Source organism: Megalobrama amblycephala, linkage group LG6 (genome assembly GCF_018812025.1).
Source record: "Megalobrama amblycephala isolate DHTTF-2021 linkage group LG6, ASM1881202v1, whole genome shotgun sequence".
In the NCBI taxonomy this organism is placed as follows: Eukaryota; Metazoa; Chordata; class Actinopteri; order Cypriniformes; family Xenocyprididae; genus Megalobrama; species Megalobrama amblycephala.
Window position 1 is genome coordinate 28584918 of NC_063049.1, and position 102164 is coordinate 28687081.

The 102164-nt window shown below is 38.7% G+C and overlaps 1 protein-coding gene across 1 annotated transcript; it reads right to left on the reverse strand.

Moving 5' to 3' along the window:
- Positions 1-6433: 6433 nt before the first annotated feature.
- On the reverse strand, positions 6434-84637 carry pth2ra (parathyroid hormone 2 receptor a). Its single transcript, XM_048193698.1, has 13 exons — positions 84093-84637; positions 79209-79308; positions 77015-77125; positions 75264-75379; positions 75082-75179; positions 73819-74005; positions 44844-44997; positions 34118-34178; positions 26804-26870; positions 17179-17273; positions 15219-15357; positions 10785-10826; positions 6434-7373 (listed from the first exon to the last, which is right to left on the reverse strand). Exons 1-13 carry the CDS (start codon positions 84243-84245, stop codon positions 6984-6986), a joined length of 1713 nt encoding a protein of 570 aa, XP_048049655.1. The 5' UTR covers positions 84246-84637; the 3' UTR covers positions 6434-6983.
- Positions 84638-102164: the final 17527 nt, after the last annotated feature.

Consider the following 102164-nt stretch of genomic DNA (forward strand, 5'->3'; position numbering starts at 1 on the left):
TGATCGTAGCTCCATTGCCACAAATGGAGCTATGATCAACTTATGCTTACGATGCTTTTGGGAAACGCTGCCTTGGTCCGTGCAGTTGTCCAGGTTATGAGATAACAAAAAAACAAAAGTAGCCTACTTTGCTTCAATACTATAATATAAGGTCCAACTTTATCTACTATGTATTAACATTTAATCATTTAATGCACTTGTGTACATACATGTTTTTACATTGTACTTATATTATTATAATTACCTGTAATTACATATGTAATTCATTTCTGTAAATTACATCTATGATTACACTGGTGTCCCTTCCCTTGCCTCATCAACACAATAAGTACATTGTGTTTATTTTTTGATGTAAGTAGCCAACCTAGTAGTTAAAGACACCAGTAGCACTTTATTTTACAGTCCTGTTCCAAATCCCATACTGAATGCCACTAAAAATAGATATATGCGATTTGCTTGCCTTGCATTATGATCATTGTATATGTTCACTTAAGCAGCGTTAGCCATTATAGACATATCCAAATCAACTGAGTCATTAGGCATCGCAGGACCAATAATTTAAACTTGGCTTATTATAATTAGATTTCCTCAAATAAAAGTTAGTCTACATAAGTCAGCGCATTAAGGTATTGTTGTTCGTTACCACGGTTGCGTGTCCGGTTTGAACTTGCTTTGTGTATGAAAATTATCTGTACTATATTATTTAACTGTATTTACTTCGTTAGGATGTTGATATAGGCCTAGCAACTGTTCAAGTGTCAATTAAGTTTCATTCATAATGTTTCAAAAGGAGATCTCCTTTAATCCAATAAAAATTTGACCCTCATAACCGGTAGTAGCCTATAGAGGAGAGTGGGGTAAGATGAGCCAGTGGGTAAGTCGAACCACCCCCTGTACCTTGGCAACTGTACCGTTTTATTGTCATGTGACCATATATTTTAGAACCACTCGTCATTTCTGCCAGACTGTGAAAAGGAGAAGCACATGGGAGGAGCGGAAGTCACTTATTTACTTTAAAAACTGTTTTTGGCTTGTCAACAGATGTAATGGCTGTTTCATCAAAGCAAATTTGTCCAGGTCTAAAACTATTCATGATGCATATTGGTGATTTAGCAATGTATAAAACCATGCAAGTCATTTAGCTAAATATTATTCTGAATTGGTAAGCTAGCTAGCTTTTCCTAAAATGGCAGCTATGGGGCAAAGTGAGCCACATGCTGTGGGGTAAATTGAGCCAGCGTTTTAACGCTGGCACCATAAGGCAATGAATTTAGGTTAAAGGATTAGTTCACTTTTAAATACACTTTTCCTGATAAATTTACTCACTCCCATGTTATCCAAGATGTTCATGTCTTTCTTTCGTCAGTCGAAAAGAAATTAAGGTTTTTGATGAAAACATTCCAGGATTTTTCTCCATATAGTGCATTTCAATGGCTACCAACAGATTGAAGGTCCAAACTGCAGTTTCAGTGCAGCTTCAAGGGCTTTAAACGATACCAGATGAGTAATAAGGGTCTAATCTAGTGAAACGATCTGTCATTTTCGACAAAAATACAACCATTTATGCTTTATAAACAAAATATCGCCTTGAACGTACTTTCCGCTTCCGCATTCTTCATAACGCTTACGCTGTATGTCCTACGCCTTCCCTATTCTACTTACGGAACGAACGTGGCGCCAGTTTCGTTTTTTTCCATAAGTTGAACTAGATAAGACCCTTATTCCTCGTCTGGGATCGTTTAAAGCCCTTGAAGCTGCACTGAAACTGTAATTTTGACCTTTAACCTGTTGGTAGCCATTGAAATCCACTATAAGGAGAATAATCCTGGAATGTTTTCATCAAAAACCTTAATTTCTTTTCGACTGACGAAAGAAAGACATGAACAGCTTGGATGACATTGGGGTGAGTAAATTTATCAGGAAAATTGTATTTAAAAGTGGACTAATCCTTTAAATCTGAAGTATAAACTGCTGTAATTTCAATGTAATATTACACAACTGGTTTAGTTTATCTTTATATTCGAGTTTATTTGATAGGAAAAGTGTACAAGTACAACAAATCCTTCTCTGATACGAACCAGAGGATGTTTAATCATATATATCTTTCCACCTGTAGTCTCTAATGGCCTAACATGGTCGAAAAACTACCATGTCAAAAACCTTTTGACTAAAATGTTTAGTAGTTTCAGTGACATTTATTCATTCTTATTTAGTTTTTTTTAATTTTATTTTACTCAACAAACTCTGTTTTCTTTTCCTCCATGTCGTGTATTAAAATTGTCTAATGCACAGTTAGCACAGTGGACATCTCATTTACATATTCTGTAAACTACTTACTGAAATTACAAAGATCATCTGCTTCTTGTATTGAAAATTTGATGGCCACAACATATATTAAACTGAACCTGGTCAAATCTGAAATTCCAAATAGATTATTTGTCATCGACAACACAATGTGAAACATGAGGCTTTCAGTAAAGCATTGCATCAGTTGGTGATGCAATGTTTTTTTAATAAAACCGGTCAACTTATTGCAGAATGTTATTGAAAACAAAGTCATTTTCGTTCCTCCAGTTTATATCACAAGATTGGCTTCAAGGCATGAAGTATTTTGCTTAGCTTGACTTCATATATGTTGTTGTGAGCACACTCTAGCACACAATTGAGTAATATGATCCTGCTGTTATTGGCGGTGAGGATTCAGAAAGCATTCATCCCCACACTTATGCTAGCAGGTTAACACTGTGGGCAGGATTAAGTCCCTAGGGAATAGAAGAGACAAGTCTGATCGCTCAAAGTTAAACCCAGGAGAGCCAAACCTGACAAGCTGTCTCAAGCAGAGGTTTCTTGAAAACCTGAAGAAATTTCCTGAGAAATTCCTGATATGATGTTACTTCATGCAGTAAACACATTAGGCCCTGACTAACAATTCATTGGTTCTATCATTCCGATATTACATTTTTATTTGATTGCTTCAATGGGTTAGTTGACCCAAAAAAAAAAAAAATCTGTCATTAAGTACTCACCCTCATGTTGTTCCAAACCTGTAAGACCTTCATTCATCTTCGGAACACAAATTAAGATGTTTTTGATGAAATCCATGAGTTTTTTTTTTTTATCCCACATAGAAAGCAACGTAATTACCGTCATTCAAGGTGCAGAAATGTAGTAAAGACATCGTTAAAATAGTCAACGTGACTACAGTGGTTCAACCTTAAAGGTGCCCTAGAATCAGAATTTGAATTTTCCTCGGCATAGTTGAATAACAAGAGTTCAGTACATGGAAAAGACATACCCCATTGTTTCCTCCTTATGTAAATCTCATTTGTTTGAAAGACTTCCGGAAAACACTCGGATCTCAACATAACACCGACTGTTACGTAACAGTCGGGATCATTAATATGTATGACCCCAATATTTGCATAATGCCAGCCCATTCGACGCATTAGACAAGGAAAGGCAGTATTAACGGCTGGATCTGTGCACAGACAAGGTAAGCAAGCAAGAACAACAGCGAAAAATGGCAGATGGAGCAATAATAACTGACATGATCCATGATATCATGATATTTTTAGTGATATTTGTAAATTGTCTTTCTAAATGTTTCATTAGCATGTTGCTAATATACTGTTAAATGAGGTTAAAGTTACCATCATTTCTTACTGTATTCACGGAGACGAGAGTCGTTGCTATTTTCATTTTTAAACACTTGCAGTCTGTATAATGCATAAACACAACTTCATTCTTTATAAATCTCTCCAACAGTGTGTAATGTTAGCTTTAGCCACAGAGCATAGCCTCAAACTCACACAGAATCAAATGTAACCATCTAAATAAATACTTTACTCACATAATTCGAAGCATGCATACAGCATGCATGACGAACATCTTGTAAAGATCCATTTGAGGGTTATATTAGCTGTGTGAACTTTGTTTATGCGATGTATATATAGTCGAGAGCTCGTGGGGCAGAGAGAGCGCATCTCTTAAAGGGGCGGCGCGCTGAAAAAATCAGTGCATAGTTAATGATGCCCCAAAATAGGCAGCTAAAAAAATTAATAAAAAAAAATCTATGGGGTATTTTGAGCTGAAACTTCACAGACACATTCAGGGGACACCTAGGACTTATATTACATCTTGTAAAAAAACAATCTAGGGCACCTTTAATGTTATGAAGCGCAAAAACAAAACAAAAATAATGACCTTATTCAACTTTTTTTTTCTACCCTGTCATTCTCCTACACTGTTTACGTTGGTTTCCAGGTTCTACGTCAGAACGCTGGCTCATTATAGTCCAACCCTGTTCACGTGAGCAAGGGTAGAGAAGAAGTTGTTGAATAAAGTAATTATTTTTGTTTTGTTTTTGCGCACAAAAAGTATTCTCATCGCTTCATAACATTAAGGTTGAACCAGTGTAGTCACATTGACTATTTTAAAGATGTCTTTATTACTTTTCTGGACCTTAAATGATGGTAATTGCTTTGCTTTCCATAGGGGATAAAAAACCTCCTGGCATCAAATATCTTCATTTGTGTTCTGAAGATGAATGAAGGTCTTGCAGGTTTGGAATGAGTAATTAATGACAGAAATTTCATTTTTGGGTGAACTAACCCTTTAAGGTCATACTTATATTTAAATATATTTAACCCTTTAAGATCATGCCAATATTTAAAGTTAGCCATATGATTTCCCCCCCTTAAGTTTATGACATTTTTCCTTTAACTTATTCATTTGCAAGTCACTTTGGAAAAAAAAAAGAAAAAAAATTTTTTAAATGATTAAATGTAATGTTGAAATGCTTTTGTAGTATTTGAAACATCCCCACTGAATCTCATATTGAGAAATTCGTATCATTACTGCAGTTTTTCTGCAGTTATTTTTGTTATCAAATTGATTTGCATTTCCTCTACATATGCCAGGCAATTTGAGGATTAGGAGTGATTTGCAATGGGCCAGTGGGGTGCCTGTTATGGAGATAAACTAAAAGAAGCTTTTTACTGAAGAAAATATGAGTGATGCAAAAATGCCATGATGCTGTGAGCGATTGCTGAAGGGTTGCTTACATATTTTCTTTGCATTTTATAAATGGTTCCTAGGGCATACTTATATTCTGGTTCCTAAAAATGGCTTGGGTCCCTCTATCAATGTAAGTCTATGGGTTTTTGTTTGTAAATTGGAAGTCTGATCACACAGTCAACAAGCCTCAACAAGCAGGATTTGAGGTATCGCTAATGTCTGAAGCATGAATAGTGTGGAATTAAATGGCAAAATATATTTGGGGTTTCATGTTTACAAGTATGGACAATAACTAGATAAAATGTTTTTCAAGACAAAGCCTGGCAAAAAAAAAAAAAGAAAAAGTAGTTTCAAAATCTTTTCGAATTTTGGTTGCTATGGTGTTTGGTGTTTGTTTGGATCTTGCAAGGATGTTTTTGATCAAGAGTGTTTCTATTCAAATGCTAGGAGGTTTTATTGCATTGCTAGTTTCAGATAGATAATATGCTAGTTGTTATGTTTGTTAGTGATAGATAAACAACATAATGAAGTACCATCAATAAATAATTATCAGCTAGTCATGTTCCACATTGATACAAGCTGTAAATGTGTGCACTGATTATATTTTTGTCAACACATAAGGAGGAGATTAGCTGTTCATAGTTGAAAGTTGAATGATACAAGATACAAAAAAAGATTTCACATGTACATATGAAGAGTGATAATGATTTTAATCAGCGATGCTTCTGCATATTCCAGCTGACTGAGCTACGCATTCTAGCAGATGAATCAAATCCATAAATGTACCATATATTATTAAAACACCTGGGGACAAGCATATCAATTTCGCCAATGTGGGTGTCAGAACCCATTCATTGTACTTATGCAATCTGTTATGCAAAGTGTACACCATATCATTCTCTATATAATGATTTTACAAATAGATAGATAGATAGATAGATAGATAGATAGATAGATAGATAGATAGATAGATAGATAGATAGATAGATAGATAGATAGATAGATAGATAGATAGATAGATAGATAGATAGATAGATAGATAGATAGATGATTTTTCCAGAGTAGTTTGACAGGTCTTTCCCCAACCCTTCCTAATTCATGGCTTGGGACTCAAACACACTTGGGACTTGAACTTGAGACCTTGCCGTGAGGCTACAGTGCTGCAGATTCATTTAGGCTTTGATAGTGCTGCCATAGAAACTCATAATAACGTCACGTGTTGTCATCTCGTAATTACGGTAATTACCACATGACGTGAAGCAGCTAATGTCCAGCCTCATCTTAATTTAACAGCTGATTGGTCCATTGCTAGTCAAGCTTTTGATAAAGTGAAAGCAACTTTTCATAGAATTCAAGAACAAAACCAACACTGTCAGATTTTTATGCATTTGAAATCAATTTTATTAAATTATTAAAATGTATCCTCTGGAATGGAATATTACAGTAAGTGCAATGGAGACTTAAGTAAATGTATTATCCCCCCAACATATGATAGACCAATTATACAACCATTTCTCCAGAGCATTGCCTCCACAGTCTACACAAATCATGCTTTTGACTAAAAAAAAAAAAAAATCACTTGATGACATCATGGTTCTTTGCAAATGAAACTAGTATTAAAAAATAAATTGTTGGCATAGTAATAGAAAATAAAAAAAATCCAACATTCACATTGTCCATTTGGCAGTTTCAGAATTGCATGAAGCAACCAGAAATTTTACCCACCATCAGCATTTCCAGGGCCATGATGGGTGGAGGTGTCTTGTCATGATCATATCAATCTACCTGCATATGGCATTACGTCAAAAACAAAACTGTCACAGATTGAGCAGGAAGTGTCCATTGTAGAGGTGCTGTTGCCATCCACAGCGGTGTGCGCTGCAGGTGATGTACTGTCATTTTTGTTCTTTAACAAATGCCATGTTTGCTATTACACCCAATTAAGCTGACTATCGCCGCACCATTATCTACAGAGTTTCCTCGTCATCCTCCAGGCCACTGCTGGGCCTCGTGGGCAAGGATTCCTTCAGCAGGATGTCATCGACCTGCTTTGCACTGTCCTCCGGTTCCTCAGGTATAGATGGTGGTAAGCTGTCAGCATCCGAATTGAGCACATAGCCTGGCAAGGTGGCATGTGCACTGATAGTTGGCCCCCCGCTGCTGCGGTAGACTCGGCTGGAGAAGAGTGTGGTGGAACGGGTACCCGGACCTCCGGTAGCGAACTGGGATTGACTGCTGGTGCTATTGTTGAGGCCAGTTAACACAGAGCCATAGCGGTAGCTCCCGCACACCACCGGGCCCTTCCAGTCGAATGCTAGATTCCACCGTGTCCATGTCTTCTTGATCTCAGTCTGGACCTGAGGATCAGAGTTAGATGATAAGGAACAGTGGATGCTGAAATGCATGGTGACTTTACAAATCAAGGCCAAGAGTAATTAGTTACATACACCAAAAACAACAACAACCACAACATGAGGGGTTTGCAATACAGATGTTGTCTTATTTACAGCATGACAATGTGTAGATGCCATGCTGGACTACTGAGTCTTAAGAAGCAGTGACAGAAATGCATGTGTGGCTTTATTCCGTACTGTCGTCTCTGCCGGTTTCAAAACATGTTTCCATTATATTGTCATTTTCTCCTCGTCTGGCACCTTGCAACAAAACAACCTTGTTCCTGCAGCGACTTTAAGCTTGTTAACAACATCTGATGTTAATGTATTACTTGTCATGAGAAAGTCACAAAAACCACAGAAAGTAGTCGGACCGAATGGATTTCCATAAATACGATTTGAATAATAAAAAAATTATAAAATTGTTTTTATCTAAAAAAAACATTTCATGTGATTTTTGTTAATTCACACTTGCTACATCTGATCAGATTTCAAATTTCAAGTGTTCTGGCATGTGTGCAAAAAAGTACAATTGTCTACAATTTGCACAATAACTAAATGCACATGGCTTGTTGATCAAAACTGATGAGTTGATTCTTAGGGAAACTCTTTACAAACATTCTTCTAAACATTATTTCATTATGTGAGCCATCATATGCAAAATTATCCATTCAGTTATCAAAATCTTTCTGACATGCATGAATATTCCATAAATATCTGACATGGCAAATGGCCTGCCATTGTAATGAAATAGGAATCATATCCTCCTGGGACCCAGGGAGAGACTTTTGTCCTCTGTAGTGGACATTATATTTTAGTGATTTTCTCTGACATCATACATGTCACAGTTTTAAGTCCTGTAAAGAGAAAAAAAGGGGGCTTTCATGTGTCTTGCACTGAGGAGAGGCTTCCGTCGGGCCACTCTGCCATAAAGCCCCGACTGGTGGAGGGCTGCAGTGATGGTTGACTTTCCACAACTTTCTCCCATCTCTCGACTGCATCTCTGGAGCTCAGCCACAGTGATCTTTGGGTTCTTCTTTACCTCTCTCACCAAGGCTCTTCTCCCCTGATAGCTCAGTTTGGCCAGCTCTAGGAAGGGTTCTGGTTGTCCCAATTTTTTCTTCCATTTAAGGATTATGGAGGCCACTGTGCTCTTAGGAACCTTAAGTGCAGCAGAAATTTTTTTGTAACCTTGGCCAGATCTGTGACTTGCCACAATTCTGTCTCTGAGCTCTTCAGGCAGTTCCTTTGACCTCATGATTCTCATTTGCTCTGACATGCACTGTGAGCTGTAAGGTCTTATATAGACAGGTGTGTGGCTTTCCTAATCAAGTCCAATCAGTATAATCAAACACAGCTGGACTCAAATGAATGTGTAGAACCATCTCAAGGATGATCAGAAGAAATGGACAGCACCTGAGTTAAATATATGAGTGTCACAGCAAAGGGTGTGAATACTTAGGACCATGTGATATTTCAGTTTTTCTTTTTTTAATGAATCTGCAAAAATGTCAACAATTCTGTGTTTTTCTGTCCATATGGGGTGTTGTGTTTACATTAATGAGGAAAAAAAAATAACTTAAATGATTTTAGCAAATGGCTGCAATATAACAAAGAGTGAAAAATTGAAGGGGGTCTGAATACTTTCCGTACCCACTGTATTTGTGAATTGTCTTTCTAAATGTTTTGTTAGCATGTTGCTAATGTACTGTTAAATGTGGTTCAAGTTACCATTGTTTCTTACTGTATTCACGGAGACAAGAGAGCCGTCGCTATTTTCATTTTTAAACACTTGTCTGTATAATGCACAAACACAACAGAGCACTATCAAACTCATTCAGAATCAAATGTAAACATCCAAATAAATACTATACTCACATGATCCGACGCATGCATGCAGTATGCATGACGAACATCTTGTAAAGATCGAGAGCTCGACTATAATACAGTTTAGCACATTTTGAAAGGCAGGTTAAAAAGACTTGATGTTTGTTTTTGTTTTTTTATGACGACTTTGGTAATTATGCCCTTTGATGGTTATTGAACACAGTGAAATTTGTGCTTTAAGTTTGCGACAAGCACATAATGTTTTTTTGTTTTTTTCATTAGAGTAATAATAAAAAAGCTGTCCTACATTCATTAGTCTCACTGTGTTGTGCTTGGAAAACTGCCACCTCACCCAAAAAAAAAATAATTAAAAATTAATAAATGTATAGGCATTGGTATCAGTGAGTACCAGAAAAAAAAAAAAACGATACTCGTACTCGGTCCTTAAAAAATGGTATCGGTGCATCCCTAATTTGAATTATAGTTCAGTAAATTCCTCTTCCTGTCATTTCAGTGAGTGTGGCCAATTCATTTTAAATTCACACTCGGGAATTAAAAAGGAGATAATTCTTCAGTTTAATTTGCACCACCCTAATTCTGTCATTCAACAACAACTACAGCAAAACAGATTAAAGAACAACAGCTGACAGTTGGAATGGTGAACACTTGTTCCACCCACTACTTCTTCTGATTGGCCTGTTGTTTAAAACTAACATTTGTTGTGATAAAGCACTTAAGTATAACAGCAGTATGTTTAAATTAATAACAATATGTTACATTTTCATAGCACTCAAAGTACTTTAGTGGGTGGTGGGATCTCCATTAACACCACCAGTTTGTAGCATCTGCCTGGATGAAGTGATGGCAGCCGTATGCCAGAACACCCACCACACACTGGCCATTGGTGGAGAGGAGACCAGTGATGTAGCCAATCAGCTTAAAAGGCATGAGTAGGAGGCTATGATGGATAGGTGCCATGACGGATGGATGCCAAAGAGCAAATTTTTAGTCCTTTTGAGAAGCGCCCTGGGATTTCTGATGACCTCAGAGAGTCAGGACCAGTTTAAAATCTTATCCAAAACTCAGCCACTCTTCCGACAGCATCCTAATTTTCTTAAAGAGGTCAGTTTAACTTCAGTGGGAAACTGGCTTTCTAAACCCATGAGTGCTTCTACATCAGTGTTATTCCCCTATCATTTCCCACTATCAGTGACTCACCACAGAACCTGCCTTGCCAAAACACTTCAAGTGAACATTTGTGAGACACACTGCAATGAGTTGCAGGCACCCTGTGTATGACAGGGTTTCTGTAATGTGCACAAAATCACCAGCACAAATCAAGAAACTGATTCTTTAAATGTGTCACAGGGTAACAACTTTCAGTCTTGAAGTGTGCAATTGTCCTAAAAACAATGTTCGATGCTGCAAATAAATGAGACACTGAGGTGGCCAAATTGTCCATACATAATGAGAAAATAGTAGTGAATGCAATTGCACATTCTCTCTTTATTCCCTAAATTGTTGTGAAACAGCTTTGCTGATGCTCACCTCTCCATTACAGTAGCAGTAGATGATAGACACAAAGAAGCCCTAAAAAAAAAACAGAAATAGATGTTAGAAGGGCAACAGCAGGCTGTCTCAACACAGTGCAAAAAAAGTCACAAATTAATCTTAAAACTAAATATTTTTTGGAAGAAAATACACTTAATATTTCACTTTATAAAGTAACAGCACATTTCTCAAGCTGCATGATTTGAAATATAATTTATAATGCAGGAAGAGTTATGTGTCAAAGTTTAATGCTTAGGCTAAGCGTTTTTTTTTTCTTTTTCTTTTTCAGATCTCTATTCCTGTTCACACCAAGGACAAAAACTATGATGATAAACACATAGTTACAAAAATCATTCTAAATATAAAAGAATAGCAGAGTCCACACCAATGATAACGGCACAGAGGAACAATATAGTTGGAATCACTTTCAGAATGATTTTTTCCAGCTGATGAACGATAAAAACATCAACATCGACAGCCAATCAGAATCCACTCCACTTTAAAAACTCAAGCATTTAAAGTGGCAGACGACAACAGAGCGTCATCATTTGTTAGTGTGGACTCTATTATAGTCAGGGCCGCACATAGTGGTGCGTTCAAGTCATGTCGAAAAGATCGTATTTACGAGCTAAATGCACATGAACGCCACCACAATGTCATAAAATATGAGTGGGAAGTTCGGGATTTTCTATAAGCCCCGATCTGTACGAGTTGGGGGCATGTCAGTGAGAAACATGGTGGAATACCACAATATTAGTTATTTACCAGTGACATTTATCTGGCTTTTCTATTTACAACGAAGTAAGCTAATTGCCTGCACAAAATATGGTAGCATTATAATATGACAACATAATACGTAATGATAAAGTTTACAGTGACTTCATAAATTAGCACGACTTCCCACCTCATAAATACGAACTTCCCAAGAGGATTTGAACGCACCATAAGTGGTGCGCGGTAAAAAATAAACGAAAACAAGGAGGGAAGCGCATTTGTGTACCAACATTTTTGAGGACCCGTTCACAGGGACACGTTTACTTACTGGAGTAAGATTGTTCTCCATCTCTGGTAAGATAGCAGTCATGATGATAAGTGTGTTCTTTAATTATTAGGTGTGCAACGGATCGCAGTTAATCTGTGATCCGTACGGATAAGGTCCAACAGTTCGGCACAACACATGAGTCACGGATTAAAGGATTAGTCCACTTTTAAATACACTTTTCCTGATAAATTTACTCACCCCCATGTCATCCAAGATGTTCATGTCTTTCTTTTGTCAGTCGAAAAGAAATGAAGGTTTTTGAGGAAAACATTCCAGGATTTTTCTCCTTACTGTGGATTTCAATGGCTACCAACAGATTGAAGGTCAAAATGACAGTTTCAGTGCAGCTTCAAGGGCTTTAAACGATACCAGATGAGTAATAAGGGTCTTATCTAGCGAATCGATCGGTCATTTTCGAAAAAAAATACAACCGTTTATGCTTTATAAACAAAATATCGCCTTGAACGTACTTTCCGCTTCCGCATTCTTCATAACGCTTACGCTGAATGTTCTACGCCTTCCCTATTCTACTTACGGAATGAACGCGGCGCCAGTTTAGTTTTTTTCCGTAACTTGAATAGGGAAGGCGTAGGACATTCAGCGTGAGCGTTATGAAGAATGCTGGAATGTTTTCCTCAAAAACCTTCATTTCCTTTCAACTGACGAAAGAAAGACATGAACATCTTGGATGACATGGGGTTGAGTAAATTTATCAGGAAAAGTGTATTTAAAAGTGGACTAATCCTTTAGCTGCTAAATTTAACCATCATAGAGTGAAAGTTTATCATTTGGACGTGTTTTGTGTCACCAATTAACACATTCAAATGATTTTAAAAGCGTAAGAAGAGGCGAAAATTGGGACTCGCAAGCTGTTATCTGTGCGCACAGCCTCACACCCCTGAAACACGCACACGCAGAGAGAGAGACAGTCAGATAGCGTTCCAACACCGAATTAATTCCTCTTTCGCATTTACTTGCGCTTGAATGGACACATAGGCTACACACAAAATTATGTCAAAATACCTGTCTCTGCAAGTATTCTCTCGGTTATGTCATAAGTGAACAGTTGAGAAAGAAACCGGATGTGTGTCAGTTATTCGGTCTGTGCTCTCCTTTGTAAAGTGACAACAGCCTAATATTCTTGCTGTTGTCTGTGTCAATAATGTTAGTACAATAAAATTGTAAAAAATCCTTATCATCTACATGTTCGAGAGAAAAGAAGATAGTGAGGAGAGCAGTCAGGAGGAAAGTGTTGAAGACAGTTTTTAGGATAAGTGTGCCAGGTAAAGTGTGACAACATCTCCAGGTGCTCCCTTGAGAACCAGACCAAAAAATTATGTGCAACCAATGTTCCCTCTAAGCTGCGCGTGTGGGCAGCCGCGCACTTCTGAAGCCGCGGCCGCGCAGAAGAAATAATTGCCGCGCAGAGAACAGACATGAAAATGATTGTAGAAGTTTAAATGAGAAATAATTGCAGTGCTCTGGACAACCGCTATAGAGTTGTTGTCGCTATAGAGTTGGACCCGGTGAATGCGGTTTACAGGTTTTTTTATTTTTTTTTTTATTCAACAATTGCACAGTTTACATGAGTGTTCATCTCCTTTATAAAAATAACATATTGTGCAGTTTCCAACATTGCAAGTTTTTTAACATAAACAAAAAATAAAGAAAAGACATCATCATATTTTGCCAGGGGAAGTACAGACTTACAAAAATATATCAAATTGTTTACACACCTTCACAGTTTTTGTTGCCTTTTGATTAAGAGAATACTTAATCGTGTTGATATATTGCTTGACCTCAATGTTAAAAGCAATAAAAGATGTTTTGGAATGCGCAAACTTACATTTATGAATGTACAATTTTGCCAAGAGAATAATGAGATTAATAATGAAAGTTTCATTAGGCCTAGTCTTAGTTCTGTTGAGGTCATAAAGGCCAAAAAGAACATCCTTCCGAAACAACTTGAAATCTTTCTCAATTTTTTCTGCAATAAAATTACAAATGTCAGACCAGAAACTCTGGACAAAAGGGCAGTGCCAAAACAAGTGGGTAACTGTTTCAATACTCATAGAGCAGAAAGTGCACATTACATCAATGTCTTTTTTTATTTTTTTTACAATATGATCATTAGACGTAGGGCTGGGCGATATATCGCATGCGATTCTCACGCGCATTTCGTCAGTAAAGCCGGTTCCCTGATTACCGCTAAATCGCCATCACCTGCTTTCAAATGGAGCGCCATTTAACAGACAGAGCCGTAGTTCACTGATAAGCCACGCAAATATCGCGTTCATTATCGAAGGCGATTCATCTGCGATATGAACGTGATATTGCGGATATAATGGATTAGTAAGTTCTTCTTCACAACCACTATTTAAACACTGATGAAAACACATCTATAAAGATGTGTTTTCTTTCAAAAAGACTTACAAATTCATTTGTAAGTTTGGCAGCGATTCAGAGGTTAAGAAATAATGTTGCGCTGTCTCTGGAATATTTTTGAATTTGCACTGGGCCATGTTTATTTCTTGGTCACACACTGTTTTCAGTGATTTGGAATCATTATCTTACTGTAGGTATTTAATTAATTACAGTTGACACTGACCACCTGTTTAGTTTATATATTATATTGCAGTATAAAAACAAATTAAATGCTTTTGCATTTTTCCAGTTCTGTCGAAATTCAGTTCTGTAAAGGTGTGTGGCTGTTTCTGAAGATAGAGTAAGTGGACATGGAAATGATTTGTTCTTGATGTGAAGGACATGCATTGAGTCGTGTCATCCAGGTCCAGATAATAGACTCTTAACCTAACCAGCACCTGTCATTTAAGACAACCGAACATCTCAGACAAAATCAATGTGGTGTGTCATCAGATGTCAAGCCCATTTGGAGTGCTGTGAATTGGATTGACCTGTCAATTTATTTCTCTGTCTTACGCATTACTGAACGTTTTATCGCTTGCAGTTTGTGCAACAAGCATCTTCATGTAATTGAAATTCTCATCCAAATCCATGGGTCCTTGTTACTTTTTAATTATATTTAATAGTAAATTACTACCATGTGCATTTTGTACATTCTAGGTTAAATAGCTGAAAACATGACCATTAAATTCTTGAAAATGAAAATGAAAATGAAAATATTTCTTCCGCTATGATAGTTGTATATTTTCAAATCATTTTTAATGTTAAAAAAAAACTTTCATTGCCAGAGCAGTTTTAAAAAATTGCCTGTAATCAGCAGCTTCTTTTTCTTTTTCTTTTTTTGTGATTTTTTTTTTTTTGAATTTATGATTTTTTAATTATCAAAAGAAAAACATGCATCTTGACTTGCAGTGATCACTGATTACATTAGCTATTCATGCAATAAAAGCATAATTTCCAATTACCTGGAAAGAATTGAAGAACAGCTCAAAATACATCCGCACCTCCCAGCCCAGACCGTCGAAGGTGTGTGGCATTCCAACAAACACAATGTAGTGCACCCCAAACACAAACACCAACACAAGTGTGGATTTGGCAAGCTTCCTGAACAGAGAGAAATGAAAATGTTCTGTCAGTTAAAGGGACAGTTCATCCAAAAATTATGTTATCTAATCACCTTCATGTCACTCCAAACCTGTATGAATTTCTTTTCCCTGTGGCAAACAAAAACAGATATTAAGTTGCGATCACAGCGAAATTCACTGGGCAAAATGCTCTTATCTCAGTAGGGATCTCACTTTCACATGGGAAATGAGTCAAAAAATTCAGCATGCATTCCCAATGAATGTACTTGCAAGGTTTCGCAGAAGTTTCGCTAATGCGATCGCACCTTTGGGCAGAATGTTCAGGCTGCTATTTTCAATATTATATTTCCATATTCCATACTCCTCAAGACATAAAAGCATCATACATTTCCAAGTCTTCTGAAACTACATGGTAGATTTGTGTCAGGAACGGACTGATACTGATGAAGTCATTTGCTGAAAATCATCCAATGTAAAGTTATCATACAGCTTCAGATGACTAGGAATATAGGACAATGGACACAATGCTCTTTTTTTTTGTCATTTTTAGGAGATTGTTAGCATCTGTCCCTATTCAATCTCATGCGAAAAGAGTGAACATTCTGCCAGCATCTCCATTTGTGTTCCACAGAAGAAAGAAAGTAGATTTGGAATGACAAGAGGGTGTACCAGGGTGTAAAAATGATGACAAAGTTATAGGTTTTGGCTGAAATGTCCTGTTAAGCGCTATTAATGCAGTTTCCTGTAACTCTTTTGATCTCGGGGAGATATCTGTGACGCCAAGTACGGAATGTGAGGTAGTTGTGATATTATGAATTCAAAAAGTTTGTTTTTAATCCTTGTTTGATGAATGACACCCTACACACCTCCACATGGCTTTAATCAGAATAGAGATGTGCAACATCTTAATGGCTACACCTTGCCTGCCCTGTAAGACAGGTTAAGATGTCTTGCAAATTAGTCATGAAAAGAATCATGAAAAATAATTGGAAAAGAGCAATGCTAGAAGATCATGAGGCGTAAATCCTCTTTTAACTGAAGCCCGGCTAAGTTTGATCAACCAAAGTGTCAAACAATGTGACACGCGAGTGTACGAGGTCATTCGTATTACAGATTTATTTCTATTCAAATTATGACAAGGAATTAACCAGGGCTCTCTTTGGCTCAGCAAAACACACCGTTTGATAATGTGTTTGCAAACACGACTGTCTGTGTCTTCATGTCTGTCCTACCAGCTGTGCAAGTTGACACCTGGGGCTCTGCATAACACTAATTAGCAGGGAGGCAGCAATGATCGAATTGATTACTGTTATTAGCGGCACAAAATGACATCCATTGGCATTGTTTTGCTCCAAACTGGAATCTTTTAGGGAGCATCCAGAATAACATTTTGACATGCCAATGCCCATTTATCGGGTCTAAAAGCATTTTTTAAAAGCCAGATAAAAATGGAAGCCATTTCTTTCCGCATGTAATAAGATCAAATCTATAATAACCAGTGTTCTTAAAATGGGACACTGATTTCAGTACATGATGGAATGATAGAAACCATAATCCGAATCAAACCGCAGAATGAGTGGGCGTAGGAAGGGAAGCTTATTATCGCATCTCTTAGCCACAGGCAATTCTGCCTCCAAGCTGTCAGATGAAAGGTTTTGCCTAAATTACATAAGGAAATAAACAGTTGCTGTAGGGATAGCTTCCACTCTCAGCAATCTAATAGCAGAGACGATGCCACTGTAATGACACAGGACAATTTGGGCTGGTACAATGCTGAATTCACAATTTCGAGGCACTTGAATGCATAAAAGCATTGCCCAGTGGAAGTGGACACACAAACCTGTACTGTTTCCGAGTATCGTATCTGCCTGCATTGGTTTCACGGATCTTGGTTGCGAGCACCCGCACGATATTCACAAACAGGATGAAGTTCAGCTGAAAAAGAGAGTGCAGAGAGAATGAACTAAGTAAAGTTAGTAAAAGGTGACAGCTGATAAAATCCCTTCTCATGCAATTCATCCAATTTGTGTAGCTGAAAAACTGTAATAAGGACTGAGGACTATAAATATTTGATCCGTTATGGATAACTGGACAACAAAGCCTGTCGCAGGAGGTCACCAGATGACCGTGTGAGTGATTTGTATGGCTGGCTTTTCCCAAATGAGCTGAGATGTTATTTGAAAAATGCTAATTTCTGTCTACTTAATCACAATGAGTGGGACGTCTGTGCATGAGATTTTGAGCTCAGTCTGAAATCAATAAGACAAACAAAAATGCATTCTGGGAGTAGAAAATAAGCTTAAGGGTATAATTTAAGTTATGGTATTTGTAATTCAGCATTTCACACACAAAAAGGACTCCATTAGGCCTATAGATGCATTATTTTGTGTGTAAATTTATTCTAATATTACTTTCTTTCCTTTTTTTGTTTTGCATATGTACTTATAAGCTAAAAAAATGTTTTGGAAGCAAATAATGCTAGAGATTTCTAGGCTGAGCATGAATGATTAATGAAGAAACTTGAGTACATTGCTCTCCTAGAAGCATTGTTGGTCATGAACAACATGAATTATGATATAAAGTAGTGTGTTCATGATTAATGAACACTTAAATGCCTCCAAAAGGTTAAAGAGGGTAGATATAAAAAAGTGCAAAAGTACAAAATTAATTACAAAGTTTCAAAACAACATTTCAGTAACCACAAAAGTCAGACACTTTATTATAGATTTACATATCAGAATAAAACTTGCTAATGTTTTTTAAAAACCTGTAAGATAACTGATGTTCAGGTGCAGGGGTGGTAAAAGACAATTTCTGCAAGATAAAGCTGAGATTGTGCTCTGAATACTACCTATAAAAATTAAAACTGCATACACTCTTAAAAATAAAGGATCTTTATTGGCATCGATGGTTCCATGAAGAACCTTTTCATTCCCATTTCACAAAATGTTCTTTATAGTGGAAAAAGGTTCTTTAGATTTTTAAAATGATCTTTACTTGGTCTTACATCTTTTAAGAATGGCTCACTGTAAGGTTTTCTGGTAAAACAAAAATGGTTCTGGTTGTTACAGATCCCTTGTTCCCCTGGACTCCATTTCCCAGTATCCTCCTGTTTCCACACCTGCACTCACTTCCCTCGTCAGCTCCTCATCAGCACTCATCACCTGCACCTGGACTCTATTGTCAGCACTCCCCATATATTGCACTCACTCCCTCCACTCCTCGTCCGTTCTCTGTTTGTGTTAGTGTTTGTATGGTGTTCTCTGCCTTCGTTTATATTAAAGTATTGAATGTATTGTGGAAATCCGTATCTGCCTCATCTCTACACCAGCAAACGTAACAGAAGAACGGACCCAAAAACGACCGGATTTTCCACAGAAAAGGAAAATGGAGACTTTCACCGGCTCCCTGGATCCAGCTCCTCCAACGCCTCTCTCCCCGACAGCCAGCGATCGCCTTATCGGGCTCCTGCAGGTAGGTCGTTCGCTGGAGAGGTATGTGGAGGAGTTCGTAGAGCTCGGATGCTCAGTTGATCGACCTGTTTTTGGATGGACTGGATGAGAACACCATTCGCTTTATGGAACCTAATGATTATGTTTCCTTAACTGATGCTATAAATTTAGTTTTGTATTTAAATTGCTCCGAATTCTTAGTCCAAGAGGTTCAGAATGTTGGGTGTTCCTCTCGTCCAGTCCTTCCAAAAACACGGTCAGCCCGGCCAGTCTGCCAAGCTCCGTCTTCCTCCGCATACCCCTCCAGCAAACTCCCTGCCTGCCCCATGCTGGACCCACATTCCTCTACTGGGCCCAGTAAGCGGAGGAGGAGGAAGAAAGCGGCTCCAGTCTCTCCAGAGCCCGCTCCAGTGTCTCCAGAGCCCGCTCCAGTGTTTCCAGAGCCCGCTCCAGTGTTTCCAGAGCCCGCTCCAGTATCTCCAGAGCCCGCTCCAGTATCTCCAGAGCCCGCTCCAGTATCTCCAGAGCCCGCTCCAGTATCTCCAGAGCCCGCTCCAGTATCTCCAGAGCCCGCTCCAGTATCTCCAGAGCCCGCTCCAGTATCTCCAGAGCCCGCTCCAGTTTCTCCAGAGCCCGCTCCAGCCCTTTCCGAGCCTGCTGCTCCAACCCTGTGCAAACCACCAGATGATGCGGTCTGGTTAATCGACTTTTGGGCCGAGCCAAGTTCTCCAGTCTCCGCCGAGCCAAGTTCTCCAGTCTCCGCCGAGCCAAGTTCTCCAGTCTCCGCCGAGCCAAGTTCTCCAGTCTCCGCCGAGCCAAGTTCTCCAGTCTCCGCCGAGCCAAGTTCTCCAGTCTCCGCCAAGTCTGTTTCTCCAGTCTCCGCCGCCGAGCAAGCAGCGCCAGTCTCCGCCGCCGAGCCAGCATCTCCAGTCTCCGCCGCCGAGCCCTCAGCTCCAACCGCCGCCGAGCCCTCAGCTCCAGCCGCCGCCGAGCCAACCGCTCCTATGAACTGTGTTATTGAAATATCCAGCCCAAAGACTGTTTTCCCTCCCTGCCTCCCTCTCCCGCCTCCGCCCATGTGTCTCAACACTGCACCTCCACCTCAAGCCCCCTCGCCCAGATCTCCACCTCGGACCTCTGGGCGATTACCTTCACCCCGGCTCCAACCTCCCTCTGCTCCACCGTTACCCATCAGTCCACCAGCGTTACCAGTATCCATCCTGCCTCCACTCACACCTTGTGCACTCGTCAGCCTGCCCTTCCCTCTGGACTACACTCCTCCGTCTCCGCTCCGTCACTCCGTCCCTCAGTTTCAGTTGGCTTCCTCACTCCCCCCGGTGTTCTTTTTGTTGGCTGTCCTACTGCTTCCACTGCGGCCTTCTGGAGTCCCGGCTGCGCTTCGGTCGGCAGAGCCTTTGGTTCCGCCATCTCCCGCCGGTCCTTCTGCGCCGACTGGGCTTGACGGCGTGAGGACTTCAGCTCCTGACCCACCATGGCCGCCTTCGGCTCCTGACCCGCCATGGCGGCCCGCTGCACCTGACCCGCCATGTCTGCCCGCTGCACCTGACCCGCCATGTCTGCCTGCTGCATGTCTGCCCGCCGCACCTGACCCGCCATGGCTGCCCGCCGCACCTGACCCGCCATGGCTGCCCGCCGCACCTGACCCGCCATGGCCGCCCACGGCTCCTGACCCGCCATGGCCGCCCTCGGCTCCTGACCCGCCATGGTCGCCTTCGGCTCCTGACCCGCCATGGCTTTTGAGCCCGCCCTGGAGACCTCCACTCCAGTCTACTCATCCCCCTGCTCCGGTTTGAGGTCTCCAGGGCGCCCGCCCCCCTCCCGGTTGTTACATCTACGGCGCGAGGACGCGCCTACCGGGAGGGGGAGGTACTGTTACAGATCCCTTGTTCCCCTGGACTCCATTTCCCAGTATCCTCCTGTTTCCACACCTGCACTCACTTCCCTCGTCAGCTCCTCATCAGCACTCATCACCTGCACCTGGACTCTATTGTCAGCACTCCCCATATATTGCACTCACTCCCTCCACTCCTCGTCCGTTCTCTGTTTGTGTTAGTGTTTGTATGGTGTTCTCTGCCTTCGTTTATATTAAAGTATTGAATGTATTGTGGAAATCCGTATCTGCCTCATCTCTACACCAGCAAACGTAACACTGGTATGGAATCGCTGTGAAAACAACCTTTTGGAACCTTTATTTTAAAGAGTGCAGCAATGCCTGCGTACACATATTTCTATTCCTCAAAAGATCGAAGTGGACACTGACAGCATTGAAAATGACTGTTTGCAGAAATATCTCTTTGTGACGAAAAACACCACATTCTTCTTCACACAGGACATGCCACAGGAAAACTATGATGTTATTCCCAATCACGGCAATCACACATTTAAATGACCCCTTCTGCAGAATATTACCCCCATATCTACCATCTGTTCAGTGGGAGTACGGAAAAAAATGGAAATGTGCTTTAACAGTTTGCAACATATGAATCATCATTGGCTAGATTTTACTCTCATTATACATCTGACTTTCCTATTCATTCTTGCCCATCTATACACAATGGGATTGAATAATATTAAGAATTATATAGGACTGTGTGTGTTGAATATATATTATCTCAGTATTTTAGAACTGCATATCAGCAATGAGGAGAAAAAGAACAACTGCAAACTTGTTTCACTGTCTTTAGTTGTAGTCAAGTCGCCTTTATTTATATAGTGCTTTTTACAATACAGTGATAAGAGGAAAATTATGCAACAAAGTTTGTTTCGGCTGTATAGCAGCTCTAGAAGAAAACAGTGTCATTGTTCAGATTAAAGGGATAGTTCACCCAAAAATTAAAATTCTGTTATCATTTAATCCCCCTCAAGTTGTTCCAAACCTGTACAAATTTCTGTGTTCTGCTGTACACAAATAAAGATATATGGAAGAATGTTTGTAACCAAGCAGATCTCATTCCCCATTGACTACCATAGTAGGAAAAAACAATATCTGACATCTGTTTGGTTACAAACATTCTTCCAAATATCTTCCTTTGTGTACAGCAGAACAAAGAAATTTGTACAGGTTTGGAACAAATTGAGGGTCAGTAAATGATGACAGAATTTGTTAGTTATTTATTAATTTAGTTCATTAATCTATACAGAGAAAACAGTGATATCATTGTCCAGCTCAGTTCAGTTCTCATACAATAGTGTCAGTGCAGTCAAATCAACAATTTTGTTGAATAATAAGTATAGCTTACTAATAAGGAAGAAGGAAGGATTTCTATTTCCACTTGAAAGGGAGAGTAAATGCTAAAATTAAGTGTTATAATGTTTGTTTGTTTTTGCGCAAGATTAATGGTAAGGGAGATTTAGAAGTGATTAATGTTTTGTTAGGCTAATTTAGAAGAGTTTCTGTTAATGTGGGTTTTTGGAGAGTTACCATTATGGTGACAAGTAGCACACACGGCTTGGTTTGAGAGCAGGTAAATTACATGTTTTAAGTTGCTGTACTTATTTAGTAAGTCCTACACCATGCTACTGGTAACGTGTTAGCAAATTAGCAAGTTGGCATTTTCTGAATTTTCTTAGGGTTTACAGTGAAGCAAATAACTCATTTGATTTGCAAGAACTCAAAATAAAAAAGTTCATTAGCTAAATATTTTGAATAAATTGCTATCAAAATGTATGAGTTAGCTAACTCAAAACTTCAAGTTAGGAGCAATTAACACGAATGAGTACTACAAACTCAAAACTTGATAGTTCTGCTTACTTAAAATTGGGAACATCATAACTCAAAAAAATTAATGTAACTGATTACCGTATCAGGTTTACAGTGTGTCTCACATCTTACAACCATATAATTGTTAAAATATGCATCAAAATATCTCGGAAACAAAAAAGAATCATTCAAAACATCATTCAACACTTAATTTTTGAGTGCGTGTAAATGTGTGATCCTGAATGACACAGTGTGAAATATCATCATCTCACTATCTGAGTAGATCAGCACGTAATGGAGCTAAGGGAGAGTCACTGATTTTCAGTCTTTTTTCAGGGGCAAAATTCATCTAATTTAAATTTGGAATCATCTCTTTGAAAACACAACCATCAACTTGATTCGCCTTGTGTGTGAAACTTGTAAAGAGTCCAGCTGTGCTGCCTGGCACAAGTTATAAACAAGGCTGTGGAAAAAAGAAGTTGTGCTGAGGCAGCTTTATCATCTCCCTGGAATAATACATTTGCTTGATGTGCACAAAGAGATCAGCTGGATATAAACGATTGAATTTCTCACAAGTGTGGAGATTAATTACACCTTCAACTAATGCAAATGAGTCTATTTACATATGCACATATAGGATCCACACATAAACACATCCCTCAAATGTGTGATACTATGATGCCATGAAAATGCATGCATAATCCCCTACTGTATATAAAGGTGATGATACACGGGGCAACTCTTTGAGCAATGTTGCCAGGCAATGTCACTGAGCAATGATGCTTAGGCACTTTCCCATTGAGAATAGGCAACAAATTTCTATCTGGATACTTTAGATCAAAATTTGTTTCCCATTCTCAATGGGAAAGTGCCCAAGCATCATCGCTCAGCAACATTGCCTGGCAACATTGCTCAAAACGTTGCCCCGTGTATCCTCACCTTAATACATTAAAATAAAAGATCAATTTAATTAACTTAAATTGAATGTGTAAACAACATTTACAAATAATCAAAAGTTACAAATGAATCATATGAATATCAAACTTAAAAAAAAAAAAAAAAATCAACAAAGTCAACTTTAGACATACATCCACTTGAAATGAATAAAAACTGAAATTCATGTATGCAATTGCAGGTCTTTCGTGGGCCCTTTAAGGGTTATTGTGATTCAGTTTCAAATAATGTTTTTGCCAAAAACAACATCTACTCGATCCCAATGTTGTTACTGAAGATTTAATTTATTATATATTATCAATCCTTGAAGATGCTTTGATGAAAAATGAGCTGCTGAGCTGTAGAGATGACCTAAACGAGCTGAACTTCAAAAGTTTAGTGCCGTAAGATTCTTTTCAATTAGTACAATGAGGAATAAAACAAAATTGTCAGCTGCACATAATGTGTTCTATCCAGCAGCACCACAATTGCAATTACTGCAAGTAGTACTGTTTAATATTACAATGGCTATTTACAGTAAGTGTTACAAAAAATGGTAAATAGTGTTTTGCTCCAAGTAAAAAAAATATCATCTTATTTATACTAATTGACAGATTCTATTCATACAAAGTGTAAACAGAAGTGAGCTATTTGTACAAAAGGTAGCCTATACTACCGCTGGTAGTACGATGAGGTTGACTGTTGTAAACAAATGCTGCAGTGCCACCACAAAGTTATTGCTGGTGCCTGCCCGGCCATCCCTGTCAAAAGTCCTGGCTTCACCGTTTACCAGCATGCCTGAGAATAACAAATATTGTAACTTGGTATTAGTACAATCTAAGCCCTTCAGAATGTTTGTAACCAAAGAAAAAGATTCTTTGATAGTCCGGTCCTGTCGAGAGCCATCTGGAGTCAGAGCAGGTGTTACCTCTGCTCACAGACTGTCATGATGGCATCATCTAGGTGAGTGGATGTGGCCAAAACATTATTGAAGCCTGCAGGGACCTCAAGCTGAGTCAAAGGAAAGCACCCAGTACTGCCTGGTGATATGAAGGCTTTTTCTCCTTCATTGTAATTTAATTTTCTTTTCTTTTTTTGGCCTTTTGCTATTTTTACAGATGAAGAGATATGGGGAACAGGATTGGGAAATGTTTCAAGCTGGACGTAAAGGGATAGTTCACCCAAAAATGAAAATTCTGTCATTTACTCATCCTCATGTCGTTCCATACCTGTATGACTTTCTTGCTTCTGTGGAGCATAAAAGAAGATATCTGGCTGATAACCAAACAGTTTTGGCTATTGGCTTCCACTGTATGAACCAAAAAAAAAAAAAAAGACACATTTCTTAAAATATTTCTCAATACATTTTCTCAATATTTCCCTATTTTCTACAGAAGAAAGTAAGTCGGGAATTACAGGTTTGGAACGACATGAGGGTGTGTACATTTTCATTTTAGAGTGAGCTATCCCTTTAAAACTAACCGTGAGCTCATCCATTTTTATAGGGTTAGTTCACCCACAAATGTTGGTCTGTGACTTTAGAAGACTTGGAATATATTGCACAAGTCTATTTTTCATGCCTTGTTTTGCCATTTGTGGAGCTTAATCTATAACCATTCAATTTCATTGACATGACATGAATGACATGAAGGTGAGTAAATGATGAGAATATACATCTGTGGATGAAAAACCCCCTGGAAAGTTGTTAGAACCAGAGTATCATCGCATTTGGTTAGATGTTTTGACCTGTGTCACTTTGGCGAAAATGTAGAGTTCTTTCTCGTGACTCACTCCCCTGGCTGAGTCTATCCAAGCGCTTCAGTGAGATGCGTTAGCATCTGTGGATCCATTACTCTCACAGCTCTCCACTCGCTTCATGGCAGGGCACTCAGGAATACATCAGCAGTGACCCTCTCTGCCACCTGGATGGCAGTAGATTGTCCAGAGAGCAGCAAGCAACAGGCAATCAATGCCAGCTGTGAAGGCTTGGGCCTTATAGAAATGATGGTGTCATATGACCAATCATCAAACTCCTGGACCATGCAGGCTGGTGACAGACATATCTGTGCCAAAAAAAAGTGACTGAAAAAGGATAAATACTTTCCTTTTCATAGTTTACTAGAACTGGTTTTTAGAGTGGAAAGGGGGTGTTCAATTTCAATGGACTTGACTGAGAAGCAGCTGTCAAAATGCATTTATTATGTATTGAATTATGGTTGATGCATATACTGTATTGAATAACAAAATATATTGTATATAAAGTATATGCATTTACACTAGTTTGGTTGTTTTTTTAAGTTTTTGAAAGAAGCCTCTCATGCTTAACAAGTCTGCATTAAATTGATCAAAGTATTGTGAAATGTTATAGCAATTTATAATTACTTTTCTTTTTTAATATGTTTTGAAATGTAATTTATTGATGGCAAACCTTTCTGGAGCCAGTTTCATAATTAATGTGAAACTAATCAATAACTAATGCAGATACAATGCAGTAAAAAAATAAAAAAATAAATGTTTTAACCACTACTTTAACACTTAGCCACTTACATAATCAATAAGTAATAATGTGGTAATAATTAGTTCCATTTATACCTATTGTATACTCTAATGAGAGTTAGTTGATGTGTAGTTGCAAAGTTACTTATAGTCAGTAGAATATCAAAAAACAGCAAGGCAGTTATTAATGAGAAAAGGTCTAGAGTCTTGGTCTTGGTTGGTTAGCCACTTGGTTCCATAATAATTTTTTTTTTTTTTTTTTTTTTTTTTATAAATCTGACACATTCATTTTTAAGTGTGACTTTAAAGTGGTTAAATACTTTTTTGGGTCACTGCATATCACTTCATGGTATGTATGGCTGATATTAACGTGGCAGTTGACTGGTGGAGAAGTTAAACCAGCAGCTATAAACCATCATTTAAATTGAACCAAGCTAAATAAATCCCCAGTTTTTAAAATTAAACTCAAATTGTTTTTAAATGAGCAGAATGAACTAGAATGGAGAACTTAGGTTAAGGTGGGGACTCCCACCGAGACACTTCAGTCTCTCCGAGTGTGCCCATGTCTGAATCATGTTATTGTCTGCATCCAATAATTGGCAGAACTGGCAGAAACACACACGTACAATTTGTAATTATGGTAATGTTCTTGCCAGTTCTTCTGACATTTGCCTTCTTTGGCAAAGTTCTTTTCATCTCGCAGTGTTGAATAACAGACAAGAGAAAAGTTAAGCTAAAGTTAGACAATTTCTCCCTCCTCAGGGTAAATTGCCTCAGTCTTTGAACTGTTTCCCAGGCTGCTGCTTGGTTCTCACGCCGTGTTTATCAAGGACCTGACAGTTTTTCACGTCGCTTTTACTCACCCCAATGGCTGTCAGAATGGGGACCTGGTAGATCCATTTGATGTTTCCTGCACTCAGCTCCCAGCATCTGCACAGATAAAGACAGATCGAATGATAAATTAACTGGCACACATGGATTATGATGAGAGGCATAGAGCGAGACAGTGGGAGAGAAGCAGATTTCCAGTCCCAGAGGCAGTGCTAACACAGTAATGATATACTGTACTTCACAGTACATACTGTATAGATCAGAAGGACATAGTTTAGTCTCTCTAGCTCTCCTTGAAGTAACTGACCCCCTCCTTCACTTTGAGCAAACTCAGGCGCTTTATAAAACTCATTTCCATTTGTTTACCACCAATTTGTTACAGCATTCATAATCCAATTAGGAATGTTTACTATGATGTGCAGCTGAATGGATAATCTACCGTGCAGAGGATTTTGTCCATAAATAGGATATACTGTAAGTACTCAGAGGGATGCTGAATGCATGGCCAGTCTGGAGCAAAACTAAAGAGCCATAATGAACATTCGTTATTAATTACATTCATTACAATTTGAATTGATTTTTTATCATCTTCATTTAAATGACCTTTAGTGCCATAGACAATTACTAAATATGGGTACTGCAGGCAGAGTATCATGTGATAGTCCATTCTACTTTCATGTAAAAGAACAAAGAAAGGAGTGCTGTTGTTTCTTGTATGTGCAATCTGACAAGGACTCATTAAAATGTGACTGAGTCACTGCTTTTTATATGACAATAGTAAATGAAACACTTTGATGCAGAAAGACATCAACAGGGAACCATATTTGTGTACAAGGCACACAAATTAGCAATGCCACCCATAACCTACAATAACAAAATAATCATAATATTCTGGATAAACCTGGAAAACAACAGTGAAAAATAATTTGAAGATACTAATACAATATGCCATGAGAGGCCGTACAGTGATTTAAAATAAAAAATGTTTTTACACACACCATAAAAGCTGGATTAGAAACAACCAAATTTGGGTTGAAGATGTTTGCCCAATGTGCTGGGCAGTTTTATTTAACACAACTATTGTTTAAAAATTACTGTATGGTTGGCTTAAAATGAACCCACAATAGGTTGAAAATTAAAAATCAGACACAAAATTACCAGACTCAGCAATAAAAATCAAAAGGTGAACATTTTTAATAAGCAATTTAATACATCTTTATTGTTTAATTATTATTCATTAAACTTATGAATAAATGTGCATTTATTACACATAATGGACCCACTTTATATTAAGTGGCCTTAACTACTGTGTACTTACATTTAAATGAATAATTTGATACAATGCACTTATTGTGTACATACATGTTTTTACACTGTACTTATATTTTAAAAACACCTGCATGTAATTACATCTGAAATTAATTTCTGTAATTACATTTATAATTACACTGTTGACCCATCCCTTAACCCTTACCCCTACCCTTAAACCTACCCATACCACCAAAGCTTTCCCTAACCTTACCCGTATCCCACCTCAATAGCTGCATATGTGTTTTGCAATTCAATATGAACCCAATAAGTACATTATACTTGTTTTTTGATGTAAATACATAGTAGTTAAGGCCACTTAATATAAAGTGGGACCCACATATTATTACATATTAATGTTAATTTCCAATATATTTTGGGTTCATTTTAAGCAAGCAATACAGTAATTTTTAAACAATTGTTGAGTTAAAGGTGCCATCGAACGTTTTTTTACAAGATGTAATATAAGTCTAAGGTGTCCCCTGAATGTGTCTGTGAAGTTGCAGCTCAAAATACCCCATAGATTTTTTTTAATTATTTTTTTTTAACTGCCTATTTTGAGGCATAATTAGAAATGTGCCAATTCAGGCTGCGGCCCCTTTAATTGCTCGCGCTCTCCGCCCCCTCCCAAGCTCTCGACTCTATCATTGCATAAACAAAGTTCACACAGCTAATATAACCCTCAAAATGGATCTTTACAAAGTGTTCGTCATGCAGCATGCCTAATCGCGTAAGTATGGTATTTATTTGGATGTTTACATTTGATTCTGAATGAGTTGCTCCATGGCTAAAGCTAACATTACACACTGTTGGAGAGATTTATAAAGAATGAAGTTGTGTTTATGAATTATACAGACTGCAAGTGTTTAATAATGAAAATAACGACGGCTCTCTTGTCTCTGTGAAAACAGTATGAAACAATGGTAACTTTAACCACATTTAACAGTACATTAGCAACATGCTAATGAAACATTTAGAAAGACAATTTACAAATATCACTAAAAATATCATGTTATCATGGATCATGTCAGTTATTATCGCTCCATCTGCCATTTTTTCGCTGTTGTCCTTGCTTGTTTACCTAGTCTGTTGATTCAGCTGTGCACAGATCCAGACGTTAATACTGGCTGCCCTTGTGTAATGCCTTGCAGCTGGCATATGCAAATATTAGGGGCGTACATATTAATGAGCCCGACTGTTACATAACAGTCGGTGTTATGTTGAGATTCGCCTGTTCTTCAGAGGTCTTTTAAACAAATGAGATTTACATAAGAAGGAGGAAACAATGGAGTTTGAGACTCACTGTATGTCATTTCCATGTACTGAACACTTGTTATTCAACTATGCCGAGGTAAATTCAATTTTCAATTCGATGGCACCTTTAAATAAAACTACCCAGCAAACATTTGACCCAACTGCTGGGTTTGTCCATTTTCAACCCAACTTGGGTTGTTTTTTACCCAGCATTTTTTCGAGTGTAGGCACACTGCAAAACTTACTGATTTCACAAAATGGTAGCAAGAGGGGAAAAAACGATGTTCAGTAAATAAATGTGTTAATAATTATAATAATTCTTTCTGCAAAGTATTAGTTCATAACTGTTGCTGTTTACAGTTGCCAAGCAACAGAGCAACATGACACATTAATAGTGAATTCGATGCAGTCAAGCTATTTTAGTGGCTTCGAATGTGTCAGATTTCCGATTTGATACTAGGTCAAGGCAATATACACAGATGATCAAAATCATTATGGCCACCTGGCTAATATAATGTTGGTCCTCTGCATGCTGCCAAAACAGCTCCGAGCTGCTCTATACAAGACTCTATACCTCTGAAGGAATGCTGTGGTATCTTGCACCAAGACATTAGCAGCAGGTCCTTCAAGTCCTGTAGGTTGTGAGGTGGAACCACTGTGGATCGAACTTGTTGGTCCAGCACATCCCACAGATGCACAATTGGATTGAGATCTGGGGAACTTGTAGGCCAGGGCAACACCTTGAACTCTTCATCATGTTCCTCAAACCATTCCTGAACAATGTGTGCAGTGTGGCAGAGTGCATTATCCTGCGGAAGGAGGCCACTTCCACCAGGGAACGCCATTGTCATGGAGGGGAGTACCTGGTCTGCCACCTGTTTAAGTAAGTAGCACGTGTCAAATTTATGTCCACATTAATGGCCGTACCAAAGGTTCTCAGCAGAACATTTCCCAGAGCATCACACTCCATCTGCCAGCTGTTGTTGTCCCACAATGCATCCTGGTGCCATCACTTCCCCAGGTAAATTACGTACACATACACGGCCGTCCACGTAATGATACTCATCAGATCAGGCGAACTTCTTCCACTGCTCCAAGGTCCAGTTCCGACGCTGGTGTGCCCATTGTAGGCACTTGCAATGGTGAGGGCTCATCATAGGCACTCTGAGTGGTCTGATGCAGCACCATTTGCAGCAGAGTGTGACTATATACTGTAAAGTTAGCAAATACTGTTTAACACACTTGGCTTTTAAAAGATTAGTTCTGAATGAAAATTTTCTGATAATTTTCTCACGCCCATGTCATCCAAGATGTTCATGTCTTTCTTTTTTCAGTCAAAAAGAAATGAAGGTTTTTGAGGAAAACATTCCAGGAGTCTTCTCCAGATAGTGGACTTCACTGGGGTACAAAAGGTGGAAGGTCCAAAAAATTGCAGTTTCAGTGCAGCTTCAAAAGGCTCTACGCGATCCCAGACGAGGAATAAGGTTCGATTCGTAAAGCTCTGAAGCAGTGTTTTGAAATCGGCCATCGTGAGATATTGCTGAAAAGTCAAAAAGTATTCTCGTCGCTTTATAATATTAAGGTATATTTACTGAACTCACATGAACTGTTTTAAATATTTTTTTAGTACCTTTCTGGATCTTGAGAGAAGAAATGTCATTGCTATAGAGGCCTCACTGAGCCAACACAAATATCTCAATTTGTGTTCCGAAGATGAACAAAGTGTCTTACGGGTGTAGACTGACATGAGGGTGAGTAATAAATTTTAATTATTTTTATTTTTGGGTGAACTAACCCTTTAAGCCAAATGGCGATTTTGAAGTTGGAGAAGAAAATTAGTTTTTGCCCTACCGTACTTCCGCCTTTCAACGTAATGTGTGGCGCATCGCAGAGCAGTGCAAGAATGGCATCTACGCTAATATCTGTCTCTCTGCTTATCCTGAGGTTTTCCGGGTGCTGGATCCAGGCCGTATCCAGATCAGATGGAGAACCTGTGTCTGGACCTGACTACAACGTAGCCCAGGAGACAATGGGCCTACAGATCCAGTTCTGGCTGCATCTATAATTCAGATTTTTAATCCCCGTATCCGCTTACATATATTTATATATAATCTATTATTAATCTCTATAATAAAAATGTATAATTCAGATTTTGATCTCCATATCCATTTACATATATTATATATATCTTCCAAGGGGTTTTTTCCCTCCTAGGACTTTTTTCCCAGTGTTAGCACGCTGGGTTTTTCTCCTAGGGGGTTTTTCCACCCCTGGGAGTCAGCCGACATTGGCTTAATGTAGCACCATCTTGTATATGTTACATATTACCACGCTTGTTTGTACAGCTTATTTTTAACCACTTCCCTTTTTTCTGTGCTTCTAATATGTAAAGCTGCTTTGAAACAATTACCAATTGTAAAAGCGCTATATAAATAAATTTGACTTGACTTGACTTGCAAGACAAGCATTTGTGGTTAAAAAGTAGAGCTCTTTGAAACTGCACCGAAACTGCAATTTGGACCTTCCACCTGTTGTACCCCAGTAAAGTCCACTATATGGACAAGAATCCTGGAATGTTTTCCTTAATTTCTTTTCGACTGACATGAACATCTTGGATGACAGGGGTGAGGAAATTATCAGGAAATTTTCATTCAGAAGTGAACTAATTCTTTAAGCTTCCTCAAAAACTTTTAATTAATTTCTGAGAATCAGTTCTTACAAGCTGTGTCATTTCAAAAAAAGTTTAAATGAAAAATATGCATGTAAATAATTTATTCATTTGTTTTGTTTATAGAAATATTGTGTATTCATATAAATAATGAAAGGAATTTGTACTTTTTTTACTTCTTGCACTAAACAAGTTTAATAAACTTGGCAATGTTGCTGCTAGGTCAAAATTATGGCTCCTCTGACTATTGAAAAAAAAATAAATGCAGAACAAGTACATAAATATTGAGATGCATGTGGAATATCAAACACCCAGAGAAAATTCACATTTACTAATGTGGCAGCCAGTGTGTTATGATGCATTCAAGGTATACATTTTATCAGTATGTGTATTTCCTGATGACCTCAGCATTGTTAGCGCTACCAGTTACGCTACAGGAATGCAGATCAAGACAGCTTGAGGATACCTGTAATCTTCTTCACATTTGCTTTTCAGAGTGGAACATCTCACGGTCTTGCAGAAAGCCATTAACCCACCATTACTCAGAAATCATAAATGTCAGGATAATTTACAGAGCTCTGCAGTCTCACTTCATGCATGAGCATTTCGTTTGTATTTTACTCAAGTGGAATAAAAGATCAGTGAGACATGAGAGAAGCTATTTTTATCTTCAATAACAAGGAAGTTAATTAAAATGAAATTAAAAGTTGGAAAATTCTATGTCAGTCTCAAAAGCCATTCAGTCTATTAAAAAGCAATTATTATTTGTTTGTGTGTGTTTGACGCAATCTTGATGACCTGTACTTTAGATTAGATTACTGAAGAAAAAAAAAAATACTAGTAATTGTTCTTCAAACATTTGTTCATCTATAATGTTTTGTAAAATGCATGTGACAAAAAGAGACAGAATTCTGAATATTTTCATAGAGCAGAAGATTATTCAACAGTTAGTTCCGGTCTACTAATTAATTGGTCAAACTGTGTTCCATAGAAAAAAATTACTTTATTTGTACTCTGCCAATGAAAAAGTTCCAAAAGAAGGCAAGAAACACACTAACACACTTCTTACTCATTGGTGAGAGAAACCCTGCTCAGAGCAAATACTGCAGTGAGGAAAAACATCAATGCTTTGCTCCTTCAGAACTGAAAGTGCTAAACGAAAAAAAAAAAAAAAAAGAGTAAAAGAGTATCTTGTGAGTTAAGCACTTGCACAAATCATAAATTATTTTTCCCAAATGGTTTTTTAAGTGCATTTAAGGTCTTTGGTTTTCCACATTCTTGTCCTGTATGTGCCGCCCAAACAGTTAGGAACAGAACAGAGTGAAGCTTGTTACAAGTAAACTTCAGCTGCTCATGTCTAATGTTAATATCCTTCCAATAAAACTTATCAAGGGATTTATGATATTTCCTAATAACTGAAAAGATTAATTGATTTCTTATTACACCATATTACCCTATTAATAAAGATAAAGATACAATCTGTGATAAGCTAAACTAGGCCATCTTAACAACTCAAGTAAAAAAGAAACACTACAGCTAAAACAAAGCCTAATGTTTATAAAGAACATTCTCCCCAGAGAAGCAGCAAGTTGTTGCTTGAAGACATTTGCTTTTGTACCATCACTAACAGCCTGCAAGCTGCAAGAATACAAATTGTGCTCTCGAGGGGAGTGAGACAATGGCATTTAGCAAGTGTTTGAAAATAAAACAAGAAAAAGATTAGTCCTCAGGCATGCTCCTGCATCAATATGACACGAAAACACTACTTAATTTTGATGAATTGGTGATAAATAGCTTGAACATTGAAGTGGCTTTTTAACATAAGAACACAAGCATTTACAGTACAGATCCAAGACAAGTACTCACTGATTGAATCAGTTCACTAATTAGCAAATATGCCCTGAAAATAATAACCCTATACTGTATATATCAAAAGGCTAAAAAATGGAGATAGATAATAATTTTTTTTGCTCTATAGCCAAGATTTTATGTTTTTTACCCACAATATTTTTCATAAATAGTACCATTCAAAGTCCTTAGATTACATCTGCAATCATTTCTACAAAGATGAATATGACAAGAGGTCAAGTCTGTGAGGATGAACACATGAAATCACCTTGCATCTGCCAGTGTTGCCCTGACAACTGCCCATGCTGCAACAAAAAGAGCAGGAACACCTGAAATGAAACACAGGGGGGGAAAGTATTTCAATGAACTGCTAACAAACATTGTACTGTAAGTGAAAATAATGCTTAAAGTTAATGGTAAGTTAAGGTAATTTCAGAACTAACACTTTAATTACATTTCATCCCTTCATATTATGTGGACTATCCAAACAAGAATGCAACAGTATTTTGTTTTCCTACTTTAGTATGCATTGCAGTAAACCACAATATATGGCGTGAACAAAAGCTAACCTCGTGTGAATGGATGTTAAAACGTCTTAAGACATTTTATTGAGGCACTGAAGCATGACCCTGATTTAACGCCTTCCCAGGGTTCAAGAGCACCTGCGGAGACTTGCACTCATAGGTGGATATCCTGCAGAGTAATCTAGATGAAAAACGCTGCTTGTTTACTTATTGCCAATGGAGTGTTTTTCATTCTAAACACTGGACAGGAAGAACATCCGTTCTGTCTGGTATGTACAAAACTTGATTGAATATTTTGATTCTGACAAAATTGCTATTATTATTTTTTCACTTTGGATAGTTTGTTGCAATTCACAATCAGCCTTTGAAATTGAAAACTAAAAGCTAAGCTTTTTTTTTTTTGGATTCTGATCATGTAAACGTTTCCATATGCCCTTCATTGCACACCCAAGTAAACAAAATCAAGTTCAAGTCTTTGGTGACTACAGTCAGTAATAAATATACTCAACAAAAAAGAAACATTCTCCCACTTTCAACTGCTTTTTTTCCAGCAAATTTCTTATGTGTAAATACAGGTGTTGGACAATGAAACTGAAACACTGGCCAATATAGTGTTGGAGGTTTCACACCTATATAAGCACGGCCTGGTGGCCAATCTTCACTGATTTTACATTCCATCAGTAAGAGCAGAGTGTGAAGGTTGAATTAGCAGAGCAACAGCACAGCTGCACATAAGATTATAGATATAACATAATGAGAGACATATCAAAGGTGAAGAGAGGACAAATTGTTGGTGTGTGTTTCGTTGGTGCATCTGTGACCAGGTAAGCAAGAACTGTTCGTCAGGAGCTCCACAAAGTCAATATTCATGGCCAGGCTGCTTTGGGTCACAAATGTTGGTTTCATTGGTTCCAACAGTGCAAATCTTGGGCTGTGGACAATGTAAAACATGTATTGTTCTATGATAAGTCAACCTTCACTGTGTTTCCCACATCTGTGGGAGTTATGGTGTGGAGAAGCCCCAAAGAGGCTTAACACCCAACTGTGGCGTGCCCAAAGTAGAGGTCTGCACGAAATGGATTTATTAATCCCGCTCTTGCAAGATTCTGTACTGCTCCCACCAAATATGTTTGTTTTTTTTTCCTGCTCCTGCCCAAAACTTTAACATCTTGTCCTGCTCCCCCCCGCAAAAGCCCGTAGGAAGAGGTCTATGCACTTTTTTGTAGCACGGGGGTGGATCAGTGATGGTTTGGGATGCAATATCATGGCATTCTCTACTTTGCTTGATGTGTGCGTCACTGCCAAGGATGTCTGAAGCATTCTGGTAGACAATGTGCATCTAATTATTCAAACATTGCACCCTGAAGGGGGTGTCGTGTATCAGCATGATAATGCATCAATATACATGGCAAGACAGAACGGTTTGATAAACATGAAAGTGAAGTTGAACATCTTCCGTGGCCTGCATAGTCACCAAATCTAAATATTTTTGAGCCACTTTGGGGGATTTTGGAGGAGCAAGTCAAAAAATGTTTTTCCCGACCAGCATCACATATTGACCTGTGCACTGTTCTGCAAGAGTAATGGCTCAAAATCCCTCTGGACACTCTCTGTCATTCCCAAGACGAATTGATACTGTGTTGGCTGCAAAAGGCTGATAAATTATTGTGGTCTACATTTCTTCCTGTTTTCTTCCAAAAGGTTGCATCGTATATGACGTAAGCGGGCTTCGGCCCAGAACGTTAAGTGCAGTGTGAGTGCGGGCCAGCGGAGGAGTGGGGAGGGGGGACAATCGCGCTCAGGCTCGGTTCAAGGCAACCGTGCCTAGTGTGAGTACACCCTAAAACCAGGTGCTTCAGTTTCATTGTCCAGTATTTGTATGAACATAAAAAGATTCAACAACTGAGACATAGATGGAACAAATTTCGCAGACATTTTATGAAAAGAAACTGGATAATGCGTCCCTGAACAGAGCAGGGGTCAATATCAAAAGTAGCAGTCAGTAAGTAGCAGTATGTGGTGTTTCCAGCAGCTCCTTTAAGTACTACAGTCAGTAAAGATTACGGTGACTTTTACCTTCTGTAAAAAGGTCCGGAAAAATGACCTCAGGTAATACTAATCCCGTCTGAATAGACCCGCTGTGAATATGTATTGTAAAATTCCATAATTTCCTGTTTAAAAATAGTTTTCTGTGCATTTTTCAAGCATGGAAGCACTTAAAGAAACATTCATTTGTGTTGTAGGTGGTGGGACAAGTCTGTGGCAAACCTCAAGTATTTTCTACATTCCATTCAGAACTAAAAGAAGATCAAAGCAATTGTCAGAGGCACAAAACTAATTTTATCTTTAGCTAAGTGCCTAAGTACTATCACAATCCAATCAAAATTGAATTAATAAATTGTGTGACTGGACCTAACTGTTATATATATTTTATATATTTAGGTTATATGTGTTTGCGCACATGGTATCAGAAAGCAACGTATACCCACATGACGACAGGGAGGTGACGGCGGTGCATAAATCGAGTTACCCCTTCCACTTCTGCTAGTTTTACTGAGATGTCTTGCATTTTACATTACGGACATTACAGTTTATTGCTCTGGCCACATTTGCAGTCCTCATGCCTCCCTGTAGCAGGTCTATGGTATTTTCACAGAAGTAATCAGGGACCCATCTTTCTCCTGGAGTTTCTCAGAGTCAGTAGAAAGGTCTCTTTAATGTTCTCCTTAAAGTTACTAGAACTGTGACATTAACTTTCTTCTGCCTGTAAACTAGTGTCTTAAAGACTGTCCCACAGGTGCATGTGCAATAATTGTTTTTGGTTCATTGAACGAGCATGAAAAAGATTGCTTAAACACTTTCTAATTAAGATCTGTAAATCTTATTTGGATTTTACAAAATGATCTTTAACTCCCTGAGGTCCGAAAACGCGCTGGCGCGTTTTGCAGGATTTTTTTCACATTGCAGCAAAACAGACTTAAAATACTCCGTCATTTCTTGTCATAGAGACATAAGTAATATATCAATTGAAACTATAGAATGTCTTCTTTTATTTGTGTACACTCAGAGTAAAAACACAATGTTGTGCTTTTTGTAAAATAAAGAAAACTAACATGATGCGTGATCTCTCCTCTCCCTCTGAACGAAGTCCAATCTGATAGTTCTCAGAAAATGAACTGTAACTTATGAATACTAATGACAAAAAAAATGACACTTACGTCTAAAGAAACGTTGAAATGTCATGTTTTAAATCGTGCAAGTCAAATCGAAAACAAACATTCTGTGTTTATGTAATCTGTATGAAAAGAGAGCCATGTCAGAAGTCCGAGATTCAGCTCATTACCCGCTAATGCGGCCATGCCCACGGAGCCAGCGCTATTCAGACGCAAATTCAGAGGCAATACATGTATCGTCTCAATCGTCTATTTATTGTCTTGAAAAGTGTTTATTTGGATGTTAAAGCCATGGTTAGCGATCTCTAGAAGACATGCCGTTAGTTCATAGTTCCTTTTCTTCTTTATATGAATTTGTGGCCTAAAGGTGTACAGAGCGCCCTCCGGCTGCAAGTATGATTTGAAAACACAGTATCCAGCACTCATAGTGATGACAATAAATATTACTTCTCAGTATAGAAAATTGACATAAACATATAAGAATCCATCAATATTTCTCCAAATGTGCATGCTTTTAGGCTAAAAGATTATATGAAATGCCATAGAGGTAACATAATTGTTCAGACACTTTGCATCACAGAAATACATTATATTTTAAAGAATATAATAGAATACCATTATTTAAATTGTAATAATATTTCACAGTATTGCTGTTTATGATGAGCTGAGACATTATTACAGAGGGTTTTTTTCACAGCCTACCTGACTGAAAGGCCTGATTAATATGCAAGTCATTTCAGGTCATTATTATGTGATTCTTTTGTCTTCTCAGGTGTAAATGGGCCATTATTCATGCAGATTCACGCCTCCACGCATACTGTGTTTCTTGACAAAAAGTGTCTTACAAAAACTAAATCAATATATTGTTTTATATGAAGGAGTAGGCAGCATAATTTTTACATAATTCTGAAGCAAAAACTCTAGTCTACATGATCATGAAGCAGCGTTTCAAATTTTTAGAAATCTGAACCAAGCAAATTTATTTCTAAAAAATGGTTGACACATGCAAGTACTGTCCCACTTTACTTACAGAAAAAATTATACGAATATCACTAACACTGATGAATAAATAGTATAAGTTAAGGCAAACCCAAACTAGTTTTTCATAATACAACAAAGTTAGTAAGTTGGTATGAGCCACCACAGTCATCAAAAATATGGAACATTTCACAAAGTGAAAATAAAGTGGTATTTCGGGTTAAGGTTACGGAAACTACGGTTTCTATGGTAATAAATACACAATATTACCATGAACTGTTAATACAACATATGGACACTGATCATGATTACCAGAATGAACATCATACCAGTATGCAAATCCTTCCCAGGTAACACACAACAACATACCAGTTTTGTAATTCATTGGTACTTTTTGGTAATTTCATGACTTACTAATTGACAACATAACCACAACGTTGCATGCTTGAGATTTAATTTGCTCTTTATATTATAAAGTGAAGTGGTATGCAGCAGAGTGCGCCTCCACATTTGTGTGTGCAATTGAAGAGTGTGCTACAAGCACAGTATGTCTGACAGGACAGGAAATTTCGAGAGAAACTAAGTTATGAAAATAATGTTAGAATAATGACACTTATTCTATGACAATGACAAAAATGTAAATGTACAATTTACAAATGTACAATGACAAAAAGAGACTTTCTCATGAAATCTAATATGTTTGTGAGATGGGTGGACGCATTGGTAATGAAGTAGGCTTTTATTCCTGTCTTAAAGAAGAGTTTAGAAGCACTGCTTTAGGGGGTCTGCTAAAGCTCAATGGGCTGAATGGTAAAATATGGCAGTGCATTTGTTTTGTTTTATGCAAACCAAAATAATACAAAAATGATTCTTTAAAGTATTTCTCTGCTTTTGCAAAATCCATAATGATGATGTTGTTCAACAAATCTTGAGTGGCACAACCACTAAACGAAAAAAACGCTGCTTCCTACTGATGAGATGCACCGTTTAAACCTTGGAAAAACCAAGATCATATCATGCATATCAAGAAGCAAAACTGCCTGGATCTGAGGGTGAACATGTCAGTCGAGGGTGCCCTCCTCTCACACAGCTGTTCCCATGGCGATGATGGGGTAACTGTGGGAGTCTAGGATTATCTTGATGAAATAATATGTGCCTTGACTCATAATACATTCTCTTTCACATCTTCACACATGCTGTCGATATACTATACAACCTACTTATCATTAGGACATTTCCTGGTAAATCAGGAAAAAGTAGGTGAGCAATCAATCTAAAATAAAACTGCATCTCTAAGAGTATGAATATCCCGCTGTCAGAGAATTTGTACTTTCTGTCTATTGAATCAATTCTTAAAGGTACAGTCCACCAAAACTGAAAATGCTGTACTCAATGATTTTCTTTTATTGGTGGAATGCAAAATAAAATAATTTGAAGAATATTCATGCAGTTCTTTTTATACAACCAGACCGTGACCAGGCAATGTCATAAAATCAAATAAAAAGCAGCATAAAAATAGTTTATGAAACTATATCCCAAGTGTTTTGAAGCTATACATTAGTTTTGTATGACAAGGTTGAAACCATAATTTGGTGAAAATCTTGAGTTGTAGCTCTTAAATCACACTCATTTAGTAGTAGAGGTGTAAAAATGCATCAATATTATTTACTGACATTTTCCATGACTTTTTTATTTGACCAATAATAAAATGTCAAAATGACACTTCCTATCCCAAGCTGAATTAGTGAATATAGAGTCTAAACAATTATTTATCAATATTCAACTATATAGTGCAAATTGTCTCACTAATTATATTTATTTTATCAGCATATTTCTGGAAATAACACAATAATCCAAATTAATAAATAAACCAAATACAATGAATTTGATCAAATCATAACCCAGCTTCAGATTCATGATGCATTGTATGGAAATGTGCACATAGCCAACCTGATAAACACCTTTTTCATGAAAAAACAACAACAACAACAACAAAAAAACATACAGTTTTGGAAAAAACATGAATGTGGGTAAGTGACTGACACAAATGTCCTTTTCTGGCTGAACTATCCCTTTAAATAATTTTTAGACAAAAATTCTTCCTTTGCCATAATGATTATTGCATGACGCAGCATTGTTCAGTTACCCTTCCTTCCTAGTTCCACTAAACAAATATGAATACTTTATGTAAGATATCGTCATTGTGCCATTATTACAGACATAAAAAGATATTAAGGAGCTCAAAATCCACAACATGAATTACATCGCTCATGCTCTGAAGATGGAAGATTTCCCCTCATTAAGATTATAATAACACCATCAACGCGACATTATTGTGTAGTACTTTCACAGACTTAACCCATAGGTCATTAATAAGCCATGTCAAATGCATTCACAAGAACATAGCAAGCAGCCGCTCCTAGAACAGTGAATCTGCATATCAAAGGTACTTCGATCTCTGCCCTTCCACTAGGAACACATCAAACAGGAATGACAAATAAATAAAGAACACTTCAACTTGAAACCACTTGAAAAGGAAGCAAGCTCTCAAAACAAACTGCAGTGAGCCATCATTGTGCTGTTTCTCTGAGTGGGAGCAGAGGAAAGGGTATGAACACCACTTGCTATAAATAATAGCTTATTGGTTTCCATGTAGACATTTCTCAAAGGAATACATAAGATACATATTCAAAGGCAGCCATCTCTGAGGTGGGCATCTGTATGTTTTATAATGTTGAGCAAAAGAAAGAAAGTAGCATTTCTTCCCTATATAAGCAAGACCTTCACAGCTGCAGAATATACGTGGGGTGGCCATCAACATCCCTGTTGGATTATATTCTGCTTTGACCAACATAATGAACTGAATGCAGAGAATCTGCCACAGTTGCTCTTTTTTATAAGATTAGTCATCGAGTTCAAATAGGACAGGTGATGAGAAATGACATAATGAAATCTTGGTGATATCTATTTCTCAAACACCCATGTAAGTTATTGCATCTGTATCAAGGTTTAGCTGGCTGAAACTAAACCTTGATATTCAGAGCTCATTAAACCTCTCATTAAAAAAATAAAGGCTCGGTTGATTATTTCTGTAACGGTTTTATCTTTTCAGCAAAGGAATGTGTAATGATAGAGATAATTAATAACAATGATATCAAGAAAATTAGCGGAATTACAGTATATTTATTTCTAAATGCATGAGAACATTTGAGGTCAGACATTTTAATGTAAATATTTAAAAAAGGTAAAGTATTATAAATACTTATTCAAATAAAATCTAAAATTAATTTTTTCTTTTGCCAATTTTAATCAACTTTTTGACTTCACTAGTTAATTTGGAATGGTCCTCTAATGTGAAGTTTTATTAGTACAAATATTCCATAATATGAGGTCATGAAAATAATACAACTAAATAAATGAACAGGAAAGTATCTCCACATTATAAATTAAATTAGTTTTTCTCAGTCAGTTTTATCCAAAGTAAGGTCAATGCTCTTGAAACTATTTACACAACCCTTTAGAACTCTTTCAATTTCAATTTCAAATTCAATTTCATTTTATAATGAAGTGTTGCTTTCTTGTCAACTAACACATTTATCACCAGCCAGTGCTCAAATTAAAACTATTTGTGTTCTCTACTGATTACATATTTAGCTATAAACACACTGCTACTCTACTGAAAAAAATGTCAACAATGAAGATCTTTTGATCCTATACTCGATTCTGTATATTTCTGAAGATGTATGTATCATGCTTCACAATTATGTTTGAGCAAAGAATTTTCTCCACATAATACAATGTTTTATCAAGCTATAGATGAAAGAAAAAAGCAGTGAATATAGCTCAATATCTCTGCAGGCTATCTCTTTAGCTTGGATAAAAATAACGCTGTCATAGAAGCTGCATGTAAAGGGAGTAAAGAACTCCAAGAGTGCATCCAGAAACAGACAATATAGTAGGAGCAACATGCAATACAAAAATGTTTCAAGTTCAGATCATGATTCATATGCTTAATTAGAGTCACTCTTATTTTTTCTCCGCTACTCCATTTACTTCCTTCCTGTGGTTTCGTTTCTTTCTATTCATCTCTTCTCAGTAAACACATATTCTTGTTCTTTCTCCAGGGTCCTCATTGTTGGTTTGCTCTGGGGTTTTTCATTGTGACCGTCTATTCATGGCAAAGTCAATTTAGTAAATTGCGTTTCCTGTTTGGTGTGCATTATTGTGTAGTAGGCTTTACAATGTAATTCCATTTGTCACCATGCATTCCGTGTAGGGAAATATTATTGGTAACACTTTAGAATATATTATTAACATATTATTAATCTCTCTCTCTCTCTCTCTCTCTCTCTCTCTCTCTATATATATATATATATATATATATATATATATATATATATATACAGGCCTTTACATTAACTTTTTTGCTCACCAGCCACTGTGGCTAGTGGTTTTCCAAAGTTACTAGCTACTCAGCATTTTCACTGGCCACAATTTTGATGTTGGTAAATTACATTTTATATGATTAAAGTTGACTTTGTTATGCTTAAATTACTTTATTTTGAGTCATTTTACTTGATTTAGAAGATTTAAAACCCTTTCAAACTTTTAAATGCAGATTGACCACCCAAATCAAGACTTGTATATCATTGTATATCAGCTGGTATGTACAGGTGGGCAAGAGGTAGACAATATGAGCATGGGCTAATATGAGAAATTGTATAAGTTATTTGTGTTAGGCTATATAAAAGAACAAAATTACAAAAACAATAGTACATTAAAAATAATCTTTTTTCAGATACAGTAGGTTTATTTAACATATAGCCTACATTTATTTAACATCTTTTGTTGTTTGATTAACATTAATGACAGACTATAGGCCTATTTAATTGGGCTGCTGAATGCATGGACGTAACTGACGCATATCCAGTTATTACCCACCTGTTTACGTCCACTTAAGCCATAACCGACTGTATTCACGCGAGATACTCCACACGATGGACATTTAGACATCTGTGTGCACGTGTATTTGACTATTCAGGCGCGAGGAGAACTGATCGCGCGCGCGACAGAGAGAGAGCGCACGCGAGCGAGCGCTTTTGTTGTGTGTCATTCAGCGCAATTCCGCCTATCCCTCCTTCACTAACTGCACGTAAAAAACGAATTGTGTGATTGGATTGTAATTTTGTGCTACGATGATCTTCGACGATCATTTGGCTGTAAACTGAAATTATATTCAACCCGCCAAAGTGGCTAGTGGGAGTGGCTGTCTTACCCGCCACAGCTGAAATCTACCCGCATTTGGCGGGTTGGCGGGTGTTAATGTCAAGCCCTGTATATATATATATATATATATATATATATATATATATATACAGTTGCAAGAAAAAGTATGTGAACCACTTGCAGAATCTGTGAAAATGTGAATAATTTTAATAAAATAAGAGGGATCATACAAAATGCATGTTATTTTTTATTTAGTATTGTCCTGAGTAAGATATTTTACATAAAAGATGTTTACATTTAGTTCACAAGACAAAACAATAGCTGAATTTATTAAAATAACCCCATTCATAAGTATGTGAACCATTAGTTCTCAATACTGTGTATGGTTACCTGGATGATCCACAATTGTTTTGTTGTTTTTTTTGTTTGTTTGTTTTGTGATGGTTGTTCTCTACTAATAGCGAAACTAGAAGTTTATCTGAAGAACCACACAGTTATTACCTCGCTGGTGAGTCATGTATCTTAATTTGCTAAACTATTTTACTGATGAATTTCGTCAGACCGTCTGACCAAATGTGCGAGTGTATGTCCATACTATACAGTATGTGTGCTCATTTGAAAGAGAGAGTGCGAGAGAGGATGCGCTTTCAGGACAAAATAAAATGTATTTTGTGGCAAAAACCATGACAATAATTTGACATTTTCATCCTATTTTTTACTATATTTATTTGCTTGTAAGGACCTATTGAGAAAACTGAAAACATTTGGCAAAGTGATATGGAACTGTAATGCGTCAAGACCTGCTAGAACTACTTTAGCCATGCGTTTACCTGAAAATAATTGCACACCTTAGAAAGTTGGTCAACCAATCAGATTTGAGCATTCAACAGCCCCATAGTATAAATATAGTTATAGTATGTCTCTCACTCACACATGCACACAATAGTCACTATACAACAACAGTCAACCAACTGTCCATGAACAAAACTATAAATCCAGCAGATCAAAATCTAATTTCATTTACCAAGAAATGTTACAAACTTAACAGAAGCAGGAATATACAAATTGAAATTCACTACCATGATATACTCACCCCACCCGATCAAAGTGAAGCCCCACAGGTATTTAGAATCAGACAAGAAGGCCATGAAGATGAGACTGTGCAGGTACAAGCCCTCCACCAGGATCCAATAGTAGTTTGTAGCCAGGAAATAGATGAACAGCAAGACGGTCACTTTACAACCCATCTGAAAAAGAAGAGCGAGGCAAACAAGTCAATACTCATATCAAAACATGGCAATTTAGATTAAATAGAGCCAAATGTCTCAGGTTATTCAGTAAACATACTGGCTGGGAAGCGATACTTAAGGTGTGACAAACTATTTCCTACTCTTGGTTGGAGGCCACCTCAACCAAGAGTTTTTGAAAACAGTCCTCTGTTGAGGTGTCTAAGTTCAGGATGACATAAGACAGAAGAGCAAAATGAACCAAGATGCTTTTGTTCTGTTTTCTGTTATGGTACAATTAGTAGGTTACATTCACATGGGCTCCTTTTATATCAAAGCAAAATCCATCCAAGACTCACTAATGTGCTCTTATTTATTTAAACATACTGCATCAGTGCATGACCCCTCATGTTATTCTAAACCTGCATGAAAGTCAGAACACCTTTGGACCGCACTGTCTTTCACTGTATGGCCAAAACATTGTGTTTCACAGAAGAAAGAAAGGGTGAACTGTCACATTTAAGCCCTCTCTTTTACATTCTAGAAAAAAAAAAAACATGCTCATCATCATGAATCCTTTTTTAGAATAATTAGCACACTAACTTCATTTTAAGATGACATGTTGTCAGTGTCAAATGACAGAAACACTCTTTAGGACAGTAGAAGTGTGACAAAATGACAACCTTTCACTACAGTCAGGTGACCGGCTGAATGCTGTAGGTAGAAAGCGGCACTTCAATGAAGCTATTAGATCACTGCCTTGACAGATCTGTGTGGTTAATGGCCATAAGGCATTTCCAGACCAATGAACTGAACTAAAAGGGATTTCACATCACAAATGATTTTCAAATTTTAATGATGATGGATATTTCTTTATTTATTTTCAGGAATAATTATAAAGTCGTTTTACACTGAGAATATCAATTAGTCAAAACATATGGATGTATAGGGAATAATGTAGTGACCAACAAATGCTAAACAAATCCAAACTCTTATTTTCAGAATTTTTGAACTCTGCCTAGACACTGTCGCACAATCTTTGTATTCTCTCAGGCAATTTCTTGAAGTCATACCATGGATCTTTTTCAAGGACTATTGAAAGACTTCCTATGAATGCTGGGCACTTGCTTTTCTTGAACAGTTGTAAGTGGATGATGTGTTAATGATAACTCTGAGGATATTTTTTGAGGAAAATCAAAAGAACTATTTCTATGGATATTCTCTTTGAATTAACTGATCATATGAAGATTTGACTAGACAATCAGAGAAAAGAAGTCTTCTGAGCCATCAAAGTCTTCTGATTTTGATAAAGGGCATAACAAAATGTTAAATGGAAATTTTGGGCATGTAATAAATTGGATTTGTATGTGGGTTTGGCATAAAGTATTAGAGTGTTATGTGTTGGCAAGAAAGTAAAGTGCCAAAAAAAGATTGACCACACTGATCTAAAAAGCAAATTTAGATTTTTACCATTTAAATAATAGTAACCAAACTTTTTTTTTTTTTTGACTAAAGGTCTTAAAAGAACAGCAACAGCTAATTGTAAGAAATCAAACATACACTTATCTTTCTCAATATTCTTGCTGTATTATTTTTGAAAAATCTATGTTTATATGGAAACTACTGGCATAAAAAAAAAAATTGTTTGTAAGTTTGGCAAGTATTTGAGTGTTATGTTTTGAAAAAAAAAAATTGAACATACTGGTATTCCAAATAACCCATAAATACATTTCCAGCAGAACCCATCATCTTGTCCTTTCAGTCATCTCATTTAAAAGGTGTTGACAATGACATTACTGTATAGTATCACTAGAAGTACAGTCTGAGCATCAATAAAGTTAGAAAGAGGCTCAGTCAGTAATCACAGACACAGTCTACCTATTACATTAGTAAAAAAAAAAAAAAATAAAAATAAAAATATTTTTGCCTTTTTTATTTTTTGTAGAACTGGCTATAAGCTCTTGCATTGAAAGTAGTGATTGAATCCCAAGTGTTTTCTTTTTTTTAAATAAAGCAAGTAGCTTTGGGATTCTAGGTGAGGACACTTTCTCACTTTCTTTTTCTGACTATGGACAGATAACAGTGAAGGGGGAGTGGAAAGGGGGAAAGTAGCTATAGCACAGGAAGCTGCTTTGAAAACATTACCTGTGGCACTGTTCAATCTACACCTGAAAAAGTTCAAGAAGGACTCCTGGACACTTCAGAATCTACTGTAACAGTAGATGATCAGTCAAGTTAAAGACTGGGCTCAGTTACTTTGTCTGGTGTTGAACCTCAAACCTCTCTAACCTCTGCAACATGTCTGGATCTGCCAAAAAGTCTGTGTCTGTGCCTGTAGGATTGTTTTGCCCCTTGACAGAACACCAAGGATAGACACATTCACCTGATAGTATCTCTCTTGATTTTTTTTATACACTTTTATACACTTGAGTTTATATACACTACTGTTCTAAAGTTTGGGGTCAGTAAGATTTTTTGGAAAGAAATACTTCTATTCAGTGAGTACACATTAAATTGATCAAAAGTGACGGTAAAGATTTTTTTAATGTTACAAAAGATTTCTTGTTTCAAATGAATAATCTTTTCAACTTTCTATTCATTAAAGGTGCCCTAGAATCAAAAATTGAATTTACCTCGGCATAGTTGAATAACAAGAGTTCAGTACATGGAAAAGACATACGTTGAGTTTCAAACATTGCTTCCTCCTCCTTATATAAATCTCATTTGTTTAAAAGACCTCCGGAAAACAGGCGAATCTCAACATAACACCGACTGTTACGTAACAGTCGGGATCATTAATATGTATGACCCCAATATTTGCATATGCCAACTCATGTTCAAGGCATTAGACAAGGGCAGCCAGTATTAACGTCTGGATCTGTGCACAGCTGAATCATCAGACTAGGTAAGCAAGCAAGGACAATAGCGAAAAATGTCAGATGGAGCAATAATAACTGACATGATCCATGATTACATGATATTTTTAGTGACATTTGTAAATTGTCTTTCTAAATGTTTCGTTAGCATGTTGCTAATGTACTGTTAAATGTGGTTAAAGTTACCATCGTTTATTACTGTATTCGCGGAGACAAGAGCCGTTGCTATTTTCATTTTTAAACACTTGCAGTCTGTATAATTCATAAACACAACTTCATTCTTTATAAATCTCTCCAACAGTGTAGCATTAGCCGTTAGCCACAGAGCATATAGCCTCAAACTCATTCAGAATCAGATGTAAACATCCAAATAAATACTATACTCACAGGATTCGATGCATGCATGCAGCATGAATGACGAACATCTTGTAAAGATCTATTTGAGGGTTATATTAGCTGTGTGAACTTTATGCACTGTATAACTGCACTTATAGTCGAGAGCTCGGGAGGGCAAGGAGTGAGAGATTTAAAGGGGCCGCGCAGCCTGAATCAGTGCATAGTTAATGATGCCCCAAAATAGGCAGTTAAAAAAATTAATTAAAAAAAAATCTATGGGGTATTTTGAGCTGAAACTTCACAGACACATTCAGGAAAAGACGTTAAGCAGCCCAACTGCTTTCAACATTGATAATAAGAAGAAATATTTTATGAGAACCATATCAGCATATTTGAATGATTTCTGAAGTATCATGTGACACTGAAGATTGCTGTTTTAACACTTTTTAACAGTTGTGCTGTGAGAAAAATTTGTTCATCTAATGCCCTCTGGACATAATCAATAATAATGACTCTAAGGTCAAGATCTCTTGTTTTACGTTTCACATTATTGGCTGCAAAATATATGATGATCATAATGACCCAAAGTGAGTTCTTTCTCAATCAGAAACCCTCTGGAAACACATATGGATGTAATATATTCACTGACAGTGGAGTTAAGAAAAAAAAAATTAAAAACAGAAAAGTTTTTGAATCACCAAAAAGGTGGATCTATCTCTTTTGAGACAATCATCTAGTTTTAATTGACTGTTAGATGACATTTCATTTATTCTCAGCTTGGTCACTAGCAATTGGTAACTGTTAAACTGTCAGTTTGTATAAAAAAAAAAATAATAAAAAAAAAAGCAATTATCTTTTGGAATACTGAAATCTGAAAATCTGAAAGAGATAGTATTAAAATTTGGTAAAGTTAAGATTGTTAATGGTCTCAAATTTAACATGGATTTACGAGCAACTTTTGACATCATCAGTTAAAACAGTGCCATCTCACAAACAAGTTTTAGCCTTAGTTTATTTATTTATTTTATTATTTTTTTCCTGGGGATCCATGCATAGCTCTTGCTGTACACAGATTATGAGTTAAAGACATACAAATCATTATATTTACATTTAATCATTTAGCAGACGTTTTATTCAAAAGCGACCGACTCACAAATGAAAAGAACAATAGAAGCAATTAAACCAACAAAAGGGCAATAATATGTAAGTGCTGTGACTAGTCCCAGTTAATCTAGCACGCAGTACAAATAGCAATTTTTTAATAAATAGAAAAGATAGATAGAATAGAAATAGAAAGTATAAGTATTAATGGGTCAAGTGCTGGTGAAAAAGATACATCTGTATATGGCTAAAGACTCAGCAGCTCAGGTTGAGTTAGGCAGGTCATTCTGTCTGCAGTGAACAGTCAAATAAAGATTCATGAAAGTGATCTAGTGCCTCTTTGGGATGGTACAACAAGATGCCATTCACTTGCAGAATGCAAGGTGCAGCTTTAATTTAACAAAGCTGAGTGGTCACTCGAAACCGGCTCACTCACAGATAATCTGTTCATTTCGAACGTGACCGAAAGTGGTGATGTGTGAGTGAATGAGTTGTTTACTTTAATCCATCCATTACCAAGTCTAACCTATTCAGGCTGATTTGCAGAACAGCCATAACAGGTGAGTGTTAGCAGATGGACAGCATAATCAGTCAATCACAGAAGCACTGCCTCCTCTCGTGACTTTTTTCCAATTTTATTCTGCCCTTACAAATCTGCAAAAGCAAATCATTCATTAAAACAGACATTTCCATTCCTCAACCACATGAATAGTAAAACAAAAGATCAAATCTTGTCTGTGCTGTGAGCAGGTTTCAGATGAACATGAGGAAACCTCATTGGATTTTGAGTGTTTAACCTCCCTGCTTTCAGCCACTTATAGACTTTGTGATGAGAATATCTGTCCATCCAAATGTCATTATATATATATACGGTGTTTGCATACCTGTCCAAAAGAGTGACATTCTGGTCCCGAGATACTCTTGGTCCCTTCGTTGTAAGTCTATGGGATTTTTAAATTTGATTTATTGCCTAGCAGGTGATAATTGTAAGTCTGATCACGTAGAAAAGTAATAGTACACATCTCCTCAACAAGCTGCACATTTTGAGGCATCATTGAGCCCAAATGCTGCAGGAAAAGTTATACATTATAATTTAATACCTAGGATAAGGAGTTTGTTGAAATCCCTATCACCAAGTATGACCAATAATAGAGATGCCTGCAACATCAACTACTGATCAAATCTTAAGATATGTTTTTAGCTCTGCTTTCACTCCACACTTTTAGTCTGGATATATTGATATGATTGTTCGATAAGAATGTTGCTCTATGACTAAAGGGCACTGAATACACTGCAATACACTTTCTTTGTATATTGAATACGGAAGGCGGTCTGGTGGAAGCTAGATATTTTACTTCATAACTTGTTAAAGCATCGCTTCACTTCAGAAGGCCTTTATTAACCCCCCAGAGCCATGTGGAGCACATGTTTATGATGGATGGAAGTGGATGGAAGCACTTTCTTCAGCTCATACTTGTGGGTCCCGTTCACTGCCATTATAAAGCTTGAATGCGTCAGGATATTTATTAAAATATCCCCGAGAGTGTTCATCAGAAAGAAGAAACTCATATACACCTAGGATGGCTTGAGGGTGAGTAAAGTTTGGGCTAATTTTCATTTGAAAGCGAATGTGGCGAGGGGGGCGTGGTTCAGCGAAGTCCGCAGCAGGAGAGAGAGGCAGGAGACGAGCGGTTGAGTGAGTGGGTTAAATGCAAATGACGAACACCTGTTTCTTGTTTCAGTAATTGGCGTGGAGAGAGTATACAACGCCAGGAGAAACAGGAGTGGCTGAGAGAGAGAAGGACTACTGACTGCTTCTGATGCTGGAACTGTCTGCTGGAGTTGTTTATGTTATAATATTTGACCGTTTTTGTGCCTGTCTGCACACCTGTTTTGTTATTTTTGAAAGTGCAATAAAGCAGTCAGTAGTCAAGCCGACCCTGTCCTCTTCCTTCCTGACATTGAACTTTGTTACAGCGAACTAATCCTTTAACACTTTTTTGTGTCACATTTTGTAATATTTGGGTTCTTATATTTTAGTAAGACTGATTATTTTCTCATCCAGATTTTTTTGAGGAGACACTGCCCTTGCTTCCTCGGAGGAAACACCCCTGATTCATAACACAAAAAGAGCCATTTAGAGGGCCATCAATAAGTCTCAGTGTTTGAGTTTTCATTTACCACAAATATCCATGAATGTAGCGCAACATTTCTTGAATAATCAAAACATTATCTGTCATAAGTGATTTGAATAAACTATAATTACCATGTATAATGTGCAAAACTAGCTATAATTACAGTGTTTTTTCCAACATGAGCTCTATATTCTATCCACAGAGAGAGAAAGAGGTAAACAGCTTATGAATGAGAATAAGATGCTGGTTTTAATCAGTATTACATTTTTTTCAAAGAATAATTTTAATCCTCATCTATTCATCCATACATCATACATCAATAGGAAGTTTTATAGAATGTGATAGTTTTGTTTGAGGAACAAACATAAAGTCATTCAGTTTAATTCATACTTTTGCATGTGATGTGGCAGGTTTAAATGTGTGTATGCTCAAATGAGACTAGAGAGCTATGGTTGAAACGAAGACTTAAATTTCCATCTGTTCCTCAAACAAAGCTATTGTATGGCTTCAAAGGCTTTAAAGACTTAGAAATATAGTGCATGACTCATACAGACTATTTATGAATATTTACAGTAGCACTTTTTTGCAACTTAGAAGCCCCTGTATGCTTTAACTAAATGGAAAAGAGCAGGATGAACATTCTGAAAAACATCTTCTTTTATGCTCTACAGAAGCAAGAAAGTAAGGCAGGTTTTGAACAACATGAGGGTGAGTAAATGATCACAGACTTTTAATTTTTAGGTTAACTATCCCTTTAATGTTCCCTACTGTTCTCACTTTTCCTCCAAAGGAGTGCATCAGCCAGGTGAAAGGAGCTGCTATTCTGACTATGGACAGTAACAGACATATCAACTCCAGACGAAAGTGCCAGAAACTATGGGTAACTGTGAGAGCTTCAGTGCTCCTGACAGATGATCAAAGAGGCGCCAGAGGAAAGCAAGGTGCAGATTATGCTGTCAATACACCTGGAGGATCTGAACAGCGCATCTGAACACCTGAAACTTTTGTTCTGTCTTTTCTCTGCCCCTCTGCTGACAATGTACTCTTAGAGATCTCTGCCCTCTTTTCACAGTACTGATTGGAAACACAATGCCTTCTGCCGACCACCACAGCGAAGCAGTAGGGAGGCTTCTATAGACGTAAAAATGTTATAGATATCAAATGAAATCCTGGGTCAACAAGGAAAAACTGGACCTAAAATAAACTGTTGACTGTGCAACTCTCTTCAGATCTCTTCAAATCATCATCTTACATCACAAATAAAAAATACTGTCCAATTTGGTTTAGGAGTGAATGGACAATTTACTATTCTTGTTGCATAACGCAGATCTCAGTTATTATTAATAATGGAAAATACTGAATGCTACAAGTGGAAAAACTACAGCCTTTTCTTCCATTCACACAATACTAAGAAAGGCATAATGGTTTGAAAATAAAGTAATCATATTAGCCTTGGTCATACAAAATGAATAACTCATGACTAAGAAATTACAAAAATATCCAAAATGGTAATTTAAAAACTATTACTAAATAAAGCTTAAATATATATATATATATATATATATATATATATATATATATATATATATATATATATATATATATATATATATAAAATTATAATATTTTAATGCAATACCCCAAACACTTTGTGAGTCACTCTAAATCCTCCTACAATGCAGTATCATAATTCTGTACCAAGCATATATATTAGCTTACTAATGTTGCTTACTTTAACTGTAATGGTTAATTTGGTCAAAAAACATTTGTCAGTTTTGCCAATAATAATAATAATTATTATTATTATTATTATTGCCAGAGGTGTAAAGTCCAGGGGTCAGAAAGTAAAAGTCCTGCCATATGTTTATTCCAACCATGAACTCAGCTAGCTGATTTCACTAATAGTTCTTCCTCCTGGCTGAAAAACTGTGCCAATTAGCAAATTTAGGTGATTGGTACAAAATACTGAGGAGGACTTTTATTTTGTGAACCTGGACTTTACACCTCGGTTTATATACATAATGTCACCTTGGAATTGTGTCTCTATCTGACATTTTTGTCAAAATAGAGTTATTCACATATTCATATTCTGTAACAACTTATTTACAATATGTGATGTTTCTTTTTTAAGTTGTGTACATTTTGGGACTTTTTTTTAGAAAACAAATAGGTTCTGTCTACAAAGTCGAACTCTAAAGCGACGACACACTTAAAGGTGCTCTAAGTGATCCTGGGTGGAGTAACTTCCTGTTGACGTTCGAAGTGTTGTCAAACAAAACAGAGGCTAGCTAGACCCTCCCTCCTCCTCCTCCACCCCCTCCCCTCCGTGCTTCCTGAAACAGTCATGAATGCGCATTTAAAATCATTCTTGTTGGTTATTGGCTGGAGCATGTTTATTATGATTTGTGGTCCAGGCTGCACCAGTTTGTTTTTATTGCCGTTTTCGGAGCTTGTGGCGACTACAGAAACCGCGTTTTTTTACAGTGTGTTCAGGGGACAGGCGGCTAGCGGATAGTGAGGAGATGTTTGCTGTATATGACAAAAAAATGTTTTGGCCTAAAAACGCGTGACATCACTTAGAGCACCTTTAACAATTGTGAGGCCGATTATGAATGTAAATTGATACTTATGACTTATCGCGCTCAAACACGTCCAGTCAGAGCCAGTTGCGTTCAGTCTGCGATTACAGTCGGTGTTCAAATCCCGTGTGTAAGTATTTAAATCTGCTTCAGTTGCAGGAAACAATCGCTGTGTTGAGCACAGTCTTACAATGTTTTAGCTAGTCGTTAAATGTGTGCCCGGCTTAACTTGGTTCTATAAGGTTCTATCTGCGTGAGCAAATTAGCACTTCGAATGCACACACGAGGACCAATCAGGATCAGCTTTCTTTGTCATGTCGCCCGTCTGCTCCACGATAGCGGAAGAAAGTGCAGAAAAACGCTAAATCAGTGAAGAGAAGACCAAATAATTTCACACAACACAATGTTTTTTAGAAACCTCATAATCGACTATCTTATTTAAGATCTTGTAATCACAACAGCCTAAATTCCAGGGACTTACAGTCTTTTTGTGTGTTTTTCTGTATCTTTTGCTGAGGAGTTATTTTCAGTTAGACACCATGCTAGCCAGCAGTGCTATTAAGAGGATAGGTCCGGGTTTTGTAGTCTATGTGCTTTATTCCAGTCACATCATTGTCATATGAGGGAAAGTTATGTATATATTAGGTTATGTTTTAACCTTGATCCATCCTGTGTACTTGTGCTGAGCTGTATGTAGCTATAAAGCTATACGCTATGGCACACTGGATTAAAGTGTATAAACTAACATTATTAAGTGAGATGTAATGTTGAATTTTATATTGTTGCATAGTTTGAAGTAATTTAAATATTTAAACTGTGAAATATTTTTAATTATATATAGTGAGTGTAACAATTTTCAATGTTTATTAAACTTGTTAAACACCTTTGCTAAGCATTGTCTGTTTTCTTGCAGTTTTTTAGACTTAAAATGTCTTAAATTTTACAATATTAAGCCTTAAAGTTCAAATAGTCAATAATTTAATTAATGGGGTCTTAATTACAACAATAAAGCATTAGCATGTTATTTCAGCAACCTGGTCTCCTAAGAAAGACGTACCTGTCGGAACCTTTTTTGCGAGTCGCCAAAACACGAACCAATGCGTACATATCACTGCAGTTACCAACAGAAATGAAAGCTAGAGGCAGTAAAACGGCAAGTGCTTTTAATCGTTTTCATACAGAGTTACGATTACGGGGTCAGATTATGGATTAATAAAGACTTGTTTTCACATCTCCTTGCACAATATTATGGTATGATTTCAAAATGCTTTTTACCAGAGTGCACGATTTGTAAACGAAGATATTTTAGACTTTGCATCAACTGGCTCCATATGTTTCGCTTTTGTGATATAACAAGCTTGCTCCGTAGCTCAGCTGATACGGAGTTGTACTTAAGACGAGAAAGCTTTGGGTACGAAACCTGTGAAAGGTGAGTCACGGTGAAAGAGTTCAAAGAGAGATCTAAACAAGCAAAAACGGCACAATTATGAATGCTTTTTATGTCACATTTGCTTCTGTTAGGGTTAGTTCACCCAAAAATGAAAATTCTGTCATTTATTACTCACCCTCATGCTGTTCCACACCCGTAAGACCTTCGTTAATCTTAGGAAATTAAGATATTTTTGTTGAAATCTGATGACTCAGTGAGGTCTCCATATCCAGCAATGACATTTCCTCTCTCAAGATCCATTAATGTACAAAAAACATATTTAAATCAGTTCATGTGAGTACAGTGGTTCAATATTAATATTATAAAGTGACAAGAATATTTTTGGTGTGCCAAAAAAAACTAAATAACGACTTATTTAGTGATGGCCGATTTCAAAACACTGCTTCAGGAAGCTTCGGAGCGTAATGAATCAGCGTGTCGAATCGTGATTTGGATCACGTGTCAAACCGCCAAACTGCTGAAATCACGTGACTTTGGCACTCCGAACAACTGATTCGACGCGCTGATTCATAATGCTCCGATGCTTCCTGAAGCAGTGTTTTGAAATCGGTCATCACTATATAAGTTGTTATTTTGTTTGTTTTTTGGCGCACCAAAAATATTCTCGCCGCTTTATAATATTAATATTGAACCACTGTTCTCACATGAACTGATTTAGATGTGTTTTTAGTACCTTTATGGATCTTGGTAGAGGAAATGTCATTGCTCCCTATGCAGGCCTCACGGAGCCATCGGATTTCAATTAAAATATCTTAATTTGTTTTCCGAAGATTAACTAAGGTCTTAAGGGTGTGGAACGGCATAATAATAATAATAATAATAATATGTTTTATTTATTTAGCGCCTTTCAGGAACCCAAGGACGCTTTACAGTAAGTTGCTATATAATATGAATACATAAGTATACAGTCAGTAATCAACATGTAATCAACTAGATAAAGAAGGTTAATCTACATTAAACTTACAAAAAACAAGCAGAGTGCTGGAAAGTTGAGACAGACAATCAATGAACAAAACATAAAGTGAATAAGTGTGTTTTGAGGGCAGTTTTAAAGGTCTGAAAAGAAGAGATATCACGAAGGTCTTGTGGTAGCTTGTTCCAGAGCTTAGAAGCTGATGTGCTGAAAGCCCTACCACCCACACTAGATAGACTGAACTTGGGTACTGCAAGCAAGTTTTCAGAGCTCGATCTCAGAGTACGGGCAGGGACATAGGGGATAATCATTTCGCACAGATAGGAAGGTGCTAAACCATGACGAGCCTTGAAAACTAGAGTAAGAATCTTAAACTGGATGCGGTAACTAACAGGGAGCCAATGTAGTTGCTGTAAGACAGGGGTGATGTGAGCTGCTTTTTTGGTAAAAGTGAGGACCCGAGCAGCTGAATTCTGAATGAACTGCAAGCGATTTATGACTTTTTTGGGTAGACCATAAAGCAAGAAGTTACAATAATCAAGATGTGAAGTTATAAAAGCATGAACAACAGCTTGACGAGCTGATTGATGTGGGGTTCAAAACTTAGCCTAGAATCGAACAACACACCAAGGTTTCGTATAGCGGAAGAGGGTTGAACCAGGACACCATCAATGTTAACAGAAAAATCGTGTTGGGTGACATCAAGGGATTTAGGGGCTACTAGCAGAATTTCAGTTTTTTCCATATTCAACATTAAGTAGTTTTGAGCCATCCATATTTTGAGATTGTGTAAGCAAGATGTTAAGGAAGGGGGAGGAAAAACAGAGTTAGGTTGTACAGTGAAATAAATTTGTGTGTCGTCAGCATAACTGTGAAAATTAAAGCCATGGCACCGGATGATCTGACCTAGGGGAAGTGTGTAGATTAAGAATAAAAGTGGACCAAGGACAGATCCTTGAGGCACTCCATGGGAGAAGGTGACAGAATGAGACTTGAATTTGTCAATGCTAATGAACTGTTGCCTGTCTGTGAGATATGAATTTAGCCATTGTAAAGCCGTTTCTGAAATGCCGATTGCAGACAATCGGGACAAAAGTACAGAGTGGCAGACGGTATCAAAAGCTGAACTCAGGTCCAAAAGGACCAGAAGGCTGAGGACACCAGAATCAGAGGCGAGGAGGAGGTCATTCACCACTTTGAGAAGAGCAGTCTCTGTATTGTGGAGGGGGCGAAAACCAGACTGAAATGGTTCCTGCAGATTATTTTTTTCCAAGTGAGTCTGCAGTTGTGTGGCAACCACTTTTTCTAGGACTTTAGACAAAAAAGGAAGATCGGAAATTGGTCTAAAGTTACTCAGTACTGTGTCATCAAGGCCAGGTTTTTTAAAGGTGCCCAAGAATGCTTTTTCACAAGACGTAATATAAGTCTAAGGTGTCTCCTGAATGTGTCTGTGAAGTTTCAGCTCAAAATACCCCATAGATTTTTTTAAATAAATTTTTTTAACTGCCTATTTTGGGGCATCATTAACAATGCACTGATTTACACTCGGCACCACCCCTTTAAATCGCGTGCTCCCTGCCAAACGAGCTCTCGACTATATTACAGCGCATTTACAAAGTTCACACAGCTAATATAACCCTCAAATGGATCTTTACAAGATGTTCGTCATGCATGCTGTATGCATGCATCGAATTATGTGAGTAAAGTATTTATTTGGATGTTAACGTTTTATTCTGAGTGAATTTGAGGCTGTGCTCCATGGCTAACAGCTAATGCTACGCTGTTGGAGAGATTTATAAAGAATGAAGTTGTGTTTATGCATTATACAGACTGCAAGTGTTTAAAAATGAAAATAGCGACGGCTCTTGTCTCCGTGAATACAGTAAGAAACGATGGTAACTTTAACCACATTTAACAGTACATTAGCAACATGCTAACCAAACATTTAGAAAGACAATTCACAAATATCACTAAAAATATCATGCTATCATGGATTATGTCAGTTATTATTGCTCCATCTGCCATTTTTCGCTGTTGTTCTTGCTTGCTTACCTAGTCTGATGCTTCATCTGTGCACAGATCCAGACGTTAATACTGGCTTGTGTAATCCCTTGAACATGGGCTGGCATTATGCAAATATTGGGGGCGTACACCCCGACTGTTACGTAACAGTCGGTGTTATGTTGAGATTCGCCTGTTCTTCGGAGGTCGTTTAAACAAATGAGATTTATATATGTAACCGGGGCAAGAATAATATTTGTCATTTGATTAATCCCCACCCCCCCCCCCCCCCCCCCCCCGGCAAATCACCTTTATGTTTGCTCCGACTCATGTGTGCTGTCCCCTTTAAGAGTGTGTGTATGCGTCAGAGAGGAGTGCACGTCAGACTGAGAGAACGCGCAGTTCAAAACAGGAGTTAAAAGAGGAAGAAATAGTTGATAAAACTGTCAAAGAGAGGAAACTTCCAGTTTTATATCAACCTGTGAATATGTGGTGATTACAGTTGTGTGATTGTATTTAGCGGATGGGTTAATTTGCCATTCATACGAGTGTTGTGTTGCTACGTGAGAGAAATCTTCGGTGGGGTGGAGAATTCAGACCACGATAACGGAGATTGAGCGTGAGTTAAACTGTTGTGAAAGTTGTTAAAATGTTAAATAACCCTGTTTATTTCTTATATTAGCTGAACATACGGTAATTTTTGCCCTTTATACTGTGTTAGAGGGGAGAGCAACGATATATGTGATCACACGTGTGCCAATTACCACGTGAGCTTCTTCTTTGACTCAAAAAGTAAGTTTTGCTAATTTTATTCGTATAAAGTGTGTAAGTTTAAGACATGAAAAGCTTTGTATTCTGTATCAAGTGTATACTGTTGTCTTTAGTTACAGATTCATTTATACAAAGGGGGTTAAAGTGTGAGAGATAATGTGTGTGATGTATTAATGTGGTAAAATGTGCTGATTTCTCATTTATTCTGTGTTTTATTTGTTTTATTTAGGCACATGTAGTCCACTACCGTTGTTTTGCACACCTGTAATGGTTCTTTAACATTGTTTGCACTATTTCCAGTGAAATTGGACTGGTGATCCGGTGTTTTGAATAGGGGTTATTGATGTAAAGAACCCATTTCATGTTTTAGAATTTTTCTAGTACTTACTGCTCTTTTTTGGTACCCATTGGAGTCAAGTGGGTGGGTTTGTTACATTTTTTTTTTGGATTATATAAGCCAACTTTAACTTTAATTGGATTTTCTAAAACTCTTTATTTTGCCCTGAACAAAGAATATATTAATGCTGTGGCCCTTTTAGGCCCAGTCAGGAATAAAAGAACCCCTTTGCTTTAGATGTTGTGGCTGTGTATTATTTCCATACATAATATTGAAGGGTAAGCGGCCACATCTAATTTTGGTACCAGGAGTGGGGTTCCGTTTCTTGTTTGGGGTTCATTTTTGTCGAAACAGTGCTAAAGTAGTAGGGTGCAAACAACGGTAGTGGGTAAGAGCGGCTGAGTGCAAGAAGAGCCTGCAGAGGATTGTGTGCCATCCTGACTGGAGCTGCAGGAGGATCAGGGGCCAGCACGCCAGGACTGCTGTGTGTGAGGAGATTGTGAAGGACGGTGCTTATTGAACTGACTGTTTGAGAACTGAGACTTTCTGCATCCGCGAGTCATGGACGCTGAGGACATGGACGGTGCAGCCGCCCAGGCTGAGAAGATTCAAGGTGCAGGAGCTGCAGCTCCAGAAATGGACATTGACGGAGGTAACCCCATCTCACAGCTACAGTCGCAGATCCTGGAGTTGGGACGTAGACATGACCAAGTAATGTCTGCCCTTTCTAACATGACTAATGTACATACTAGGTCCTATGTGTATATCCCAAGAGAGAAACAAATTTTACCTTTCAGTGGGGATCTGAGTAAAGATTGCCAAAATGTTGATGAGTTCATTGAGGAACTCGAGCGGGTCATTAGAGTGAGGGGGTTGAATACAGAGGATCAGGTAGATTTTATCCTCTCCCACTTAAGGGGTTCAGCTCTAGATGAAGTCAGATTGTGTATGGGAGGGGAGGATAAATTACCATAAGACCTGTTCTCCTATTTGAGAGCCGCCTTCAGGGAAAAGCGGAGCACCCCTCAGTTGTTACATGCATTTTATGCACAAAAGCAATTAGACGGTGAGGATTTCCGTGATTTTTCACATGCCTTATCATTGCTGTTAAATGCTGCACTTCAGCAGTCACCCCACATTGTTCCAGATACACAGCTGGCATTGAGAGATCAATTCATAGAGGGGGTGAGGGATTCAACCCTCCAGAGGGAACTGCGCAAGTTGGTTCGAGAGCTCTCTCACGCTACACTATTTGAAGTCCGTGAGGAGGCCCTCATGTGGTTTTCGGAAGAGAGACCCCGTGTAGTTAATGTGGCTAGAAACCGAAACCTAGTGGGTGTGGGCGAAAATGTAGAGCATGCGAGGATGACTGCCACCGTACCAAGTGATTTGACTGTAGCCTTGCAAGAGGTAATTAAGGTAATTACACAACAAGGGAAAGCAATAGGGGAACTTACCAATGCTGTCCGTGATCTCACAGTCCAGAGGTCTAACCCAAGTGGTGAGAAACCGAGTAAGGCCAGATTTAAGCCAAAATACACCCGTGAAGGCCAACCCATTTGTTTGAGATGTGAGATTGTTGGACACATAGCCCGGCAATGCACTATGCCGCACTTCCAGGGAAACCCTGCACCAGCTACACCCGAGCCTCAGAGTCTGCAGGGAAACGGTGTGCCTCCATTGCGAAGAGCAGAGCAATGAGAGGTAGCACTGATGGCTCAAAAAGTGGCACCCTGACTAAAGACAGATTCCTGGAGCGTGCAGTGGGCAAGTGCCCGGAAGTAGAAATACACATTGGAGGGGTCGCTGTCAGGTGCCTTTTGGACACTGGCAGCAACGTGAGTACTTTGACTGAGAGTTTCTTTAAAGAACATCTTAATGGAGAAGACAAAGACATGCATTGTACAACCAAGTGGTTGAAGATCACTGCTGCCAATAAATTGCCGCTTCCCTACCTTGGGTACGTTGAACTTGATATCCAGGTAATGGGGTTGACTATACCTGGGTGTGGATTCCTAGTGATATGTGACCAGGATGATGGGGAGACTGATTCAGCACCCCCAGGCATACTCGGTATGAACATAGCACAGCGTTGTAAACAGTTGATTCTGGCAGAGTTTGACAATGCTTTGGAGGGGATGTTGGATGCTGATTGGAGAGCCGTCTTCAACGAGGTACAAGAGGCTACCCCAGTGGAGGCGACTTCTATAGTCCTCGTGGCAGGCACACATAAGTCGTATGTACCTGCAGCTTCTGTGGCTACCATTCAGGCTAGAACACACAAAGAACTAATTGGAAACAGGGGCCTAGGTTTGTTTGAACCAGGTAATACATCACTGCCAGGTGGCCTGGTCCTGGTTCCTACCTTGGTGCCACCCGGTAGGCGAGTGTTCCCAGTGCAGATAGTAAACTTGTCGCCAGAGGATGTGTGGTTACCGCCTAAGGTGAAACTTGGCATACTTGCCTCAGGTCACTGCTTTGAAGGTAGCTCCTGTGAGGTTACATTCCATCGGATCTCAGCTAATCATGAGGAAGTAAAGGTTAGCCAGATGTCAATGATAGGGGTGGGGAGTGACCTGCAGTGCCCATTGGAGAAAGTGCAGATAGGTGGTACCCCTACACAGCAGACAGAGCTGAAGGCACTCCTGATGAAGTATCTGGATGTGTTCGCCATCAGTGACGAAGACCTTGGTTATGCTGACCTGGTAAAGCATGAGATTCCCCTGAATGATGACCTCCCTGTCTCACAGCCATACCGGCGAATACCCCCTAACCAATTCAAAGAGGTAAAGGACCATATCTCTGGGCTTCTCAAAAAAGGTGTCATACAAGAAAGCTCCAGTTCGTACGCATCTCCGGTGGTGTTAGTTCGTAAGTCAGATGGAAGTCTCCGGCTATGCGTGGACTACAGGAAGCTAAACTCTAAAACTAGACGTGATGCATTCCCGTTGCCACGGATAGATGAGAGTCTAGATGCTTTGAGCAGGGCCAAGGTGTTCTCATCCATCGATCTCGCAAGTGGCTATCACCAGGTGGCAGTTTATGAGAAGGACCGGCACAAAACAGCCTTCATTACACCATTTGGGCTATTTGAGTACCAGCGGATGCCGTTTGGACTCTGTAATGCGCCTGCAACATTCCAGCGCCTCATGCAAGCCATAATGAGTGACCTGGTATTTCAAATGGTACTTGTCTATTTGGACGATTTGCTTGTCTATTCGAGTACATTTGAAGGACACTTAGTGAGGCTAGAGACTGTGTTGCAGAGGTTGAGGGAGGCCGGACTAAAGGTTAAAGTGGAAAAACAGGCCAACAGGCCTTTGAACACCTCAAGGAGAAGCTTACCTGTGCTCCAACGCTGGGGTATGCAGACTTTACCCTACCTTTTGTGCTGGAAACTGACGCCAGTAATCTGGGATTGGGCGCTGTGCTATACCAGCAGCAGGGGGGAAGGAAAACTGTAATAGCCTATGCGAGCCGGAGGTTAAGGGGCGCCGAGCGAAATGACAGAAACTACAGTAGTATGAAGCTGGAGCTCCTGGCACTGAAGTGGGCAGTGGTGGAGAAATTCAGGAGTTACCTGCTGGGATCTAGGTTTACTGTCCTAACAGATAACAACCCCCTGTGCCATCTCAACACGGCCAAGCTGGGTGCCACTGAACAGAGGTGGGTGGCGCAGCTTGCAGTATTCGATTTTGACGTGCAATATCGTCCTGGGCGGTGTAACACCGCTGCCGATGCTCTCTCCAGAAGACCAGGGCTAGAGGGGACTGAGGTGGTAACTGATGATTCGGAATTTGACGGCTGTGTGGCTATTTGCAGTGGGCTACGCACAGGTACTGCAGTGGAGGCTGACCTGTCAGAGCTAATGGCAGGGCCTATAGAAGGTGAAACAGGACAGCTTCAAGTAGCCATAGATGATGAAGGGACTGAAGGGGAACACTTCCTGGAGAATACCCCCACGTTACCTGGATACACAAAGGATGAACTTCGTCAGTTCCAAGAGGCAGATCCGACCATCAGCATACTTAAGAGTTACTGGGACAAGAAGAGGAAACCCACAAAGAGTGAGAGAAAGGGTTTTTCTCGACCAGTGCTATCATTGTTAAAGCAGTGGGACAGAATCCAAGAGAAAGAAGGTCTGTTATACAGAGTCATTGACGATGTGTTCAATGGAGAATGTCAACAGTTGCTGCTTCCGGCATGTCTGGTCGAACTGGTTCTGCGATGCGTTCATGATGAGATGGGGCATCAAGGGGTGGAAAGGACGCTGGGACTGCTTAAGCAGCGCTGTTATTGGGTTGGGATGTATGATGCCGTGGATAAGTGGGTGAAGAAATGCCCGCGGTGTGTGCTATCCAAAATGCCGCAGCCCAAGATACAGGCACCATGGACTCCGTTCTTGGCTTCTCATCCATTGGAGGTGGTTGCAATGGATTTCACCACATTGGAGCCTGCAACAGATGGACGAGAAAATGTCCTCGTTGTGACCGATGTATTTACTAAGTTCAGCCAGGCATTCCCCACCCGTGATCAGAAGGCAGTGTAGCATATGCACACGTATCAGGATAATCAATAAACTTGGGAATGTTCAGAACGCTTTTAGCATGCTGGACTGGGTTGTAAAACCATTTCGGCTCCGAATAGTCTGCCATAAGATGAGCCCACTTGACCCTTTTGTGGACCTGCGATGGTAAACAGTAAAGTCCAACTTCCTCTCTTTGGTGACTTCAAAAGGAGCACCCCCCCCAGAGACTGACCAGATCCACATTCCAACACCCCACACACACACAGGAACACACAAAAGCACACACACAGGCACGTACAGAAACACACAATCATACATTTTTAACTGTATATGTGAACTACCACTATGCTGGAATATATATATGATATATTTTAGAGCCTATGCATGTTTCCTAGTGTTTAAATGAGTGTATTTGTGCTAGTGTGCATTTTAACGATATAATTTTGTCTGTAAACCATAACTTGGGTTCTATGCCTTTCTGACCTATCGAGTTTGATCTCGTTTCAAAGCTCCGGACTTGAGCTATTCATTGAGACATGTCACAAAACGGACAAATGCATTTTTCTCTGTGTTTAATGATCCTGTGAAGAACACACCCCATCTCGAAATTCGATCTGATAGCCATTAAGTATGCAAATTCAGCTAGGAGACCAAACAAAGCAACTTTGCCCGCCAAATAGTGCTGCGCCTCTATTGGCTGCTACAATTCAGGAGGTGTGTTAGCTTGGGTTTCCATAAAGACAACGACACACACCTTCGCACTCTCTTGTCTCTTCGCGCTGCTCTTCTTCTTCTCCTTTGTCTCCCGACTGACTCACGAGCACCTCGTGCACGGACGCCTCAGGTGACCGCGCTTCCCAACCACGCGCGCAGTTCGGGAGGACCACTTCTTTAGACTCTCTCTCTCTCTCTTCGGCTAAGTTACTTAAGCTTAAACCTCTTTTGAAAACCCCGCCGGAGAAACCCTCTCTGAAAGGACCAACCCAGCCAGGCGCATTGAAACTGCTACACACGGACTTGAACCAATAAGCAAGTATTATCATTTATCTGAATTTGTCTAAACTGATTTCTGTGCTGGCTCTCTCTCTCTCAAAAGGGTTTACGTTAACTGTGTAATTTGCCATCCTTTGATCATCTTTCTTTCCATGTCTTTTCTTCATTCTCACTCGTGTATATATATGTGTATACTTCTGTATATATTTTTGACGTATAATCTCGGTAGCCGTAGCTGCATATATTAAACACATAATTCATGCTCGATTGTTCTGTTGTTCTTTCAACTGAAGACCGAGTCACTTTAACGTTTTTCGATCGCTTTATGCTTTAGTTATTTTCATGGCCAGAAAATAACTCTGTCTATAATATTCTGTGAGGGACTTAGTTTGCTGGACAAACGAACAGTTTCTCTAGATAATTATTAAACCAGAACTAATCATATATGTAATTGATTATAATTCGTTGTAATTGATTCACAATATATGTTTAATTCCCCGTTGGGTTGATATATGAATCATAATTCATTCATAACCTTATGAATTATTATATTCATATTTCATCCATAAATTAATTAATAACTGTACGAACCGCTACATTCGTTACAGCAGACACAACCGCTAAGATCCTTCTTAAAGAATGGTTCCTCAAGTACGGTGTGCCGCAGCGTCTTCACTCAGATCAGGGGAGGAACTTTGAGAGTGCCGTTATTGCAGAGCTCTGTAAGCTCTATGGGGTAAGGAAGTCCCGCACTACGCCACATCACCCCCAGGGAAATGAGCAGTGTGAGAGATTTAACCGAACTCTGCACGACCTCTTACGCTCCTTACCGCCTGATAAGAAACGGAAATGGCCAGAGTACTTACCCGAGCTGGTGTACGCCTATAATGTCACTCCTCATTCCTCCACCGGCTACTCCCCTTACTATATGCTGTTTGGTATGCAGACACACTTACCAGTGGATGCGTTGTTGGGTCAGGAACCCCTGAGAGAGAAGGAGCCTACCTGGTTGTCTGTCCATAAGGAACGGCTTCAGGATGCACACTCCAGAGCACGAGAGTATGCTGAAAGAAAGGCAGCAGACCGTGTTGTTAAGCGTGAAAGTAGGGTGTACTGCCCAGAGGTAGCGGTTGGTGAACAGGTGTACTTACGATATCGTCCCCTGGGACGGAAAAAGATCCAGGATGCCTGGGCGCCAGCAGCATATAGGGTGGTGGAGGTGCATGGTACAACCTACACTGTGGAGCCAATCGGGGGAGGTCCTGCAAAAAGAGTACATAGATCCGACATCAGACCCTGTCCGAGTTCAGTACCAGTGCCGATGCCTAGGAGAAGAGTGAAACCTGTTGAGGTACCTACCTCTGAGATGGTGGAAGAAATCCCTTCATATGAGCCAGAATGTGTGCTGGTGGAGGAAACCAGATTGTCGGAGGAGGATCTGGTGGGCCCTGTGTTGTGGTTGCAGCAGCCAGTTGCAGAGCCTGGGATGGATGCTGGAACAGGAGAGGAGGAAGTACAAGAGGACAATGATGAAGCAGATAATGCAAGTGTTGTCCAAGACCTCTCTCAGCCTGGAACCGAAAGAGCCGATTCACCTTCAGACGTAGTAGTGGCTAGGCCAGTTCCTGTTCCCCGAAAGCCCAGGGAAGAGATTGTCCAGGTGGATGCACCCCATCCTTTACCACGCAAGACCCAGCGGTCAACTGCTGGTGTGCATAGTAATCCAAACAGATTGCCTAAGCCTGCTTGTAAGGCTGTGACCCTCAGTCCCGATGTTCTCTCACAAGTGCTAGCTGGTATGGTTTTGTACACATCTGGAAAGCTGCAAGAAGTAGTAGAGGATTGAAGGGTGTTTGCAGTCATCGGGGACGTTGACTGTAGGCAGGGGAGAGTGTAACCGGGGCAAGAATAATATTTGTCATTTGATTAATCCCCCCCCCCCCCCGGCGAATCACCTTTATGTTTGCTCCGACTCATGTGTGCTGTCCCCTTTAAGAGTGTGTGTATGCATCAGAGAGGAGTGCACGTCAGACTGAGAGAACGCGCAGTTCAAAACAGAAGTTAAAAGAGGAAGAAATAGTTGATAAAACTGCCAAAGAGAGGAAACTTCCAGTTTTATATCAACCTGTGAATATGTGGTGATTACAGTTGTGTGATTGTATTTAGCGGATGGGTTAATTTGCCATTCATACGAGTGTTGTGTTGCTACGTGAGAGAAATCTTCGGTGGGGTGGAGAATTCAGACCACGATAACGGAGATTGAGCGTGAGTTAAACTGTTGTGAAAGTTGTTAAAATGTTAAATAACCCTGTTTATTTCTTATATTAGATGAACATACGGTAATTTTTGCCCTTTATACTGTGTTAGAGGGGAGAGCAACGATATATGTGATCACACGTGTGCCAATTACCACGTGAGCTTCTTCTTTGACTCAAAAAGTGAGTTTTGCTCATTTTATTCATATAAAGTGTGTAAGTTTAAGACATGAAAAGCTTTGTATTCTGTATCAAGTGTATACTGTTGTCTTTAGTTACAGATTCATTTATACAAAGGGGGTTAAAGTGTGAGAGATAATGTGTGTGATGTATTAATGTGGTAAAATGTGCTGATTTCTCATTTATTCTGTGTTTTATTTGTTTTATTTAGGCACATGTAGTCCACTACCGTTGTTTTGCACACCTGTAATGGTTCTTTAACATTGTTTGCACTATTTCCAGTGAAATTGGACTGGTGATCCGGTGTTTTGAATAGGGGTTATTGATGTAAAGAACCCATTTCATGTTTTAGAATTTTTCTAGTACTTACTGCTCTTTTTTGGTACCCATTGGAGTCAAGTGGGTGGGTTTGTTACATTTTTTTTTGGATTATATAAGCCAACTTTAACTTTAATTGGATTTTCTAAAACTCTTTATTTTGCCCTGAACAAAGAATATATTAATGCTGTGGCCCTTTTAGGCCCAGTCAGGAATAAAAGAACCCCTTTGCTTTAGATGTTGTGGCTGTGTATTATTTCCATACATAATATTGAAGGGTAAGCGGCCACATATAAGAAGGAGGAAACAATGGGGTTTGAGACTCACTGTATATCTTTTCCATGTACTAAACTCTTGTTATTTAACTATGCCAAGGTAAATTCAATTTTTGAATCTAGGGCACCTTTAAGTATAGGGGTGATCATGGCTATTTTCAGTCCAGGTGGTACATAACCGGTCATAAGGGAACTATTTATCATGTGGGTGATAGGTATAATGAGGGAAGGGAGAAGGTTTTTGAGTAGATGTGTTGGTAACGGATCCAACTGGCAGGTGGAGGAGTTAGAGCTTATAATCAGCTGTTCAACCACGGATGTATTGGTGAGAGTAAAGTTAGAGATTGGGTAGGGTATCTGGAAAGTAGAAGTTTCTGAAGGAGTAGAAGAAGAAAAAGATTGATAGATATTGTCAATTTTGTGTGTAAAGAATGTCAGAAAATTTTCACAAAGGTCAGATGGTGTTTTAGGTGGAGATGGTGGTTTAACAAGATTGTTGATCTCAGAAAAAAGGGTCCTGGGTTTACACTTTGCTCTGTTTATAATATTAGACAAGTAAGTAGCGCGTGCAGTGTTAAGGGCTTTTTTATATTGTGATATGAATTCAGTGTAGAGGGTAGCATGAACAGGAAGACAGGTCTTCTTATAGAGACGTTCAAGATGCCTAGCCTTCGTTTTCATTAATCTGAGCTCTGGGGTGAACCAGGGGGAAGAATAAGCTGAGGGGACAGTTCTGGTCTTTAATGGGGCCAGAGCTTCCAAGATATTAGATGTAGCTTCATTATATGATAAGAGAATCTCACCAGGACAACAGACATTAACAGAGAGAGGCAGGGAGGAAGCAGCAATAGCAGTAGAGAAGTTGTCAGCATCTATGTTTTTCAGGTTTCGATAAGATATTGAAGATTAAATCAAGGGTATGAGAATGGGAGTGTGTAGGAAAATCAATGTGCTGTGTTAAATCAAAGCAGTCCAATACAGTCATAAAGTCCTTAGCAGAAGTACAGTCAGAATCCACATGAATATTGAAATCACCAAGCATAATAATGTTATTATATTGAGCACAAGCAATAGTAAGCAACTCGGAGAGATCAGAGAGAAAGTTTGCATGATGTTTAGGCGGTCTGTAGATCAGCAAATTCAAGAGTGGTGTGGGACCAGCAATTTTAAATGACAGATATTCAAAGCTAACAACAGCATGGAAGTCGATATTGATCATTTTATATTTGTTCTTAATCACAGCTGGCCACCGCCTCTACCAGTGAGACGTGGTTTAGACAGATGGTAGAGGAGGAGTCAGCAGGTTAAGCTCCATAAACTCATTAGGTGATTGCCAGGTTTCAGTGAGTAGTAGTATATCCAACTTTCTTTCGACGATAATGTCATTCAGAAGTGTAGCTTTATTGGCCAGGGAGCGAGTGTTGAGTAGAGCAAAGTTATGTCTAAGGGGCATATGAGTATCACAGCACTGGCATGAGGGTAAGTAATAAATGACAGAATTTTCATTTTTGGGTGAACTAACCCTTTAAGACTATCGGGTAGATTTAGGTGTAGTGTTGGTGGTACGTTATTTTAAAACGCAATGGAGTGCAAATTTCAAATCAGAACTGCAGTGATTTGTATAAAAACCAACGTCATAAAAACGTACCATATTCACGTTTATCTGTTCCGGCAAAAAAAAAAAATGAACACGCTTTTAGAGCCCCTCAGTGGACATTTCACATTGAAACTGCAATAATATGTATGTATTGGTATTTTGGTATTTTGCGACTCGCAAAAACGTTCCCACAGGTTTTTCTAATGAGCCTGGGTTGTATTTCAGCCATACTGATGTCTAGAGAGAAAGCCATTCCACATGTTCCACTTTCTATGGAATAAAGTCCTGCTCAGATGTATTACAGTAGCTGCTTTCTGTCTAAACAAAAGGAAAATTAAACTTAAATGGTTCCTGCAATAATCTGTTAAATTACCCACCATATTCCTACCTCAATTTAATATCTGCACTGGACAAAATATTTAGCACTGCCTTTTATGCTTAACTTGAACAAGAAAAAAATATGAAAATATGAAATATGAAATAAATGTCTGTCAACACATAGTTACAACACTAATTTTAAGTTTTAAAACAAAATATAAGTAATTGTTTGTGTTTCTTGAATTGTTTGTGAAAATTATTTTTTGCCAGATAGAACCTTATAATTCCAAGCAAAATGTTTTTTTTTTTTTTGAATTAGATGTTTCTGTCTGCATTCGACCCATTCCAAATATCACATTTACAAATTTGAGAGGATTTTGATTTTGTACATTTAGAATACATGTAGGGTCTCTGTCATTTTCATGTTTGAAAGAAACTTGTTCCCCATGTAATATCTGCTATATGGAATGCAAAAACTTTGAAGCTCAATATCTCAAAACTGCTCAGAACCTAGATAGAACCTTATAATTCCAAGGCGACGATATGTTCATTTGTATTTGTTTTGTTCCTTGTGATGAGTGTGTTGTTTTTTTATTTGGATGTTTTGATTTTACGTAAAAGCCTAACCAGGGACGTGGGCTGCAAACTAGCTTTATGCTATAGGTTGTCTGTGTGTAACAATGCCTAGTAGGGGTGCAACGGTTCTCGGTAAAAAATCGAACCGTACCGTTCTCCTCTTACGGTTCGGCACGCACTTGCACCGCAGTCCATATCGAATGACGACGCATCTATTGGTTAATATGGTTTGTTTAAAATAGCAACATGGAAAATAGACAGAGTTCAGATAATGTATATTTCAGTCGATGGATGCGCAAAACGTTACAACAACGATAATCAAAAAGCGTGGACAAAACAGTCACTCTTTGTTAACTGTTCACTTCGAGTGCCATATGCTCTAATGTCCTGTCATTTACGCCGTCATTGAGCGCAGGTGAGACCTGAATAGCACACGTTGCTATCTGTGTTTAAACTTAACTCATTGGAGCCTTGCCATTTTAAACATTCAAGAGCAAGACGCGAAAGAGAACTCGTGCGCGCTGTGAGAAGATTTGTGTGTGCGATCATCCGAAGCGCGCACACGCTTATTTCAGTCAGCGCGCAAATACTGAGTTCTCTTTCAAGTCTTGCACTTCAGCGGACAAATTCTTACAAAAATTATGTCCACATGCCCGTCTTGGTGAGTATCCTAGCAAACCTAGTCAGTTATGTCTTAAGTGAATGTATAATAGTTGAGAAATACAATGCATGTCGTTAGCCTCATAGAATAATTGCCTAAGTAATTTTTTGGCCAAATTGTGATATCTGCCTTTGAAATATGATCTGGGCAATTATGCTATGAGGCTAATGATGTGTAACAGTAGACTATATGTACTGGATTGTGCATGTCTTAAAGGGGAAAAAATATTCCTGCTGCCTGTGTGTTTAATGTTAAATCAAACAACAAATGACAAAGAAATCACTCACTGCTCTTGACTGAAGAGCTTTTGTAATTTCAATAATGATTAATAATGCAGTGTTATTTTATATTTGATTACTTTATCCATTTTATGTACCTGAAAACTACTGTTAGATACCTGAAAAACCTGAAAAGCACTGTTTATATTATTTGAATATGTAACGGAAAGTCCACTGGAGGTGAGCGTAGTGAGAACCCAAGTGCAGTTTATTGACATAAATCCAAAACATGAACATGAACAGGAACAAAAACAATGACGTGACTTGACATGGCTTGACATGGCTTGGCTTGGCTTGGCTTGGCTTGGCTTGGCGTGACGTGAAAACAGATACTACACTCACCAAAAGCAGGTTACATTTATAATACATGACAAAGGAACATGGGGAAGACAATGGCTATAAATACAAGACCTGATAGAACACATGACTGGGACAACCAATGGGGAAGTGACACAAGGAACAAAAGAACCAATGACAGAACATGACTGAAAACCACGTGACCATAAACACCCCATGAGAACATGACACATGGACTAAGGGAGAACATGAGGAACAAGGGAAGCATGACACGAACAAGAAACATAACTCAAACTACAAAATAAAAGACATGAAATCATAAACGTGAACAAAACCAAAACAACCGTGACAGAATATTTGCTCTATTGTATTTATTTGTGATGTTGCTTGTAGTTTGATTATTTGTTCTTATTTTCTTTATTTTTCCTTTTTTCTTTTCCCTGAACATAGCACATACCGAACCTTACCAAAACCGTGAACCTAAAACCGTGATACGAACCAAACCGTGAGCAATTTGAATCATTAGACACCTAATGTCTAGTGTATTGTCCCTGTTAAACAAATAAATAAAAAAATATGCCTTATACACCTAAATAACAGCCAGCCTTAAAAAAATATGAAAACACAAATGTGAGCATGGTGTCTACTTTGACAAGTCCTCACAAAGATCCTTGATGCAGAAAGAATATATACAGAGCAAATATTTGCCACTAATTGGTTCCGCTGTCATAATGGTCCACCAAAGAAAAAGGAAGGGCAGGAAATTTCCTGCATGTTCCTTTAAATGTGACATTTGCCAGAGTATAATAGCCACCTATCGATGTGAGCATTTTGGCTCACTGACCTATAGAAACACAACACACACACACACACAACAAAATGGATCAAAGCAAAGCATTTGTGCCTTTGATATTTGAAGACACATTGTTTGCACCAAACATAAGCGTTACAGCCATGGATGCTAAACAACTGGTCACAAAATCCTCCCTCACATTTTGGCTCCATCGCACTTATCTCCTGCAATGCAGCTGTTTGAAGAAAAAAGCTGAGGGCGCAGTCAATGAGTCTCCAGTATTGCCCGCAATGGGATACAGTTCGAGTCTGAGCGTAGGTGGGAATGAATAATCATTTCCCACCCAAAAGACAGCAAATGGGGACAAGTGAGCTTTTTTAACCTCTTTGCATGGATTGTTGAGCCTGGCCATGTGGTGGGTGTATAGTATAATAAAACACTCAGACATGTTGTGTATGAGCTCTGGGGTGGAGACTAGAGTTAGTATGAAACAAAATCCCACCAGTAAGAGTGTGACACATTGCACAGGATAAGACTGAGCACTTACTGCAAGACAGCGTCTAGCAATACAATAACCTTTGACTTCTAGCTTTGGCATTTCTTCCAATAATTTTAGCCCAACAGAGTGTCAAGACAGGGCACAACCTTGCACTAGCATTAAAATATTTATTCTTCACCATAAGCAGAATTAAAGTCAAACTTCACCAAGATGTCATTTCATCCAGACCCAACTTGACCCCTTTCAATTTCCGCTCAACCAGGCTTGTTTAACACTTCGCTGTGCCTCTATGCAGTGTTCAAGCTGTTATGGATGACAGTCTGCAATGATTTGTGGTTATGGTCATTCAAGAGGTACTAATTCAAATGGCAAATTTTGCACACAGCATGTTGTGTACCTGTGTAACAGAGCAGATCATTTTGAAGATTCCTCCATATGTGTGTATATCTATCTATCTATCTATCTATCTATCTATCTATCTATCTATCTATCTATCTATCTATCTATCTATTCAAATTAGTTACAGCTTATGGAATACGTATAAAAAACGGTTAAATGATTATTCATGGTTACTTATAAATTAATATTAGAATAAAAAAACTGAATATATCACTTAAATATAATTTAAATACAACAATACAATATCACCCAGCCCTAATATAAATATTCATTACATAATCTAAAATCTAGCCACACAAGTTACTTGATAAATATTTAATGAAATACTCAAACACTTGATGCATGAGATAGTCTAGTCAAATAGCGTTTGACTCACATACTGTGAAGTGTCCACTGGTGCCACATCCACAGCGTTAGTGAAGTTATTCATGAGCACAGCATCAAATTCCTGCAGCCCAGTACCAGTGTGCACCACGTGATCCTTTACAAAGATGCTGACGGCACGCAGCATGAAGGAAACAAACAGGTGCATGTGAATGTAGTTCCTGGTGCAGTGGAGACGTCTGAAGACACACAGAAATACATATTAGACTGTTAGGGCAGAGAATAGAAAAGACGGTCGACCTCAGAGATAATGTGCATTCAGGGAAATGAGGAAAAGGAAAGTTTCCACTATTGCACTTTCCTTGTTTGTACATAATGCTAAAATGCTGCTACTTTAAAGACAAGATTTATATTTCCTTTGAAGTACGCAATCACAGACTAATTGGATGCCACTTAATGTTATGATGTGCTTTATTTTTATTTGGTTTACCTATTCAGTTTCAATCTGTTCGTTGTGCATCATTTACACAGGGAACTCAAACAGAATACATACAATAACAATACACTCAGCGACCATCTGTTCACAAAAATCCCCAAAGTCTGACGTGTGTTATAAAGATTTTACATTTTCTACATTTAGTATATGGATACTTACATGGAAGGCACAGACTCATCTAATTATGTTGTCACTACAGTCTTCAAATGTATTTCTTTTCATAAGTGATAAAAAAAAAGCAGCAGCCTTGACTTTTGTACTTCAACAGAAGCTGGCACTTTCAAAATTTCACCTCAGAAGAAAAATGTGTTGATACATGTCAGCCAATGCTGTTGCACTATGTTACTTTTTAAATTTAGAAAAATAGCCATTAAATATGTAATCTAACCAATAACAGTGGAGGTGTTCAATATGTGTATTCACATTACCTTTCTCATTAAAAGTGTATAGCTGCAAGCTAGCAACCTCCCGCAATGTTACATTGTTCTTTACAACTCGCCAGCTGTCCGATTATTATTGACATTTTGTACCAAGCACTTCTTTTACTGTGTGAATATAGTATTGGCAAGTCTCTGCTAACTGCACATTCTTACTGAACTCAAAACACATCTGATGAGCTGCTAATGGAGCATGGAGAATAGAGAGAGAGGAAAAAAATACATAGTAGCACTGATTCACATTTGTGCAATTACAGTCTGATAGAATTAGAAATACAATATTTGAGTTTAGGGTGTTAAGAAAACTATTTAAAGCATCCGTTTAACTGTTTTTCGTGCAATTTATGAGATGAAGTACAAACACACACAGTCAGTTACTTACCTAAAGTATCCAATAATAAAGATGGCCACTAGAAGAGAGCCGAAGGAAACTGCATAGCCTACTGTGTACATGATGTGCAGCCGTTCAAAAAATACCTGCTGTGGGGTCAAAGAGGCAGTGCGTCAAGCCACCTATAAAGTGATCTCAGTCCATTGAAGAGAACTGATGGTAATGTAGCTTACTCTCTTTTTGTTGGGCTCTGGGGATTTGATGCACTCCGTGTAGTTGACCCAGGTCTTGTTTGAACTCTCTGCAAGCACCCAGGAACCATTAGAGTCACACCTCCTGTAGGCGTGTCCTGAAAGATTGAAAAATAAATGGTAAATGTTCGTTTATTTTCTATTTTAAATCAATTTTTAAAAAAAAAAGTCTAATAACTCAATAACTGTTTTTAAATGATGAATCAAGAAACAATGAACATTACAGATATATAACTTCCAGTTCTTTCATCACACTGAAAATTGAAGGTCAAATCAAGAACATTGCATTGTAGGCCTATAGGTCATCTGGGTGTTCAAGCATATTCACTACATACTGCACACCTCAGAAACAGTATGTGTAGTATTGTTCAAACATAGAGACTGGGTCTCATTTACTAATAATAATGTGGATTATTCGTATTTATACACACAGGAGAAGTTCTCACAAAAAAGCCACCTAATTCTCAACACATATATTTGTTCTTAAACGGATCTAGTTCACCCAAAAATGAAAATTCTGTCATCATTTACTCACACTCAAGTAGTTCCAAACCTGTATGAATTTCTTTGTTCTGCTGAACACAAAGGAAGATATTTGTAAGAATGTCAGTAGCCAAACAGGTCTCGCCCCCCATTTAAGAAAAATAAATGCCCCCCCAAAGTAAGAAAAATAAATGCTATGGTAATCAATGGGGGGTGAGTTTGATTACTGACATTCTTCCAAATATCTTCCTTTGTGTTCCCTTTAAACTCATTCTAATGTAAAAAAAAAAAATAATAATAATAATAATAATAATAATAATAATAATAAGGCATGGAACGACTGCATGTCCAAGGTTAGTAATTTACACAAAACATGCCCATATAAGGGCTTTCCACTTAACTTCTACTTTAAAGGTCCCATTTTTCGTGGTTTTTTGAAGCTTTGATTGTGTTTATAGTGTGCAATATAACGTGTTCATGTTTAGCGTGTAAAAAAACACAGTATTTTTCACATAATTTACTTATCTGTATACCGCTGTTTCCACTGTCATAAAACCGGCTGATGACTTCCTTGTTCTATGAAGTCCCTCCTTCAGAAATACGTAACGAGTTCTGATTGTGCCAGCGGTTCCTGTGTTGTGATTCGACAGCAGTTTAGCGCATCTTGCCCGGAAAGGTCACGCCTCTTACCATAACGTGGAGATGCACACGCTCAGTGTTATTGTAAACATGTCTTTAATTTTACCCTATCAATTTGAGCCGGAATCAGACCCGGTGATTGGACTGCGGGATGAAAATAACAGCGTTTCGACAACATGGCGACAAACACACTCTACAAACGCAACTCTTGTGTATTCCTGTGGGCGGAGGTTAGTCAAAAAACTGTTTTAGTGACGTCATTAAAGAAGGAAGTAGAGGGATGTAGTCCAAACCGGCCGTTCGATGTAGGCGACTTCTGTTAAATAAAATATCTCGCTTGGCATTGAACTTTGAGCTTTAAAATTTTACAGATTTTATTTATACTCTAACAACAACATTACACACTAACTAAAGTTTGAAACATGGGATCACGAAGAACGGGACCTTTAAAGCTTTTTGTCACTCTTGGCAAACATATGATGCTCTCTAAAGATGCTCTCTTTTTCAAAATCAGTTCAAAATAAATTTTATACACACCCAAAAAAGAAAGACACAAAGTTTGGCAAAAGACACAATGGTTGATGAAACAGAGAAAGAAAACTATTTCAAACCTGCATGGTTGAAGTCATAGACGTAAGTCGGGCAGGGGGTCTTGGTCAGAGCTCCAGGGAAGCCTTGCGACCAACATATCAGACCATCCCACTCTGGGACACACACACCAACTGAGAGTAGAACAATTTCAGAGCAGAGATGTCAATTCACCAAAGGACAAGTTCAGATATGACCAGTGAAATCATCCAATCTTGCGGGATAACTTGACACCATATGAATGTCTTGCACATTTTCATTCCTTCTTGATCATTACAGTAGATCTTGTAGCCCGATAAACATGAAATGAGCTTTAACACTCACCAAATGAATCATATATGCTTTCCATTAACTGAACACCTATGGGTGATGTTTCGTGTTGTGTGGATACTGGATTATATCCAGCTGGCGTGGCTTAACATGAACCCACGCTAACACATCATGAAAAGGCAACAAGTGTGCTTGTGTACTGGAACAGGTACTGCAACAAGTGTAAGGTTTTGTACTGTATATGTGTGTTTAATTCAATTATAAATTCTGAACTTGATCAGTGTCCTTATCTTTTGTGTTAAAACAACTGAACAATTTATAACTGTAACAATGGCTGTAATGATTTCTGTTGAAATAAAAAGATTGAGAAAAACTATGCAATTAACACCAGACAGTTAATGACTAAAGAAGTCCAATAAATCAGAGTGGAGTCGGTCCAGCAACCACAGATTTCTTCTAGTATCAGACCATAGAAGCACTGAAGTGTTAAGTTTGAAAAGATTAGACCATGAAGTGCTTTCAAACTATTCACTTGGAATGATTCAGAGAAAGGCTTGTGCTATTCTAATGCTAAGTCAATATGAAACAGTAATTTGCTATCCATTTTACTTTAATGTGACATTTCCAAGTGAACCAGGAAACAATGTAGGACTGGACTTAATTTCTCTGGTATTTTTCTAACTTGATTATTTCTAATTTTGGGGGAGTTGTTACATTTTAAAGATGTGATTAGGCTAATATAATTTTAATGAAAGAGATAAAAAGCATATCTTCAAAATTTGGAAGGAGGAGGAGCACGTTAAAATATTAACTAAGGTCTTCATTCATGTCAAATTAAAAGATAAAAATTAAAAGAAGAAATCCTAGTTTAATGTTTAATCATGTTTAAAATAATGTTTAGCACATACACTGAAAAAAAAAAAAACATAAATTAAAAGATATATTTAAATTTTTCCCTCTCTTTAGAAAAATGCAAACTAATGAATTGTGCCAGAATGTATTAAGTATATAAGATCAATTTGATTTTATGTTGACTTATGTTGGCAAAAGTAAGTTCAGGAACCAAAAGAACATATTTAAAATCACAATTATACTAAACGCTTCTCCTACTGCACTTCTCATGTACCACTTGAAAACGAAATATGTTGCACCCACATCCTTTGCACACCATTTCTTTGTAGAGAACATAATTATTTTTATCTCCCCAAATTACACATGACCCTATAACCCATGACGTTATCATGAAAGGGAAATGGGAGTGAGCCAAATTAATATTATTGAGTTGCCAGGTCACTACTGATCATTTTACAATGAGTCATCTCCAAAAGAGTTTGTTTTTTTCCCCTTCACATGTTCTGCCTTATCACCTGTAACAAGTTTATAATAAAGCTAAATGAAACTACAAACTGTAAAAAAAACTGCAGTTAGTTTCATAACAAAGATTGTGACGGAGTCTCATTAGCTGTCTGATTCTGTTTATTTCTTTTGCCTGCAAGCTTCATTTATGTGAGTTAGCTGACTCATTCGAGTTTTATATAAAACATGTTTTGGCAGAGGTGATAATGGTCATACTTTTGGTGAACATGTTACTATTTCTATAGATGAGCTTGTGTGGTGCATAACAACATTGATTTTGAGAACTGAAAAGGCCACTTAAAGACCCACGATATCAAAACTGACAATTCTTGTTTTTTATGGAATATTGCAGTATTTGTCATTAACTCTTTATCCGTGCACATCATTATTTTGTTTAAATCCATGTCCCCTCATAATCTTAAATCAAAATGATTTCCCCTCCCCATTCTCTGATGACTTGTTTATTGGAGCAAAGGTGAGACAACTTACATGAGATCACAGCAAAGCTATCCCAACTCATGCTTTATCATGCCAACTTTAATTAAAAACTGTGGGGAAAAAAAAAAAAACGTTCAGGGAAACGGTGCCTACCTGCAATGTCGTCTGTGGAGACCTTCTGTAGGCATTGCAGCTTTGCATCCAGTAGCATCTGTACCTGTTCTTCAGCTGTAATCTCACCATCTTCACCAGCCTGTTCAAAAAAAGGGCTCATTTTGTTTCTTCATTATATAATAAATTTTCTGAAGCCATCAGATAGCTTTGTGTGAGGATGTCATTTACAAATGTCATTTGTCAACACTTAATTCCGATGGTCCACTTTAGACATTTAAGAACTTATCTGAAGTAACTTATAATCTACATGTCAACTAATTATTATTAAAGTGTAACTACATTTTCAAGCTTGGCACATCAAGGAGAATTTGGGATCAATGAAGGCAAACAGTAATTTTAAAGGGATAGTTCACCCAAAAATGAAAGTTTGATGTTTATCTGCTTACCCCCAGCGCATCCAAGATGTAGGTGACTTTGTTTCTTCAGTAGAACACAAATGATGATTTTTAACTCCAACCGTTGCCGTCTGTCAGTCAAATAATGCTGGTGGATGGGAACTTCTATTATAAGAGTAAATAAACTATTAAACCCTGCGGCTCATGACGGCACATTTATGTCCTAAGACACGAAACGATCGGTTTGTGCGAGAAACCGAACAGTATTTATATCATTTTTTACCTCTAATACACGCGCATATACTTCAATGAGTGCTAGACATCACTGCCGTTGTCAGAGCGCGATCAGACCTCACTAAACGAGTGCTGAACGCAGTTGGACATAGTGGTGTTTTAGAGGTAAAAAATGAGATATAAATACTGTTCGGTTTATCGTAAAAACCAATCCTTTCGTGTCTTAGGACATCAATGTGTCGTCACGAGCCGCAGGGTTTAATTTGGATTTGTCTATGCAAGTTTTATTTACTCTTATAGTAGAAGTTCCCATCCACTCGCATTATTTGACTGACAGACGGCAACGGTTGGAGTTAAAAATCATCATTTGTGTTCTACTGAAGAAACAAAGTCACCTACATCTTGGATGCGCTGGGGGTAAGCAGATAAACATCAAATTTTCATTTTTGGGTGAACTATCCCTTTAAGTCTGTTCCTCTCAGATATTTTATGATGCTATTTTTTTTTTCTTTTCATTCACTTTCACTACACTTTCAGTATGGAAAAGAACAGCTCTGAGATTCTCTGAAAAAAAAAACTTCCTTATATGTTCCAATGAGGAAGAAAAAGTCATAATTTTGGAATAACATGAGAGTAAGTGATGGCAGAATTTCATAATTCCCTTTTTATGATATATGCAAAATTATGTATAACTGAATATGTGTTGGTGTGGTTATCAAAGGGTTAGTGGTGACTTTCGCTCTCTGCATAGCTCTCTCTCTCTCTCCCTCTTTCTCTCTCATTTCTAGTTGCTTATTGAGTCTGCGAGGGAGTGTGAAAATTTTAACTTCTAAATACCCTGAGGAGATTAAAGAAATTAAAAGATTCACTCTCTGTAATGATGAAAGAAAGGTTTTCAATTAGTGTAAAAGTATCAGAAGGCTACTGGATCTGTCATTGCTGCCTGATATTCTGCCTCAATTAAAATAATTTTCTCAGTCGTGCAAAGTAAAAATACATGTATAGTTTTGAGTATTGTAAATTGGGCATTGTTCAGGAGGATATTATTAAAATGCAGCTAGAAAAAACACATAATGTATTATGAGCTGTGAGGAAGTGCAGCCTGTTCACTAGGGTTGTACTGTCACATCTAGTTTCACAATCCAGTTTGTTTGCTTGTTTTTGTTTGTTTGTTTGTTTTACATTTTTGGCTGTTTTAAATATTTAAATGCAGTTTACAAAACAAGCTCTGACATTTGTGAAATTATATGGTAAAGCTGGTTCACAAATCTGTCAAATTCCCATTATGTCTGAATTTACTCTTTCCATTGTACTTGGTTTAAATGAGAGAGCAAGAATCTTCTGAATAATGACTACACATTCAATCTTTATGAAGAAGCTCTCTGTATAGACTTATAAAAATGAAGAAAAAAAACTTCCAATTACTAGAGAATTTATGCATACAACCTTGTACCACAGGCATTGAGAAAACGTGAACTGTAATTTTATGCATTTACACACATTACTATTGTATGCTCTTCTTACACTAAGTAGTAAACGCACACAATGCCAAGCATTACTATACAGCTGGAGATATCAACACGTCAAAAGCAAAATGTATTCCTCAGAGATGATGACCATAAGATAACACTACCTCAAACTTCCATATTTTCACACAATAGAAAGTCATTTCTAAAGTATCTTGTCCACCACGTCCTTCATATCTACTGCTACTTTAAATACTGCACTGATATTATGACTCAAATTAGCATAAAAATGATAGTAGTAGACATTTAATCATTTGGGCTCAATGTGACTCAATGTGTGGGGAATTATACATCTATGATTACGTTCAGCTTCATGAAGTGTGTAAGTGGACTCTCTGTTGGTTCTAAAAAATTATAAAAATTATAACATAATTGGTATATATTTTTTTTAATATTCATGCAGCTCCCTTGACATCATCAGTCGACACTATGAGACTACTGACAGTGTTCCAGTAAGATGGGCAAATATGCTTGTCCATTTCAAAATACCTAACAGATTCTGAACGTATCTAAACAATCAATAAGTGAATAAAGCTCAGTATGAAAAACATTCTGAGATTGATCGGTTATAATAAAGGTCCTCCAATTGGGAATGGGTAGAATATATAGTCTGCCAGTGATTACGTCATGGAAAACAATGGAGCTTACAGCTGTATTACTTGTCTGTATTGTGCATTCATATGACAAAAACCATACAACTATCTTTCTAATCAAAACTAGAGTAAAAAGCTCCACATCTTGTTGCTAGGACATTGAGTTTATTTTTAAATCTTAGTTCAAATTCAAAGAAAATTTTGCTTGATTAGTGCTGTTCATCTTAAAAGCAATGCAGAATGGGTGCAGTGAGTCCAGGATGATTTAATCCACTTCTAGCTGTGCATTATATGATTTTAATACACAACGTGGAGGCAAAGAACTCTGTTGAGTGCATTCAGATTTTTTAATGCACATCCAGCATTGGATTATCCCGCTTATACCATGGTCATTTGCCAAATCTAACAAGTTAAAGCTGTCATTGATATTTGCAGTGCTAAATTTGATGGGAAGGGTTAATATTCTTTTTATAATGATCTCTTTTTTTTCTCACTCATTAGATCTAGCTTTCTGCCAGCTTTAAATCAGACTCTGACATAAAGTAGTGCAGTAAGGTTACATTTACTTGACTGAATTATAATATTGTTTAAATGAATTAGCCTATCTGGAAAGAGAGAGAGATTTATGTCAGATGTATGTGTGCAAGTGATGTATGTGTGAATTACCTGCATCTGTGCCTTTGAGTCAAAAGGCTGAGAATCTCTGAATTAGATATAACGGTAACACTTTAGAACACTGATCCTTCATTAATGAATAACTACACAGGAACAAATGAGTAATGCATTATTAACACTCTAGTAACTACTATTAACTAATAAGAAACTCTGATTAATGAATTAGTAAGTAATAGTGTTCAGTTGAAGGTGTTAGTTCACTATTAGCTAATCAGTAACTACTGTTTTTTTCATGCCTCCCAGAGAACTACTAAGAACTACTATATACATGTTCGTAATTAATGTGAATAATGTATAATTAATTCTAAAGTGAAGGTCATGGTAACCCACTAGTAATGATTAGTAATACTGAGCACTATTACTTACTAATTCATTCATCAGAGTTTCTTGTTAGTTAACAGTAGTTACTAGAGTGTTAATAATGCATTATTCATTTGTTCCTGTGTAGTTATTCATTAATGAAGGATAAGTATTCTGAAGTGTTACCGATATAACAAATTTAGATGTGCCACATGTAGCACATGTTTTCTTACAGGACAAGCACATTATGCATGCATTTATGATTTACTACTTTGTTACAGGAACTTGCTGGCAATGTAGTGAGGATACGTTTCAGGTATTTGAAAGAAATAATTAACAACACACGACTCAAACCTGCAATAGGACCAAGCTGGCCCTCATGAAAAATAAATCTCACAAAGCATTCCCAGTTTAACTGTGCTTTGCTGATTATTGCACAGTTGTGAGGTTATACAGTCCATGAATGAGCATAACTTCCTAATGTTGTGAAGAAAGTGGCAACGCACAGGCAAAACCTTGCATGTTTGTATGACATTGTGTATTGTTTTTGTTTCCTGAAAACATTTTATTTGGTTTATTAATGCATGAACAAAAGCAAAAGCCACTCAAGTGTGTTTTTATGTGTCACCCACAGCACAGGTCTAGATGTGCTCACTTGAGTGATTGCATTTACTGGTCACTGACCACCAGTGACAGAACAAGAGCGAACAATCTGTCAACAACATATAATGGAATGCTAAAAAACAAAAAACAAAAACAAAGAAACACATTAATGCATATTGTATGTATTCTATACTCGCATGAGCAATTGTTACCTGTTGGATTTCATGTCTCAGAGGCTGATATTAGGGATGGAGATTACAAGCGAAAAACATGTAGGCTAGTTGGCTTTGCTCTTGCATTTGAAGGTGAATCACAGTTCAGTCAATTATTAATTGCATTGTAAAACAGTTTTGTCGGCCTAAAACGTGATTAATGTGGTAATATTTATTTTATACTAAATCAGCTGGTTTTATTTAAGTCTATACGCACACCAACAAAATACATTTTAAGCATCAGATCACGTAGAAATTCTCATTTGCACGTTATCATGTTCAGTTCAGGTTCATACCTCAGCTAAATAAAACAGAAGCACCATTCCCATTTAAACTTTCCCTCAGATATATATATAGAAAGCCCTGTATAGACCCAATGTCTTACCTGAGCATCAGCTAATGTCCAAAACAGAATCACTTTGGCGAAGTTCCACAGGAGACAATCCCTCATGTTTCTGAGGTGATGCTTTTGTCGAGATACCAGGCAGTCCTCTTCCTTCAAGACTTTGTGTGTCTCCTCACACTCTCCAGCGACCATGATCTAGTCATGTCGTAAGTGAAAAACATCGTTAAATCTCCCGGAAATCTTTTCTTCAATGTTTAAGCACAGAATCACGAGACGTCGCTGTTATACGAAGTTCAAATGCGTTCACATCTCCTTTATATCGTAACTTAAAAGCAGCTTGAAAGTTTGCAAGTGTACTCCTTGAAGAAATCGCCTCGGCCACTTCGGCTGACGGACTCAACGTGAATGATATGGGCGCTTGAATGAGAGACGCTCCCACCGTCACAAACAGCAAGTGTCTCACTCTCACTGGGGATGGGCGGGTTGAACTTGAAATATCTGTAGTATAGTAATACTCACGGTTTATCGCGAGGAAAGACCCTCCTCACTTCAACAATATTGACACAATGTGTTTTAAGTGTTTCCTTCTTCTTCTTCTTCTTCTTCTTCTTCTTCTTCTTCTTCTTCTTCTTCTTCTTTTGTTTTGAAAATGAATGCGTATCATGAGCTCCAAAGTGAAAACAATTAATCATATTATAATTGTGTAGGATAGGAACTATTTCTTCTTCCGCTCATCTCTCAACGCACAGGAATACGGAGCAGCGCTCACTCGCCATGTCTTCAAAGAGTTGAGAGAGAATGATAGAAAAATCTTCAACTTTCTTTAAGTTAAGTTGTTAAATGATTGATCGCGTTCTGAAAGTGTTGAAAAATGAAAGAAGTATGGTCATTTGCGAAACAAAAGTATATAATTATCACAATATTTTACTATTATAAATTACTATAGTATCCCTATCCCAAATACTGAACATATTTAGGAATAATTTATGAGTAAAGCCCATTACAAAAAGTGTTATGCTCAGTTATAGTACCAGATGGTAATATCATTATAATGTTCTGCAAAGAGCCGGATTAGAAATGTGCAGTATTCTAATGGATAAAGATCTGCATTGGTATCCGAAAGATTGTTCAAACACCAGGGAGGATTAGCTAGCTAAATGACTAATAATTAAAATCATTGAATTAGTGTTCAAGTAGTGGCAAAATAAGTTGTGGATCTGTCCATGGTGCTGAAACACCAACTAGCAACTGCAATTCCTAATTGACTGCCTATCTTTTTTCTTTTAGGGGCTGTTTACACGACACCATTTTAAACTAAAAACTTAAAACTTTTTATGTGTTTTGGCCATTCATTTCCCAGGTGAAAAAAAAGTACACTTCTAGATAATGTACTTAAAGTGCTCTATTTTTGAGCACTAATTTTGTACTTAATATACTAAAAATTCTTCTTTAGTACTTCTTAAGATAATCTTAAGAACATCTAAGTGTGCTCAACTGTGCTATTTTGAGACACCATGAATATGAACTAAAATGTGCTTTTAAAATACTATCTCTGTATTTAAAAAATGTATTTAGTTAACACGTAATATACTATGGGTTCAAATGTACTATAAGTGAAATCTAAATATATTTTTTTAAATACAGAGATAGTATATTAAAAGCACATTGTAGTTCATATTTCATGGTGTCTCAAAATAGCACAGTTGAGTACACTTAGATGTTCTTAAGATTATCTTAAGAAGTACTAAAGAAGAATTTTTAGTATATTAAGTACAAAATTAGTGCTCGAAAATAGAGCACTTTAAGTGCATTATAGAAGTGTACTTTTTTCATCTGGGTTTGCACAACAATGGCATTTTGGGGGCCTGAAAAGCCTGCAAAGTTTGGAAAATGCATTTCAAAGTGCAAGTTTTGAAAACTATTCCGTTATAAACGGTGATGTTATGCACATGCATATTATGTGTTCAGTCTATAGTTTTTCTTTACAAAATGACCCCGCCAACTACTTGCCTGGCATGCCTAATATAGCATTTTTAGTCATTTTTTGTGGATCCATGTGAACGGGGTTTGTTTTGACAAAGTTGTTGTCTGTACGTGTCACGATCACCGTCTGTTCCTGTCACTCCCCGGACTACACTTCCCACAATTCTCCTTGTCAGTCACATGTTCACTCCACACCAATCACCTGTCGCCACATACAGCCATGCACACACTCCTCACTAATCACCACACCCAGCTGCAGCTTGTTACCTGAACTATAAAAGGACTCTCACTCACACCATCTAATTACTCTGGTGTCATTTCTGAGCGTTTATATCCTGTCTGCCTGTCTGTTGCCGTTACTGTCTGTTCCCTGTTATTGACCCGTTGCTGCCTATCCTGACCCTTGCCTTGTCTACCGTCCTGTGAATGATATCTGCCTGTCCTTGATCTTCTGCCTGTACTCTGACTACGACTCTGCCTGTTCCTTGCTGTTCCTGTTTGCCCCTGATCGACCCAGCCTGTACGACTATGCTCACTTTGAATAAAAGCTTGCACATGGATCTCTGCCTGAGTCCCGCTTCATTACAGTACGCAAAAAAAAAAAATGCAAAGGATTTTTTTTTCCATTTTTAGTACATCGTTGTCACGTAAACCCTTTGTAACTATTCCACATTTCATTAAAATGAAGGTGAACGTAGTAACCTCTATATATTACTGCATTACAGAAACCCTGTGTAGTAAAACATGTGGTTAACCATTATAAAAGGAATCCTGCAGAGCAAAACGCCAACACATTTTCTCACACAGCACACTAGTTATTCAAAGGAACCCTGAGGATTCAGCATAACTCTTATCACTTGGATTCAGTCTCTTTGAAGAGGCAGCGACAGGCCACCGCTTAACCAGAGACTGAGTGAACACACATTCAGCTTTCCCTTAGCTGTTTAAAATTGTATTTTACTTGATCCAATGGTGGCTGAAAATACTTAAAGAAAGACATGCGGCCTATCTTCGTTTGTGAAATGTTATGTGAATAAAAGCCACATTAAGGATAATGGCAGGGAAAAAATCTGCTTAATTTCTCTGTCAGGTTGACAATCTCAGTCCAATTACTCAGGGTCTCAGGTGGGGAGCATTAATTTACATCAGTCTCAAACACAAAAAAAACATTTAATGCTCCCGGTATCTGTTCATATGTCCAAATTGATATCAGTCATATCGCCATTAATTATCAATCATACATAAACAATAAATGAAGAGAATAGTAGTCTCAAGACCATTTCTATCAATGCTCTGTCCCTCTTTTTTTTAATAAAAGGCTGCTAAAAGAACAATATTTGCATATTTATTGTTCTTTTGCGGAATATATTCATATAACATAGGAATAATCTATCATGGTCTGAATATTTTACTTTGGAGAATTCAAACTCTGCTTTTAACTTTCTTTGTGCCACTGTTGCAATTTTACCTTTATTTACATTTAAATTAAACAACTTTCCAACAAATTCCAAGACAGTCTTATAACCATATTCTGTTTCTAAATGAGTAAACACTGAACAATCATTTCCTTTCCATGCAAGTGGAGTAATGAGCTTCACAACATGCACCTTGAAAGGAGTTGCTGGAGCGCAGTCTAGCATTTTTTAAAATTCATAAAAGGATCCTCATCTGATACAATTACAAGAAGAGACCATCCTATCAAAGCCTTCCTTTTGCAGACATTGACTTTATATTCATATTCAAAATTGGTTTATATGTTTGTCTTTTATCTGTTGGTGTCACTTGTCAAGTGAAAACGTACAGTGGAGTAAAGGTCCAAGGAAACACAGAAAATATGTGATTAAAATGTAATTTAAACATACAATATATTATTTAAGGACTTAAAACCGAAGAAACCTTATGATGAAGAAGAAAACGTTTAATAACTTTGAACAAAAGGTCAGAGTTCAATGCCAAAGTAAAATGAAAATGTAATGTAAAACGTAAATGTACATTTTCCAATTAAGCTTTTAATCTGTTTTAAAATTAATCTAAAACTGTTATAAAATATTCTATGTAATGAAAAAGTTATTAAACTGGAAAAATGCTAATTGGAAACATTTTCACTAGTGGTCTCAGACTTTGGGCTCCCACTGTTTGAGGTGCAAATATCTACTACTACTGGCAGCACTCCAGCATCTAACTGGCACAGTGCTACTTCTTACACCAGAGTCTTAGAAGCTGAAGACTTTGTGTTTGGCTGGTAAAGGCAGCAGTGTCGAGAGAGATTTATGTGTGAAAAATCTCAAGTAGGGGATATCTGTCATCTGTCTCTACCCAACCACATCAGCTTTCACAAAACCCCCAACTAATTTATAGGTGGTCCAATTAGGACAGATTCAAAATGGCTCAGATTTGCCTGAATTGCTTGAAAATGTCACATATTGTGAAATGAGTTCAACATTCAGAGGATTTTCCTTAGAATTGTTTTCTCTATTGCTCTTGTTTTTTCACTTCTTAGCTGAGGAATACATGCGCTGCACCAGACAATACCTCATTAGTGCATGTCTTCACAGCAGCCTTGCAGCTTCTTTACCCAAACTTTTGACACTATCTTTTTTATTATATATTAATGTTCATAAACATATTTTACGGGGTCATTTTCATCAAAGAGTTGAGAAGAGGACAATACATGCTGGAAAGAACAGGCATTCATTTCATGAATGGTTTTATAAATGCTGAAGTGTGAGGTTTTCAATGTGGATACACACAAACAAGAACACAAACTGGAAACAGCTGCCAAGCAAACGAGCCACCATCAAGTCAACATTGTCAGAGATTTCTACAGGCAATGTTTAAAGGGGTGGTTCATTGCAATTTCACATTTTTTAACTTTAGCTAGTGTGTAATGTTGTGCGGAAGACAGCTTCCAGAATCTACATGAGTTCAATGCTGGATTTGCACCAAGGCTATTACTGAAAGATGAAGCAGTTCCCACTTTAAAAGCAGAAGCTGCTGTTTATGGACCCCTAACTGTAAGTACATTTTATTGTTTGTACATGTCTTTTAAATGTATTATGTTGGTTGGTATTTTTTGGTTGCATCAAGGACATAAACAAAGACCAACGTGTTTTTGCTTTGCTAGCCAGTTAGCTAAATTCTATTTCATACTTCTCCAACAAATGCCAACCAACACCAACAAACTTCTGTTCATAGACAAACAGTTCATGCTATAAATTAAATGATACCTTTACAAAAATGCTACCACTCAGTCATGTATTCGGCTACAGTAAAGCTTTAATCGGGATAAAACTGTATATTGAAAGCTAACAAACAGCAGGAACATATACAAGTGACAACATATCTAAACACTTTTGATAAATACAAATATAAAATGAAATACTTGCCATTCATAAACGTCCTTTAAAAACCGTGCTTGCAGAGGTTCTGCTTGACCCTCTTCATCATTACTGCTATCTGGGTCTGATTCGTATGGAGCCCCTAAAGGGACATGGTGGTGGAAAAAAATTGCGTTCCCTCGGAAATTATACATTCCCTCGCAAAGGTATTTGCGTTCCCTCGCAAAGATATTTGCGTTCCCTTGCTGTGAGCTTGGACAAACACTTCCTCTTTAAAGGGTTAGTTCACCCAAAAATGAAAATAATGTCATTTATTACTCACCCTCATGTCATTCCACACTCGTAAGACCTTCGTTAATCTTCAGAACGCAAATTAAGATATTTTTGTTAAAATCCGATGGCTCACGCTGATTCATAATGCTCCGAAGCTTAATGAAGCAGTGTTTTGAAATTGGCCATCACTATGTAAGTCGTTATTTTGTTTTATTTTTTGGCGCACCAAAAATATTCTTGCTGCTTCATATTATTAATATTGAACCACTGTACTCACATGAACTGATTTAAATATGTTTTTAGTACATTAATGGATCTTGAGAGAGGAAATGTCATTGCTCCCTATATACATGGCTCACTGAGCCATCGGATTTCAAAAAATATATCTTAATTTGTGTGCCGAAGATTTACGAATGACTTACGGGTGTGGAACGGCATGAGGATGAGTAATAAATTACATTATTTTCATTTTTGGGTGAACTAACCCTTTAACAGTTTTGTATTATTAGAATGGCAGTGGCTAAATGCATTGCATATTGTACTAGGCAGATGTGTATTTTTGTGCGTGTTTTTTATTGTGGTGACTTGCTTGCAAAAAATTGACGTCACTTTGATGGGGGGGGGTTTCGACATCAATTGGACATCAGTGTGTTGACGTCAATTTGACGTAAAAAAAATTGACATCAATTTGATGTTTTCATTTCAACATTAATGTGTGGACATCAAATTGACGTCAAAAAATTGACGTCAATTTGATGTTTTTATTTCTACATCAATTGGACATCAGTGTGTTGATGTCAATTTGATGTCAAAAAATTTATGTCAATTTGATGTTTTTATTTCGACATCAATTGGACGTCAGTGTGTGGACGTCAAATTGACGTCAAAAAATTGACATCAATTTTATGGGTTTTTTTTCCGACATCAATTGGACATCAGTGTGTGGATGTCAAATTGACGTTAAAAAATTGACGTCAATTTGATCTTTTTATTTCAACATCAACTGGACATCAGTGTGTGGACATCAAATTGACGTCAAAAAATTTACGTCAATTTGATGTTTTTATTTCAACATCAATTGGACATCAGTGTGTGGACGTCGAATTGACGGCAAAAAATGTACGTCAATTTGATGGGGGTTTTTTTCGACATCAATTGGACATCAGTGTGTGGACATCAAATTGACGTCAAAAAATTGATAATAATTAACAAATAATTTGCATTATTTGTGTGCATTATTAACGTATGGAACTAACTGAAACGAGGGAACGCAAAAGATTTGAAAAAAAAAAAAAAACACATTTTCCTCCCTTTTTTTCCACAACCATGTCCCTTTAGAGGCTCCGTAGAGTCGGGCTCAATTTGATATGGCAATATGGATGCCATTATTTACATTTCCACTGAAGCACATGTAACAACTAATGGTAAGGAAAGTGGCGTTTCCGGACGCTTCAGCACATCACAATACACTGGGCCAGCTACCCAATCTGAGAACATTGCGGATTTCGGAGGGAGTGGTATCATAGAATCAGGAAGTCAAACCAGCCGTTCAAATGACAATGGAAACAGCGGAGTAGAATAAAGGTAAAATATATGAAAAATACAGCATTTTTTTTAAAAACGAAACAGTAAGACTAAAACTGCGCCCCATAAACACAATCAAGCCTAGAAAAAAACACTGAACCACCCCTTTTTAAAAAATGCCTTACCTTGCATGTAGCATCCTAAAGCACAAACAAAGACATGCTGCCAACTTATAGGGTGAAAAATAAACGAAATAAATATCTTAATAAATAAATTATTAATCAACAGATGGCATATTAATAACTATAATTATTAAAATAAAATACAAAAACTGGGTCACACTATTTTTTAGGAATACGGCAGCCCCATCAAATGCCCAGTGGATGTTGTCTCATTTTATTGCCATCAACAGTACAACAGCAATGACGGAGCTCATTCTCAGACCAGCAGTTCTCTGTATCTAAAATAAATGTACCTCCGTTGAAGGAACAGATCACCTTAAAATTAAAATTCTGTCATTTACTCACCCTTACGCCTACCCTTTGTCAATAGTTCAGCTAAAATGCCAGCCTGATGTGTTGAGGTGAATTGTTTTTGTTACAAGGAAACACTTTCAATCTATTGAAACTCAACTAAGAACTTGTGTATGATATGAATATATAAAAACTCTTGAATGCACTCCCTTTGAGACTTTGCTTCATTTCCTCCATCTGTGCTTTCAAATTAATTCAATTAAAAACTACTATTTATATCACTGACTCTTAAAGTGTGTGTGTGTGTGTGTGTGTGTGTCTCTCTCTCTCTCTCTAACGATCTGCTTCTCATGACTGTCAGTAATATCTGCCTCTTAAAAGTTGGTTGATAGCTGATCTTGAGCTGTGAGAAAGACACTTAATAAACTAAATATTTTTTTATTATTAAAGACAGTTTGTTCAAGACAGACATTAAATTAGCTATGCTGTGGTACAATTCTTCTTTGTGAGAAATGTTAATAACCTCCTAATTATAATAACAAACATCTTCTCCAGGGTATACAGTGATTATCTGTTTCTACATCCAAAAGATGGAACATTTGATCTTGCTCAAACTCATGAAAGTAAGTGTAAATTCTTAATTTGTCAAATGTCGAAAGCATTGAAAAGGTCTATGCAAAGTTGTTAGATGCACCCAAATCTTCAATGCCTGCTAATTGGTAAACTGCAGGTAGTGTTTCCATGTCATTCTATAAATGGATCAGAATGATTGAGTTTCTTCACCAGATGTGATTGCTGTTACTCGCGGCTGTGGCAGGAACACACTTCTAATTTACCCACAACCTTCAATGATGAGGGCCAGTTTTCTGTCTTTGTTAGAATAATTGAATCTGTTCTCCTATGACCTCCAGAGGTTAAGATGGAAATTTCATTTCAACTCAAAAGCTCCAGACAAACTTTTAGAAAATGAATATGTTATAATAAAATGTCAGATTAATCTTTCCCTGAAAGTTGTTTCAAGATCTGGATACAGTAACAGTCAATTCCACAAGCGTTAGCAAATAAGCGTCAACCAAAAAAAAACAAACAAACATACATGTATTTTGGCATGCATCGAATATAAGTCATAAGTAATTTTTATCTCTGGAATCACTCATCTATATGTGCATTAGACTTAAATCTATTTTCATTACATTAAATTACAGTAAAAATGAATAAGATAATTCAGACAAATGAGTTTGTTTTCCTCACAGATCTGTTCCACAGATTTGGTAAACAGTCAAAGTACAGCATGCTGCTGTGTAAAGTGATTTATTGACATTTACTTGATCTCATTTTGTCACGATCATTACTGGGAGTGCCCTTGTCTGCCACCAGAGGGTACTCCAACCCTGACTGTTTACATCCTGGACTTTGGTTTTCACCCCACGAACTACATTACCCATAACTCACCTCCTGGACTCATTATCCTTGTTTCATTGCACCCAGCTGTTTTGTGTTTGTTCAATTATTGTCTGTCTATTTATACCTGGTTTGTCTCTGCTTTTGTCATGGTGTCTTCATTCATGTTTCCCGAGTCTCTGTTTTGGTTTGCTTTGTGTTTTGTTCCTGTCATTGTTTTGTTTGGACTGTCTCCCTGGATTTTTGACTATTGACTGGTTCATGGATTACGTTTCTGGATTTCCCCAATAAATACCTGCAATTGGACCTACCCTGTTTGTCTGCATGTGTGCCGTGACACATTTATTATTTACTTATTTGTAAACTCTCAGCTGCTGTTTACTAGTCACACCAAAACAGCGCGTTTTGATTCAAAAAGGCTTCAGTCCAGTTGTAGATGAGCTGTATTGGGGTGGCTTACAATTTGCCCAAACTAAGATGATTATTATTTCTTCTCATCATTATTGGCTCCAAACTAATTAAAATGCTTTTCACAGACTAGGATAAATGATTTGTCTATGACAAAATAATAATAATAATTATATAGATTCCACAGATAAACACTCATGTTTGTGAATATGTTTTCATGACAGATGTGATACTGCAAGATATAACTAGATCATCTGTTCCTTGATAGTTTTGCTGCTCACCACTTTTCTGTTAAATGTTTATAAGAGTATATGATGTATTTGCCGTTGATTTATTATTCCATTAGAACACAATTTTTACGACCACTATTATTATCGATGTGGTTTCAAATCAGGTCCTCCTCAAAGTCTGGTCTCTGTTAGGACCCCAAGTGATCCCATTGGCTCAAATTACTTTTAATGCTCCCCAGAATTAGAATTAGCCTGATATCTTAGTTTATACATTCATTTGCACTTGCCCTAAATGTACTCATAATCATCTTTAATGTAATTACGTGTTAAATTAAGTGTTAAGTGTCCAAATATATATTTTTTTAATAATGTAATGATGTTCAATTATTCACTGGTTATTATACTAAATATAGTTTATCAAGTAAAACAAACGTTCAATTCATTTTATTAAGTAATAGTAACCTATAGGCTATATATTTTAAATTAATATAGTTTCTATGTACTTAGTATAATCATTAACTGATTGTTAATAGAGACCCAATTTCATGGGAGGACCTGGTTTGTCATGACTTACCAGGAGACTGGTCCCCCAAACTTTTCCAATCTCATGCTGCATCAAGTAGACCATCTGGATCAAACTGTTTTTTATAGCATAAGCATACCCGTACTCGTTGAACTGTGCTGATAACGATGTAACTTGCTTCCAAAGCTGGCTAACAATGCTTTTGGGAAACGCACCCCAGAGTGACAAGTATTATAGGTGACAAAGCATTTCAATTTGTTCACATAACATAAAATTAAAATGTTACTCAAAGCAAATCTATACTCCAAATTATAAATCAAGTCAGCTTTCTTGCAATATTAACCAAGATTTATTTTTTCTACTTTCATTCTCCCTTAAACTATGCTTGAGAACATTCTAAGCAACTCATGAGAGTTATTTTAATTGTATAATAACCTATCCCCTTCATTATCTTACGCTATACTTCTGCAGCCTATGTAGGATTTGTTTTCTTTCACACTGTCTTTTAAATTGTGTTATTGTTTACTTGTCCCATGAAACACTTTTTTTGTTGTCAGCTTAGAAAATTATTCTTGGATGAGACTATTATTTACCACAAAATATCATAGTTTCTGTCCTGTTCATTAAACAAGGCTACATAAAGAAGGCTGGCTGAATTAAAGCAGATGTGAGAACAAAGTCTGCAAAGTTTGGCAAGATGAAAAACAAAGTTCAGCCATTGAACACTCTCTTATTATGCTAATGGACTACAGAGTGAGTAATACTGTTATGCTGTAACATCAGCAAGGATGCCATAAACTGATCAGAAGTGAGATAAAGACATTTATAATGTCACAAAATATTTCTATTTCAAATCAATTCTGTTATTTTGTACTTTCTAAATATCAGTTTCCACAAAAATGGTCCTATAAGCAGCACAACTGATAAAAGAAATATTTCTTGAGCACCAAACCAGCATATTAGAATGATTTCTGAAGGATCATGTGACACTGAAGACTGCCATCTTCATATTGTCATCACTGGAATAAAAAAAAGGGAAAAAGTTTATTCTTCATGGTGAAATACTTTTGGTTATTTGTACTGCTAATGTACAATTGAATTATGTATAATGTGTGTGTGTCTTCCTGGCTGCTTCCTTGCGCATTCTTCCTGGCTGCTTCCTTGCTCAAAGTATTTTTGGCAAACTGCAGCTCAATAATTGGTGAGCCTCAAGTGCTGCTTCACTCAAATATCAGCTCTTTTATACTTTCTCCAATTCTCCAAACAGCTTTGTGGCATCTATTAAACCAAACAGTTCCATTAAACACTGAAGTTCCTGTGGGCATTAGACCCCATTGTATAATTTGTGCTGACATTTATGCTCATTTGTATTCAAATGAAAGCGAATGAAACTTCAAAAATAACCCAAAGCTTCTCTGAGTGGAAGCATTACCATAAGACTTACAGTATGGTGAAATGAATGTACATAAAGGACATTGTTTATGTTCAGTTTGCTCTGGCAGTTAATCTGACTATGCCACAACAATCACAAAGGAGATGGTGCATTAGAAGGGTAACAGGTTGATTCAGCTCATCCCCCACTGGATGAGCTGAATGCCAATCTATTATTGTGATATCTATAACTATTTCTGATTTACCTGTCCTTAAACTGCACATTCAAACAAAACATTTGTGGTTGGTTGGTCACTCAAAATATCAGACACTTCTAAAGTGGCGTTCAGATTGATTTGTAATGACAAAGAAGTCATACATTTCCAATAGCAGTTGGAAATTTCCGACATCATGACAACAGCCCAGGTTGTTTACACAATATGAGAATGTCTAGGGATACAACAAAGATGAAAAAAAGTTGTAACTTATGCAAATAAGCAACAGCGACCAATAGGAAGAGACGATTATCTGCAAGTTTGATTCTGGCATTGATAATGTTCATTCCATGATTTGCATTATGTACTGCTGTAATTTAGATGCAAACAAATAAATTACAAAAATACAAACTTTAATCATATTATTATCTACTGTTTTATAATCAGATTTTCAAAGCTTTTGCCAGTTAAGCAACCTAAAAATGACATTAGCAGGAAAAATGCAGTTTGTCACTAAAAATCCAGCAACCCGGTGACCTCCGGTGATCAAATCACTGTCAGTGTGGATATTCTCGGACAGAATCAGCTGAAATCTGGACCAGACTTCATGTTGTTAGCCAAAAGTCTGGTTATGCAAGGCTACCTCTAATCTAAACCTACACATGCAATCAAATGCTACAATGCATCTGGATTGAAGTGAACATGGACATATTGAGATAACATGTTTATTACTTCTTGCTTGTCATCCAAAATTCTGTGCAAAATAATAATAATTTTAAAAAAAAGGGAGAGTTCGTTATTATGCGGTGAGTGACAATGTGAAGCGATACCCGAGGCTTCCCGTTTCCAGGACGCGCATCTCAATGCAGTGAAATCCGGTGGGTGCTCGGGCTCCTAAATCTCCATTAATTTTAACCAATAAAAAGTCGTTAGAGAATCAAGAACCTCTGACTGCAGCGCACACAGCTTTCTTCTCGTCATTATAGTTAATTTGAGGCAGTTTCCGTGGCGTTATTTGCTCTCGCTCAGATATATATATTTCCCCTCTTCTGGTCTATGTATCCCTGCCTCTGCTGAATTATTTTTATCCCTGGTGGGGATAAAAAAAAAATCCCTCCCGGCTGTCGCTACTCCACAAACCACCAACAGATCATATAAAATACCAAAAATAAAAATCGTTTTTTAAAACATCGCAGTAAAACGCGTTTATATAGAACTGTCTCTTTACGACACAACAAACGGGTCACTTTTCAGACGCGCATTCCGACTTCGCCTCAGCGCCAGGCTCAAGTCAAACGAGCGCGGAAAAGGTGCAGGTGACGACGAGGGAACGTCTCGGTTACAAAGGTAACCCTCGTTCCCTGAAGGAGGGAACGGAGACGTACGTCAGACAGACCGACGAATAGGAATCTCGCTAGAGAGGCCAATCTACTTCGAGTGTAACTAAAACGAGCCAATGCACATTGGCATGCAATCATATGCATCAGCTGCTCGCCTCGCAGCGCGGGTATATAATGAGCAGCAGGTGCGTTGCATCTTCAGGTTTTCGCTGAGGAGCCGAACCGGATAGGCAGCAGCATCAGCGGGGTACAGCGACTGTGGCGACGGGACGTACGTCTCCGTTCCCTCCTTCAGGGAACGAGGGTTACCTTTGTAACCGAGACGTTCCCATTCAGTCGGTCACGTTCGACGTACGTCGGACAGACCGACGAATAGGAATCCCTACCAAAGCGCCACAGGAGCTGCCCCCTTCCAGCGCTCTGTAGTAAGCCACCTGAACCCCCTTGCCTGAGGATGGTGGGACAGGGCTAACACAGAGAGAGTCGATCACTGCTGTTCCCCAAAACCCATTCAGTGAGACTTTTGGATAACGCTGGGAAAGCGTACCCTTTCACTGGGAAAGGAACGCTGCGGAAGCCACATCCTTCCCCGAAGGAGTTATGTGGAGAAGTACATATGGACTAACCCTGTAGGGCTGTGCTACATATGGAAGAGCTGGGGTGACTCCAACCCGATGAAGGGTAGGTTCTCCCAGAGGAAAAGACACGGGCTTCGTTTAGGAGCAACCGTGGAACCAACCATATGGGATCCCCGTAGGGTCACACATATGGAACCCAGCCTAAACCCGGTTCTCAAGGATACAACGGAGTATAGGCCTGGCGCCAGACGCTCCGCCACGTCGGCTGCCGAAGGGATATCGGAGGACTCGACAGGGTCTGCCTTGTAGGGACTCTCTGGAGAAAAGAAGCGCATGTAGCGCAGCAAGCCGACACTAAGCCGGGGCCTCTCCGTGCCTCTGACCTGTGGCGAGAACACGGGAGGAGACCGGCTGGACACGAAGGCTATAGTATCTAGCGAACGTGTAGGTGTCGCCCAGCCCGCAGCTCTACAAATGTCTGTCAGTGAGGCGCCACGAGCCAGCGCCCAGGAGGATGCGACACCTCTCGTGGAGTGAGCATGCAACCTGAGCGGGCAGGGCACGCCCTGAGCTTGGTAAGCCAGGGTGATGGCATCCACTATCCAGTGGGCCATCCTCTGCTTGGAGACAGCCTTTCCCTTCTGCTGGCCTCCATAACAGACAAAGAGCTGGTCTGAGGTCCTGAGGCTTTGGTTCTGTCTATGTACTGTCGCAAAGCGCGAACTGGACAGAGCAAAGCCAGGGCTGGGTCTGCCTCCTCCGAGGGCAGCGCTTGCAGGCTCACCACCTGGTCCCTGAAGGGAATGGTAGGAACCTTGGGCACATAGCCAGGCCGGGGTCTTAGTACCACGTGGCTATCACCCGGCCCGAACTCCAGGCACGATACGTCGACCGAAAATGACTGCAGGTCCCCTACCCTCTTGATGGAGGCCAATGCAACCAGCAGCAAAGTCTTCATAGACAGAATCTTTAAGTCTGCCGATTGCAAAGGCTCAAAGGGAGCAATCTGAAGTGCTCTTAGCACCAGAGTGAGGTCCCAAGAGGGTATGGAGGGGGGACGAGGAGGATTTAACCGTCTCGCCCCCCTAAGGAACCTGACGACCAGGTCGTGCTAACCAACAGATTTGCCATCTATGTGGTCGTGGTAAGCGGAGATAGCAGCAGTATGGACTTTGAGGGTGGAGGGGGACAGCCTACGCTCCAACCCTTGCTGCAAGAAGGAAAGCACGACTCCGATCGAGCATCCTCGGGGGTCTTCTCGGCGAGAAGAGCACCACTCGACGAACAGGTTCCACTTTGAGGCGTAAGCACGTCTCGTAGACAGTGCAAGTGCCGAAGTGATGGTGTTAAGTACCTCAGGGGGTAAGTCACCTAGAACCTCCGCGTCCCGTCCAGGGACCAGACATGGAGTTTCCAGAGGTCTGGATGCGGGTGCCAAAGAGTGCCCCGTCTCTGAGAAGAAGGTCCTTCCTCAGAGGAATGGGCCAGGGAGGGCTGTCGCAAGGAGTGAAAGTTCTGGGAACCAGGTCTGGTCGGGCCAATAGGGCGCAACTAAGAGGACCTGCTCCTCGTCCTCCCTGACTTTGCACAGGGTCTGTGCAAGTAGGCTCACTGGGGGAAACGCATATTTGCGAAGGCCCCGGGGCCAGCTGAGTGCCAGTGCGTCTGTCCCGAGTGTTCCCTCGGACAGGGGGTAAAACAACTGGCAGTGGGAGGTTTCCGGTGAGGCAAACAGGTCTACCTGAGCCTCTCCAAACTCTCTCCAGATCAGCTGGACCACCTGGGGGTGGAGTCACCACTCTCCTGGCAGCTCAGCTCGTGATAGCTCGTCGGCCACATGGCTGAGCACACCAGGGACAAGAATGGCATGAAGCGACCTCAGACGCTTCTGACTCCAGAGGAGGAGATGGCGGGCGAGTTGCGACATGCGACGGGAGCGTAGACCACCTTGATGGTTGATGTACGCAACGGTCGCAGTGTTGTCCGTACGGACCAGTACATGCTTGCCCCGTAGCGGCCCTTTGAGGCGGCTCAGAGCAAGACGTACTGCTAGCAACTCGAGGCAATTGATGTGCCAATGCAGATGGGGTCCCGTCCAAACCCCTGACACTGCATGCCCGTTGTACGTGGCACCCCAGCCGGTGGCAGGAGCATCTGTGAATACCACAGCATGCCGGGACACTTGTTCTAGGGGCACTCCTGCCCGGAGAACAAAGGGTCCGACCACGGACTGAAGGCTTGGCGGCACTCCTGAGTGATTAGCACCCGGAACGCGCCGCGTTGCCACGCCCATCTCGGGACTCGGCCGTGAAGCCAGTGTTGAAGCAGTCTCATATGAAGCAGACCAAGCGGGGTTACTGCCGCCGCGGCCGCCATATGCCCCAGGAGCCTCTGAAAGAATTTCAGTGGGACCGCTGTCCTGCCATTGAACGTATTCAGGCAGTTCAACACCGACTGAGCACGTTCCTCTGTGAGGCGTGCTATCTGTTCGACCGAATCCAGCTCCATACCGAGAAAAGAGATCCTCTGCACAGGGGAGAGTTTGCTCTTTTCCCAGTTGACCTGAAGACCCAACTGGCTGAGGTGTCTGAGCACCAAATCCTTGTGTTCGCACAACTAACCCCGGGACTGTGCTAGAATGAGCCAGTCGAGGTAGTTGAGAATGCGAACACCCTGTTCTCTCATGGGAACAAGGGCTCCCCCTACGACTTTCGTAAAGACGCGGGGAGACAGGGCCAGCCCGAAGGGTAGGACTCTGTACTGATATGCTCGACCTTCGAACGCAAAGCGCAGGAATGGCCTGTGTTGCGGAAGAAACGAGACATGGAAGTACGCGTCCTTCAGGTCGATCGCTGCAAACCAATCTCGGGGATGGATGCACTCAAAAATGCGCTTCTGCGTCAGCATTTTGAACGGTAGCTTGTACAGGCTCCGATTCAAAACTCGCAGGTCCAAGATCGGTCATAACACACTGCTCTTTTTGGGTACAATGAAGTAGGGACTGTAGAACCCTGACCTCATATCGGCTGGAGGGGCCGGCTCCATCGCGTCCTCCGCCAGTAGGACTGCGATCTCCGCACGCAAGACAGGGGCAACGACATCTTTCACTGTAGTGAAGAGGACGTCCCTGAACTTGGGGGGATGCCGGGCGAACTGAATCGCATAGCCGAGCCTGATGGTCCGAATGAGCCAGCGAGACGGACTGGGGAGCGCTAACCGGGCTCGCAGAGACCGTACAAGCGGGACCAAAGAGACCACAGGCGTACCCGCAGCGGGGCAGCGAGGTGGAACACAGGGACGCGGCTCGGGGGGCTCTCTTTGTGAGGCGGCCCGAAGCGGCGTCACAGTGTGCTAGGCAACACTTACCTGGTTCCACGGATGGACAGAGGGAGCAGTCGAGGCTTTGGCTGCCCGCTGCTCGCTGCTGTCCGCTGGCGACAGAAGAGGGGGATGAGAGTGGTGAGGTTTTTCTCCTCCCACTGCTCTCCAAACCCTCTTCAGACCTGGAAATGGAGGAACTGCTCTTTTAATTTTGGGTACCACTGCCTCTTGGGTCAGTGGCGGAACAGAAACAAACCCAATAAAAGGATTTACCACCCGGCCCTCCTCCAGGGGTGGAAGAGCAGCCCCACCCATTTCTGGGTCGCCCGTCTCAGGGGTGATTCTCACCAACCACTTAACAGCTGCAGAGACGGGAGGCGTCATCTCCCCGCAATGGACACAGCAGAGCCTGCTGGGCCAGAGTTTCTTGCAGGGGACGACACCCTTGGCGACGAGCAGACCGAGGGGCGGCCCAAGAGGAACTCAATGGTTTGTCATGGGAAGCTCCCCGATCCGCTACTAACGGAGGAGAACCGCTGGGCTCAGTCCTCGACAGTGTCACCGAAAAGGCCACCTCGTAAGATGGGAGCATTGAGAAAGCATTTAGCTTGACAACCTCTCGCACCTCACAAGGTAAGCCAGGGGGCACTTCTGGACCACTGAGGTGGACATCGTCTGGCTGAGGGCCTGCGCCGTGACTTTGATCACGGTTAGTCAACAAGCGCAGCTCAACCCCAGCACAGAACTACCCTCATGCAAAAAGAGTGCCTTGGCCTCACATGCAGGGTGGGTGTGGTCTGTGTACAGCCACCCCAACCAAGAGGGTAGTGAGAGAGGAAAAACTTATGCAGATTTTGGCACTTTTGGCATTCCATATTTATGGCACCAACATACCCCCGTACTGCCAAGTTTTCCATGCACATCTGGAAGACCCAGGAAAGCATGGCTGTAAACTCCGAATCTGAGTCAGCATAAGCGCACACCATTACAGTGGGCAGCGTCACCCTCATTTCCAGAGCATAACAGCACTCTCTCCGATGCTGCAATCGACGTCTGTCCCTCAGCTGGAGCTCTGAATGAAATGCTAGGTTCCCCTATGAGTAGGACCAGCAATCCAATCCAGAAACTGCACA

Coding starts and splice junctions, on each gene's coding strand:
- pth2ra (XM_048193698.1), bottom strand. CDS start 84,245: ATGGTCGCTGGAGAGTGTGAGGAGACACACAAAGTCTTGAAGGAAGAG. Junction 75,380..77,014: donor CTATGACTTCAACCATGCAG/GTTTGAAATAGT, acceptor TCAATCTTTCAG/GACACGCCTACAGGAGGTGT. Junction 7,374..10,784: donor ACTGCTACTGTAATGGAGAG/GTGAGCATCAGC, acceptor TCTGATCCTCAG/GTCCAGACTGAGATCAAGAA.